This window comes from Thermobia domestica, chromosome 6 (genome assembly GCF_964235325.1).
Source record: "Thermobia domestica chromosome 6, izTheDome1.hap1.1, whole genome shotgun sequence".
Lineage (NCBI taxonomy): Eukaryota > Metazoa > Arthropoda > Insecta > Zygentoma > Lepismatidae > Thermobia > Thermobia domestica.
Window position 1 is genome coordinate 196,409,151 of NC_137459.1, and position 105,786 is coordinate 196,514,936.

The 105,786-nt window shown below is 35.2% G+C and overlaps 1 protein-coding gene across 1 annotated transcript; it reads right to left on the reverse strand.

Moving 5' to 3' along the window:
• Nucleotides 1-301: 301 nt before the first annotated feature.
• LOC145688385 (methyl farnesoate epoxidase-like) lies at nucleotides 302-77,142 on the reverse strand. Its single transcript, XM_081762556.1, has 8 exons — nucleotides 74,139-77,142; nucleotides 57,280-57,528; nucleotides 54,631-55,049; nucleotides 23,527-23,635; nucleotides 22,268-22,448; nucleotides 20,103-20,217; nucleotides 17,275-17,413; nucleotides 302-7,110 (listed from the first exon to the last, which is right to left on the reverse strand). Exons 1-8 carry the CDS (start codon nucleotides 74,221-74,223, stop codon nucleotides 6,929-6,931), a joined length of 1,479 nt encoding a protein of 492 aa, XP_081618682.1. The 5' UTR covers nucleotides 74,224-77,142; the 3' UTR covers nucleotides 302-6,928.
• Between the last annotated feature and the right edge of the window lie 28,644 nt (nucleotides 77,143-105,786).

Sequence of the window (105,786 nt, forward strand, 5' to 3'; positions counted from 1 at the left end):
GTCTCCCTTTTGTCATTTCGTCAGCCAGTGTTTCTCCTCACTCCTGCACAAAAACACACTTTACGATTTGTTCTTGTAACAGGTGGGGCAACTTCATGATGCTATTCTAGCTACTCTACCAGGCGCAATTAATCTTGTAGCGGGCGTTAGTTGGTTTGCCTAACTCACGGACTTTCTACTTCAAGAATTTCTGTGGCCCGCTGTACACATTGATATTTACAAAGTATAAATAAACTCTCATGTATGTTAAAGAAATTATATTTATTTTGAATAAATCAAGGTTATTTTTGTAATACTTAATTACAAACATCAAATTCCAAATAAGATTTTTAGAATTAATAAGAGTAATTTCCGACAACTAGGATATTTGGCGGGATTATTTTCAGAGTCTCTTAAATCTTCACTTCTCCATACGTTTAAATACAAAATCTTTGTATATTTTACCATAGATTGTTGGCAACAAAGCCGTCAGAAAGTAGGTAAATGAGTATTAGAATATAGCTAAAAGTGGATCAGTTCTTGTAAAATTATGGCTAAATTTAAAGTTAACATAATTTTAAAATATGGAATGGAGAACATTTCGTATTTTTACTGAACATACCCAAATTACACCGTGATAGACTTTTCACATTCTAAAGCCAACCAATTTTAGCCTTAGTTTTAAAGAACTTACAATTAATATATTTACAAAACGCTTTGCATGGATCCTTGGCCAGATATTCTAAACATATTGAATTATTTCATCAGTTCGCAATTCTTTCGGTAATGTTGATTATATCAGATGTATCAAAAATCCGGCTCTTAAGTCAATATAGAAATAATAAAGATAGGAAATGGAACCAGGGGGAAGTTGTTACAGATAAGAGGGTTTCAATCTACTAGCACTAGCCCCGCACTAGTACGATGTCCTATGTTAAATGTAAAAGCAAAGTTTCCAGTTGAGCAGACTATCCGAATGGAACATAAGAACAAACAAAATGAACCTTGTTGTGCGACTGAACCTAGAACAGTTCGAATCCGTTTTCAAAAATGATTTGTTGCTGGTATGGTTAGGGACCAAAGGAACAGTCTACTGAAATGGCAACATTGCTTTCTCATTTAACATAGGACACCTTACAAGTATGGAGTCCAAAAGGGTAGTGCAATTGAAAAAAAAAAATATTTTCTTTTATTTAAAGAAAACAAACAGCTATTTCCAACAACTTTCACTTCTTCCATTTTCTCGTACCTGTACTCATAACGGATTTCCCCTTTGGCTTTGGACTTCTCATTCATCAGTATAATGATACGAATAATGATCGAGAAAAAGGTTACAAAGCATACAACTTTTATGTTACTCACTGTAACTTAACGAAAACTGATTTGTAAATTAATAACATGTTTGTCTTGGTGCACGTTTAAAGACTCCGGATTCTGATCATGAATACCCGAAAAGCTAACATAAAAATGATGAATCGTCGGGAAAATTGGTCAAGAGTAGAAGTTAGGTCAGTCGTGATATTCCTATGGTCCAAAACCATTACACCTGCTGGCATTCATAAGCAGATTGTAGAGATGTACGGGGAGGACTACATTTCAAAGCAAAATGTAAGGAAGTAGTGTCGTGCCTTTAAAGAAAGACAGACCAATATTGTTAATGACAAACCCGGATATAGAGATACGTATTTCAACTACTGACGTTACGTTTGGAACGAGTAAAGCACCCCTTCTACAGCCCTGACCTAGTTCCATTGACTTTCTCCTTTTCCTTGTTCTAAACCAATAAATGGCTGACCACCATTATCTGGCATGTGATTATGTCAAAACTGCTACCTCATGATCGCTAATAGAACTTGATGTGGACACCTATACAATGGTATAGGAAGCTTTATCTGCCGTTGTGGAAAACGATTGAACAAAAACTGTGACTACATATCGAGGATTATTATTAAGTGTCCTATTAACAGGTGTGTTGATCTTCCAACTATGTCTTACACATAAGCCATAATATGATTCGTAAGCTTTTTTCGACCACCCCACGTACATTGGTGAACTAGTGCAATCCTCACCTTAACAAAAAATATTGTGGAAATACTAATATACAATTCTATCATCATATTGTATAAACTATGCATTGAAGTTACATATTGGATGAGAAATATTAGAAATCACGATTTTCCATTACATCATGTCACGTATGCGAAATGATACATGTAAGATACATAATATACATTATAGATTACTACGACACACTACGAAATTAACAGTTATAATGGTAAACATTTAAGCTAATAGCTAAACTACATTTTACTGACTAAAGACCACGTAAAAATGGCCACATTTAACCATAAAATGGCTAAATTGGCAATATGTCATGTGAATGATGACGTGAACCTTAAATACACAATAAAGTTAGAAAAAGATTTCGGGTTGGAGACTAGGTCAACAGAGGAACATATCAAAGGTCGAGTGTGAAAAATATTGGTCATTATGAATTTTAAGTTTTGAACATTGTAATTTAACCAGATAAGTTAAAATTAAAAGATTACAGAAATTAAAGTTCTTAAGCATTGCATATTGTGACTAAAACTAGTTTGAGAAGAATATAAGAGAAAGTTAAATGCATAGGATTCTTTCTAGTACAATTTACATATGAACAGATTTTAGGAACCTAATTTGGTTACATATCGTTACATGATTCCAAATTTAAATAATTAGGTGAGAAAATTAATAAATTAGCAACTGTTATAATTTCACTATATTCAATTCAGTTTCTGAATTTTGGGAAATGATTTATGAGATACCTAACTAAAAGGAAATTATAATAAATGGTTATAATTATACCTATATAAGAACATGGTTATAATAAATATTTACTAATGAACTTGCACGAATGTTTTCCTTATATATCTAGGTATTATAAGTTTAAATACTGTGTTCTAAATCATTACGTTTGTAAGTTACATGCGATTTTCTTTAAAATGGCTTAAATTTTGTGCTAAGTAACCCCGTCTTATGGTACTGTTCAAGAAGATATCAATATTATGTAAGTTTTTTTATTTTAATTTCCATGCATAATATATTTTTCTGGAATTTAGTTTCGGATTTTATTTTCAAACTATTATTATAAAAGGTTCCCTAGAAGAATGAACACGTTCTTGGAATTACCTTCTGAAAGTTTGTCACACTGCATAAGGGCCTATCCGGTTTGCCATAAGAAACGGAATGTCACGTGATCAGAGGGTCGCAGTGGCTCAATGGTAGAGCGTTCACCTCTGGTGCTTGGGGTCCCTGGTTCGATCCCAGCCCCCGCCAAGTGAACTTTGTGGTGGACAAACACCGTGTGCGTGGGTTTTCTCGGGGTTCTCCCGTATACTCCCACTTTCTTCATTCCACCATTTCATTCATTACTCATCATCACCGTCTCCTTTAGCCTAACCGGCATAAACGTGGGACGTAAAACTCAAAGATTTCATTTCATTTGTCATGTGATCAGGTCACCTTGGTAATTCAAAGAAGATGCATATACTTTATCATTATTATTGATTTTACTCAAACAACTTGACTTTTGACAATGTTCTATCCATATTTATCCTACGCGCTATACATTGTTTTTAAGCTCTTCACTATGTCTTTGCAATAAGCTTTCAATAGTCATATCCTCATTATAGTTTTTGAGATATGTGGATGACTTCATTTTCTCCTCGATTTTCCATTGATTTTAATGTTAATGTTTCGTGATTGTTTATTGTGTTCCATCTATTGTTGGACAGTTTCTTTTCTGAATGTAGAATCTGCATAATTTGTTCTATATTTAAACTGAATTTCAGCCAACTCCCTCTTTCGGTTTTTGAGATAAATGCAGGAATTATTTGTTTTTCATTAGTTTTCCATCGACATTAATGTTAATGTTTCTTGCTTTTTGACGATGTTCCATCTACCTTAGGGCAATTTGCTTTTGTAATATAGAATCTTCATAATCTCTTCGTCATTTGAGCTGAATTTCAGCCATCTCCCCCAAAGTCTGTTCACATCATTGCAACCTCATATTCCCTTAACCAGAAAAGTTATTATGATTTTATTTTAATTAAAGTACTCTTTAGCTTTCGTCAGAGAACTTTATTCTTACCACTGCTAAAATGGCAGTACAAAATACTACCAAATTTTATTCATTTTATTATTACTACTATTATGAAGAGGGAGCTTTCCTTTTTGTGTCTACAATTACATGGGACATATCTTTTTAAAAGTTTTTCATTTTCCTTTTATAAATTACATAAATTGTATTCATTCTTAAATAGAAAGACTTATATTCCATTATTACAGAAAAAAGATCTCATAAGCAACATGAAGTATCTTGTCTTTGGAAAGATACAACCCCAGCTAAAACACGTGCAGTTCAACCTACATGTTAATCAGTCGGTTAGAACTTCTTTTATATAGAGAGATAATTGAATACAGAGATGATTTAATAGAGAGATAAACCAATAAAACAAATAAGATTCTTATAAAACTTAGTACATTCCATACTTTGGTAAAGAAGTAAACACTCAAATATCATTCACATTTCTAACACTGGCCGGCAAGGGTTTTGTGACATGGATAAAAATAACTTATTCCAATTGTAGTTTTTGAGCTGAGTACAGATATGTAACTGAAAATTTTTTACCATGTACTAGATATCTGTTATTTTACTTTACAAGGTTCAAAATAAGTGATATTTTGACATAGACTCTATGAAAAATATTTTGCTTGCATGATGGCAACACTGAAAACGTCTCATAGTGCTTTAACCAGTAGTTTCACCGGGTAAAAGACTGGTGCTGTTTTTCTGCTTAACAATGAAGAAATCTTTGCTCCTTGCTAATTCACCTGGTATGTTCTGCTACGTGTGTGGACAGTTTGTTGCAGCGCCGTTCAATGTCAGGACCATTCGAAACTGCATGTTATTATTTTGGCTCTCAAGTTGGTGATCAGGACAGGAAATAGGCACTGCACTTAATCTGTATAACATGCTATATTAACTTAACTGAGTGGTTAAAAGGAAAGAACAAACATCTGTCTTTCGGCGTTAAACTCATTTGGAGAGAACTTACAAGTCATCTCATGGACTACTATTTTTATCTAACCAAAATTGACGGTGTTTCTAAGAAGAAACAAAGTAAAATAGAATATTCTGATGTTCCGTCAGCTCTGCGGCCGGTTCCGCATAGCGGATATCTAAAAATTCCTAAAACACCATGTGAATGGTCAACATTTACAACCCAAGAGGAGAATTCTGACCTCAGTAAAATTGCTGAGTTGGTTATGTGTGATCCTACTTATGACCCTGGGATGAACAATGTGTTACATCACATTGAGCAACAGAACTAAATGATCTTGTTCGAGCCTCTGCCAGTCCAAAGAAAACGCTGAACTTTTAGTGCCACGTTTGCAAGAACGGAATCTACTGGCTGTAAGCACTAAAGTGTCACTTTTTAGAAAGCGCAATGAAACGTTGTCGTCGCACTTTACCATGAAAAGTTCTCTTTGCTATTGTAATTATATTAATGTCCTTATGAAAGACTTGGGACTCACATATGATCCACATCACTGGTGTCTATTTATCGATTCCTCGAAGGACAGTTTGAAGGCTTTTCTATAACACAATGGGAACAAAAATGTCGTCAATTCCTTTAGCACGTTTTGTAGACCTACGAGAATCTTACGAAAATATGGAAAGAATTCTCATACGCATATAGTACAGAAAACATAGGTAGCATATATTAGCAGATTTTAGGTTGTATGAACATTGTTATTTAATCTTCAAGGAGGATTCGAGAAATATTGCTGGTATCTCTGCTTGTGGAACAGAAGAGCAACAGAGAGGCATTATGAAATAAAAAATTGGCCTAAGAGGAGAATTCGCTCCAGGTGGAGCTAATACCAAGTCGTAGCCATTGTTTGGCCCTCAAAAATTTTGTTGTCTCTACTTGACATTAAACTAGGACTAATGCAAAATCTCGCCATAGTAATGGATAAGGAAATAGAAAAATTCAAAAACCTGAGGAAATTTTCCCAAAACTTAGTGATGCTAAGTTAAAAGAAAGAATTTTCTTTAAGTCTGAAATCCGAAAACTGTTTTATATTTTGGAACCAGACTTTCGGCTAAGGAACTCGCAGCGTGGAAATCCTTCGTATCTGTGGTGAAAGGTTCCCTGGAAATCATAGGGAGAACACTTGACAGTTATTAGTTCAAAACCTTCTGGTAAATTAGAAAAATTTAGGATATCGAATGTCACTAAAAATTAATTTTCTCCATCCACATCTGAACTTCTTTTTCAGAAAACTTGGATGACATCGGTAATTAGCAATTGGAGAGATTTCAACAGAACACTCGAGTGATGGAACAACGCTACCAAGGAAGATGAGATCAAAGGATGATGGGAGATCATTGTTGGTTTTCCAGGAAGAAGACTATACAACACAAAGGAAGAAAAACCTTTAAAAGATGTTTGGACTGCTGCTGTCATTTCGGGAACTTTTCACTGTGTTCCAGCTATATTATAAGTAAACTTTTTATATTTATATGTAAACGTATTATTTTATATTATATTCAAACTCACAAAATTATAATTATGCTTAATATTTTGTGTTAACGTGGAACTGTGTATGCGTATTTTTACATGCTCTAGGCGTAGGGATCAAAGAAAACGTAAAATCATTACTCAATGGTCTTTCTAATAAGTCAAATCTATACATAAATTATATGACAGTGAGAAAAATAGGGATTATCATAACAGAAAAACCTTACATTTTGCATTTTTTCCTAGTTCATATCTAAAATCAGCATCCCAAAATTAGTATAAAACATTACTTGCTTTCCATGTTATCGGAAATTGTTTCAAAGTTGATGGCCAGTGTTATTATTATTTTCCAACGTAATAAGTATTGATATCACCTTACACTTCTAGTTTCTTTCTTCTATAATGACGCGGTACGGTGTTGGCATGTTGATTACTCTTTCCACTGGTTGTTTTGTTGGTTTCTTACCAATGGGAGAAGCGCTAAACGTAAACTTCTGCAGAAGAATTGTAAAAAATAAAAATAAAATCATCTTTGCAGCACCTTCTCCAGGACAACGTTTTTTACCTGAAAACAATCAAATAAACAATTTTGTCACTTTAGTTTCTTCATTTAAAAATATGAATTTATATTAAGGTGACCAGAAATCACGCTTTTAACAATATTTTTCTATTATTTAGATTCGTTTGGTGTCCCGAAAATATTTCAAATGGGATGGAAATTTATTTAAAATACAGCATCCTGTTTTTGGCTCGTAATTACGTAGTATCTATTTTAGTATCTCAAGACCCTCTTAACTTAGGAATATGAAACTGAGTATATTAATTCCTCATTAAAAGTAGACGATGACATGCTGCAGCGGTTCAGAAAATTTTGTTTCAAGAGGACATTTTATATCTATATGTATATGTATTACACATACATGGATATGTGTATTCTCCAGTATAAGTCTGGAACACCTTATGCAATTTCCCAAACTTGGTACACATATGACTTAAGAGTTTGAAACAAATACCGTGGGCGTAAAACACCTTAGCATCTCTAGGGTGTAGGAGATTGGGGACACTTAAAAATAAAAGAAAACGATCAATAGTAGCGTCGGACCCATAGCTTTCTGGCTCGCTAAGATTAATTGTGTCACTCCTGATAATGTACTGTTCGGTGAAGACAACTTTATCACCTCTAGGGAAGTAATTGGAGGTAACATGTAAAAATAATGACCGACATTCTAATTCATAGTTTTAGGGTTTGCTGAGATGAATAATGACCATCTCGGTGTCACTTAACTCCAAGTTCAGCCCCATCTGCCTGATGAGTGAAAAATAAAATGTCTAAAATGACCAAGAATAATGTTAATCTATAGTTAATGGAAACGTAAAAACTGATTGGTGGCATTTCCTATGGTATTTATGACCAAGTTTAAGCAAGAACGGGCATATTAGCTGATCTGAAAATCGACAAAAGCAACGACGAAAACTTGTCTTGTACGTTTACACTCATACACAAACACTAGGTAATACCTATAAGTGTCTCTATGTACTGTATATTAGGGTGGAGCGAAAAAATCAAATTTTCGAGTATCGAATTCTAATAGGGCTCAAAAGTTGCGTATTCGCATGCTAATCAATGGAAACATACCGAAAAATTCACACTTTGGATCTTGAGTTTGCACAAACGGCCTAAAGTTTGAAAAAAATTACATAAAACACCAAAATTTACCTTTATGCAAAAAAACTCAGACTTTCTATTATCGAATTCTAACAGGGCTCTAAAACTGTGTATTTGAGTGCTAATCAACAGGAGAATAACGAAAATAACCACACTTTGGATCTTTAGTTCGCGCAAACGACCTAAAGTTTAGAAAATGACATAAAACACCAAAATTTACCTTTACGCAAGAATTAATGGATTAACTTTTTTGTTTCATTTCAATAGCGTCCAACTACTTTATTTTAGTTGTGGGAGGTCATGTTTGTTAATAATTTGTTAATGTGAGTGATTTTATACATTTTATCTTCATAATGATTGAGCAGCTCTTTGCCCATTTCTCAACGCTTTTTTCCCTGGAAATAGCGAAGAAGTCATCACGAGGAGGTGGCTGTAATTCGAGTTCCACCCACACTCTACACAACTCTCCAATCAATTAAAGTGTGCTAAATTGTGTTGATTTAGTCAAGGATCTTTGTCTTAAATTCAGATTTTAAAATTAAATTTTGGCATTGTGAGTCTTGAGAGCAAAGTTGCTCTATAGCCATCTCTGTTTTCTTGTCCGCACACTTTTCCTGCAGACTCGGTGACAAGTTCGACACAACTTTCTACTTTCTGAGTATGGCATGGATAATTTAAGAAGTCAAACTCAGGAGCGGATTTGTCATGCACAAGTGATAAGATAGTTTATGTTGTCAAACTTTCGAGCACTGATGGGGGCGACAGCTTACATTTTTTTCTCCAATCTATCAGCTCACTCTAGTCCGTCGCATCAAAAGTTATTGAAGTTGCCATAAATGTTCTAACAGATTTCCTCTTCGGATCTTGATTTCTTGCCTCTAGTACTCTTCTGTAACCCAACTCTCTTACGTGTTGTCTCTTATCCACTGTCATAGCCAACAATATGTTATCTTGATAACAGAAGAACGCGTTTCTCTCAATCATAGGATCGATGATTCTCTTAATGTTGTTCAGCAAATGTCTAATTGCTTGAACTACCTTCAAAATATGTTTAGGTCCATATTTCACTGACTGATATCTCTTTATGTTGAACCAAATAGGAACATATGTCTTTATAATGTAGTTTACAAGCACTTTGAGTTCGTTTGTAGGATTTGTTTGAGAAACGTACAACCCTAAGACCCGGTTTGCACATGTCAGTCATTGGAAATAACTGAGAGGTCCAGGATCTCTTATAGCTACATCTGGAGCACACTGCCCTGTCTGAATTGCTCTCTTAGAACCTTTATGGCACTTTCAGTAAATTTTGATGCCACTGACTACAATGAGCCGGTAGATTGAAGAAAATGTAAGCTGTCGCCACCTCCAGTGCTAGGAAGTTTGACAACATAAACTATCTTATCAATTATGCATGACAAATCTGCTCGTAAATTTGACTTTTTAAATTTTCCGTGCCATACTCAGGAAGTTGAAAGATGTGTCAAACTTGTTACAGAGTCTGCAGGAAAAGTGTGCAGACAAGAAAACAGAGATGGCTATAGAGCAACTTTGCTCTCAAGACTCACAATGCCAAAATTTAATTTAAAAAGTCTGAATTGAAGACAACGTCCTTGACTAAATCAACATAATTTAGCAGACCCTAATGGATTAGACAGTTGTGTAGAGTGTGGGTGGAACTCGAATTGCAGCCATGAGTTCTGGGCCATTTCAAGAGAAAAAAAACGTTAAGAAACGGGCGAAGAGCTGCACAATAATTATGAAAATAAAATATATAAAATTACTCACATTAACAAATTATTAACAAACATGGCCTCGCACAACTAAAGAAAAGTACTTGGGCGCTATAGAAATGAAAAAATGTAATATGTATATTTCTTGCGTAAAGGAAAGTATTATGTTTGTGTCATTTTCCCATTGGTTAGCATGCGAATACGCAACTTTTGAGCCCTATTAAAATTCGATACACGAAAATTTGGTTTTCTCGCTCGACCCTAATGTATATACTTTCCAACCTAACTCTGGGACGCCTGCTATAATTTCAACCAAACTTTTTACATATATGAGTTACAATCTAAACAAAAATACTGTGGGATAAGTGATTTATATCACCTCTAAGGATGGGGTGCGAAGGAGTAATACTTAAAAAGAATCGAAAACTATTAATATTAGTATCGAATCCTTAGTTTCCAGGGTCACTGAAATAAGTAATGACAGTGAGTTTCTATTGGCATGGAGGCTGAGAAGGAATGAAGAATGAAATGTTCAAACTGACTGAGATTAGTGTCGAATCCATAGTTCTTTTACTTTCAATAGGAAAAACCGCTGATCCGTTTGGATTGTCTTTCGTAACATAGCCGATACCCATCTCAAGCTAAGTTTGTACCATGTCAATTTCATTAGAAGTCATATTGTAGGGGGCGGAGTAGGGTGTTTGAAAATGTATGTTGAAAGTGGAGTATCTTATGATTTCTATCATTACGTTGTCATTAAAATGTTTATCTGAAGAGGGGTGGGAATTAATATTTCCCATAAAACCATTCCCCTCATGTGAAGGGCATTCAGCTAGTGTCTTAATAAAATACAAATGTTTGCGTAAGTTTTAAAAACAAGAAAAGAACGAAAAAGAAAACAATGATATATGAAAAGTTTATTTTTACATTGTTATGATTTTTTAAATGTAATATCTAGCTAATTATAAGGTAAAATTTGGATATTTTTATCACAATTTATGATTTACAAAAGTAATACTTATTTCGTGACCAGTTGGACACAATTTCATATAATGTTTATTTGCGTGAGTTCAGCCTCTTTTAACATGTAGCTACCAAATATTCAGAGTACTTTTTCCACAGTTTTAAATTTCAGTGATCACAACTAACAGGAAAAACTACATACATACATCCACATACACACATATTATATATATATATATATATATATATATATATATATATATATATATATATATATATATATATATATATGCACTTCTACAAAACTGGTACCTTAAAATTTAATTAACAGCAATACTTCATCTGTATAGTTGTCGGAAACAGGAAGGTTTGCAACAAAAATTAAGAGTATAGCAGATAATTTGGTGTAATATACTGCGGCACGTATGAATGTGGTTCTTGGGTGGCGTGTGGTCAGGGACACCTGCGGGGGCAAAAGGTTGACAGCCTAGTCAAGATTACACACATAGTATTAAGAACGGTTATTTACGCACATATCTCTATTAACTGGAATAAATAAACTATATAGTACTACAAGTACTATAGTGTGTGAGGAAGCAATTAGTATGTCTTGTCTTCTTCTAATAACTGATCAGCCCTTCGGAACTAGAGCAGACAGCTCTACTTGCACCCACTGCGGGCAACAATGCTTGTAGTGTACTCAAGCACATGTTTTGCTTACTAAATATTGTTTATAGTAAATATAAATTGCATAAGTGAGACGTAGATGTGGTAATATATTTAGCAGTATGCCGAAGTTTTCTTTTCTCTGCAAACTTATTATTTAGAAAACATTAACCTAAGTTTCCTGAAACGATAAGTAATGGCACACAATTAAAATAATTACCTTTTTCCAAATTTCAATTCTCCAAACCTCGAGCGAAATAGAAAGCTTCTTTTCCTTTAAAATAAATCCCTAATTAATATTCGCTATCAAAAAATACAAAGTAAATTGTAACTTAAGTGTTATAAATATTATTATAGCAATGCATGCTATTTCTTTTCTCAAATCTTTCTTAGCGATAATGTACTTTAGACCAAACTAATAATAATGTTCCGTAGGTAGTGCTCTGACAAGGGAACATTCTGATTTGGTGAATTTAATTGTTGAAAATGATTGCTAGTACTGGATTCAGCACGAAAAGAAACAGAGAAAAAGAGGATGTTTAGTAACAGACAGTATACAGGGTGGGATATAAGTGAGGGCAAATTGCGAAGGTAGAAAGTAGAAAATGTCTAGAAATGACGTTAATTTTGAAACGAGTAGAGAGATTAAGGTCAAATGTTGGACATGAGAGATGCATGTAGAGCTCCACTGAATAGATGTTATGTGAATCATGGGGAACATCTGAAAATCCACCATATTGGAGTTTACGTAAGAAGAATATAGGGAAAAGGGCCATCTGACATATGGCTCTTGACGCACACCGTCTATTGAAATCAATAGTGACCAATATAGTTTGAGACCTCTGTTTAATTTCAATTGTTATGGATCTTAAGAGTGGTTGTGTGGTTGATACAAAATAGAGACAACAGTAGGCACATTTGAAAATGATAAAGATGGACAATCGGGTTTGTCACAGCTGTTACCGGTATTGAAATTGAAGCAGTAGTCGACAAGTGTTGTGAATACGTCAGGTACTGTTTGAAAATATCCAGTTTTGTAGAAAGCATATCTAATCATAGCTTGGACCTTTGGTGCTGTAAACTGGAAGTGGGTGAGTGATTGGAAGTTAATGAAGTCGTCCCGTTGTCATATTTTATTTATTTTATTTATTTATTGAACAAATTCCCAGATACAGCATAACTTTGCCATTTTACACAGGGACATGCTAACAAAAGAAAGAAAAAAACAAGACAACAATAACAATAACATAGGAAAAAGAGTGAAAAAGTAAAACTATTCCGTTAAAACTCGTTTAATTACTCTTTCAAACACTGGGTAGCTGGAAAAAATGTCCACATCAGTTGTTACTTGATTATAACAGTTTGGTATTCTTTTAAAAAAGAGACCTCTGTATAATAGCCAACCTAGGACGGGCAAGATGGAATAGATGGGTATTCCGGGTGATGCGGGAAGGGACACGTAAGGATAGTACCTGAAGTAATATTTCCGATCTTAAGTTTCCATTAACTATTTTATGTAGATACTTCAGGTCAGAAATAATTCTGCGTACTTCAGGAGTCTGAATATTAAGATGTCGCAAGAGTTCCTTCTTGGATAATGATCGAAGTACAGGAACACGAAAACGGACTATAGCGAGGAAGAAATTGAGAACAGAATCAAGTCTGGAGAGATGTGTAGGTGCTGTCATGGCCCATATGGGAGAGCAGTATTCGATCTTGGGCGCTATTAAAGTTTTATAAAAAGTTGCTAATGAAGAAACAGTGCGTAGTTCGGTGAATCGATAAAGTGGTCCCAACATGCGCATTGAATTCTTTAGTATTGAGGAGATGTGGTCAGAGAATGTGAGTTTTGAATCAAATATGACCCCAAGATCATTGTGACTAGCAGAATGTGTGATAGGGGAATCGTTGATATGGTATGTGCAGGGAACTGGAGACTTTTTCAAGGTAATAGTAATACTGTCACATTTCTTACTGATGAGTTTCAAGTGCCACATTTCACACCAGCTTATAAGGTAATTTATGTCGTCCTGTAGAGCAATTGTGTCATGGAGACACGATATTTCTCTGCATAACTTACAATCGTCAGCAAAAAGCAGAAGGCCACTAGGTTGAGCTGATAAGTGCGCGTAGAGATCATCCATATACAGGACAAACAGTAGAGGCCCAAGTACACACCCTGAGGCACCCCTGAGATCACGGGTTGGGGGTTAGAATTCGCCCCTGAAAGAACAGCTCTCTGTTTACGGGCTTTCAAGTAGCTTGTGATTAGAGAGAGAAATTTACTATGTACATTAAATCTATTGGAGAGCTTATGAAGAAGATAAATGTGACTGACAGAATCAAAGGCCCTCGAGAGATCAAAGTAGATAACATATAATTGAGTATTGTTATTCATACATTTGACTGCACAGGAGAGAAGAGTACTTAAATTTGAGAGACTTGAGCTTTTCGGTAGAAAGCCGTGCTGAGAACTGTGGATGTAAGGTGAGGTGAATTTAAGTAGCCTGTCTTTGATTATTTTTTCGCAGATAATTGATATTACAGAAAGAAGAGATATTGGCCTATAGGAGGATATATGATCTTTAAGTCCTGATTTATATATTGGGGTCACGTGAGCTAGTTTCCAACTGGTGGGATAATACCCTTCCTTGAAACATCTATTGAATAAGATAGATAGAGGAACCGCTATAACTGAAGCAGTTTTGTTGAGAAAGAGAGTACTAATTTTATCAGGTCCAAGTGATGTATGTGGAGATAACGATAGCAAGAGAGTCAGAACTTCGCCTGGGGTGGTAGAGAGATTGGATAAGGTTTCCGAACAGATGGGGCAAAGAGGGGGAAGATGGGTTGTAGAGGGAAGGGAAGTAAATGTTTTGCAGAAGTAGTTATTGAAGAGGTCGGGTCTTTGATCATCACTCGCTTCAGTATTTTCATATTGAACTGTTGCCGGTATCCCCGGAGATTTTGTTCTAGACTTAATTACAGATCAAAAGACTTTAGGGTTACTAACAGTAAAATCACCAATTGAGTCCATGTATTCAAAATACTTATGCCGCTGTACCTTGTTGGCAATACTTCTAATTTTAGCAAAGCTTTTGTATGTGTAGTCACTCGGATGTGATTTCCATAGAGTACAGGCAAGCTTTTTGTTTTTAAGAAGTTCACGAAGTTCATTGTCGTACCAGACCAGAAACCTATTCGATTTTGATGCTTTCACCGGCACAAAGTCCTTTATGGCTGAGTGGGCAACAGATGTAAATAAGTCCACAGCGTCGTAAACAGTTCCTACCCCTAACAAACACTAAGGAAACAATTCAATAGCACGGCAGATGTCACCCCAGGGGGCTTTCTTCCAAAGAAGTTGTGACCTACTTTTGAGGGGTTGGTTTGTAGTAGTGGAGGAGAGGAAATCGAAAGAAACATCCAAGGAATCGTGATCCGAGAGAAAAAGATTTCTGCATGGGACAACACAATGAGGCTCTAAGTTAGAGAGAATATAGTCAAGATTGCTATTATTGCGGGTATTATGCATATTATGTTGACCTAGACCATGTCCATGAATAAAATTGTCCATGAAATAACTGTCGTTTCCATCTTTAGCGACGCCATGTTTGCTGTCCTGTCACGTGATGGAAAGGTTGAAATCACCCAATAGGATGACGTCACCGTGTGACAACACATGTAACAGTGAGTCACGGCAAGCTTCTAAGATGTGATTGGGGGTGTTCTTGTGCGACCTATAGAAGCACCCAATAAACATAGAACGACGCTTTGGAATAAATACTTCCACCCAAATGAGTTCACAATCCCGTTCACAATCCCGTCCCATTTTGAAGTTTGATGACAAGAAAACGGTGTCTGTTATAAATTTACGAAATTCTTATACGGGCGGTAGAAGAACACATCCAACGATTGTATGACTGACGTGAAACCATCAGGGATAAGGAGTTGAGTAAGTCCTACATTGTCCTGTTTCTGACCATCTTCATTGGTTCACCATGAATCAGCGAGGAGAATCAATTTTATCTGCTCTATAGAAGTCCAAAAAGTCAGTCATGAACTCTTTTAGGTTGTCCTTGGTCACATTTACACTTTTACCAGCATATGAACGAATATTGGGTGGATCGGGTGGTTTGTTGGTGGAAAGTAGCCTCATTCACGTTTGTGGTTGTTCCTCATTCAAGTCATCTTTACGACAATATTGCTACATTGACATAGCGTGGAAGCCCCCTGTTGCAGACGTTTCAAACTATATTGGCCACTATTGATTTGAGTAGTCGGTATGAGTCAAGAGCCATGTGCCATGTGGTCCCTTTCCCGTATATTTTTATTGCGCTAATTCCAATATGGCGGATTTTCAGATGTCCCTCATGATTCACATTACGTCTATTCAGTGGAGCTCTACAGACATCCCTCATATCCGACATTTCACCTCAATCCTTCTACTCGTTTCAAAATTAACATCTCATTTCTAGATATTTTCTACGTTCTATCTTCGCACTTTGCCCTCACGTATCTCCCACCCTGTATACGGTCTGCTACTTAACACTCTCTTTTTCTCTCCGTGTGCGTGGGTTTTCTCGGGGTTATCCCGTTTCCTCCCACTTTCTTCATTCCACCATTTCATTCATTTCTCATAACCACCGTCTCCTTTAGCCTAACCGGCATAACCGTGGGACGTAAAACTCAAAGATTTCATTTCATTTTTCTCTTTTTCTCTGTTTCTTTTCTTGCTGAATCCAGTGCTAGCAATCATTTTCAGCAATTAAATTCACTAAATCAGAATGTTCCATTGTTAGTATTGCCTTGAGGAAACAACGTAACTTAGACCCGAGTTGAAGCTTTCCATCTGTAGCGCTGCCAGCTTACCTCATGCTTCTTACAATATTGTACTTTGGCTAAGTTATATTCTTCTGTTAGCTGCGTTGTTTTTCTCGTGCTATTCGGTAAATTTGTGCTTCAAAGCTATGTTAATTGTAGTAGTTTAGAGTCAGTACCGAAGCTACATGAGACGTGCATCAGCAGTTTAAAGTGGATTCCGAAGCATCTAATGAGTTTAAATGCTGTCCCATCTGGAATTGAGAGCTGAATTACAATGATTTGGTGGTAGTTTAGTTCCTAGTTTCATTAACACTTTTTACAACATATTAATTTAAATTCGAGTTCTAGTGCTTTATCTACTGTGCTGCTGATTTTGCTCTGCTCATCTGAAACGCTAGACTAATAGGGCCTTATACAGAGTCGTTTTTACGTATGATTAGCTTCATACTAAAGGCCTGACTACAGCAGGAAACACGTTAGTCGGACTCTTTAGTATGGCACTAATCATACATCGAACGACTCTGCATAAGCCTTATAGACTTCAGTTATAGTATTATCTGAGTTGACTTGGGATTTTCGTGCATTCTTCACGGCAACAAAATTGTTCAGAAAGAGGTTATAGTTTTCTTTCACCTGTTTTGCTATTTTTTATGTTTCTTGCAATCGTCGTACTTTAGAGAACTGTTATGGTGTTGTGCCTTGCGGTAGTAGATTTGCACGTACTTATTAACATCATGTATGTTTAGCTACATCTAATTTTAGAGGAGAAAGGAGTGCCTAATTATAGTTTGCAAATTGTTTCAAATTGTTCGCAAACATTATTTTAAAGAAGTTTGAACGTAGTTGCATTGTCAATAATTCAGATTAGGAGATACCCTACCTTTTCCAAAGAAAAATGTGTTTTCTTGGTTTACAACTTTTCCTTCATGAAGAAATCTTTCAGGCCTGAATATCTCAGGGTCTCCCCAGATTTCCTTGTCCATGTGCACACTGTATAAATTAACCCACACTGTTGTACCCTATATAAAAAAATAATAAGAAATTGTATTAGATGTAAGTCATAAATGAAAATTTATTATCTACTGTCTTTTTAATATGAAGAGTATATGAGACTTGAAGGTATAATTTAACATAGAAGATTGGTCACATATGTATTTGTCGTCAAATCAAATTGGTTTCACTCATTTAAATGCTTTTACAAGCAATATCAAAGTAAGTTAATATTATAATTAAAAATGTATGAAAAACTATCATCTGAAGTTTTTTTTCAAAGAGATTGGTTTACCAAAACTCCTTTATATATTTACCTTATCTATCCATCCGGGAGACAGAAATCCCAAAAACTGTTTAATCAATCATCACCAAATTTGGAAAGAATGTAAAGGATCAAAAGTTAGAAACGGAATTCGTTGTCGGAGCCGATGTTCAAACCAGAAATGACAAAACATAAATTTCCTCTTTTAACGTTGATTGTTATTGAACTGTGCTGTTTCCTGCAATCGATTAATCATCTGAGGTCTGAATATTTTAACCTTTGTGTGCGCTGATCGTTTTGAAAGCAGTTTGTCACTTTTCATTGTTGAAAATTGTGATCTTTGCCACCCAGATAATTCTTCTGTTCGGCGTTCTGACCATTTTTGATAGTTATCTTACCTAATTTGTGAGCAATCTATTTATTGGGAGTTTTGATCGTTTTCGAAATTGGGGGTTCTGATTGATTAGGCAATTGAGCGTCTTAATCATTCTTGTGAGCCATTTGTTCGATTTGTAAGTTGAGCTTTCTTCGATGCTAGGTGCTGGAAATGAACACTGACAACTGTCTTATGTGTTGATCGGATCTGTGCCTGAATTTGAACCAGCTCTCATAAAAGAGTAACCGTCTGACAATCTGATAACTGAATCTGATTGTCGATGCGAGGAATAGTGGACAAATAATATTCCTATATCTATGCCTGGTTCTCTGTGCTAAGATCATTAGATGAATAACGTGCTATTACAAAAACTTTGTGATATTCTCGATGTCAGAACAATCTGAACTATAGCTCCATACTTTCAGGCTATCTTACACAGGTTCCTTATGCAAAAACAAAGGTGCGTTATTTATCATTCGACACCTTCTTGTTATTGAATTCCTAATGACAATCAAGTTTATTTTCTAAAGGGATTATCACAAAAATAACTAATAATATTTGGCAGAAAACAGACATGATAATAGAAGTTTATCACTTTACATGATTTTATTGTGGATGTTAATTCTCATCATGTTCATAATCTACTCACTCTACGTGAGTTCGTGTTACTTGCTATTACTTGCGTACAGCGAAGGATACCTGTCTAGCGGTAGAAGAGTAAACGTACAATAAATTCAAATATTTTTGTATGGGACAAATGTTATTCTCAGAGCTCTAAATCTAAATTTCTCTTATCTTTTTGTTACTGCTTTTAGTTTGATTAAGTCAAAATAAGATAAATCTAATGTGCTTAGGAAACCATAACCTTACGACGATAAGAAAACATGTTTTCGTTAATCATTATATATTCATAGAGGCTGATAGGCTACTATATAGACATCTTCGAAGTGTTCACTTTCAATTAAGAAGACGTTTTGTAGTTGTATAAAGAGTATTTTTATTACATTCTTATTGAGTCACTTTCCAGAGATTGTGTGCACACCTTACGAGAAGAACGACGAAATTTCAGAAGTCGATCGACACAGTAGACGATTGGATTAGCATCGGAACTCTTCTCTGGCACTGGATTTTTGGTGAACGGAGCAGCAGAAATTCCTGCTCTGAGTCCCATCCATCTATAGAGTTTCAGCTAAGATTTGACTGTGTGATTGCACACCTTATCCGATACGGTTCTTCACCTCTGTACGTAATTTCTTTAACTTTTGCAAAATCTGTCAAATAGATTTACGTTTCGTCTACAATGGCTGCAAACTTTAACCGATCTCCCGTCCGGTGTCATTCATATACCTGTAGCTTTCTGCAAATTGTTTTCTTGTTGTACTACAAAAATCGCTATTAATAACTGATAAACAACGATAGTTGCAGACTCAGTTGAAAGATAGTAGCATCCATATTCTTACCTCTCCATATTTTAGTTTCATATTACTCATTTTATGTTATTTGCTAACTGTAAACTGAACGAAATTTTTCGCTTTCAGCACATTTACGTTTGCCATGCAATTCGCCTTGAACGTGGACATAACTTTTCTTGAACGTCATCGTCAACGCTGGGTTGAAATACACGAAACCAGGTGGGTATAACCTGGTCGATGGGTTCTTTGATACCGTCAATGTCTTGCTTCCATGCAAAGTCGATAGTTCCAGCTTCATTAGGATCCGTTTCGATGTGGCCTTGTCGTGCTGCATATAGTCGAATTGTGATTTTCAAAGTGGAGCATGTAACCTTGTTCATAGCACTGTTTAGCTATATAAAAGCAACTGAAGTGTGCATTAGAAAGTACTACAATACCGCCTTCCCAAAATCTTGCAACTAGACTACATTTTAATTAACATGACTGCTTTGTCAGGAGGATTGCCAGAAACTACTTCACAGTTTCTTCTCTGTGAATGCTCTCTATTTTGCATTTTGCATTTCAACTGCATAGATGTCTATAAGTCTCTGTATATGAGAAAACAAATGTTTTCAGAGTACTAGCATTATTTACTGTCAATCAGTAGAAAAAAATTATCATATTACCTTCGGAATTACATAACCCATAATTTCTACATCATCTAATGCAGTACGGTTTATAACATAAAATACATTGGCAATCCGTTGAATCTCCAAAAGTGTAGCTGTTGTGTATGGTAATCTGTAAGATAAAATAAGTGCAAGCAAATTACAATAAATGAAAATGGATATACGCAGAACTCGAAAAATTTCCTTGTGACCAAGGTGCCAATTCTCAAGATAAGGCATCACATACTTTTTGACACATAGCCTTTCATATTTTGCCCACAAATTACATTTACTGGTATAAAACTCTCGAAGATACTAGAGATTAAGTTTTACAAAGTGATACTGTGTATGTTAGGTCCATATGCACATTTGGTAGCCTACTTTGAGCACTTAAACACCAATCGTTCATTGCTCTGAATGGATCACAATTCCCTAATGAAGAATCATTTACGTTAATGTCCATGTACTGTTCGACCCAATTGATGATCTCAAATCGTTGTTTAAAGAGTTCATACAAAACATTCATATATTGAACAACATAAAGCAATACTCGAAATTCAAAGGAATTAAATATAAATGAGATTGAATGTAAATGGAAAACTTTAAATTTGATTTCGAATTTGCTATATAACTTATTTTATCCCATTCGAAGAATAATAATTACATTGTTACCAGTTAAAAATTGAGAATAATAACGCCAGAAAACATTAGGCTCCAGACTTGTATATTCAGTCATCATGACAACCTTGAGCCCGAGGTTTTTCGAGCCTTTGTTAAAAGTAATTACTTTATAGACAATAATTAAAATACGATATCTCGATCGGAGGAAATGACATATACTACAATATTTAAGTAAAGACTACTATGCTTCTTTCACGATTACCCCTTGGAACCTTATGAAGAACTAAGGCCCAGCAAAGTATTTCAAGGCTTAAATCACTCGATGATAAGAACTCGCAAAGGGCCTCGATCAATATAAATTAAATTAATAGTATCATTACGGTTTATTTTTTGTTAATGATTTTTTTGATAATGTTCATTCAATGGAGATTGCTCTAGAACAGTGGTTCTCAACCTAATTCCAATCACGACCCCATTTTATCACATCCAATTACAAGCGATCCCCTTATAATTTATGGTTTTTAATAATCTTGTGTGGAATTGTTAATATACCTATTGCGGAGATCTCATGGTATCCATCTGTTTCTATAATAGTAGAATCAATTTTTTGTGTATAGTAGATACAGTAACTTCCATAAAAGCAAATGTATTAAAACCAAATTTCATCAGTTCATTCATATTACAAATATCAAATCCGATCTGTCATACGTTTCAAAATGGAGGCCGTCTGAAAATTTTAAAATTCCAAATCTCCCTTACTTTTGGGTCATAGACCCTATGATTAAAAAATAAAGTGATTTCTAATTTTGGTTTAAAAAAAAACTTGGACAGTTGCTCAAAAGATTATAGAGTATTTTAAATGACTTGAAAATGTGCATCACGAAGATTGAAGCTTACATTGCCACGCAAGTGAAATCACACCATGCTCAGGTATTTCATTACTTTCAATATTAATTGTATTTCAATATGCAGGTTTTGTTGTATTTCCATTTTTCTGGTATTTTAATATCCAATTCTCATTAGTTTCATATCGTACTTCTTTTTTAAAATTGATTTTTAAATGACTTTGCACCTGTTGAAAATCTTTAGTAGAGCTATGTTTTGTTGCTTTTAACAGTATGTATGAAAATAAAAATATGCCTGTCAGAACAAAATTCAAAATAATATTTAAAAATATTTTCCGGCATTTGATTCTAATTATATTTATTGCTTCAGCTTATCTTCGCGACTCCAGGTTGAGAAACCCTGCTCTAGAACATTAAAATTTAGTTTAAATCCTTACAACTGGCATTTACAGAAGTACACATGAATGTCAAGATAATAGAAACAATTGTTAAAAAAAACTTAACAGATTATAATGGTGTTAGACCACATTTAGCACTCAGAACAGCTCTATGTTATTTCTGATATACAAGGAAATTAGATAATTTCACAAGAAAATTAAACTGATAGACCACAGCAAAAAATAAATTTTAATCTTACATATTTTCTTAGCTTGTTTCTAACTGTTCTTTAATATTTCGTTATACTGTGTAGTTTGATTTTGATTTATGTATTCATACCTGCTTCTGTCTGAAAATGATGGAGTAATATCCCTCCCAAGTACATTGTCCATTTCCTGCTGGACTTTTCTTTGAACTTCGGGGAACATAACCATATACAGAAAAGCAAAACTTAAGTTATTGCTTGCAGTGAAGAGACTTCCATCATATAAATCATAGCACATATCACTTATGTCCTCATCTGAAAAAATCGATGAAAATTATTTTCTGTGGTGAATGTTGATTAGTGTGTAACATACCTTTTCAGCATCCAGGCTACAAAAGGAAGAATCTATTCTTCAAAGTGGAATACTTACTCGGACTTGTATAAGAAGAAATAACCCAAACTGAGACTTAAGATAGGAATACACTCATAAAAATCATTGGATTAGCAACTTAGACGTGGAGGAGTTTCAATGTGAAGAAGCTACAATGGAAATAGGCTGGAGATCATTAAACAAGTTCTAGATTTGAACCTTTAATAATGTGCTTTTATCTCTATATCCTTTGGTTACAATACTGTAATGTTTACCAGTTATTAGAGTAAGTTTTCTAAAAGTTAAATTGAGAGGGTGAGTGCATCAGTGGTCTAACCCACATTTTTAAAAATGGAGAAAAATCAAGTTAAACTTAAACACATGTGTTTTTTTGTACAATGTATGACACATTCAGCCACTTGTGTTTGCTTTTGTTATATTGTACAAAAAACCACATGTGTTTAACTTGATTTTTCTCCATTTTTAAAAATGTGGGTTAGACCACTGTTGCGCTAACCCCTCAATTGATATAATAATGCCCATTATCCTCAAAATATTAATTTCTAAAAGCATCAATTTCTTCAACAAACGAAAGCCAGAAAATGTCCAGGAGAGATGAGATATCTAAACAAAATCAAGAAACCTTATTGGAGAATACTGAACATGGCTTAAAGTATGGTTTTGACATGCTGTATACCTGAAACTTCCCTGAAGGATTTAACCACCAGTATTCTCCCTTAGTACGGCATTATCTTAAACTTTCGGTAGTTTCTATCTCAGTAACCGGTTAGATAAATATTACTAAAATAAATCGATCATTGTAAAGATTTGTCGTATTCCGAAGAGTAGCTTCTGGAAAATAAATCCAGCTACTTTATGGAATTGGTCACCAGTGTGTAATACAAAAATTTACCTTATATTATGAACTATGGTCACAATACTTCTAGTCATTAATCCAGGCTCAGTTTTCGAATGTTAATCCTACTTTACATATTTATTTCTCAAATTATTACGTGAAGTTACCTGTTAATTTGAAATTTGGGTTTTCATTTCGTTCTCGTAGAACGCCTTCAACAAAGTTTTGTATTTCTTTGTTCTTTTGCACTGTAGTGTAGCATCTTTGAATGAGGACCTGCAACAAAAAGAAATTTACATTCTATTGTGAAATGAAATTTTTAATTTATTGCCCGTATTCACGCTTTTTGGTAAAGAGAAAAGGTGAATGATGATTGTGGAACTAAAGAAATGAACACAATGAAATTAGTAATCCTATTGCTACGATGGTATTAACTACAAACTCAAATATTAGAGTGCTAGCCGCAGATCGTCATCTCTCATACGTGACGGGGCAGGTAATGCCCAGAAATATGTATAAATAAATAATAACGAACTCAAATACCGTGCATTCTAAACAGGAACCATTTAACCCAGAGACTAATCAATGTAACAATTTGATTAGTTGTAAAAATGCATTGTATATACATATATATTTTCTTTTGGTGTTTTACTAATCGGCAGCATAACAACTAAAATAGATTAATTGGGAGAGAAAATAGTGTGAACAGCCAATGAAACTTACAAGTTATTCTCCTAGCTCGCAAATGTTATATATAAGCCTTCTTCCTGACACGACGTACACATATCGTCCCTCTGGAGACAAAGGGGGGTATCTCATTTTCTTAACTTTTCCAGGAGACAAGTTTAAACCTTTTCTCATTATTTATTCTATCGTCTTCTCTTAAAATTTAGTTTGATCTCGTAAGTTATATACCTGAACGAAGGAAATCAAACAATTTTGAAAGAAGACGAAAGAATGATTCATGGGAAAGATCTAAACTTGTCTCTTGCAAAATTTAAGAAAATCAGATACGCCATTTTGTCTTGAGAGGGACGATATGTTCTATAGACCAGTTCTTGCTACAGACGCTCCAACGTACAGACGTTTATAGTTACCATTGCATCCGTGGGTGCAAAGTAGTCAGTCTACACACCTGGAAATCTAGTTAATATCACATTCGAAATTAGGGATGGTACCGAGACCGAGACTAGTCTCGGTCTCGTCTCGGTCTCGTCTCGATATCAAGACGAGACCGAGACCGAGACGGACTTTTATATATCGAGACGAGACCGAGACCGAGACGGACTTTTACATACCGAGACGAGACCGAGACCGAGACGGACCTTTATAAATCGAAACGAGACCGAGACGAGACCATGGTCAGTCTCGAAAGTCTCGGTCTCGTCTCGAATGTTGATAGTTATTTTGCCTTTACTCAAAATTTGTTTCGTTCCTGTATGAGATAATATGGGAACGGTTGACTGATGTACAGTGTCGTATTTAGGGGGTGGGTATCCACTGCTGTTGTATATAATCTCTCTCTCTCTCTCTCTCTCTCTCCTATATCTGATACATTGAACGATTGTTAGATAGGTAGACAGATAGACGTAATATATATAATATATATAGGGTGGCCCATTTTAATCTTTCCACGGAAATATCTCGAAAACGGTTGAACATAAATGAACTGAACAAAAAATAAATTAAGAAATACCATTGGGCAGATCGAATGGCGATATCATGGTGCCCCCCCAGGGCCGCTCTTCAAGGGGGCCCGGGTCCCAACTTTAAAATCTTAAATGAAAACATGGGACGAGTGACAACTCGTTCGATAGGTCTTTAAAAACTAAAAGGTGATGTGACAAAAGATTTTTCATATCGGTCACCGTATTCAAAATAGCCAGCAAGATATGTTACCTGCATCAGATGAACGTCCAGTAGCACTAATATAAAACGGTTGAAGATAACGGGTGAACAGAATAAAACTCCTATAGGAAATCACAGACGGTATTTATCATTCCAGGACTCGAAAATGTTGCAACAGAGGAGAAGATGCTTAGAGTAAAAGTGCCATAATGTAAAGGAGGAAATCTATTTCCTAGAAAATCATCGTTCCAACGTCGTCCGTAAGTGGGTGAAGCGGGACGGGAAGAAACGGTGAAGTTGTAAATGAGAACCTTAGTTTTTGCAAATTGTATCTACACAACAAAATTATCTAAAATGTGATTTTATAACAGATAGGTGTCTGTAATAGAAAAAAGTAGGTAAAATTCTTGTTAAATATTACTTTCCATTTTGATTGCAGGCAATGATTTGTGCAAAAATGAATTAACTGAAATGCTAAACCAATTTGTCGAACAATGCAATTTTAGAACAACGAGTACAAATGTTGGTTTTGCTCAAAAGTCGTCTGCACAATATTGGTTCATTAGTGCATTACAGTACCAGTCACTTGTACACCCAAGTGTTTCACACAAACCATACCTACCGCAAGTAAAACTGGGGTTCTCATTTGAGATTTTACCATTCATTTCCGCTTCATCCACTTACGAAGGGAGATCGGAAAAATATATTTTTTAAAGAATTATATTTCCTCTTTAGCATTATCTCACTTATACTTTAATAATCTTTTTCTCCGTTGGATTATTCTCGAGGCGTGGAATAATAAACACCTTCTGCGATTTCCTATACGAGTTTTATCCTGTTCATTTATCTCCAACCGTTTTCATATTAGTGGTACTGGACGTTTTATCTAATACAGGCACCATGTCTTGGCGCCCATTTTGAATACGGTAACCGATATGAAAAATCTTTTACCACAACACTTTTTAGTTTTTAAAGATCTATCGAACGAGATATCACTTGACCTATGTTTTTTCCATTGACAATTTTGAAGTTGGGCCCTGGGCCCCCATGAAATGCGGCCCTAGGGGACACCGCGATAACACCATTCGATTTGCCCCATAGTATTTCCTACTTGAGTTTTTGTTAAGTTCTATTATGTTCAACCGTTTTTGAGATATTTCCCTGGAGATTATTCCCTGATGATGGGCCACCCTATATATATATATATAGATAGATAGATAGATATAGATATAGATATAGATATAGATATAGATATATCAGGCCTATATTATATATACAGGCGCGGATCCAGGATATGATCAAGGGAGGGGCTAAACCATACTTTGCCTCTTTATCCAGTGTAAAGCAGGATTGAAGCTCATTTTATTCAGTGTATACTTGAGCGTTAAGGGGGGATATAGCCCTTATAGCACGTCCCTTGGATCCGCGCCTATATATAAGCAAGCAGTGTTACCAACGGAAAATAAAGTTGTATTTTCTCAAATTCCACTATGTAAGGTATTACCTATTTCTAATTTAGATATTAAATAAAACCATAATACCACATACATTATTCAGTGTAATAAAGGACAATACAGTATCACTAACATCAACATTTTGGAGATCTCTAATAACTCAAATAGCTTAGACGGTGCAATGCGCATCATTTGTATCTTAGCATCAAATACTATGATCATGGTATAATGTATTTTGAATGAAGGAAGGAACAAAGTTACAAGAAATGAAAAATTTAACTTTTTCTAAAGACTTTACTTCGAAAACGTACTGATATATCACGTCTCATCATGTAGATGCTTCCAAAAGACTTAAGTGATCATAATTTCATTTACAAAAATTGTTATTTCAAACCGTTTCAGAGATACCAAACACATGGATAGTGATTGATTTATTGCTTAAAATAACGCATTTGTGTTAATTTTTATAATGATTGTTGTTTTAGTTTACTTCTATAACATTAAACAATAGTTTTTGGTTGTTTTAATTACAAGTTGCAGTTCCATTATTTTAAGCAGGTTGCCAACTGAAATAAATTGCTAAATATTATTCTAAATATAGTGAAAACAACGTAACTAAGCTGCAAAATATTTTAATATCTCGTAATTTGCTTTATGGTGCAAGAATAATTTCAAAAGACGACGCTTTTCATAGTCTTTGGGCTATTTATAATGTTAATATCAAAGTTTTCGTTCCAGCAATACATGTAAATGCAAATTGTAGCTGAAATGAAATGTAACTTATAACTTTTCAGTAACACTAGTTGTTCCCCTAAGCTTTAGGTCTGATGTACACAAAACCATGCTTAATTAAAAGTTCTAAATACACCCTAGTTACATTTCACTTGTTGTAGTTTGACCACCGACCACCTCAAACTCGATTCATACCATATAGCTACATGCAAATATTCAAGGACTTACAGTTAGTAATACACATTGTATTGATTTTTGGTTTAGTTTGTTTTAGTTTAACGTCCCATGATTATGCTAGGGCGTCTAAAGGAGACGTGGAGCTAATGATTATAATGGAATCCGGTCGTTCAACTGTACCCCCACCGGAAATCGGAACCTCGCGAACCGAAGTTAAGCGTGCTAGCCGCTAGACCAAATGGAGGTTCTCACATTGTATTGATTTAAATCATTGAGTCAGTGTTGCCAGATTCGAAGATCAAAAAGTAGCGTGTCTGTGCTCCAAAAGTAGCGGATTTGAACTATTTGTAGGCCAAATATATACAGTAGAATTGAATTATTTGACAACTAATGACTGGTACTAATTGAATAATTTTTAACATGGGCTGGAAAATGTGCTGGACATATTGCAAGAAATTATGATCGATGAACAAAAACAATTCTAGACAGGATACCACAAGATAAAACAGCCTAGGAAACGTTCTTATACAAGAAGATTTGACGAAATCAAGAACAACTGGGGAATAACCTGAAAAAGAATTGCTCAAGATAGATAGTTGTGGAGAAGACTTGGAAAGACCTTCATCCAGCAGTGGATTGACAATGGTTGATTATGATTATGGCTATGATTTTATTATATCTGGACCTCAGAGGTAAACTAAACCAAGTCATAATTTCGTAATTTTACAAGAGAAGCGAAAAACCAGTTCCTTAAGTAAGACATACAGTACTGTTTTCAAACTATACTAAGTAGTTACAAAGTAATAGGATGCTTTTAGACTTACATTGTTACACCACTAGAAAGAACATAGTCTATTAAAAAAGTATTGTTAACTCAATTTCGACCAAAAAATGACTTAGCATAGTCTACCTCTAAAGTTCATGTATATATATAACTTTTACTAGGCAAGGTAGGGTAAAAACAGATTCAAAATATAACGAAATTCATACAGCGAAAAACAAATTTGATCCTTCATATTGCAGCAAAACTACAAAAATTAATACAAAAGAAAACTAGAAAGTTAAGAATCACTTGTTTTGCCGGGACAGAGAAAATAGATACATATAGCTCGAATTACCTACGTATATACTTACATAATATGTATGTTCATGTTTCGCAAGTAATTTTCAAGCAATATAAAATTTCAGCGTAATGAACGCATGATTATTCTCGAATAAAGATCACATGCACTGGTGAGAAAAATGAAATGAAATCTTTGAGTTTTACGTCCCACTATTATGCCGGTTAGGCTAAAGGAGACGGTGATGATGAGTAATGAATGAAATGGTGGAATGAAGAAAGTGGGAGGAAACGGGAGAACCCCGAGGAAACCTACGCACACTGTGCATGTCTACTTCAAAGTTTACTTGTCGGGGATTGGGATCGAACCAGGGACCCCAAGCACCAGTGGTGAACGCTCTACCACTGAGCCACCGCGGCCCCATGCACCGCTGAGAACTCAGGAATAAGCTTAATCTATGTTACGGCACTGGATATATGCTTATATAATACATTACGATCTCATAAACTTGTATAAGAAACAGAATGTACTTAAAGTGAGACGCGAACTATACGAAACATAAGACTTTGAATCTAACTTGTTTGGTGATCCAACCCGAGACCACAGATGGCAAAGATGAGTGCAGTAGCTCCCACCATAAGGTTAAGGAAGTGCCTGTTTTAAAGTGTCAATTAAACACTGAGATGTGAAACGGTAATAAAGCAATTTATCAATTTGAAACAAAATATATGGTAGTAATAATTTACTCTATTTGCTAAGATAATGAACGTTATATTGTGTTTTTAAAATGACAATCAAAGCAGAGTGTTTTGGATAATAACTGAGAAATTGTAAAATTTCAATTTCGGTACGATTAAATACATTCGTATTGCTATGTGTTGCGTTATCCGTTACGTCCTCCAGCTTGGGGGTTTGGGTAGGGCTAACAACCTCATCCTGTAAAAAAAAGCACTTGTTCAGAAATATTCACAAAAGCCTCGGACAAGGACTGATAACTTGGCACGACCTCAGCAAAAGAAAATGGACATGAGATTTGGAACATGGAATATTAGGAGTCTTTATAGGGCAGGCGCGTTAAAATCCGTAACGAGGGAGTTAGAGAAATACAGGATGGACGTAGTAGGAGTTCAGGAAGTTAGGTGGGAAGGAAATGGATTTGAGAATTCCGGAAATTTCACGTTCTTTTACGGGGAAGGAAATAAAAATCGCCAGTTAGGAACGGGGTTTTTTCGTTCATAAACGTATATTACCAGCAATTAAACGGGTTGAATTTGTTACTGACAGACTTACTTTTATTACTCTTAAGGGACGGTGGTGTGATATTATTGTTTTAAATGTACATGCCCCAACGGAAGATAAGGATGACGATATAAAAGACAGTTTTTACGAAGAAGTGGAACGGATATTTGACCAACTCCCGCGATACCATATGAAAATTCTATTAGGGGATTTCAATGCGAAGGTAGGACGAGAGGATATTTTCAAACCGATTATAGGGAACGAAAGTCTGCATAAGGAAAGTAATGACAACGGTGTTAGGACTCGGTTAGGAGAGAAACATTATACAACGTTCTTGCAGAACTTGGAATACCGAGAAAGCTAACTAGATTAATTAAGATATGTTTAAATGAATCCCAAAGTAAAGTCCGGGTAGGAAAATTTTTGTCCACGAGCTTTCACGTCGAAAATGGCCTGAAACAAGGAGATGCGTTGTCGCCATTATTATTTAACTTCGTTTTGGAATACGCTATAAGGAAAATCAAAGATAGCAACCAGGGCTTACAGTTGAACGGTATTCACCAGGTTATGTCATATGCTGATGATGTACATTTAATAGGAGATGATAGGAGAACAATAGAAAGAAACGCAGAGATCTTATTAAACGCTTGCAGGGACATGGGTTTAGAAGTAAATGCAGAGAAAACTAAATACATGGAAGTGCGTAGGGACCGGAATACAGCAAATTATGGATGCGTTAAAATACTAAATAATACTTTTGATAAAGTGGATACTTTCAAATATCTAGGATCAATATTAACAGAGGAAAATCATATTCACGGAGAAATTAAATGTCGACTAAAAGCAGGGAATTCGTGTTACTATTCGGTTCAAAATCTCTTGTCGTCGCGAATTCTGTCGAGGAATTTGAAACTTAAAATATACAAAACGATAATCATGCCTGTAGTTCTGTATGGCTGCGAAACATGGTCACTTACTCTGAGGGAAGAACACAGACTGAAAGTATTTGAGAACAAGATCCTGAGACGAATATTCGGACCCAAGAGGAACGGGAATGGGAAATGGCGGAAACTTCATAACGAGGAACTACATAATTTATATGGTTTACCCAACATTGTTAGGGTCGTGAAGTCTAGGAGGCTTAGATGGGCGGGTCATGTAGCTAGAATGAAAGAAAGTAGAGACGCTTTCAAAGTCTTGACTGGAAGACCAATCGGAAAACGACCATTAGGAAGACCTAGGCGCAGATGGGAGGACAATATTAAGATGGATCTCGCAAAGATTGGAATACAGAGTAGAAACTGGATGCAGTTAGCTAAGGATAGAAGTCAGTGGAGAGCTTTTGTGAACGCGGCATTGAACCTCCGGGTTCCATAGGCCATAGAGTTAGTTAGATATTAAACAATTCTGATTCAAAGGAAGTAAATAAACTACTGTATAGTACTGGAGTTAATTTAATAGAGTTTAATTGTATAGGCAGTACTGAGGCTATTTGAGACAAAGTCTATTGTTGAAAGTGAAATATGGGATACTATTTGGGTTTTATCCCAAGTATGTTATACCCACTGATGATTGAACCCGGAACGCACGCATGGAAAGCATTAGCGTTAGAAATTTAGCTACGAAGAAGTACATCATACCATAATTCTGTCAAGAATGAAGGCAAAAAGTAAGAACCGGAAACGACAGACAGTACGATAATAATACATTCACAAATTTAATTTCATACTATTTATTTCGAGACTTTCGAGACGAGACCCGAGACGAGACCGAGACTTGGCCCTCGAGACCGAGACCGAGATCGAGACAAGCATCTGTTGACCGAAACGAACGGCGATTTTTGACTCGAGATGAGATCGAGACAGCTATTTATCAACCGAGACGAGACCGAGACTGTACAAAGTCTCGTCTCGTCTCGATACCATTCCTATTCGAAATGAATATATTTAAAAAATATATGTATACTAATTAATAACAAGGCAATCTCATGATCAAGACGTAATGTAAGTACATATGCTCTGTTTATTTTAGAAAGAATTTCCGAAGACAAGATTTTCTCCCCTTAATATTCCATAAAAGTCCTATTTTTAGGTACTAAAAAACCTTTTTGGAAAAATAAAAGCAATAGTGACGTCACTAAACTTTTTCATGAAAGTGAAGTAACTTATTACTTTTGGTATGGTTTACTTGGTAAAACGCCTTTCTGACTTATTTGTGTGACTTTTGGAACAGTCGTAGATGTATGTAGCATTTAACAAGAACACAGTTTGAGAAATGAATAAGGTTGCTGGACTTTTATGCATCCGTTTACTCTTGGGATGTAGCAAAATGACGTTCAATGACTCAACCTCCTTTTAAAGTAACAATTCTATGAATGTTAGTGAATTACGGGGCGGGTAAAGGGTGAGGGAAAAAAAATGAAAATCTAGTAGAAACAATTTTGCCAAACCTTGTTTTCCTTGTTTTCAAGTAACATATTGTGATTTGTTTATAAGCGGCATTATAACAAGCACATGTGTTTTGCTAAGAAAATCGGACATTGTAGAGGACTTTATCCAGAAAGATTTCGCTGGAATAGTTCCCAGTTTGAAATTAGTGCAAATTAGTGTTTCTAATGTGTCTTAAAATATCAAATTAGATTTCTGTGCAAGCTTTGAAAACTGCGAAGGAATATACGCTAAGTGTAGAAAAGGTATGATTATTATTCTCAGTTGTCTGTAAACGATTTGATTTGATTTTGAGGTTAACGTTCATTTCAGCAGCAAGGCTATATGAGACGGGACTACTGATTAACGTGGAATCCGAATCACACGAGCTCCTGCCGGGAATCGAACCCGGGTCTCCCACGCCAAAGACGCGTACTCTAACCGTGTCTGTAAACGAATTATTACAACTCTTTACTTAATTTACAACGCAGTTATGTGGAGTTTAGTGAATATGAGAGCTTAGTGAATATGAGAATATGTGTTCTCTTCACAGACAATGGGTGCGTAGGAATACACTTTGTAACAAAAAATATTTCCTGTAAAACACTTAGTTTTTAGGAAAATACTCCTGTTTTAGGAACTAATACTGGGTTTTTACGTTATCGACGGCATAATAAGTATAACTCCACAAGCACTAAATTGAACAATAATAATCTATTAAGAGAATGCAAATCACGGAATACAGTTCGTCACTTCACACTTTAGCTTGTGCAGAGGTGGGAGAAATGCCACACAGCACTGAATTCCATGCCAAATCTGGCTATACGAAAATGTTTGTAGGCGTTACACAAACAGAGGGAACTCTTCAGGAGCAAAATTTCGCAGTTCCCTTCTGAGGCCAAGCGCTTATTCCAGGAAATTGTGCTATATATATGAGGGTCGTACAGAGAGTGTATAATGATAATGTTATAAGCTTTCATTTCATTAGCAAAGCTAAGTGGCGAATATATTGCTAATAGAATTCTAAAAGCTTCGGAAGAACGTAGATAATTACAGTTTGTATTCTTAGAGCAGGGTGCCAGAGGTTGGTAGTTATGGCTGGATGTAGTAAGGGTACAAAGAGCCTTATTTGAGGACAATTCCCAGAAGAAGTTTTGTCACCATTGTGAATCACACAAGCTAAATATTGTCGTTATTATTGCGACATTTCCATTAATCTGCGATCAAACCATCAATCTGTTTCTTACATACGAAATACTGTGAATACTGACAAAAAAGTCACCATTAACTTTCTAGAGATTCCTTTAAGAAGAAAACATGTTCAAGAAAATTACTTGTTTCTGAAACTTGCTGGACTTCCAAATACAGCAGGTTAAAAGCTTTCTAGAGATTCCACAGAAATTGTGGGTGAATTAGAAGAACTGTAAATTAATTCTACAGTTTCTGAAACTAGGAGCTATACTTAATATATTAGTTTTAGGCAGGAACAAAAGGAGTATTTATTGTTTCATTGTCAAATCTTATTCAATATGTTTTGGTTTGAGCCGGTGGTACATTTTTATAAGGAATTACTTTACATGAATTTAATGGTGGTAAAATCACACATTATTGAGTTGATAGTATTTTCAATGAACGGTTATATAAAGCTGAAACTACTTTTCATGTGATGTCGGAAATGTATGTTTGTGTTGTTAACGAATTTAATATTCAGCTGTTGGTTTCTAGATGTGTATTAATCACATAATAATAATCAACTAATAAAAATTTAAATTACGTAATATAGTCCGTCACTTCACACTTTAGCTTGTGCAGAGGTGGGAGAAATGCCACACAGCATTGAATTCCATGTCAAATCTGGCTAGACGAAAAGGTTTGTAAGTGTTAGACACAAAGAGTTACTCTTCAGGAGCAAAATTTTTCAGTTCTTTTCTTCTGAGAGTTACGTCTGGTCAAGCGCTAATTCCAGAAAATTGGGTTGTATATATGAGGGTTGTATAGAGAATGTTGAATGATAATGTTATACATGGCGCTAGACCGGAATATTCACTGAAGAAGTTCACACAGTGAGTTAGAATCCTGGTACAATCACTTTTGGAGCTCACTGTTTGGTTAAGTTTTTCCAGTGGTTCACAAAGGGTTAAAGTTTACGTGCACTGAAGTATTGTAGTCCGTGGATTCACTCACGAACACGAGATCACGAAATACGACATGATAATGGACGAGAAGGGCCATGTTTAACAACACGAGGGCTATTAATGTCTTTTATCCATTAAAGTAATTTCTATTTTAAATTTCAAATATTTTTAAAATATTATAAAATTAATTATCAAATACTTCAATACAAATTTAAATTGTGCTACAATTAATGAATGTAAATATACTTCTTTTGATTCAACACAGGAAAAATCTTTAGTTATACTTGATACAAATAAAATATTCAGGACAAACATACTATTCATAAAAAGATTTTAAATAACATATTAAATATGATATACTGTATAAAAAATTTTAAACGTTATATACTCAATGAACATTTTATGTATGATATACTCAAAAGAAAATTTTAAGTGTAGCACACTCAGTACTGTTTACTAAAACAACACATAATGTAAACATACTTATTCTAACATAAATGCACAAAATTACATGTTACAACACTAGAGTTTTGTTTCATTCATAAATATCAAACAATATACAACATTTATATATATATATATATATATATATATATATATATATATATATATATATATATATATATATATATATTATATGAAATAATATTTCATTTTTCTAAAATGGAATATAACTGGGCTAACGCGAGTTTTTCAAACTCATAGCACATTGTGCTGCCTGCGTAAAATATGGAATACTCTATCCCAAATATTTGTTATCTTTTCCCGTCCGGGAAGCAAAGTAGAAAAGAGCAGACTTAACTGTTAAACTCTAAAAATAATATAGTCGGGACTAATACGAAAATGGCGTTTCAAAGACGTTATAAAATATGAATTATCGCAAAAAGGAGGACACTTTGTTTCTATAATTAAGATTCAACTTATTTTTCGTACTCAACGAAAAGATTAGTATAAAGTACATTTGTATTAGCAATAGCTATATTGCTATAACCTTACAATAAACAAACTTCCATTTTAAGCCATTTCAATTTTTACTTGTCGTTTCTCATTGTTCCAATTTTCTTCTTTCAATCCTTGCTCGCAACCCAGTGGTTCGCCATATAGGCGCGTCTGGATGTAAGAAAAGGTTGCGGTAGCCCACCACACCAGTAGGGGTCCTTCACTCTATGTTGATCATTGTTATCTTATTAGAGTGTTAATTGAACAAAACGAGTAGATTAATTAAGTTGACTAATGAAAATTCTAAGTTATCAACGTTACACCACGTAGATTCTATAAGGTATTTTAGATACTAATCTAGTTCCAAAAATTCATCCGGGATCTTACCAGTTCTATTACAGTTAATCACACTTGTTTGAGAGATCTACAGTTACTGCATTGATGGCATCATACATGATTTCCTCACTACGACTATTCAACTGTGTATTTTTATTTTTCTCCCTTAAGATATCATGAATTTTATTTCCATAATGTTAAACAGCCAAATTAGGCCAAATATTTCTTGTTTCTGTAGTTGGTTTCCAAACATTTAACCTGTCTACAGAATCCAATCCTTAACATTTATCTGTGAATGGTTCCATTAGTTCAAACACCTTTCCAGAAAACTTTTTAGAACATAGCAGGGGGAGTTTAAACAAACGAAGAAATTTTGAGATTCTTTTATCTACTGCAGAACTCAAATTTGTTTGTTTTAAAACACAAGGTCCATACGTTTAACCTTTTACTTTTAACTTATACTTAGTTTCTTGTTTCTGATTATGCTTAACATTTCTTTTACGAATGATCTCATTTCTTTTCAAATCTGTCATGACTAATTTATTTTCCCAAAACTCTTGTTCATGTTTACTATTTTGATTTACAACAATTCCAAAATGTTTAAATACTGATGCAGAGGGTTTTATGTTTAGATGCAAACTGGTAGGACTTACTCCCAAACTACTAGAAATTGAATAATTGAGTAAAATTACAATTTGCGGAATAATTTTTCCCAACCTGTGTGATCTTCACTACAGAACAATTTAAACAAACGATTAGTTTTACGATGGATCCTTTCAACCGGGTTGGAAGAAGCATGGTAAGGTGTCATATAAGGTGTCTTCATTGCATACTCTGACAATTTTTCTTTAAACTTTTGAGAAATGAAACAGCTACCATTATCAACCAAAATAGCGTTGGGAACACCTAAATGCAGAAAATACAATGACTCTAATTACCGTAAAACACATTTCATTGTGGGGTTTGGATTTGATACAATGTATAGTACCTTGTAAAAACATCCGTGATTGACAATGCATGTTTATAACCTGATGAAGAAGATACGCATGGTCCTGAAATGTCAATTGAAATAAGTGAATGTGGTTTTGCGAGAGAAGTTACTACCTTCGTTTCCTTGCGCACTATACAATCTTTTCTTATCGTTTTCCAATAACAAATTTCACTTACAAACTCAAACGTTTTTTCAATCCCAACTTGCCCCGTTTACGATGCATGAGTTCTACAACAATTGGAACTAATGAAGGTGGAATACAAATTCTCCAAGAAACGGGAAAATGAAAATTCTTGTTTAAAAATACACCACTATCTAGTTTATAAACTTTCTCAAGGTTTCTGTTTCTCACCTTACTGTAGGAATCTTTGGGGCTTTGAAGAAATTTAACAATCGAATTATATTCTGGATTTTCACGTTGTTTTTCAATTAATTTCTGTATAGGCATATTTCCAAAGAAAGATGGTAACACTTGTAGGTTATTCACCGTATGAATTTCACTTTTTGAAGAATAAACAATTCGTGACAAGGCGTCACTAGCTTTATTGTAGATTCCTCGGATATGTATAATTTCTAGGTCAAAATTTTGCAGTTTCAGACTCCAACGAGCCAAACGGGAGCTCCAATTTCTGATTTTATGCAAATACACCAAAGAGTTATGATCCGTGTACACTTTAACATGTTTACCATAAAATAAGTGTTCTCATTTACGAATTGCGGTTACTATAGCTAACTCTTCCTGCTCCGTCGTAGTATAGAGCATTGGGCTTTATTTAGAATTTTACTGTAAAATCAAGTGATATTGCGTTTGCTATCAATTTCCTTAAAATTATGCAAGCCAACATGGAACTATCTCTGATTAACTAAAAATTGTGATGAATCTTTGAATAACTGAGAATAACATCTTGTACTAAACTGTCTTTAAGAGACTGAAAACTACTTTCACATTCAGGAGTCCAATACATTTTTTACCTTTCTTGGTGAGTTCAAATAAAGGAGAGGCCACTTTGGCAAACTTATTCACAAATTTCGAACACCAATTGGAAAGACCTAACACTTTTTGCGATTGTTTCATATTCGTAGGAATAGGTAACTAACGAATAATTTCTACAAAAGAAGGATCTTCGCGAATACCTTCAAATGTTACAATAAAGCCTAAGAAATTAAATGTGGTTTTACAAAATGAAGATTTAGACAAGTTTGCAGTCATATTCACTTTATGTACTGTAATTTAGTAAACAACTGACATAATTTCTAATTGTTTTTCGTAAGAAAATGTTGGGATACTGAGATCATCAATGTACGGTATTAGTTTCTCTCACAAAGCGTAACCTAACACCTTTTGCAATGCATCTATTAAAACAACAACCATTTATGTATCCAAAAGGGATTACAGTAAATCTGTACATATGCCCGTTTCAAGAAAATGCAATAAAATCACGAGATTCTTCGGAAACAACAATTTGGCTATACGACGACACAAGGTCAATTGAACTAACGCTTAGTAAATTGAAACTTTAGTAATAGATCATCAAGTTTAATCACCTTCAATTGTTTCAACTTAACATGGCTGTTCAACTCGGTCAGATTGACTAATATTCTTAGTTTATTTGTGTTTTTTCTTAGGTACACAGAAAATGGGATGGCTATGAACTGAAACAGCGTCTTCAATAACACCTAATTTTAACCATTCTTTAATCTGTTTGTGAATACTTTCTTTAAACCGGTAAGGCAGACTATATTGTCGTTTTACAACGGGATTAGTAATATCAACATCAATGGTATATTTATATTGATTAACTCCAGCTGGGTAATTAGTAAAGATATTTTGGTGCTTTACTAATAAAGTAAAAACTGGTGTTTTTCTTCTTCATTTAAATAATTGCATTCATGTACCTTTTCTCTAATTTCATTTGTAGTTGCTACAGCATGTACATTTTGAAAACACTAACTTTTTCAAACACATTATCTACACTAATTTCCTGTTTTTCCTACCTAATGCAATGTGCACTCTTAATTTCCTCATCAATAGCAGATATTTTTAAACCGTAGTACTGCAACAAAAAATATTCTATAGCCTGATTAATAATTAAATCTTTCACCCTAAATTCTTTCGACCCTTCTCTAGTTGGGAATAAACATTGTTTGGTTCATCTAAAGCGCGAATCCACTCTTTCTCTAACTTATTTCTTTCTAGAACTAAATTGTTAATTACAGGGCATTGTAAATGAGAGCGATTACAATCAGATTCAACTCAGAACTTCCATGAGAAGAGTTACAATTTCTACAGAATGATTTAAAATATTGACAGGTTTATTTACTCGATCAGCGTATGTCAAAATTATTTTAGGTTGACTCTGCATACTATCTCCTTTACAAAAATTTTCCGTGAGCATGGTAACAACTACATCCTTCTCACTAGAAAAACTGATTATATTTTAAGAAAAATCTATCATTGCTTGGGCCAGTGTAAGAAAATTACCTCCTAAAAGACATTTAGTGTTCAGTTTGGATACGAACAACCTTGAGACGTCAAATGATAAATGCTGAATTTCCACACAAACGTTTATTTCGCCCTTCTTCTGATTTTACATTTACCTGAATAATCTACCAGGAAAATATGAGGTGCAGGTTTTAATTGTAGGCGGAAAATTATTGAAGAAATACGTTTCCACAGCTCAAATCTAATTAGAGACACAGAAGCACCATTATCGCACAACGTTTTCACCTGTGTATTTACTATATTACAATAAATTTCTGCAGTTCGAGTATCATTGTTATCATTCATACAATCTGATATTTCTACTTCATCTTCTGAAGTTTCTGTATCCCAGTTGACTACGTTATTAATGTTTTTACATAACACTAAATATGCTACAGGAAAAGTAGGGACGAGTGCATTTTCATTACAAAGATTTTGAATGTTACCACCTAATTCACTAGCTCTACCAGAAGCACTCTCACAGCAGAGCGTTTTCTGTTTAACGGTGACCAAAAATTATGATTACCTGGTGGTGAAGGAGGGGAAAACACGAGGTTGAACAAAATTTCGAGTAAATGTTTGTTGATTACCGAACTGAGACATTGAAAAATGTCGAGGCACACATCCACTTTTTCCTGCATGTATTTCAGTGTTATAAATAACGTCCCTCTGAACTCCATATGAATTATGGGAGTTATGAGCACCTTCACTATAAGAATGCTGTTGGGAATAGATATTCTTAGGTTTACCCTTATACATAGAATTTTGAATTTTGTTTATTGCTTGAAATTGCTTTTTGTTTTTCTTTTTATCGTGATCGACCTGTGGTTGGTTTTTATGCTTTTCGTTAGACTGGTTCTTAAAAGTGTTAACCTGATTCAGCGCGCACTATTTCTTATAAAATGCAGTATTTGTTTTAGAATTTTCATTTTTTTTTTTTTTTGACAAAGTTTCAAGATTGAACAACATTTAACATGGTTTGCAGATCGAGTGATGGTAACAAAACTAACTGTTTATACAAGTAATTTGGCAACAACAGTTTAATAGTATTGAGAATGAATGCGTAGCTGACATTTTTTCAATTATCTAATTCTATGGTCATCATCATCATGATCATAGGTATTCTGACTTTATTCGCAGGTCACTTGCCGCAGCTGAGAAGCTTCCATGCTCCATGGTCCTCCGCTAACCTCTTCGTCTTCACGTATGATCTTTCTGTTTTTATATCATCCATTAATTGTAGTCTCCTTCTCCCTCTCTTTCCCGCCACCATACCCTCTAGGACGTCCCTCATGATACAATCTCTTCTTAGGCAATGTCCCAACCAGTTTCTCTTCCTCTTCCTAATAATATCTAAAAGTGTTCTTTTCTCACCCACCATTTCTAACACTCTCTCATTCGTTTTCCGCTCGACCCAACTAATTCTTTCCATTCTTCTCCACACCCAGATTTCGAAGGCTGAGAGTCGATTTTCATCACCTTTACGTAATGTCCACGTTTCCGCCCCATACAGTACAACACTCCACACGAAGCATTTTATGAGTCTTTTTCTCAACTCTTTATTCAAGGTCCCACAAAACAGACTTTTCTTCCTCCTAAAGGCTTCTTTCGCCATTCCTATCCTTGCTTTTATTTCACGTTCACACTTAATGTTATTACTAAGAATACTACCCAGATATCTAAAACTATTCACTTGTTCTATTTTCTCCCCTCCTACTTTTATATTTGACACAGACACCTTCGTTCCAATCACCATGGCTTTTGTCTTTCTAACATTTATTTTCATCCCATATTCTTCAAAGCCCTTTCTCATTTTGTCTAACATTTTATTGATTTTCTTTTCAGATTCTGCAACAAGCGCCATATCGTCTGCAAATCTTATGCATCTAATCATTCTACCTCCTACCGAAATGCCATCATCATCATGTAAACTCTTTTTCACTATCTCTTGTAGATAGACATTAAATAGTGTTGGCGAGAGGCAGCATCCTTGTCGAACTCCCCTTCCAATTGCACTCTCTTCCGTCAGTTCTTCCCCTATCCTAACACTTACTTGTTGGTTCATGTATAAGTTCCTTATGAGTCTTCTATCTTTCCATTCCAACCCTATCTTCGTTAGAACTCCCAACAACAATTCCCAATTTACGCGGTCATAAACCTTTTCTAGATCAATAAATATAACATACACCTCTTTCCCCTTTTTCTATAAATCTTTCACCGATCGCCCTTAATAATCCAATTGCATCTCTTGTACCCTTGCCTCTTCTGAACCCGAACTGCTCCTTCTCAACTTCTTTATTTGTTCTTTCATATAACCTTCTGTTCAGTATTCGGAGCAGAATTTTAGCTGCATGAGATATGAGACTAATAGTTCTATGGTAACGATCGACAAACTGTACCGTCAACTTTAGAGTCATATATTTTTATTTGCAACATAGACATTTTACCTGCTACTACTTGGTGGTTCAGACTGTTGTTTGAAAGCAAGTACAAAGTCATTGAACGATTTAAAACCAGGCCTACGAGTAACAAACCAAGATTTACAAGACCCTTGCATTAGAAGATCTAAAATATCTAAGTATTGTGTTTCTGGGATTTGCATCAGTTTAACATTCTTTTCAAACAATTCTAAGAAATTAGATGCAGTGATTTCGCTTTCATGACCTAAGAATTTTTCGAAAAAAAAAAATAATATCACTACGCTTATTAGGCCTAGCATTCTCAATCTGCTGCCAATCCCTGCGGCGAGTGCGGTTACGGTCTTTACTTTTATTTTTTTGTTTGATTTTAGTTTCCTAAATATGGTTAGTGTTCTCACTACTGCTACTGCTAGTGGAGCTACGAGTTCTACGAGTACTTACTATACTATCATATTCATGCAAAGAGTTACTAATACTAAGGGCACTACTAACACTATTAGCTCTGGGCTCAGCATGCAAATTTACAATTTGTTCTTGCATTAACGCAAGCTGAGTTTGCATCATCTTTTCTGAGGTTACCAATTTCATTTTTAACCTTCAAAACAGTACTCTGTATTTGTACATACTGTTTTAATTCTTTTTTTCTGTGTCTGGTTATTTCTTCTATGCTACTACTATACCGATCTACAATGTTCTTAAATAAAACTAATGACAGATTAATATGATCGATTTCGGTACCAGTGTTATTTAACCTACTTTTACTCAACGTTATCTTTTCCATGCACTCAACTACCTGTGATTAATTGGCTTGGATTCTACGTTCAATGTCCGCCAGCATGGTTTGGTTATAGCATGTCTTATTTTCAATATCTACAATTTCACTTCCATACATTTCAGATATTCGTTTGAATTCATGCTTTAGTTGTGTTAAGGAACTACTGCTTTGAGTTTTAACTTGTTCAATGGTATGTAACAATTCGTTCCGCGAATCTGTCAACTGACTGTGAGTTTCTGCCCTATTTTCACTGAACCGATTATCTACTTCCGTTTTAAATTCCCTAAGTTCTAGTTTCACATTCCCAATTTCTACTTTTGTTTCTAATTTAAATGTATTCAAATCTGTTTGCAAATTCTGAATGACATTCCTAGTTTCTTGCTGAGAAGTTTTTGATTGGTTACCGACTTCTGTGAGTTCGGTTTCTGACGCGTCTCTTCTATTTAATAACTCAACATGATTTTCGTGCAAAATTTCGTTAGTCTTTCGTAATTCCACAGTTAAATTCTTAACTGCTTCAAGCCATGCTTCATACTCTTGTGAGTTTGACATTATAAACAAACGAAAAATATCACACTTTAAAAAACACAATGAATAACCCTGTTCCTGCATCAGATATGAGGGTAACGGGTTCGATTCTTGTAGGTCCCTGTTCGGGAAGGCAGATACAGCAGTATCAGAGTTCGGTACGTATACAATAAAATCAATCTGAGCCTCTCCTTTAGGCAAATTCGTCTCATGCGGGCACGAGCTCCCGAATATCCAGTTTCTCATATAGCCTCAGGAAGGAGAAATGAGAGGCTCACATCAAATTTAACTATACGATAAATTCAGGATATAAGTTGCCAAAGATCCTCTGCACTGCACTGGAAACAAGACATGTTCTTAGACTAAAAATAAGTATATGTAAGTATATATTACATTACATTTATAGATATATTATTAACACTAACAGAACATATTATTCACTATGTTATTGTAAATGAAAATTAGTATGATATCCACTTATGATAATTTTATTGGATATATAATCTTCTTTAAATTTTCACACATATACACTAGTGCACTTTAGTAGAAAAATATTAGAAATATTATTCGTTTTCGGCCCCTTGAAACGAGACGTTAGTGCTACCAAAAATTACGCACGAAGTACGAACGTAACGCGATAGGAAAAATACAAGTTCCTCTTATTCACTGGTAGTAGGAAGCTTGCGCACTGTTTCCTCAAATCGTTTCACTCCTCGCACGTTTTTGTTCCACCATCTATTGTGATTGATGAAGATTAATGCATTTTGATATCACACTTATTTCGTAAATAACTATAGCATCTATGGGATTTTAGTAGTAAAAATCCTCTTGTAGGGTATTACTTTACATTTGTGAAAGCACTTTGCAATTTGATTCTTGAGTGGGTAGAAGCAGAGTAGCCAGCTGATGCCTCACAGAATAGAAAAACCACACAGCTCGCGCCAAGTGAGCGTTGTTCTATTCACAGACAATGGGTGCGTAGGAATACACTTTGTAACAAAAAATATTTCCTGTGAAACATTTAGTTTTTTAGGAAACTACTCCTGTTTTAGGAACTAATACATGGGTTTTTAAGTTATCGACGGCATACTAAGTATAATTGCACAAGCACTAAATTGAACAGTAATAATCAACGAAGAAAAATGTAAATTACGGAATACAGTTCGTCACTTCACACTTTAGCTTGTGCGGAGGTAGGAGAAATGCCACACAACACTGAATTCCATGCCAAATCTGGCTATACGAAAAGGGCGTTACACACACAGAGGGTACTCTTCAGAAGCAAAATTTCGCAGTTCCCTTCTGAGGCCAAGCGCTTATTCCAGGAAATTGTGCTATATATATGAGGGTCGTACAGAGAGTGTATAATGATAATGTTATAAGCTTTCATTTCATTAGCAAAGCTAAGTGGCGAATATATTGCTAATAGAATTCTAAAAGCTTCGGAAGAACGTAGATAATTACAGTTTGTATTCTTAGAGCAGGGTGCCAGAGGTTGGTAATTATGGCTGGATGTAGTAAGGGTACAAAGAGCCTTATTTGAGGACAATTCCCAGAAGAAGTTTTGTCACCATTGTGAATCACACAAGCTAAATATTGTCGTTATTATTGCGACATTTCCATTAATCTGCGATCAAACCATCAATCTGTTTCTTACATACGAAATACTGTGAATACTGACAAAAAAGTCACCATTAACTTTCTAGAGATTCCTTTAAGAAGAAAACATGTTCAAGAAAATTACTTGTTTCTGAAACTTGCTGGACTTCCAAATACAGCAGGTTAAAAGCTTTCTAGAGATTCCACAGAAATTGTGGGTGAATTAGAAGAACTGTAAATTAATTCTACAGTTTCTGAAACTAGGAGCTATACTTAATATATTATTTTTAGGCAGGAACAAAAGGAGTATTTATTGTTTCTTTGTCAAATCTTATTCAATATGTTTTGGCTTGAGCCAGTGGTACATTTTTTTAATAAGGAAGTTCTTCAGCTGATTTTAATGGTGGTAAAATCAAACATTATTGAGTTGGTAGTATTTTCAAAGAACAGATAAATGAAGCTGAAACTACTTTCCATGCGATCTCCGAAAAATGTACTTGTGTCGCTCAAAATTTAATATTCAGCTGTTGGTTTCCAGATATGTATTTCGACAAATTCACCGTACTAATCTTCATTACAGAAATGCAGACGAGTATTATCTACGAGCCATATTTATAGCGTATATAGATTTTTTGCTGCAGTTATTAAATATTAGGTTTTTGAAATGATAGGTTCAAGACAATCCTTGATTCCTACTCTTCATAATACATTCCCATGTAATGCAAACTTTTCCCACATCAAAATTCAGGAAGACGATGACGATATAAATCAAATTTAGGAATTTACAATTTCCTTTCCCAAGCTTAATGCTAGTATGAAATATGGAGACACAGAACTTCAAATGTAGACAATTTAGAGAAAAATCTCTCTGTTTGATTTGATTGATCATTGCACAGTTTGTCCGGTAATAGAGTAAGGCAGTGGTTCTCAACCAAATTCCTATCACAATTCCCATTTTATCACACCATCTTTCGAGCGACCTCTCATGATTTCTGGTTTGTAATAAGATTGTGTGAGTTTTTTAATATTCCTATTGCGGAGATCTTACAATATCCATTTATTTCTATAATAGAATAATCCATTTCTTGTACATAGTGAATACAATAACTTCCCTAAAAGCGAATGGATTAAAACTGATAAGTCCTTGCAACTGATTTTCTGAAACTAAGACTTAGACAAGTTCTGGCTGAAAATGAGAAAAGAATATCTTGGTCTGGCAACCACTGCTTTCAAAGTAATAATTCCATTTGCTACCTCGTACCTGTGCCAAAGTGTTTTTTTCTTTCCATGGTAAGAATTAAGACAAAGACAAGAAATCGCCTATCAGTTGAAAGTGACTGTGTGTCACGAAGATTGAACCGGACATTACTGCACTAGTGAAATCACACCGTACTCAGGTATCTCATTAGCTTTCAATTTTAATTGTATTTCAATATAAGGTTTTGTTGCATTTTTATTTTTCTGCTATTTCAATATGCGGTTCTCATTAGTTTCATATCGTACCTCTTTCGTTTAAACTGATTTTTAAAAAATTATGCGCCTGTTGAAAATGTTTAGTAGACCTATTTTTTGTTCTTAACAGTATGCATAAAAATAAAAATTTGCTTAATAGAACAAAATTCAAAATAGTATTTTACGATATTGCATTCTCTCTTCCGCTCTCTTCCGCTTATTTTCGCGACGCCCAGGTTAAGAAACCCTGCAGTAAGTTATACACTAGATAGTTACTTCCTTTCTTACAACTTATAAAGTTAAGGGAAATTAATCACACTAAACATGTTTTAATATGGATAAAGAAGTGGAATTTCTCGAAGATTAACAGATGCAGTGCGTAATTGAAGCGTGATAAATTACCATTAGCCAAACGTTTTAGCAATCAGGAACACAAAGATATTGTTATAGCGTATGGGTAGTGTAATATTAGTCTATCAGTTTACTTTCGGAACGCCCTGTATATAATACAAATTTATTTTGAAAAATAAACTGATATTTAAATATACTTGAAGGAAATCAGTAAAATTAGGTGATTAAAATTGTAGCTCATTTCAAAAAAAAAGCAAAAAAAAAAAAGCAAAAAAAAAAAAAAAAGAAAAAGAAAAAAGTAGATCAAGGGACAAAAATAATAGTCTTAGTACTCGATATCTTAGTAACAATCCTGAAACTCACATTCCAGTATAATAGAAAGGAAACTTCTTTGTGTTCTGTATTAACAATAAGTATTGCAACACTAGTAACATTATAGTACTGTATGTGTGTAAAAGACATGATTCTTACTAAAAGAAGAAAAATCCATTTTCTCTGTCATCTCAAAATCTAAAAATTACATCACATGTAAAACAAGGAGTACATTTCATTCTATTAAACGAGTGAAACTCACAATGTCCAATGGTAGAACATTTAGAAAAAGAAGACTTTTTCATAATGTAGCCCTTTAAAAAGAAAAATATTCTTAATTTTGTCCCTTAAAAGTATTCTTTTTAGAGTTTTGCTTTATTTCCTTAGTAATCTAATATTATTTCATGAAGCGTCGAGGTATCATAATTAGAGATGCAAGGGCTCGGAAAAAAAAAAACGGCTTTTTTGGAAAAAATTCGGTTTTTTCTGCTTCGCTTTTCTGCTTGGGAAATTTTGGGCTTTTTTCAAAATTCTGCTTTAAATTGATAAACGAGATTTTGTTTCGCTTCTCTGTAATACAAAAAGTCATTTAATTAGTGGTTGATGTCGATAATAATATAAAACCTCGAAAATAAACCATGAATTTCGAAAATATATTTCAAACAGTTTTACTTCTCAACATATTTACATCATGAATTCCAAAGGATTAACCAATGTACATAATAAAATTTTTTAACCTCCTACATACAAAAGTAAGCAGGGTTGGCAAGAACTGTGGTTGTTTTTGAAAATGGCCAAACCCCGTTTTTTGGGGGGAGTTTAAACTAGTTTTTTTTGTTTAAATGCTTTTTGGTTTAAACCAGGCTTTTTTGGGTTTAGATATTTTGCTTTATGTATTTATATTACATATTGACAGAAATAAGTTTGTTTCGCCTTGGTGTTATTATGCAACAATGGGGTTGTGCTGGAAGAGGTCACATAAGCTTAAATAAGTCCGGTCAGTAAATTTCTTAAATTGGGAAACTCCCGCCCTAGCCATCGGGAAAATCCCATCATTACTCTAAATGTACAACAATAACGGAAAAATCCTGTTATTGCTTTGCATGTAAAATTGAAAGGTCAACATATCATAATCAGTACGCTAAAACTGAGGTATTAAATTACAAATTTAGTACGTACATATCATTGAAAGTCCAATCTAAGCTAGTGTTTGAACCTACGTAGGCAATCGATAAATTTTGCCAATTTCTATCAATATATTTAAGTAACCTTGGGTTCTTTATAAAACAACAGGCACTCAGGCATGCAGAAATATACAATTTGGTTTCGTTTCGTATGTTCACGCTTAACATCCTTACGTAATGCCGAGGTTATCAAGAAAAGACTTTCGCTTAAAGTGACATCCGAACCGCTATTTTGTTTACGCATGAAAGAAGGGTTGTGGTTTTACCGAGAATTGAACATGGGACACCTTGATTAAAAGGTGAAAAGGAAATAAAACTAATGCAGATGGTTTGATATGGGGAAACGTCACCATGAAGTTCACACGATTCCCATTTTTCGTTCTTTCTATTTTTTTTGGTTTAAGCCAGTTGTTTATTAAAAAAAAAGAAATAAACCAGCTGGTGTAAACCAGCCAACCCTAAAAGTAAATACATATTTTAAAAAAATACACAAATAACAAGCAAAATTCTATGTAGTATTTTTCAAAATATTCCATACCCTCTTTTTGGAACAAAATAAAATTAAAATAAAACACAAGAAAAATACTTAGATTTATATGATACACTTAAAGGCTGCACATCTAGAGCTTTTGGTTTTGTATATTCTTGAAATTCTACAGTTTTATATAACCACCATCACGGTTTACTCAGTCCTCAAGTTTTCTGAATTTTTAACAAGAGGGATTCAACATATGAAGGGTGTGAGGCAAGAACATGGTAACCCACAATTTTACTATTTTAAGAAATTAGAGATTTTCTGCTGCATAATCCATTTTGAAAGTCGGAAAGCTGATTTTTCACATAAGACTATACATGAAGGACTAAACGAAGCAGTATGCGTTGCTGTCAATCTGCTGCATAACTCAACAATTGAAAATTTGTTGGTTACCATGTTTTTGGCTCACACCCTTCATATCATTACGGAACTCTCCCTCATCAGCACCACCAAAAAAAAAAAAAAAAATAAAGAAATAAATAAAAAATAAAAAAAACTACGGAATATATTTAAGTTAAGATAAATACAACTGCACAACAAACATGACTGAGTGGAGCTTTTGCGCTTGTATCGGGAAGTCCGGAATTCAACTCAGCATTTGACCATTCTGACAAAGCTTTTCTTCATTCCATCTGTGAAGTAGAAATAGTGCGTGTACTGTGAGTTGGCCGACTTCCTTTCTTATTGTTTTTAAATCGTCATTATTACTAATTACCAGCAGTGACGGTTTTGCGAAGGTTAGGGGGGCGGTCTTTCAGATTGAAGCCTGTTTCCCAAAATTACTTAATGTCTAAAACAAACGAAATATCTATTAGTCATGCCTTTACTCATAAACTTTAAGCTGCCGTCAAATAAAAATTACGAATGTTTAGAAAAACTAAACATTAGTAAGAAAAAAAACTCCCAAAATACTTTTCTAAATCCGCCACTGATTCTCAGTATAAAATGATCTTCAGTGAGGTTGTATCCGGAAGATTATCGCTAAATATATAAACGAAACGAAATATTAGTTATGCCTGTACTCATAAACTTCAAGCTCCTCCCAAATAAAATTAGGACATTTTAGAAAACGAAACAATCAGAGAAATTCCCCCAAAGTACTTTTCTAAATCCGCTACTGATTATTTGTATAAATTAGTATTCAAGGTTGTATCCGGAACATTATTGCTAAATCGTTGCACAGCTACAGTATAACAGAAATGTGGAAGTACGGTTTGACGGTTATATTAAAAAACGTACGCTTTGACGGATATATAGAAAAACGTAAGTTTAACTTTTGCGCTAGAAGCTAGAGTACTAAGCTCTTAGAAATGAAACACGGATGACAAACTGACATGATCCCGAGAAGAAAAAAATGTCGGTAACTCAAAAGTTAAAATAAAGTTAAATAGCCTCTAAAATTGCCCTCAAATACTACATTCTTCACGTTAGCTTTAATTCGTAAAACATGTGCTCCACCCATCTTGCTGGTGAATTTTAGAGCGAAATATGGCATTTAGGTAATGGAGTTCTTATCTAACTATAGAATATACTATAAGAAAGCTATTTAGATAGAAAAATCATGAAAATGAAAAAAAGCCGAAATTTCCAAAATTCTCGTTTTTTCCCAAAAAGCCGGCTTTTTATGTGAAAAAAAAAACATCGATTCAAAAAAGCCGGCTTTTTTGCATCTCTAATCATAATTAAGTGGTATAGCTCCCATTATCCACTGGAAAAATTCTGCTGCAATTTGATTACACAGACTATTGACCATTACGTTAATTTTGATAGTAATGACCCGTTCAATACCTTGAATTTATGTTGTATGTATTTTTACTTAATTTGAACATGAATAATACGTCTTCATACAGAGAAACTAAGCAGAAATTAATGAAATATTGACATATCATCACTAATCACGCATCAAAATTTAAGGAAAAATTGTTGAAAAAAATTTGAAAAATTATTTATATATTCCTCTCTTGACAAACGTTCAATTCAAAACGTTCTTATTTTCTAATCCATTGATTAATACAGGAAATTATTTTTCTACTTTCTTCAAAATAAAGTTCAATCATATCATTTTACGTATTTCTTCTTCAAGTCTGATTAAATGTACGTGCATTTTTCAAAATAAATTCGGAATTACGTATATACTATGTGATCAAAAGTATCCGGACACCTGGCTGAAAGTGACTAACAAGTTCGTGGCTCCCTCCATCGGTACTGCTGGAATTCAATATGTTTTTTTCCCCACACTCAGAATTGATGACAGCTTCCACTCTCGCACGGATACTTTCAATTAGGTGCTGGAAGGTTTCTTGGGGAATGGCAGCCCATTCTTCACGGAGTGCTGAACTGAGGAGAGGTATCGATGTAGGTCGTTGAGGCCTGGTACGAAGTCGGCGCTCCAAAACACCCCAAAGGAGTTTTATAGGATTCAAGTCAGGACTCTGTGCAGGTCAGTCCATTACAGGGATATTGTGGCCGTATAACCACTCCGCAACAGGCCGTGCAGTATGAACAGGTGCTGGATCGTGTTAAAAGATTCAATCACCATCCCCGAATTGCTCTTCAACAGTGGGATGCAAGAAGGTGCTTAAAACATCAATGTAGGCCTGCGCTGTGAGAATGCCACGCAAAACAACAAGAGGTGCATGCGCACTCCAAGAAAAACACGACCACACCACAACAACACCACCTATGGATTTTACTGTGCGCTGAAAGATGACGTTCACTGGGCATTCGCCATACCAACACCCTGCCATCGGATCGCCACATTGTGTGCTGTGATTCGTCACTCCACACAACGTTTTTCCACTGTTCAATTGTCAAATGTTTACGCTCCTTACACCAAACAAGGCGTCGTTTGGCATTTACCTGCGTGACGCGTGACTTATGAGCAGCCGATCGACCATGAAATCCAAGTTTTCTCACCTCACGCCTCACTTTCATAGTATTTGGAGAGGATCCTGATGCAGTTTGGAATTCCTGTGTGATGGTCGGGATCGGATAGATGTCTGTTTATTACACTTTACGAACCTCTTCAACTGTCGGCAGTCTCTGTCAGTCAACAGACAAGGTCATCCTGTACGCTTTTGTGCTGTACGTGTCCCTTCACGTTTCCACTTCACTATCACATCAGATACAGTGGGCCTACGGATGTTTAGGAATGTGGAAATCTCGCGTACAGACTTATGACACAAGTGACACCCAATTACCTGACCACGTTCGAAGTCCGTGAGTTCCGCACAGCGCCCCATTCTGCTTTCTCACGATGTCTAATGACTACTGAGGTCGCTGATAATGAGTACCTGTCAGTAGGTGGCAGCACAATGCACCTAGTATGAAAAACGTATATTTTTGGGGGTGTCCGGATACATATATATATATATATATATATATATATATATATATATATATATATGTAAATGTAACACATGCTTATGTATACAAACAATATCGTGTGCTTTTGTTTGTAAACATCACCGCATGAATTTACTACACACCACGTGGGGTTACTAGAAGCAGCAGACGACGCGCGATGTTACACTGGGACCTCCTACAAACCACATGATGATGGGTCAGCTGCAGCGCCACCGCCACTCTGGAGGCCTATAAATTCTACAGCAACCAGCGGACCAGTACCGCTTTACACCTTATACACCACAGACTTGCCCATTGTGTCACACTGTTTTCCTGCAACATACGCCGATGACACTGCTTTCTTCACGAACAGCAGCAATCTTCGTCTTTCCTACCACTACATGCAACTCAATGTCTTTCAACTTTGGGCTACCATCTGGCGCCTAAAAATCAACGCGAATAAGAGCGTTTCAGTCTGTTATAGCAAAAGACGCAGCAGAGCCATCCATCGTTTATACTATGACAACATTGAACTCCCACACCGTCTGCATGCAAAATACTTGGGAGTTATCTTAGATCGAGGCCTTACTTTTGGTCTTCATATCAGGGACATTGAACACGACCCCTTCGAAAATTGTCTGCGCTCTATATTCTGCGTTGCAGTGCCTTGAGTCACGAAACAAGACTTCACGTCTTCAAAATGTTAATTTTGTCCACAATCATCTACGCATGCCCAGCATGACAACATGCGGCACTCAGTCACTTGCGCACGGTCGAGAGTGTGCAAACCAGGGCACCTCGTATCATAACAGGCCATGATCGATATACGCGTAATCGTCAACTTTTAGAGGACTTAAACACATATCCTATCCGGGACGTGTTACATCAACACCATACTCGTTTTTGGGCCAACCTCCCCAGCCACGTCAACCCCGCTATTGCAGCCATTGGCACAGCGCATACACACCGACGAACTTACAGGACGCCAAGGTTGTAGCATAACTCTTTACCCACACTCTACCCCCTCACTGCGGCAGTTGCAGCTGAAGGCCACATGACGTCGTCGTATCTCATATTCTAACTCACCCTCCCGCAAAGGTCTAATCATTTTCTTTTCTATAGCTGTCATCGAGTCAGGGACTTCTGTCCGATACTCGACACAAAACCTCACTTTCAAGCTGAGCTGAGCTGAGCTGGAGCAGTACCAGTTCTCTGGTGCCCCTTCTACTGTTTGCTTCGGAGCATTAGGAGAACCTAAACCCAAAACATCTAGTCTGCTTCTGGACTTTTGACTATTCCTTTCTTCCTGGTTTAGCCTGCTTTCGAGGCTCTGCAGGGAATCCTATCTCAGTTGCTTAGCCTGTTTCGGGGCTCTGTGACTTCTAACCCCCTCACTGCTTCTTCCCCATCATAGGAGTTTCCTTTGCCACTCTGCTTAGCCTGCTTCGGTGCTCTGTGGAGTCTCTGTCGTTGGTTACATGGTCAAGGAATACCTCATTTCAATCTGATAAATTAGAGGAAAGCACTTTTGTAGTATTTTCTGTAAATACTGTTATAGGCCTGTAGTAATTTTTTATAAAACAAACCGGTAGTTGGAGTCAATTTCGGACCTTGTTTTATTCCTAGCTTTACCTACCAAGAAGTTTAAATATATATATATATATATATATATATATATATATATATATATTCACTTTGAAATTTGACCATGAGACATTTCTCAACAAGTTGTGTTAATAAAAGAAAGCCGAAGAACTTTGGAAATTTCCGATCAGCTGATTAGCTATACAAACTTGAGGATGGAAACATTGCCTTACTAGGCCGATGTCAGAGTTCTGATTTAAGCGATTGAAACGCCACCTATCTTGTGTAATTTACATATAACTACTACAATTCCATTAGAATGAAACGTGAGGTAAGCAGGTGTAGGTGCAAATAAAATTTCTGTATTAATAGAAATTAAGTACAGTGCATCATTCGGAAAAATTTTGGTTTATAGTGCTCCTATACGTAAGGTGGACGGAAATAAAATATGAATATATATATATGTAAAGTGAACAAGGAGATATAGCTCAACGTGAATTGTAAGTATGAAATTTATTATATTGTTTTTCCTCGTTTTGGCCAAGCACTTCAATTTTCGGTGAGTGTATGTCTTTGATCACTAAATTAAAATCAAACACCGTGTGTCTGGGTTTTCTCGGAGTTCTCCCGTTTCCTCTCACTTTCTTCATTCTTCCGTTTCATTCATTTCTCATCATCACCGTCTCCTTTAGCCTAGCCTGCATAAGCGTGTTTCCATTTCAATTAAATTAAAATCTTTATTATTAACTATTTGAAGTTTACATTCTATCTAGTAGTATATCTTGATAAATGAGAAATTTTCTAAAGTTTAAATATGTAAAATTGCATCTAACTAATTAAAAGTGGAATGAGAATGTTGGAAACTTCCCTACTACCAGTGAAAAATGGGAAAGGTTAAATATGTTTGTATGATAATATTTGTGTACGCACCTCTATTTCGTCATAGTTATATTTATTTTCATGTTGATAAATTTATACAATAAATCGTTGTTTAGAAAAATCATAATATTTCTCTTGAAAACATTACTTGATCAATTGTTCCGCATTAAGGGAAAGCAATCCAACCTTTGCGTAAGTAGTGGTGTACTTGCAGTCATGATTGTCGCTACAGCCAATAGAAATAAATATTATATACATCGAAATATTTATGACATAATGAACTTTTAAGTACCTTTGAAGCTATGCTATCAAAATCTCATGTTGATTTGAATGTAAACAAACAAATATTTATCCATGTTAGTTAATGGACTAAAAAAAAATGAAGATAATCTATACATTTATCAACGTTAAATAATGTGGGGTGAAATAAAGAAGCAAAAGAAAATAGAAGCAAATCATTAGTTAAATTTTCATTTGGGTCATGTACCTTCATTTCCTCTAAGAATTGCTTTCCTATAGTTCTTGCTGCCTTGTATCCAGAAACGTTTGGAGCAATATATTCGAGAAACGGAATGATGTCCAATACCAGTAGTGAATTCATTTTAGCTTTCATATTTTTCTTCTGAAGATCAAGTTGTTTCAACAATTCTGGGTCATCATATTTGTAACCATACCCTCCAATGATGCGCCACGCGGTGCTTATAACAGGAGCATGGAATATGGTCTTCATTGGTATTCCAGAGGAACCCATCTCTTTGGACATTTCCTTAAAATATGACACCGTACGGAACACTTCATCAATGATCGCCTGGTGCATGGCTTTGTTACCAAAACCAACTTGTGTCAAGATCTTAGCGCACAAGGCTTTCCTTGCATGCCAAGTTTCTCCAGTGTTAAACATTATACCTACAAGAGAAAGGTAATGCAATATTATTTTGCAGGAATCATGTAAAATTGGAGACCTGAATTGCAGAACATCCCAAGTCCACCTGGGTACTTTTGTGATTTTAGAAGAAAGACAAGATGATTATACTTGACATGATATTCTGTTTAGCTGAAATTATTTTGTATTTTTTTAACAAATAGGTTTTGATTTGGATTTACGTAATATGCAAGTGAATAACCCTTAAGACATAGATGCTAACATAAAAAAAAAAAAAACGAAGATACGAAGGAAAAGAGTGGACTTGGGATGTTATGCAATTCAGGTCTTCAATTAGTCTTCCTGTTTGTGGAAGCATCACGGGTAAACTAGAGAAGCGTTTGAAAGGAATTTTTAAAAAATGTTACTTACTACTTACTATCTACATCGAATCCAATTTTTATCAATTTACTTTCATTAAAATGTGTACTCGCAGTTGAGTGAAGTATTTCCTGGATTTTCGTATCTCACCTCAGGCAAATGCTGGGATAGTACCTAACATACAGAACTAAGGATGCTTCCTTCCTTCCACCTCCCGACCACCTTCGGGGCTAAGCGGTTAGCGTACACGTCTTTGGCTAGGAGACGTGGGTTCGATTCCCGGCGGGAGCTCATGAGGTTCGAATTCCACGTTAATCAGTAGGTCCCGTCCCATATAGCCTAGCTGCTGAAAGGGACGTTAATTTCAACCCATCTCAACTCACTCCTTCTCCCCCTCTCTCGGTCTCCGAGAGATCTCATCCTTAAAACCTGTCAGGCTTAAGGCCATATATATCCCTGTAATGAGCAGAATTATGAATAAATAAATATGTACTTTTTGTGATAAGTTTTAGTTCACAAATCAATGGTAAGTTGTTTTCTAGAAAACCAGTATCAGAATAGACCGAACAAACCAATCAGAGAAAATTTAACAAAGTGATACAGATTCGATTAAGCTCAAGCTTCCGAAACCAGTTTTTCAATGGTACAGTATAACGCAAAATCTTGAACGATGATTACATTCCCGTGATTAAGCTGACAAGGGAACATTCCGATTTGTTGGATTCAATTGCTGAAAATGATTCAGCATTGATTCAGCACCAAAAGAAACAGAGAAAAAGAGGTGTTTAGTAGCAGACCGTATACAGGATGGGAGATAAGTGAGGGCAAAGTGTGAAGATAGAACGTAGAAAAGATAGAACGTAGAACGAAGATAGAACGTACTCGACAGGTGTCACGAATGCGCCAGGTGTTGTGAACTGGAAGTGTGTGAGTGATTGCAAGTTAATGAAGATGTCCCGTTGTCATATTTTGAACTCAGATGACAGAAAAACGGTATCTGTTATATATTTTACGAAATTCTTATACGCGCGGAAGAACAACACATCCAACGGTTGTATGAGTGACGTGAAACCATCAGGAATAAGTAGTCGGGTAAGTTCAACATTATCCATTTTCTGCACCAACTCTTCATCTTTATTGGTTCTCCATGAATCAACGAGGAGCAGTAGTTTCATCTGTTCTATAGAAGGCCAGAAAATGTCAGTCATGGAGGTTGTCCTTGGTCATATTTGCACTTTTACCAGCATGCGTAGGAATATTGGGTGGATTGGGACGTTTGTTGACTGGAAACTGGCCTCATTCATGTTTGTGGTTGTTCCTCATTCACGTCATCTTTACAGCAGTATTGCAACATTGCCATAACATGGAACACCTCCTGTTACAGAGGTCTCAAACTGTATTAGCCACTATTGATTTCAATAGATGGTGTGCCTGAAGAGCCACATGTCATATGACTCTTTTCCCGTATATTCTTCTTGTGTTAAATCCAACATAGTGGTTTTTCATATGTCCCCCATAATTTACATTACGCCTACTCAGTGGAGCTCTACAGACATTCCTCATATCCAACATTTGATCTCATGCCTTCTATTCGTTTCAAAATTTACATGACATTTCTAGACATTTTCTACGATCTATCATCGCACTTTGCCCTCACTTATCTCCCGCCCTGTAAACGGTTTGCCACTAAACACCCTCTTTTTCTCTGTTTCTTTTGGTGCTGAATCCAGTGCTAGCCATCATTATCACCGAATCGGAATGTTCCCTTGTGAGATTTGCTCAATGGAATCCTTTTTTGAATGTCGTCTGTGCAACTAGTCCTTAATGATACATTTTATGTTATACGGAGTTCCTTGCTTCTTAGTAATGAGTACTATTTTTCAATATACTTACTTCCGTTCGCATTGTGAATAAATTTGTGAGCAGGATCAACACTACGTCCTTGCATGTTCTTATTATTTAGCACATTCTCAACAGCTGACTTTCCATTAATTATAACGTGTAAGATTCTTGATTGTCGAAATGCAAAGATTGGTCCGTAATCTCTCGATATCATATCAATGAGACGTACGAGGGACCGAGCTTGTAAGTAATAGGCAACAATCACATGAAGATGTCCTATCACGGGTAAAATGCTTGGTGCTGTAATGAAAAAGACAATTAAAGCATGGTTAGTTAAAACGTGTCTAGCTAACATCTTTTATTATTTTAACCCTTTAATTGGCAAGCATTGATAGCATTACCATTAAAATATTTAGTTTGCTTTTATGTTTGAATTATGTCTTCCTGATCATAATTTCGCAATTTTTAAAGTATTTTTGTACTTTGGTTACAAAATACAGGGCGTTTATTTCAAAGCAACATTGCATAAAATAGGTCTTATGTGTAGCTATGGAGCAACAATGCCCTATTATGGTAAAATATCGTAAGAATACTCTCAGTAATTAGCAACAGTTTTGCTGAAATATTTTCCTACAGAACAACAAACCACAAATAAAAAAAATAAAAAAAACTTTCGCAGAAAATATGAGATAAAGCTTCTACAATACTAAATTTGACTGTCCCCTGCTGACGAAGATTAGAAGTATCTAAAGAAGCGACCCGCAAGTCATCTGTATGAAAATTGTATGAAAGCAATAATGCCAATTAAATAATCACTGAAGCTATAATTCGTGCGGATAACGCAATAGAATGTAATGTTGCTTGAGAGCAACAATGCCAAATAAAGGGTTAAATAAATTAAAATTAAAAGTTCTGATAGCATAGTTTATTTCAAGATAGAGAGTCAGTTCCATTAATTTCAAGAAACAAAATATAAAATTAGTGCGTATTCAAAATGGTTGCCATATTTTGAGATTTCTATATTAAAAAATGAGAAGATAAAGAGTTCACATGTCTTTCACTTAGCACATTGATTCAATAAAGAGTAGTGCACATAGGAACGTAGGCTTCCTTTATAGGGCGACTTCTATAATAGTTAACATTCAATGAGTTATATTTCAAACATGCAATGTCAAAGGTAGAACATTGTTGCACTGTTTGAACACTAATTAGGGATGGTATCGAGATCGAGGCGGACTTTTATATACCGAGACGAGACCGAGACCGAGTTAGACCTCTATAAATCGAGACGAGACTTAAACCACTCGCTCTTAAAGCGAGCCCAATACTTTGTTCCTAAGGATTTTGTTTTGAGATTATTTTGTGCATTAATCTAAAAAAAATGTGCATTAAACTCTGCATGTTTGTACACTCTGACCTATTATTCAAGATAGCCAAGTACTATGACCCGTAAAATTTTGATTCCCTAGTATATAGCTTATGCAACTCAAAAATTAATTCTGAACTGAACTGAATAACTAAACTGAATTACCATAATGTACATGTACTTAGGTGGTCGATAATCCTCATGCGATAAGTCCCAGAAGACATCAACAACAGTTTGCTTTCAATGTTTGGTGCGGAATTATCGGTGACACTTTACTAGGCCCACACATACTCCCACAGAGGATGACGGGAAACACCTATCAAAATTTCCTGGAAGCACACGTTCCGAATGCATTGAATAACTTGCCCCTTGCTCTGCGTCCATTCGCGCATTTCATGTATGACGGTGCACCCCCTCACATCTGTGTTACGGCGTGGGAGTATCCAAATGCTGTATTTCCTGATAGATGTATAGGGTGTGCGTGGCCTTCACGCTCTCCTGATTTACATCACTTGATTACTACCTGCGGCAGCATTTAAAGTATTTGGTGTACGAGTCTGCTGTGGAAATATTCCGTATTCGTATCGACGGAGGTTGCCAGAGAATGAGGAACAATCCTGTAACTTAAAAGCGCGTTCGTTCCTCCATGCTGCGACTCGTTGAAGCTTGCATTCTGGCAGAAGGTGGACATTTTCAACATTTACTGTAAGGCATTACGTCTGCGTTTAATTCTATGAAATTGCACATAAAAATGTGAATCGATTTCTTAGCTCTGACGACGCAGAACATTTTGGGCCTTATGCAGAGTCGTTCTGACGCATCACTAGTTTAATATTAAAGAATTCGACTAACATATGTAGCCTGCAGTAGTCAGGCCTTTAGTATGACGCTAATCATACGTAAAAACGACTCTTGATAAGGCCTTTTGTGTTCGTGGTTGTAGTTCTAGCATGGTTTGTTTTTCTTCCGATTTTTGGTTCTGTCAAGCAAGTGTGGATGTGCTTCTGACACTTTCCCGTTTGCAGTATTGTTGCACTTTAATATTCAGAAAGTTAACCTTTAAACGCTCGCTAGAGATTTGAACGAAATCGTAGACTTTCACGTTAGGGACCCTGTTGACCTCAGAGTCATGATTATTACACCATTGGAAAGCACATATTCCAAAGAGGTTGTATTTGTGCAAATCCTGCCATTTTCGTAGAAAAAGTCTTATATGAAACCGCCCTGAAAATAAATGTAATTTACGTCAAAAACTGACTCAAAAAATTGAAAATCCTTACAAAAAAAAAACATGTAGTTACCCTTCCCATTCGCCGTTGTAACCCCACATATATAAAATACATATCAGCGGAAAACTCCAGGAACACATTCATATCAAAATTATCTTCCTAGCTTAATTATGGGCTGAGTTATTGAGGTTTAAAATGTGTTACACTGAAAGGGGACAAGAATATGACTATTTCACACAGTCCGACAGGTCAATGGCCGTAACTCTGTAATGATGCATTTCCAGACATACGATTATTTGAACATTTCTGCTTGTTTATCCTTAAGAAATCCACTTTTAAAATTTTGATTTACCTTTCTGTTACACCCTATATCTAACTATCGATCTATATCTATGTATCTCTCTCTCTCTCTCTCTTCCTATATATATATACTAGCAGCGTTCACCCCGCTTCGCTGGGGTCACCCCGGAACGCAATAAACTTTGTTACTTAGATAATTTTTACTTTTTCGCTTTCAAGTGATATGATAAAAACCATAGTAGATTGCAGTAAATGTTAACATTATATCGCCTGTCATTTATGTTAACCCGCCGAGTGACACGGTCATGCGGGTTGCATATAAATACGTTTATTTTTACCTATGATGAACTAACAAAGGATTTGTACGTTATGGACACTTGAATGGTCAATTATCTCAAGACACTGGTAATTAAAAATTAAAGTGATATGATAAAAACCATCTAGGGTCCAAATCCTAATAACCCCCCAAAAATGAAAGAAATTGGTTCAGCCGTATTAGCGTGATGAGGGAACAAAGGATTTGTGCGTTCTCTTTTATATATAAGATATATATATATATATATATATATATATGTAGGGTGTATCAGACCACCCGTCCCAGGCATTTTTCTCAGCTCGTAATGCACGTAGACATTTCAAACAAAAAATGAATTACCAAATTGTATGTGAAGAATCAAATGGCGATGCTTCCATATCCAGTGGCGTAGCCGGAATGTTACTACGGCGGTCAACTTCAAAATTTCAGATGGAAAGTGGTATCAATTTTAATTTCTTTGGAAGCACTGTTGAAAATGAAACAACTTTTAGAGGAAACACTTTGTGGTAAATTCTACGGTTTGGCTTCTATGTTTGTTATTTGTTCTAGAATTGCTACTTTCAGACCACCGGCCCCATTCATTTTTCACAGCTAGTAGCGCACATAGACATTTCAAACAAACTGATTTGGTGCAAGACAGACTGTTTCAGTGAAAGCAAGGAATGAAATTACATTTTGCACTAGTTAGGAGTTTCGAAAATACTTTTCCCGATATGTATGAGAAAGAGCTGAAATACCATGTGAAATAGTTAGCTGATCGCTTAATGCCATTTTCACGATAACAACACCTGAAGCTAGTTTGACTTAGCCGAAGAACTGAAAATGAATCACAGGTTCAACAAAGATAAACAGAGTTCTGTGAAAAATGTTTACTACGAGTTTATGGAGTGACTTCCCGATTTGTTTCTTAGAACTCCTGTATCTACAAGTATATTGAGAACAACAACCTTCAATAAGGAAGAAGTTGCAAAGTTCTTTTCGAATTAGTGGACATTGATGGAGAAATATTCTTTTCCACCTTCACAAATATTGAACGTGGATGAGACTGGTGTATCGTATCATCCCAAAGTGATACGTGAAAAAGGGAAAGAGTTGTGGGCAAGATGACTTCGGGCGAAAGAGGTCGAAATAACGTCTACATGAGTGCTACTGGTCAGTTTGTACACTCCGCATAAAAAAACGACTGCTAACGTCGTGCAGTTAGGCCACTCAATATACACCTTCTTATCCCATAATAGTGTCAGATAAAGAGACCCCTCTCTCTCCTCCTTTCTTCTCTCCTATACTAAAATTAGCGAACAACATGTGCGCAATTCTTATTTCAAACTACACATGTATTAGTTTCGATAAAATGAAATAACAAAACCGAGAAGATACGAGATTCAAAAGTTGATGTAGGGAGAAACTGAAACACACACAATGAAAAATTGAAACCAATGGATGTCTATTACACAGATATTCAGAAATGAGGCAGAGAGAGAGAAGAAGAGACAAGAAGAAAAAGAAAAGGGGAACAGATAAAACTGTGGAATTCAAAGTAGTAAGAACTGAACCTAACACTACAAAGTACCGTTTCCAGAAATCCAACAGTAATATAGGAATAACGTTTGTTTTTACATACAGAACTATTCAAATATATAGAGGATGCTTTAAACATTCGTTATGTCCCTTTCATAATGGATAGCATACTCAATTTCAAGTAGAACTATAGATCTCCGAGACACATCTAAGATAATGTCAAAAGCTTAACATACATGCTTGGTTTTCGCGTGGTTCGATTGCAAATTCGGTAGTGTTCATTGAATGTACTGTTCCAAAATACATTCTAATAAACCCAGTAGATAGTGTGTAGGGGTAACGTAATGGCCTTATGAATAATACAGCTATCGAACGTAGTTTCAAATCCTGTTCACGCCAAAGTTTATTTTTTTACAAAGTGATTGTGAAGAATCGAATCATCATACTGGACAAGCACTACATAAGAATGTAGAAACAAACACTTGTATCATGATAGAGACGATTTACGAATGCTGGTTGGGAAAGGGCAAGGGAATTACCAGGACATTCCAAAGACATCAATGATCTGCAGTATACACTTTTCGTGTTATCGTTCTCAGAAGGAAACACTACACCATTTGTTAAACAAAGTTTGACTAAAGCAATCGGTGGCGTAGTGATAACGTGCCAAACTTTCATATTGTAAATCTTGGTTCGATTCCCCATCAGGTAGGATGATTGTTTCGCATAAAATAATGGCTGCAGAGATCAATCTTCTGATGGAGAACTTACAAGGCATCACTGGCGATAATTCAAATAAACAGTGTGTGCGTTCTACACCATACACTGCAATGATAAGTATGTTTCAAATTTATATTCGTCCCTCTTTCTCTCTTTCTTGACGTTTCCCTATCCTGTCTTTGCATCTTTCACTTCTCCCCCTCTTTTCCTCTCTCACACACACGCACTTCATGTTCCAAAGTTAAAAAACGGAGCAAGAGCCCGATATACCTGGTCTGGAGAATCTAATTAACTGTCAACTTCGGCGTCGTGTTTTTCGTGCTCTGGGGATAACATCTCCAGTCCTAGTCATTCCTGACAGAAACACTGTTTGAACGCAAGGAATAAGTAAAATCTCTTTTTTATCCTCTGGGTTACCGAGTTTCAGTTGAATTACGGGATCACTACGGATTTGAATTCTCGACTCAGTGGTGGTCTTTAACCTAGCCAACATCATCCGACGGACACGATGACCCGTTTGAGCTCTTAGCGTGTTCATTTTATCTGTGCAGATTACGTTATATCCGGAAGAGATTAAATCAATGCTGGATGTTCGGAATATATAAATCTTCGGAAAAGACTAGAAAATGGTAACCTTTTTGGTTATTTGAAAACAAAATTTTATTTATGCTAGTTCGACACAAAATTTGTTCCCATCCTATAATTCAATCTTTTTTTTTCACGTTGAAATTTGAAACATGCTACATATATGAGGAACATAAACTTTTCCTTTCCAACATATGTAACTTTTCATTACGATATACTTTAGACTTTTAATATAGGGTATTTCCGATAGAAATTTAGCAGTAAAATAGAACTCTTCTATTTTCTCTTTCTTTCTTTCTTTCTCTTTTCTTTTCTTTTCTTTTTTCTATTTTGTTCAGTTTTCATTAGTAGTGTGAAATGGAGGATATGACCAACGCTATCTACTGGGTTTATTAGAATGTATTTTGGAACAGTACGTGCAATAAAAATCTACCGAATTTGCAATCGAACCACGGGGAAGCCAAAGATGTATGTTAAACTTTTGACATTATCCTAGATGTGTCTCGGAGATCTACAGTTCTACTTGCAATTGAATATGCTATCCATTATGAAGGGACATAATGAATGTTTAAATCATCCTCTATATATTCGAATAGTTCTAAAAAAATATGTAAAAACGTACGTTATTTCTATATTACTGTTGAATTTCTGGAAACGCGACTTTATAGTGTTAGGTTCTTCTCTTACTACTTTGAATTCCACAGTTTTATCTGTTCTCCCTTTTCGTTTCCTTCTTGTCTCTTCTTCTCTCTCTCTCTCTTTGTGCCTCATTTCTGAATCTCTGTGTAATAGAATCCATTTTTTTTTCAATTTTTCATTATGTGTGTATCAGTTTCAGAGGAAAAGAGGGCTACTTCCCGTTTGTCGTCTGCAGCTGATCCACTTTTTCCACTTATGTCCGAGGAATCAGTATCTTCTCCTCCATCAACTAATAAGGAGCTCTCCATTAATGAACAGTTATTATCACTACCGGAAAATCGTAAGAGACGTATATCGTCATGAACCAGAAGAACTGGAGGGAGTGCGATACTAATATCTTCACCATATAAGACACAAATTGAAAGAAAAGTGACTTCAGCACATGAACTACCAAAGGAAGGTCGCAAGAAACTATTGAACCACCACACCGACAAAGAGAAAATACGACCAGACGAACAGGAAAGCACCACTGAATTCATAATTTGTGGTGAAATGTCCAATGAAGGCTGGGTGTAGTGTGAATCCTGCGATGGCTAGGCTCATTAAACTTCACCCCTATCGAATCAACAAATATCCATTACACATGTGATCACTGTCAGCTTCGTGGGTAGGTGTTATTATTGTTCCCTTTAAGTGTAGAATATAAGGTTTTTCAAATAAGGTAGGTTCAGGTAAATGCGTCATTTTATGGGTGTTGGTTTTTTAAGGCCTTAATTTGCAAGAAACACAAAGAAAAAGAAATGTGCGTTGCAGTGTAGCCTTTTCTGCATGTAGAAGAAAATGTGGCAATGATGCGACTCAGATTTGTTTTATACCCAAGGTAAAATAAAAAAATGTTACAAAGTGGCGTATTTACTAACACGTGCATTTAATTACGCAAAGCCTAGAATACTACTAGAAACCTGTAATAAATCTTACAACTGCTTACATAATCTATATTACAAAAAATCAAATATAACTACACAAGTTGGCTGAAGCAAAAAATAGAATAACCAAAGTTAGGGTTGCCACATTTCAAAAATGCAAATCTGGGACGCTATTAAATTACTAGAATCTTTGAAATGCTTAAAATGAAAAGAATTGTTATATACTAATTTAATTTCTTCCATTAGATAGAGTTGTTCAAGTATTACGTAATCACATTTTTAGTTTCTTCACTAGACCTTCTCCCTAGTTAAGCAAACGTAAGCAGATGAATTACTCCCTTCCTCTGGCATGCAATTTTTTCCCTCAGAACCTGTTATGTTCCCTGGTTTTCAGAGTATGTTTCAGATCATTCAAGGTATGATGTATCCTTCCACATAGATCATTCAAGGTATGATGTATCCTTCCACATGTTGTATAGTTTTTTTTTTTTTTTGAACATATAGAACGGTTAATTCATTGGAAATATATTCTGATATGTTCTGACGGAGTTTGTTATATTATATTCTCTTGTAAGCAAACTATAATATTCCCTTCTTTTCTTCTTCGCTGAAATCCGGGACATTTAATCGTCCCGAGAAATATTTTCAGGACGCCAGTAACCAGATCTCGATTCCGGGACGAACGGCAATCCTAACCAAAGTGCAAGATGAAGATAAAAAGATATAACGTAAAAACTATAATCTTTAAAGTTGAAATGGATTTCCAAAAGATAAACAAACAGTGTCACTGTACTATGACTTAAACGAAACTGCACCGATATTACATGGAACATGTGAGACAAATAAAAACATCTTTGTCTTTTGCAGGGACATGGGTTTAGAAGTAAATGCAGAGAAAACTAAATACATGGAAGTGCGTCGGGACCGGAATACAGCAAACTATGGATGCGTTAAAATATTAAATAATACTTTTGATAAAGTGGATAGTTTCAAATACCTAGGATCAATATTAACAGAGAAAAATCATATTCACGGAGAAATTAAATGTCGACTAAAAGCAGGGAATTCGTGTTACTATTCGGTTCAAAATCTCTTGTCGTCGCGAATTCTGTCGAGGAATTTGAAGCTTAAAATATACAAAACGGTAATCATGCCTGTTGTTCTGTATGGCTGCGAAACATGGTCACTTACTCTGAGGGAAGAACATAGACTGAAAGTATTTGAGAACAAGATCCTGAGACGAATATTCGGACCCAAGAGGAACGGGAATGGGGAATGGCGGAAACTTCATAACGAGGAACTACATAATTTATATGGTTTACCCAACATTGTTAGGGTCGTGAAGTCTAGGAGGCTTAGGTGGGTGGGTCATGTAGCTAGAATGGAAGAAAGTAGAGACGCTTTCAAAGTCTTGACAGGAAGACCAATCGGAAAACGACCATTAGGAAGACCTAGGCGCAGATGGGAAGACAATATTAAGATGGATCTCGCAGAGATTGGAATACAAAGTAGAAACTGGATGCAGTTAGCTAAGGATAGAAGTCAGTGGAGAGCTTTTGTGAACGCGGCATTGAACCTCCGGGTTCCATAGGCCATAGAGTTAGTTAGTTAGTTAGTTTGTCTTTTGCAGTCAGTCCTGCATAAGCCCTGGCGTATTTCGCTACACCATGCTTGGTATTGATTTAGTAGCCATGGAATCACAAATACTGAAATTACACTTACAAAGAAAGTGTTCCTAGACGGACACGAAATAAAGCGTACATTGCTGTAAACAATCGGCAATGTTCTGAGTTAGCACGGTACTAATAACGGATCCATATTTCTAGTGAAGTAATAACGTCATTTCACGGAACCTTCCCGAAGCAAACAACACTGCATGTCGCGACGTGGTGGGCTGTATCCCGGAGTATTCGTCAAACCGGACTTGTACATACTGGAGGCGCATTTTAGCGGATTTCGTCGGAAAGGCCCCAGCACTGAACAGTTGGCGTATTTAGCTGCACTAGCGTGCATACCTGCAATTACCATATCTTACGTGTCCGGTTGTAACAGCCAATATTCGAAATATGTGAAATGTAGCGATTTGTATTGCCACTTGTTTATTCATTATTTTTGCATTTATGTCGGTATCTTCGGTTTGTTAATAAAGTTCACATTCCAAATAAATATTTCAGGCTTATTTTACAACAATTTTACACCTTACTAGCAAGAGGAAGCTCAATGTGTTAGAATGTCGGGGGCTACTCCTTTCCCCCTTAAAATGTGATCCAATATTCGCATGTTTAACTAGCTAGATTTACTTTCGGAAAATACTTTGGACTCTTCAGTTAAGTACTAATTTGTGAAAAATGAAAACCTGGGCGCCATTAAATTACCCACCTGAAATTAGGAGAGGCAATGTCCCCGTACATCCCCGTTCTCTCTTGTTACGCCACTACGAGTTTTATGATTCCTGATGCAGGCCTGACCATGTTTTCAAAACTTTTGTGTTCGTCCACCACAGGCTGCCAGTATGGAACAGATAACACTAGTGAACAAGATTTTGGCACAGAAATGAAAATACCTGATTCTAATAGAACTTTTTCACGTAGAATTCGAATCTGCAATTAGTTTTTCTCCATCACCCTCAGTTTCCTCCCACTTTCTTCATTCCACCATTTCACTCATCCCTCATCATCACCGTCTCCTTTAGCCTAACCGGCATAAACGTGGGACGTAAAAAACTTAAAGATTTCTTCATGTGAATCGCATTATTCCGTCTAGAGATATAAACTATTGTGTCTATTTATAGGTAATAAAGAATATATTATGCAAGACTTTTACCAAACACAAAAACCTAACGTCGACGTATTATTGTCGGCACATACATGGATACTCAAATACAAGCACAAATACACGCATGATTTCTGTGGAAAATAAGAAACTTTTTAATATTTTGATCTGGCAACAATGCATAACAAATTGATGACTCACGTAGACTGATGACTGTTCGTAGCGTTGAGTGACGGTCCAAGCTGGACGTGTTTTAGATGTGGCCGCGCGTAAGTTGAAGTGTTTGTGCATTGTGGAGTTCGAATAGATTGTGTTGTATGGTGATGCACTGAGTTAGTTTACGTTTGTGCTGCTTCATGATTGATGGAGTGTAGATTCTTGTGTGTATACGTGCGGATACAAGATGCCGAGGAAGTGTGTAAATCACCCGGACAATTTCTGTTATGTATGTGGGGAGCTGACATTTAAATCCTTCCTTCAGTGCCTTTGGCTTATGCAACTAATCTGAAGGAAACCTGTGAAAACATCAAAATAGTGTTAGAAAGAATTCAGTATGAGAAATACAAGTGGACCGTTTGCTGTGATTTAAAAGTTATTTCTTTGTTAATGGGTTTGCAGCCTGGTTATACGAAATATTGTTGTTTCCTCTGCGAATGGGACAGCAGGAACAAAGCGGGACATTACATCAAGAAGGAATGGCCAAAGCGTGTATTAACTCCTGGACAGTAGAATTTTGTTTATTCCTCTCTGGTGAGTCCTGATAAGATAATTCTACCTCCTCTTCACATAAAGTTGGGGCTCTTCAAAAACTTTGTTAAGGCAATGAACAAAAGTAATGCAAGATTTTGTTAGCTCAAGAAAAAAATTCCTCGGGTTAGTGACGCTAAAATCAAGGAAGGAATTTTTGTAGGCCCCCAAATAAGATGTTTGATTCGTGACCTAAAATTTGAAGATCTCTTAACTCCGGTTGAGAAAGCAGCTTGGTGTTCATTTAAATGTTTAACAGATATTTTTTTAAAAACCAGAAAGTCCCAAATTACCGTGAAATTGTGAGTGATTAACTGCAATCATTCAAAGAAATGGGTTGCAACATGTCCCTTAAAGTCCACTTTCTAGACCCACACCTGGATTTCTTTCCTGAAAACTTTGGTGCTGTTAGTGATGAGCATGGGAAACGTTTTCATCAGGACATTTTCTCCATGGAGAAGAGATACCAGGGACAGTGGAGTTCACAAATGCTAGCTGATTACTGTTGGACACTCAAAAAGAGATGTTCCAGAAGCCAAACATAGAAGAAAGTCGACAACTAGAACATTTTAATTAAGATAAGTAAGTGTTCATTTATTAAGAAGATACCATTCACTTCTTTTGTATTATTTATTAAGTAGACATAAAATTATGTTTTAGTGCAGTTTCTGTTTCTCTATCACTATATACAAATAGCAAGCTAAGACAAAAAAATCTTATAAACTACTTTTTGACGGGAATTTCCCACAAAATCCCTCTAAAATTCCATCATACAAAAATGGTGACACGGCGTATACATAATTGAAAATAGGTATTATTTCAAATCCAATGAGGTATAAACAGAAGAAAATACCTGATTCTTATAGAACTCTTTACGTAAAATTCGAATCTGTAATCAGTTTTTCTCCATCACCCCTCAGTTTTCCCGTACACAGAGGGATTTTCGGGAAATTTCCCCTCAAATTTCCCTTTTGAATAATTATTTTCATACCTGTAGCTCGGGCACCCTTAGGTATAAAACAACACAAGTTATATTATATGTTAGCTTGATTTATACTTACAAGGAAGGGTCACGCAGTGGCTCCGCTGAGATCCGAACGAGACAATTGTGTTTGCATTTGATATGTTATAACTAGACGAATCCCAAAGTTATACGTGCCACCGGGCGGAATGTCGTGAGTTACAACATATTTTGTAATATAAAAGCTACAAAGCTGGAAGAATAGTTTGAACCGAGTCATTCGTTCAGAAACGGTTGGGTAAATGGAAAACTCGGACAATACGTATCCCATCATTTTCAAGGACACATTTTTTCTGATTAAAAAAAGTTTGCCCCAGGGTCCTCGCAGGGTCCCAGATGGGGTCCAACTCAAAATTTTCAAATGGCAAGGTGGGTTAAGTAGCACATCGTTTGAAAGCTGTTGTAAAATGAAAGAAAATGCAGCAAGTCTCGACTCTCTACGACAACCCTGTGCAAAATGGTGGAGGGTCAAAAAATAAACAAAATCTTAATTGAAAAGTCCATGGTCACCCCTACAAATTCCAAACGGTGAGACAAATGTGAAAATAAAAAATGGAGTGTGGCATTATTTTCAAAGTACAACAATTTAAGTTAAAATGTCTTGTCCCAGGGTCCCCACAGGGTCCCAGGTGGTGTCGTCCAACTAAAAGGTTTCAAATGGCAAGAGGGGTTAAGTAGCTCATCGTTTTCAAGATCTTGTTAAATGAAAGGAGACGGAGCAAGTCTTGACTTTCTACGACAACCCTGTCCAAAATTAAGGCGGGTCAAAATGTAAACAAAAACTTATATGAAAAACTATGCCCAACTTAAAACCTATGTCATTCATAACAGTACAAATCTGAATCTCTGTTTTTCTCTATTATGTATTTAGAAACAATATGAAGACTAAAGAAGAATTGAATTTCTATTCACTTCAACTATTATTTCATTCGGTAACAACACCATATATGTTTTGTTCTTAATGCACGTTCGTCACGGTTCTCTCGGCATCATTTACTTGAATATAACGAATATGCGATGAACACACAACTCTGACTTCCTACTCATACTGCTAAACAAAAGTTGAATACCTTCGGATATTTTTCTAATTTTGTCATAAGTAGTTCACGCATAAAGGACTTGCTGCACCAGTAGGTTGGGGGCTCTATTTTAACGTATTCGTGATGGTTACATTTGCATGTCATTCGTTGGTTTGATCGCAATACTTCAAGCAATATCAAATATACAAAAAAAAAATCATTTGCAAGATTGGCGAGTAGTACCAAACCATGTGTAAGTCATTTCAGTACATCGAGCTGTGTCACAGTATTCCAAGACATAACATATTTATATACAAACTCATTTTTCACGTCATATTGGATTGCAGATTATACTTTTTGATATTTTGTGGATATCTACTATTAACCATAAACGTAAATATCACATTTCGCTTCTCCAACACAAGTGGTGTGAGCTGGACATACGTTCGATACATAGTGCGGCATTTTGAACTCAATATGTCGCGTTTTTGAACATTTCGTATATTTTAGTCACCTACTAATCAACATTTATGCCAAATTTGGTTTTCGTAGCTTCAGCAGTTTGGTATGCTTATCCTTTCGATATAGGTTTTAAGCAACCATCTTGGATTCAAGGTGGCCACAGATTTTCAATTAAGCTTTTGTTTACGTTTTGACCTTCCGCATTTTGGACAGGGTTATCGTAGAAAGTCAAGACGTGCTCCATCTTCTTTCACTTAACTAGAGCTTTCAAACTATGTGCTACCTCTCTTGCCATTTGAAACTTTTTAGTTGGACCCCACCTGGAACCATGTGGGGACCATGGGACAAGACGTTTTAACTTAAATCGTTGTACTTTGAAAATAATGCCATACTTCCTTTCCTATTTTCATATTTGTCTTACCGTTTCCGATTTATAGGGGTGACCATGGACTTTTTAATTAAGTTTTTGTTTACACTTTGACCCGTCGCCATTTTACACAGGGTTGTTGTAGAGAGTCGAGACTTGCTGCATTTTCTTTCATTTTACAGCAGCTTTCAAATGATGTGCCTCTTAACTCCCCTTGCCATTTGAAAATTTTGAGTTGGACCCCATCTGGGACCCTGCTGGGGACCCTGGGATAAAGTTTTTCACCTCAAAAAGTTTGTCGTTAAAAATAATGGGATACGTGTTGGCCGAGGTTTCCACTTACCCAACCGTTTTCGAACAAATGTCTCGGTTCAAACTATGCTGCCAGGTAATTTTTTGTAGTTCTTACATTACAAAATATGTTGTAACTCACGATATTCCGCCTGGTGGCACGTATAACTTTGGGATTCATCTAGTTATAACATATCAAATGCAAACACAATTGTCTCGTTTGGATCTCAGCGGAGCCACTGCGTGACCCTTCCTTGTTAGTAAGCCCTCTAAGTTTCATAAGAATCGCATTATTGTTTCTAGAGAAATAAACATATTTATATAAAAAAATATGCTATGTGTACTGTTCATTTTACCATATTCATTAGTGCAGATAAAATCACATATAACTACCACGAAAATTACAATATAAGCACATAGATGCCGAAAGCCCAGATATCTAAATCCTAAATCCGAGAAAATCGAAAAGTAATTTTTTTTTTTTTTTTTTGCTGAGTTCACGTGAACATAGCCGGACTATTGAATAATTTCTTCAAATTTGAAGAGTATGTGTATTCCAATAATAATTACACAAAAATTCGAGAGACACGGAACACAAACCAAACTTTATTTACATTTTAAAATACACAAATACACATTGACATCAACTATTTAAGGGAGTCTTACTTAAAGTGCAAATAATATCCGTAAAATAAAGTGAAAGACTTATACAGAACAAACAAAAGAAATAAATTTATATCTAAAAGTTCTCAGTTACGTCAACAGTTTGGTTGACTATTTACTATTTAGCAAAATTTAAAGCGGAGCTTAGCAAAATTTAAAAATAATCATACGTTGAGAGAGTAGTTTAAAACCCAAAACATAAAACATAATACATACAAACATACTGTATAATCTTTTTTACAATAGAAACATTAGTTACTCGTTACACACGAATTTTAATGTAAGCATTTATATTATGTTTGTCGTTTATCAAGAGGTCTAAGCATCTCTAAAATAAAAATCCTACCCTCCATCCTTACCTCTCCTACTTCTAAATGAAAAGAAAAACTATTTAGTTTGTGATTCAAAATGTTTCTTGAATTCCGATCATTACATTAAACTCAAATGTTAGTTGTCAACTTAAATAGAGAAAGTGGAGAATTGCAATAATTTTCAGGGGGCGCGGTGGCTCAGTGGTAGAGCGTTCACCTCCGGTGCTTGGGGTCCCTGGTTCGATCCCAGCTCGCGCCGTGTGGACTTTGTGGTGGACAAACACCGTGCTCGTGGTTTTTTTTTCGGGGTTCTCCCGTTTCCTCCCACTTTCTTCATTCCACCATTTCACTCATCTCTCATTATCACCGTCTCCTTTAGCCTAACAGGCATAACCGTGGGACGTAAAACTTAAAGATTTAATTTCATTTCATTTCATTTTGCAATAATTTTCACAGTCCATTGTTTTGTAAAAGTTAAATGTTTATATAAATTAAACATTAAATGGAAGAGAATTCCGTGGGATATTTTGTTTTAAATGCAAATATTATGTATTTAAACCTGCAGCTGAAATCTGCAAATTGATACTATTAATTGTGTTGAAACACTGAATTAATATTACTCTACACACAGAATCTGTTAACAATTATCATTTAATAAATTATGTGCAAGTTGTTAGGAAATAGAGGTGGAAGGTATTTTACTCGTTTTTCTTCATTTCTTTTATTAAGGTTGACAACTAACATTTGACTTTAAATAATGGTCAGAATTGAAACCCATTTTCAATCCCAAACTAAGTTTTTTCTTTTCATTTAAAAGTAGAAGAGGTAAGGATGAAGGGCAGGATTTTTATTTTAGATATGATTAGACTTTTTTATAAGCGACAAAAATGACATAAATACTTACATTAAAATCCGTGTGTAACGAGTAACTACCGAAAATGGTACAAACGAAAATTTTTGCGGTACTTTCTTTCACAAACGTAGCACAAACGATTGGCATAGGTTTTGTTTCGAAATTCCAAGGTGCGGGGGGGAAGGGGTGTCCAAATCTACCTGTTGCAAAGGGTACAACACGCATTGGAGTAGAAGTAGCCATCATTGGTGAATCACAAGAGTGTGCAGGTCTTTCACGACAATTCCAAGACACATATGTATGGCAAAGAGAACCCGGAAGACCCTTCAGCAACTTGACAGGGAAACGCTGTGCCATGCACCATATTTACCGGACCTTGTACCAACATATTACAGCCTGTTTCATTCCCTCGACAATTAACTCCGTAGGAGATCCTTCTCAAACGAAGGAGATCTGCGGAAGAAACTCACGGACTTCTTCACATCCACGACTGATCGCCACGTTTTATCACCAGGGTATTGTGCAGCTGCAGAAACGTTGGCAAAAGATGTTGGATGCTGACAGAGAAACCTAAAGGTATGCACCGTCCACTGTATTGCTCTTTGTTTATTAGCACTCTAGAACGGCAAGAACTTTTTTGGTTACCTTGTATTACCTCGAAGAAGATAACTTTTCGTCAATACACTACAAAGGTAGAAAGCAACTAAAGCATACCTTTAGTGAATAATAAAGTTTAGGTTTAGTTTGCATTCATCTTATATTGAATTGTTAATTATGAATAAGCAATCATATCATATATACTTACAAGGAGGACATCGAGCTGGCATTCGGGTATCTCGGTAAATATAGAAGCTGACAACGGCCAATACCAAAATCCATAAAATCCACATAGTTCCAGTTTGGGAAAAGCTCAACAGACTAAATACGAGAAAAAATTATCATATACATTATGTAAAGAAAACACATCACAACTTATAAAAAATTACAAATAAAGAAATATTACTATTCTTATTCCTAATTTCAACTTTCGATTTTGCTACTCATTGCTTCAACTTCTTTTAGGAGTAAATGTAACAAACTGTGTCGTCATACAACGCAACAAGTCTAGATTCTTGAGAGTATTCCCATATGAGATTATGTGAAGTTTCTAAAAGATTTTTTGCATGCTTGTTTGTTTTGTTATATGTCCTTATGATGTAAACCAGGGCTATGAAGGACAAGACCTGCTAATATTAACGTGGTTCCGAATTATCATAGGCTCTTGGATTTTCTGTAGTTCACCGATACGCTTATCATAATGCAAGATTAACCCGCATCCCAGTATACACCCTTCCTCATCACAATTCTTTCCAAGGTACACTCATGTCCAAAATTATTGTCGCATGTCTATAAATATGTTGTTGTAGGAACATAATTTGATAACGAGTTCTCCCGGTATTTCTTATAAGGTTAGTATGCGTATAATCGGCAAAGACATGTATGTGGAAAATTTCATGTCAAAAGAGAAGTAAATAAGAACAATACAGCGAAAATAAACTTTCTTATCCATTTAGCAACATTTTGTTTTACTCATTCTAATTTTCGTATTTATAAGTCTTTTCCTACGAAATTTACCACAAATATACATTTCCCGATTATACATATAGTATCAGTATTAAAAGTACCCTGGAAAATCATTATCAAATTATATTCTTACAAGAAGACAGTTATAGATATGCGACAATAATTTTGGACATGAGCGTACTTCGATTACATTACAATTCTAGTCCTAGCAGAAATTATGTAGATACAGATGAATTATGTAAATGGATAAGAACTATAGGACCATTTCTAATTTTATAATTCCAAATTGTGATATGTGTAAGTACGAGGTGTGTTCTAAAATTGTCGAACCTTGATTTTCCCCACGTAAATCAATAAAGTGCGGGATACTTTCTTTAGTGTAGATGCAGAGGAAACACTCATGAACAGTCATGAATTTTTTCCCTCTCGCAGAAAGCATCAGTCGCTGGCAGTTGGCCAACGAATGAAACCGTGTAGTGAGCGGTCATGGGATTTCAGTTTTTCTTTTGTAAAATAACAGAAAAACTTGAGCAGCGGTGTTGCGTCAAATTTTGCCAAAAGCTTGGCCATACCCAAGCGGAAACTATTCAATCGGATCGGTACATTCAATTTTGAAGGAGAATTTGAGTACGAGAGAGTGTAAACGAAATTTTATTCAGGCTTGCATTGTCAAACACAACATTCCTCTCTGTCATCAGGCTCCCTACTCATCCGACATGGCTCCGTGTGACTTTTGGTTATTTCCAAAGCCGAAAATGCCACTAAAAGAGACCTGGTTTGAGTCAAGAGAAGATATCATGCGGAATGCCACAGCATGGATGCTCAGCATTCCAAAAACTTCGTTCCAGAAGTTTACAACAATGGCGAGAGCGCTGGAAGCTCAATACTAAGGAGACTACTTTGAAAGGGGTTAGTGTTTCGGATTTCCAAATCTATAAATGTATTTTTGCCAACCAAAGGTACGATGCTTTTTGAACACACCTCGCATCTATAGAATGGCCATGCCCGTCTGTTCTATAACGACTTCCGATTATCGACAGGTATGAAAGAAAAATGGAAAGTGACAAAGAGGCACGGCTTCACGGAATCTATACAGAATTCTAAGAATAGTTTCCATTTTCTTCTGTTAAATCTCTATTTGAACACGACGTTCTAGAAATCAATCATCTCCTGCTTTAACGGTAACTGCATTATGACAAAAATGGTAATAGATAGCAATAAACTGTTTTTGAATAGATTTAGCGTCTCAGGACTATCACTTTACTGGAAAAGAAAATAGGATACATTTGCTACTACTATTCTGTTAATTGTTGTAACTAATTTACTTCTAGTATGTGAGGAAAAGTTCATTCATAATTACTGTTGTTGTATTAAAGATTAAGCACCAAATTTAATTTTGATTCAAACTTCCTTGGTACTTGCATTAATAATTTAAAAGTAAATCCCTTTCTTTCTTTTCTTTCTTAATCAGTTTCTCAGCTAATTGCTTGTGCTTCCAAGCCCCGAGACACTTCTAATTCAAGCCAGGTGTTACCAGATTGGGCTACAATTAGAGGATTGGGCGACTTTGTAACTGTCCACGCTACCAAGATATCAAATTGGGCGATACGTTACTTTTGGGGCTACTTTTAGTTACCTGCGGGCTATAACTCTTAACAGTTGGCTATTTTTTTTATTTTTATGTATGGAATTACAAAAAAATATGACTTATGTAATACAATAAAAGTTTTATTTGCTGAATAATCTTTTCGCAATGAACAATAGTTTTATTAACATATTCGATACTAGTTGAAATCTCGTTTTAGGCGTTTTAGTCTCCAGATCTGGCAATACTAGATTTTTGAATGATTTGCACTGCTGCAGTATCGCTGACCGTGTTTCTGTCTCAGTTAATGCCTAGGCTTAATAGTTAAATGGAGTTGTGTGAATGTGAACATTATAAACTGAATTGCGTTATTGTATTACTCATATTAACATAATGAATAAGTTGAGTAAATATAATAAAACTTTCCAAAATCCATTGCTCGTAGATAAAGAATTTAGGAAATAAATTGAATAAATGAGGAATAAAAGTGAAAATGCATGCTATAAACTTTGAAAAGGGTATCTCAGAGCCTACAGAACTAACTTAAGCAAATATGTAATTCCTTGAAAATGAGAAGGGCCACTCCTTTTACACTATCGCGGTCTGCTCAGTTCACTACAGACTACCGTTCAGATAGGATTAGTATAATGCTCAAAGAGAACATCTACTGGAAATGTTACATTTTGAAAGGTAAAATTTTATTACAAATACATATTTTCTTACTTTTGTTATAGTTTAACTTATTTATTTTCCAGAAGGCAGCGTATAATGTTTGTTGCGTATTTTTATTTCAAAATGACTTTTAAATATTTTTTGTTGTTGTTGTTGTTGTGAAAGCAACACAACGCATTTATGAAATGGTGCAAAAATTCTTCAAAGAAATATCATATTACCACTCTTAACAGGAAAGGTGTATACAGCCATGCACATTCTATTTATCAAGACTGTTAAATATGCAACTTAAAACATATAATAGGAAGTTATCTCTGATAACTAGTTCCATAACAATAGAGGAAACACTATACTTGCTGAAAATGTATTTTGCATTTGTATTGACGCAAAATAAAACCTTGAGCAGTGAATCAGCCTTGGTAGAGAAATAAAATTACAAAAGTGTGGAAACTTTACCCTTGACCCTACTATGGTTAAGGTGATTCGAATAAGCTAATCACCAGGAAGTAGTAGTGAATAATTTACTTAGGGAAATTTGACCTTGACCTTATGCGATTGTTACTAGGCGGTTGTTACTAAGGCGTATCTAGGCATAGACATGTACTGGGTAGTGTTTCTAAGTGTTAGGATCCGTGGGAAAATTTTTGCCCTGGGAACGTTCCCTGGACGCTGAGTGAGTGTTGCGAAGCTGGTATACGTACAGTATGTTCATGCTCTTCAACAGCTACCAGTTATAGAAACAAGATGAAACATGTTGTTTTCCTCTTCTTCTTCTTCTCGACGTGTATTGGATAATTATTTTGGATCCCCCACCCCTCCTGCGAAAAGCGTATGTGTCCATGGGAGCAAAATGTATGAAATTTGTTCTTTGATCGAATCGCTCTTAGTTGCTAAGGTGAATATCGTATTTCATGATTTCTTTGAAAACGTAGGATGAGAAATTGTATATGCAGGTGCCCTCATAGACTAGACGCTGACTGGTTAGTTGCTAGGTGGAAATAACGTATTATGACTGTGACCTTAGGTCCCAAGTGAAAATGCTGCAACATTAGCATTAGCGTTGAAATTTAGCATTGGTCCTATTCCCCCGGAAATGCCTGTATAAAGAAGAGGAAACATGACTTTCCCAGGTTTTGAGTGAATAGTTCGTTATTTGAATTCCATTGAGCACAAGGTGACTGGACGTCCCGTTTTAGCCGGGACAGTCCCTTATTTTCAACCGTTATCCCGTATTTTTCTGATTCTCAAACGGGACGCCAAAATGTCCCGTTTTTAAGCAAACATGACCCAGGTGTCCCGTAATTATTATTCAAAATATAAATTGTCAATGCTAATTCTACACTCTTCCGTACCAATACTCATTGGGAAGATTCAGCCGTGCCTAGAACTTCTGAATATTCAAATGAGAATTGAGTGTTCTGTGGTTCAAGTGGGAATTCTGAGTGTTGAAATAGTTTAAAGTATTTTTGGGTAGTACTTAAGTTAGAAACGCTGTGTTATCATTCTTACTTGTGTATTTTGTAGATTGAAAACACTACTGAGTCCCAAAATGCAATGTGGAAGTCACCCCCCCCCCGTCGCCGATTTGTATGCGTCCCGTTTTTGAAAGTAAAAGTTCTGGTCACCTTGATTGAGCATGATCTAAGAACGGAAGCTTCTCATAGTATTTCATAATGTTTTGACAACGTAGGATGAAAATTTGTATACTCAAGTCCAACCGGGGGCTTGTGTTACACGTGAAAAGTGTTATATGAAGAATCACATAAACGAAAACTAAAATATATGATGATGATGCCTGTGTTGAAGGCGTGATGATATTTTTTCAAAACACATTCCCATAGAAAACGATGCTATGACTAGTATTCAAATTCACTTTTGCAGATAGGCCAAGTATCAAATTATTTTAACGAAATATAAGTTAGTATATCCTTGAGGTGAAACGAGAAATGGATTGTGATTAATGTGCCCCTGAATAGTTGAAAACTTGTTGGGAAATTGAATAATGCATTGACTAATGTTTCATTGCTACCTTGTTTAGCCGGAATGACATGCGAAAAATACTCTATGTGTGAATCTCATAATAAAGACCCCAGGTTCTTGTTAGGACATGTTTTGTCGAAGGTACTCATGAGTGTGTGGTTTATGATTAAAGCTTGATAGAATAGTTGTAATTCATAAGTGATACAGTGTACATGTGTGTGCAGTGCCTCGTCTTCCGATGAAATAAATATCCGAATTCAGTTGCTGCTTTTATTAAAATAGGTAAGTAAAAAACCTTGAAATATTAATAGTAAATAAATAATGTATTACTAAAATGTTACGTCCCATGAATATGCCTGAAGCATTAAACTGCATGTTATATCTTCCTTTAACTACAAAGAGCTCGAAAGACGCGTTCTTGGTATTGACAATGAATTCTAACGTTAAAAAAAGACGCATAGTAGGTTACTAAGGTTAGTTCCTTCTCTTCGTTGTATATACATTGAATTCAGTGGCATATATACAGTATGTTGTGTACTTTTGAAGAACAAAAGATAAGATTACAGAGCATGTGTATCGATGTTACGTATTTCAATTTCGTCCCAGCCGTCGTGCTATAAAACGTATAATAATGAAGATCTGTGTGTTTCAGACATTGATAATACCATAAGATAGCTTTAAAATAAAAGTGTCTATTTGTCTATGTTTGTCTGTCTCTTGTATGTGGTCGGGGACCAGCCGAATGAATTGAAAATGAATCAAAATTTGATCATGGTCTTAGATCAAAACGAAGCGTTTTAGTGGTAAATTCGAATTCACGTTACCTCCAAAGTTATCTCCCACCCCATGAGGTAAGAAACACCCCTAAAATGGGTCGGTTATCGAGACATATAAAAATAATTGAAAATGATCAATATTATTGTCAAATCCATACTTTTCGGGGGACATTTCGATCTCATTAGCACATCAACAAAGGGGGTTGGAGTGGGAGTCCTCAGGGGTGATATCGAGATAGGCCTATATAAAGATAATTCAAAATGCTCGTAATTAGGGTCCAATCCACAGTTTTCGGGGCCGCTGTGTGCAGTGATGAAACTTCGAAATCGTTAACACATCATCTAAGGGGGTTGGAGTGAGGTCCCCAGGGGTCATATCGAAACATGCAAAAATATTCAAAATGATAGATATTAGTGTCAAATCCATAGTTTTCGGGGGCACTGTGTTCAGTGATGAAACTTCGAACTCATTAACTCTTCATCTAAGCGTGGTTGGAGTGGGGGTCCCCAGGGGTGATATCGAGACATGAAAAAATAATTCAAAATGCTCTATATTAGTGTCAAATGCATAGTTTTCAGGGTCCGATGTTTTCAATGATGAAACTTCGTAATCATTTACACATCATCTAAGGGGATTGGAGTGGGGGTCCTCAGAGGTGATATCCACACATGTAAAAAATATTCAAAATGATCGATATTAGTGTAAAATCCATAGTTTTCTGTGCACTGTGTTCAGTGATGAAACTTCAAACTCATTAACTCATCATCTAAGGGTGGATGGAGTCGGGGTCCCCAGGGGTCATATCGAAACATGCAAAAATATTCAAAATGATAGATATTAGTGTCAAATCCATAGTTTTCGGGGGCACTAATTCATCGATATCGAGAAATCCAAAATAATTCAAAATGCTCGATGTTAGTGCCAAATCTACAGTTTTCGGGGACGCGGTGTTCAGTTATGAAACTTCGAAATCATTAACAATTCATCTAAAGGGGGTTGGAGTGTGGGTCCCAGGGGTGATATCGAGACATGTAAAAATAGTAAAAATGCTCGATATAGTGTCAAATGCATAGTTTTTGGGGCCGCTGTGTACACAGATGAAACTTCGAACTTATTAACACATCATGTAGGTGGTTTGAAGTGTCTGTCTCAAGGGGTGATATCGACACATGTAAAAATAGTTGAAAATGCTGGATATTAGTGTCAAATCCATAATTTTTTGGGGGCGCAGTGTTCAGTGATGAAACTTCGAACTCATTAACACATCATCAAAGGGGAGTTGGAGTGAGAATCCCAGGGGTGATATCGAGACATGCAAAAATAATTTAAAATGCTCGATATTAGTGTCAAATACATAGTTTTCGCGGCAGCTGTGTACACAGATGTAATTTCGAACTCATTAACACATCAACGAAAGGACGTTGAAGTGTCGGTCCCTAGGGGTGATATCGAGACATATAAAAATAATTGAAAATGCTCGATATTAGTGACAAATCCATAGGTTTGAGAGGCGTTGTGTTTAGTGATGAAACTTCGAACTCATTAACACATCATATAATGCGGTTGGAGTGAGGATCCCGAGGGGTGATTTCAAGACATACAAAAATATTCAATATGCTCTATATTAGTTTCAAACGCATAGTTTTCGGGGACACTGTGTTCAGTTATGAAACTTCAAACTCATTAATACATCATCTAAGGAGGTTAGAGTGGGGGTCACCAGGAGTGATATCGAGACATGAAAAATAATTCAAAATGCTCGATATTAGTGTCAAACCCAAAGTTTTCGGGGCCGCTGTGTTAAGTGATGAAACTACGAAATCATTAAGACAGAATCAAATTGGTTGAAGTGGGATTCCCCAGGGGTGGCATGGAGACATGGAAAATAATTCAAAATGCTCAACAATACTGTCAAATCCATAGTTTTCTGGGAGCTGTGTTTAGTGATGAAGCTTTGAACTCATTAACGCATCATCTAAGGGTGGTTGGAGTGGGATCCAGAGGGGTGATATCGAGACATGAAAAAATAACTCAAATGCTCGATATTGTTATCAAATCCAGAGTTTTCTGTGGCCCTGTGTTCAATGATGAAACTTCGAACTCATTAACACATTATCTAAGGGGAGTTGGAGTTGGGCTCCCCAGGGATGATATCATGACACGTGAAAAATAATTCAAAATGCTCGATATTAGTGACGAATTTATAGTTTTCGGGTCGCTGTGATCAATGATGAAACTCCGAACTATTAGCTCTTCATGTATGGAGGTTTCAGTGGTGGGTCCTATGGGGTTTGTGAAGTATCAAGGCATGTAAAAATAATTGAAAATAATCGGTATTAGTGTCAAATTCATAGTCTTCGGAAAGACCCACTAAATAAGACATTCCTTGTTTTAAATACTTCTTTCGACATTCCTACTCTGAGCTAAATGATAGTTTGGATCTGGCTACACTATATCTAGTTCTCCCGATATAAGGCCTACAAGAAAATTTTTGAGTGAAATATAATTATTGGATCTTGGATCAGGGGTCACAAAAATGTTTTGCACGGCCCCTAAATCGAGCTTTCGTATTTATCACTTAACACAGAGCCCCCGAAAACTATTAATTGAAATATAAGTATTGGATCTTGGATCAAAACTTTTGAATGGCTCCTAAATTGAGTTTTCGTATTTTCTACAGAGTAAGAACATCATACTGAGTTAAGTGATACTTTGGGTTTGGCTACACTATAAGTAGTTCTTCAGATATAAGGCGTACCGGAAATTTTTTGATTGAACTGTAATTATTGGATCTTGGATCAGGAGTCACAAAAGTTTTGGACGACACTAAATCGAGTTTTCGTATTTTTAGGGAAGAACATCATACTGTGTTAAGTGATAGTTTGAATCTGGCTACACTATATGTAGCTCTACAGATATAAGACCTACAAGAAAATTTTTGATTGAAATATATTGGATCTTGGATGAGGGGTCACAAAATTTTTGAACGGACCCTAAATCGAGTTTTCGTATTTTCTACGGAATAAGAACATCATACTGAGTTAAGTGATAGTTTGAGTTTGGCTACATTATAAGTAGTTCTTCAGATATAAGACATATAAGAAAATTTTTAATTGAAATATATTGGATCTTGGATGAGGGGTCACAAAATTTTTGAACGGACCCTAAATCGAGTTTTCGTATTTTCTACGGAATAAGAACATCATTCTGAGTTAAGTGATAGTTTGAGTTTAGCTACACTGTAAGTAGTTCTTCAGATATGAGGCATGCAAGAAAATTTTTATTGAAAAGTAATTATTGGATCTTGGATCAAGGGTCACAAAATTTTTAAGCGGACCCTAAATCGAGTTTTCGTATTTTCTACGGAATAAGAACATCATACTGAGTTAAGTGATAGTTTTCGCAATCATTGAGACACCCCTAGACACGATAGGTTATCGTTCTATTATGAGCCACTGCTGCCCTAGAATAGTTATTAATATAGCTATATTAATCAACCTAGGAATCATGTAACATCACCACAGGGAATCAGATCGAAACGAAAATTGCAAGCGGAGGAATAACTATAAGAAACCACACACAGAGGGTTTATCCATCAGAAAACACACTTGATGCAAACTGTGAACCTACACTTGTTTCTCTCATATGTTTATTTTACCGCAGAAGTAAAAAATCATTTTAGTACACGTGTGATCCGGAAAGGTATGCTTTTTGTTTCTTTGACATCATAATGTTCTGTCTTACCTTTTCTTATAACGATTTGAAATCTATATGTATATATACTGTTGGGAATGTGTTTATTAGTAACGAGATGAATTTCTTTTTTATTTTAGGTTGAATAAAAACACAAGTGTATACTCCTTTCCTTATCCTTATCGATATTGTTATTCCTTATATATATATATATATATATATATATATATATATATATATATATATATATATATATATATATATATAGATAGATAGATAGATAGATAGATAGATAGATAGATAGATAGATATCCTGTTTTACATAGATACTTATATATCCTGCTTAAATAGTTCTATATAGGAAAATATTCTTTTTAATTACTTATATACATATAGGGGGGAATAAAATGGAAAACAAGAAGAGTACGCAAGAACTATTAAAAGAGATTACGGACTTTATTAACGATATAAAAGAAGAAGAGCACGTACGAAATAGAGACACAAGATCTTCTAAGGGAAATACATGATGTAATCGGGATAGGAAAAGATGATCACCATGAGAGGAAGTAAGGAGCAGAAAAAGAAGATGATGAAAGGAAGAAAAGGAAAGGAACGCATAAGGAAGAAGTAAGATTAACATCAGATGTAATTGCTGAAAAAAGAGATATAGTTAATGAAATTTAAATAGCAGAAGAAGAGATGATAATTATTGCTGAAGAACAAAAAATAGATGCAGTTAATGAAATTCAAATAGCAGAAGAAGAAGAAGAAGAAGAAGAAGAAGAAGAAGAAGAAGAAGAGATGATGAACGAAGATGTATAAGACGAAGAAGAAAAAGAACTATTAGAAATATTAGAAAATGGAGGTTCTAGAATGATAACACAAGAAGAAGAAGAAGAAGAAGAAGAAGCGTCCGCTTGTATCGAAAAAATAAACAAAATGTTACAAGAATGAGCAGAAGAAGAAGACGTCGAAGAGAAGACAAATGAAAAAGAGTTGCTAAATCTTACGTGAACCGCAATATAGTTGATTTCTTTACCAACGTTCTCATCATAGAAACCTTAGTGTACTATTTATTACACAAAACATGTATTTCATCAGAGAAAAGGAAGCAGAGATATGAGCTTGAATTGTTCTTATCTCGTATTATTTAAAAATCCAAAAGATAAATCACAAATTAAACTAATGAATTATCAGCTAACTCCTGAGAATCCAAAATTTCTTCAAGAAGGTTTCAACGACGCAACAAAGTTACCATATTGATATTTATTTATCGATTTAAAACAGGATACGCCAGACGAACTTCGTTTTCAAATAAATATATTTCCTGATGATATTTATCATTACGTTTGTGTTCCAACGAAATAGAAGAAGAAGAAGATGTGTTTATAATGCTAATGTTATACTGGGTTTGTTCATTCTGCCAACATGTCTCCAAGAGTAAAACACGGAGATCTTCTTCATACGCTGAAAAAAGAAAATCCTAAATTACGTAAAGCTTTAGTGGCAAATGCAGACTCTTCAGTGATTCGTAGTATTTTTGAATGTTGTAATAATGTATTAAAAGGGAATATACCTCTTTGAAAGACACAGAAAGCAAGATTAAAGTGATACAAGAGGATGCTTTGATATCTTGTGAACAAAGGAAACTCCATCGAAAAGAAGAAAAAGTATTTAAGAGTGCAACAGGATGGATTTAAATCAGCATTATTAGCTCCTATTTGAAGTCGTGCATTATCAAGTTTACTTCCCGTTAGTGCAACGGAACACGCAAAGAAAATGATTTTAGTTCCACCTGAACTTCTTAATCGTATACTAACACCACCACCATCATCATCAGCCCTGGAGAAACGTGAATCTAGCTTGGATCAAGAAATGCAAGAGATTATACATTTATCATCGCTTAGTGATGAAGAAAAATCAAATCAATATAATAATGTTCTTCAAAAGTATTTACATTTAATACGAAAACAAGAAGAACCTGTGACACTTTGAATTACGTCAACTAAATCAAAGAAGCCTAAAGTAGAAAAAATATTGTTATCTATAACGAAAATGTTTCGTAAAAGAGCTTAATTAATACTGCATAGAATGAGACATTATGATAATATCACGTGGGATAATAAAGGGACTGTTTATATCAAAGGTGATAAACTAGAAGGATCTCACATTGGAGATTTAATTTGTAATGTGTCGCGACCATGAAAACACACAAATCCACCTGCATGGGAACAATTTTGTAATTATTTATCTTCTAATGACACACCTCAAGAACTTATTGGAAATCCAAAACGTTTGTCATATATTTTACTACGAACTAAACCATCACCAGTAGCATCATCGTCAAGGGAAAAATTACTTCTGAAATTGTTTGCAGAAAGCGAAGAAGAAGAAAAGGAGAAAGTTGTATTTCCTATAAGGAAAAAAAACGTGTGTGTAAACATCCAGTATGGTCAAGATGGAAAGCATAAAAAATACAGTAAAGCAAAATTTACTACAACCCTTCACATGCTGCTTCGTTTTCAACTGCTAAAAAATTGTGGTTAGCTATAAAGATAAAAATTCCTATACACTGTATAAGAAAATGGTTACTGACGCAAACAACATATACGTTACAGAAACCAGTACGTCGTTGTTTTAAAAGAGATTTCTATGTAGTGAATAACATTGATGATGAGTGGGAATGTGATATTTATGATCTTCAATCTCTTCACAAATTTAATGACGGATATCGTTATATTCTTACAGTGATAGATGTGTTCAGTCGATATGCCTGGGCTCTGGTATTAAAATCTAAAAGTACAAATGATGTCTTACAACCATTAAAAATTGTTTTCAAAGACAGAAAACCAATTACATTCCGAACATATAAAGGAAGTGAGTTTAGTAACAAACCAATACAGCATTACTTGAGGGAAAACAAAATAAAACATATTACAACTAAAAATGCTGATATAAATGCTAGTATTGTAGAGCGTTGTAGCAGAACTCTATAAGAAAAAAATGGAAGTATTTCACAAAGTATGTATAATTATGTAGATGTATTACCTCTTCTTGTGAAATCATACAATTCGGGTTATCATTCAAGCATTAAGATGTCACCTGCAAATGCTTCTCAAAATAACCTATTACAAGTATGGCATAATCAATATGATAATAAAATGAAGAAGAAGAAGAAGGAGAATCCTGATTTCTCAAAACATTTTAAGATTGGTGATACAGTAAAAATTAATAAAACTAAACGTGCATTTGGTAAAGGATACATGCAAAACTGGACTTTTGAAATATTTAAAGTGAAGATAATACCTAGAGATCCACCTGTTTATGAAATAGAAGATTTAAAGGAGGAACCACTAGATGGATTATTTTATAGAGAGGAATTACAACCTGTGACGTTATCGAAAACGTTTTACATAGATAAAATCATACGCACAAGAAGAGAAGCTAGCAGAAAAGAATATCTTTTTCATTGGAAAGGATATCTTTCTTTCGATTCTTGGATACCTGCATAATCCGTAAAGATCAAGTACAATGGAATCTGATGGAGATTTTTACGTTACGCTTTCCAGTAATAGCTCTATACAATATTTTCCTAACAACACCTTAACATCATACACTACTAAACTTCATCAAAGAATGGAATTCTGTGAAAAGTGGGAAGTGTCTATTGTGGAGATTCATAATACTCATTCAATTTTAAATATTAATGAAAAAATAATAATTTTTTTTACAAACCTGCAAAAATTGATGAATGGAAATTTGTAACTATTCCTTACGTTATACTGACACTTCGAAGTTAATAAAGATAACTAATACACACAACAGATTCACAAATTTACATATTTCTTACATTCGTGACAGTAATAGTTTTATACGACGTCTTCATAAAGACGTAGATGTGGACGTTGCATGATCTCCAAGTGTTAGTACGATATTGGCATTTGATACAAACGTTTTTTAAAGGATATGCAACAAGGCTAAAGAGTTCCAAATTTACGTTTAGGACTTCCATCTACAATGTATGTATATTGTGATATAATTTAATCCATATTTGTTGGATATACGGTAGCACCATTATTACGTATCATAAACATGAATCCTGTAAATCATACTATTGTAAGTAGTGCTATAGAAATTTTTATTCCTCCAGATTATGTGCCTATAGAAAAGATGCATTTTGAACACATCAAAATAGATATAAGAGAGTGTACAGGCTTTCCACTGGCATTTACTTTCGGAACTGTATGACTACATTTTCGACCAGTGCGCCAACATCAACAAATATGAATAATCCATATTTACAATATTTTCAAAAACAAGCTCTTTCTGGAACTGGAAACGTTTATGTTGTATCACCTTATCAAGGTGGACGTGGTATTGGAAGTTTCCTTGGAGGATTATTTCGCTCTGTCATGTCATTAGTAAAACAAGGAGCTAAAACAATAGGAAATGAATTATTAAATTCTGGAGCAAACTATTTTAATGATGTCATCATCGATAAACAACCTATTTACTAATCCTTTCATCAAAGAATGGGTGAAGCGAGGTCCATCTTGCAAGAAAAAGCTAAAAATAAACTGAAATCTATGCTAGGATCTGGATATCAGCGAAGGAAAAGAAGAATTACACATCAATCCATCTTTAACCCTTCATCATTACACATCATGAAACGGAAGGAGAAGAAGGGCAAAATTAAACGTACATAGTAAACAAAGAAAAACCAGTCAAGAAGACGAAATTTTCACACGATATCTTTGATTAAACTTTCATCATCATCATCATGGCTTTCTCAAATCATGAATTCTGCAAATGGGTCAAAAGTGAACTAGATATTTTTTCTACAAAAGCAACGCAAAACAGTATATTAGGTAATCATATTATTACATATAAACCAATCAGTTCACTAGCTGATAATGCACCTATAGAATTTGTCATCCCAGGAGCAAGTGATGAATACATAGATCTACCACATACTCTCCTTTACATTGAAACTCAAATCGTTAAGCCTGATGGGTCAGCATTTGGTGAAAGTGATAAAGCTGTGGCTCCTAATAATAAGTTTTTAAATTCTATGTTCAGTGAAGTGTATTTAAATAACAAACTGATTTCATTTCCATCTCATAATCATCCATATCGATCACACGTCTAAAAATTGTTTAATTATGATGATTCTGCTAAAAATATTCATCCAATGTGCATTCTGGTTTCAAGATACTGCTGGACATATGGATGCAACATCTAATGGTAATAGAGGGTTTCAACAACGTTATGAATTAACAAAAAACAGTGCAAAATTCGACAAGCATGGACATCTTCATTGTGATATTTTTAATCAGTATAAATTTTTAATCCAAGGAGCAGAATTACGCATCAAGTTAATTCCTGCAAAGACAAACTTTTGTCTCATCGCTAGTGATTCATCTGTTGAAACTAAAGTGAATATTTTAGACGCTGCTTTACATATTAAAAAGATTGATGTTAGTGCTACAATAAAACTAGCACATAACAAACTTCTACAACCAACAGCCGCTAAATATCCTCTCACAAGAGTGCAAATGAAGTCGTTCGTCATTCCAAAGGATCTTCAATAAAAAAGAATCGATAAATTATTTATGAGAGTATTACCAACTCGAATTATTGTGGCGTTAACTCAAAATGATGCCTATACAGGAATGATAACTTCAAATCCATTACATTTCAAGCATTTTGGCATCAATTTCTTCACATTGTACATTGATGGAAAACCTGTAGCTTCAAAACCTTTACAACCAAATTTCGAAAACAACCTCTATGTTTCTTCATATCACACCTTATTCTGTGGATCAGGTATTCCCTTTTCCAATCATGGTAACAACATTCCTCGCCTTGATTTTCCTCAAGGGTACACTATCTTTCTTTCCGACATTACGCAAGATGGAGAAACGTGCGCTGTGCAGCATTGGAACCTCATACGGCATGGTTGTGTTCGTCTGGAAGTTCATTTTAAGAACCATCTACCAGCACCTGTCTCATGCATCAAATATGGTGAGTTCCAGTCACTCTTAGAAGTTGATCTCCAGAGGAACATCATTATGAATTCTTAAACGTACGTTATTATTATTTAAATACCGCAACACATGTGTACATGTGTGCATTTTTATACATGATGTCTTCTACAGTAGATTTAATACAAGCACTTAAATTCTTTATTTCAAAATCATTACGTTGGCGTATTCGCAGCGAACGAATTACCAACGCATGTTTCACTACTTGCAGCTATCATCATAAATACAGATCCAGCTAGTAAAATCGGTACCCATTGGGTATCCCTATATATTAATACTAATGGTAATGGATTAATACTAATCAAAGCTAAAGGAAATTCCTTAAAAGGTTTTCATTATACCTTCTCATCCACTCCCGAAGAAATTATATTTGATTATTCTATCTATTACTATAGGTAATCATTTCTCTTTTTTCTTTTGTATACATATTATTATGTCTTCATTATTATGACTTATTTCTTCTTCTTTGTTTGTTTTGGATACTTTTTGTTATAGATAAAATAAACCTTACATTCTATTACTGCAGGTAGTTATTTCTCCTTCTTTGTTATAATGTGTTTTGTATACATATTACCATTTCTTCGTTTGTTTTATTTGTTCATATTATAGATAAAAATAAATTTTTAGTTATGATTTTCATTTTTTTTTCATTTCAGAGAATAAAAGATCTTCAGCGTGTTTATGGGCAACATCATTGTACAGTATGACTTCTACCTACGTTTCATCATCATCTTCAGCATCATCATATGGAACATAGTGTATGCAGTCATTATCAACATTTAAAGACTATTATTATTATTGTGTGTGTGTAAAAAAGTGCATTTTTAAATAATTCACACAGTTAACATGAAGAAGAAGGAACTGTTTAAACACGTTATTTTTTTAAAAAATATGTACTGTTCTTACGACCGTTTTATGTGTTGTAAATATATGTTGTACCTAAGGGTATATCAAATTTTTTAACCAAAAATAACGACGTGTCCCCCCAAAATTTTTTCTACAATTTTTTGAAGTTTTTACCACGCAAAAAATAAAGAAACTACGCATTGATGTTTTTTTTTAAAAAAAATACATTTACATCTAGATAATATCTACAATCTGTGAAACTCAAATTTTTCGACCATCCCCACCAAAATTAAAAAATGTTCAATTTTGAGCATGTATGATACGATAATTTGGTAAGGGGAGGGGGTCAATTTTTTTAAAGGTAATTTTAGATCAAGGGTAACCTTTTGGGTCAATAGCGACCCAATTTGGATCAAGAGCCGATTTCACTATTTTACTAGGAAAGACCCTTTCTAACACTTTCATTTAGTAGAGAGTTACAACTTGATATGGCGTTTTCCTTCTGATACTGAATCTATTTCAAAGAACCTAGTCACTATCAGTTATTGTCTTGATTCTATGGCAATAAACGTTAAAAGCGGAAGTTAGAGTAATTATTAACACTTCCAAATTTAGTGAATAATTACGGGTAGAGATGGTATACTTTTTTGAGACACTTAGTCAATTGAGTCGCTTTTTGCTATCTATTACCGTTTTCGTTCTGCAGCGATCGATGTTGAAACCGCGAATGGTTGATTTCTACCACTTTTGGGTTCAATGGAAGGAAAATGAGAGACGAAACCTATTCCTGAAACGCTGCACGGGTTCCAAACCAGCCCTTCTCGCTATCTTTTATCTTTCTCGCTTGCTACAAATCAACATTCAAACTGTAAGTAGTAGTATATTTCTACCACTTCTGGTTTTAATAGAATGTTACAGTTAGAGATACTATAGTTTCAAGAGACGCTGAGAAGATTTCTAAAAACAGTTTATCGCTATATATTAGCATTTATGGTTCACGGTGATGAACATTGAAAACAGACAAGTTGATTATTTCTAGTACTTACGGTTTGAATAGAGGGTAAGGAATGAGAGTGAGCCTATTATGGGAAAGTGAATCGATTCCTGAACACAGCTTCTCGATAATCTCTTAGTGATTTTGTTGTAATATATGTCAAGCGGTCAACGCCTGGACGTAGCCCTTTTACAGGATTTCTTCAGAATTAGAATCTGGAATTTAGATTTCTGGTCTTTCGGTAAATATGGCCATGTTACCCCGTCACGTATGAAGAATGACGTCCCCTGTACTATCCGTGGAAAAGGAAAGAAGAAAGGACTGGTGAAGGAAAGAAGAGACCTGGAACATAGGTACCATCCCAGAATTTGTCTGGTGTGAATGAGGAAAACCCAGGAAACCTGATTCAAGATGGCTGGCTTGAAAAAGCTATAACAGTTTCTCGATAGTGTTCCCACTGGGAATCGAACCCGGGACCACTAGTACCAAAGATGATACTGTTAGGGACTACGCTACACGAGGCCGCTTATAGGACTCCTGATGTTTATGCATAGCATAGTATGGAAGTCTATAAACTGTAACGTTTATGGCTTTCCGTTATATATACAACAATCCATTGTATATACATTAAATCGTATTTACTAACGATAACGCAGAGCAAACATCAATTCTTCAATGTTGTGGAAGACATAAAATGTTCGTATGTTCTTCAGTTCAATTTCTGATACACTATTCGTGAATATAAAACTATAGCAACTTAGTTAATTACTAAGAATACTCCTTGTTCTACACTTCTCGAATTTGTAGATGTTCTCAAGTTTACTCTGTTCATGTAATATTCTTATGAAGGAAAACAGTATTTCAATATACTTAAAACTAAATATTATATTATAAATTACGTAATATTGGTTGCAATATCTGATAATTTAACGACAAATACATTTTATAGTTCAGTGACCCTGTTTATCATGCTGACCTATTGGCTTGTAGCATTGTGCCTGCTCATTGCTCTGTATAGCTCTGGTGTGTATATCTTCAAATTTACTGTATTGGAAACGAGAGGAAAAAAGGCAAAACACCAGGACAGATGGAGCATACTGTAAATGCAGTGATGACAGTAGCAATTGTTTCCTAGTAGATGTATTTAAATGCTATGTTTTACTTCTCCCTGTGTACTACAATTTTCTCTGCCCTTCTCTTTAAATGGATGTATTCCCAGAGCTGTGTGTAGAATTATTCTAACATTTTTGTTTGAAATGAAAATAAGAGTACAATTCATTTTAGGAGAAGTTCGTGGCTACAATTTTCTGAACAAGACTGCATCTTTAAATTTACATGTTCAATGAATGTTGTTTAAAAATTTTAATACCGCATGTAATTGTAGAACGTCTGGACGATATTGAATTATTTTAGCTTATATTATAAATCATTCGTTTTTTTTTTGTAAGATATATAAAAACTATTCAATTCTGTCATAAGATTCTAAATTGTAGACATAATGCCTCTCACAGTGGATTAGAAAAAAAGCAATGGACTCATACTAGGCAATCAATCTTCACCTAAGAGGAAATAATTAGGTTCTAAACTTTAAAAAAAAAAATCAGTTGATGAATATACAAGTTGTTTCAAAACAACACCAACGACGTTTGAGAGGTGATTCCTGACACCAAGATTAGACAAAAAGTATATGCCAACCTGGGTGCACAAATGCTTCCTTTCGGAGTTATAGGCTGCCGAAAACATGAAAGGGGCCGCGGTGGCTCAGTGGTAGAGCGTTCACCTCTGGTGCATGGGGTCCCGGGTTCAAACCCTGCTCCCGCCAAGTGAACTTTGTGGTGGACAAACACCGTGTGCGTGGGTTTTCTCGGGGTTCTCCCGTTTCCTCCCACTTTCTTCATTCCACCATTTCATTCATTTCTCATAATCACCGTCTCCTTTAGCCTAACCGGCATAACCGTGGGACGTAAAACTCACAGATTTCATTTCGAAAACATGAAAAAATGAGCTTTAAAGGTATATAGTTACAAACCTATGTGACCTACCGTGGTCGGATCAAGACTTCACTTAGAAATTTGTATGGGCCCTATCCAAAAATTCACGTTTCAGAATTCTAAGATAATCACGCAACAATTTTTATAGAGGAAGTTTGATTAGGAGAGGAAGTACTCACAAACTCCCTCTATAAAAATTGTTGCAGAAGTACCTCAGGATTCTGAAATATGGATATTTGGATAGGGCACATACTAGTTCCTAAGTGAAGTTTTGGCCGGACTACGATAGGTTCCATAGTTTTGAAGCCATAGACATTTAAAGTTCATTTCATGTTTTCGGTAGCCTATAGTTCTGAAAGAAAGCATTTGTGCACCCAGGTTGGTCTATCCTTTTTGTCTTATCTTGGTGTCAGGAATCGCCTCCCAAACGTTGTCGGTGTTGTTTTGAAATACCCGCCAAGAATAAACACTTCATTTGATTTTGAATTCAACGTCTTTCAGCAGCGAGGCTATATGAGACGGGACCTACTGATTAACGTGCAATCCGAACCACATGAGCTCCCACTGGGAATGGAACCTAGATCTCAGACGCCGAAGGCGCGTACGCTAACCTCCTAACCATGAAGGAGTTCTGTTTGCTTGTGTGTATGTTCGAAAGAGGCCCAGGGATGAAAGAAGGTTTAGTAGGGAAAACCTTTTAAAGCAAATTAAACATTATTTTCTTTTCTTCTAATAAAATTTTCCGTTTTTTCCTGGCCTTGGTAAAGAAAAAAACTCTTCCCAAAGCTTTTCCAACACTACTCTTCACTGTTTGGGCATTCTAAACTGCTTCCTTAGCGTGTAGAAATGCAATGAAATTTTCAGTTTTCCGTCTTACGATTATGCCGTCTAGACGAAAGAAGGCTGTGATGATGAGAATGAATTAAATGATTAAATGAAGAAAGTGGCAGGAAACAAAAGAGCCCCGATAAAACTAAATTATGATTTGTAGCAGAAGTCGTTAACTTATATTTTTAACGTAGTTACGAAAGTTTAACATAATTATGAAGTGGGATATAATTTACACAAATGCTGTTAGTACTTCGATTAATTGTATGCAAGAACTAGTGAACCCTTCCCTCAGACGTAGATCCGACTCTCGTAGTACTGATAGTACTGAAAGTTTAGACTTAGATTCAGTTGATGCCAGCAAATTTGAAGAAATTGTATTTTGTGTTCTATTTTTGATTATGTCCTGCTTTTGAATGGTTTTATAGAGGAGCCAGCAAAAGAAAGTCTCTGACAGCTCGCAGCGAAGTTGCCACTATTTACGTGTCAAGGCTGTTTTGGTGCATCTATAACGCGAGCTGCACTTTCCCTCCGCACTGGAAACAAACTTCAAGGACTATCTCATGATTACTCCTCTATAGCTTTTTTGAAAACAGAATAATATAGTTTTATATTTGCATAAAAAAAAACTGTTTTTCTTCGTAATGTAAATTACTCATATATTACTTATCATTTATGTAAGAAAACGTAAGAGTAAATTAAATTGATTTGTGACCCGAACGGATATGCAATCTGGATTCAAATATCCATGTTTAACAAGTAACACTTCCAAGGTGTAACACTCCGATTTTGATAACATTTGGTAGGTAGATAAAATAAAATAAACGAATACGTGTTTTTAATTTTCTGCGAAAGAAACGGTTTTAGGGGCCAAAAGATCCCAACCAAAATTTTGAAAGTTGACGCCCGAAAAGCAAAAATAAGTTAACGAAATTGTACAAAGATATTGTAGACGTAAAATGAGGGAATACGTGTTACTTTTTTTTTAATTTGGTAAGGCAGGGGCCCTCCAAACCTTTGATCATGAAATATCAGAAGTGCTAATAACACTATGTCAGAAGTGCTTAAACGACATGAAGAATTGCGACGAGAGTAGTTGGAGAGTACTTTATATCATAGGCCCGTAGTCAAACTCCCTCTATAAAAATTGTTGTGGAAGCACCTCAGGATTCTGAAACAAGCATTTTTGGATAGGGTAGAACGACAGCATTCGACAGCATGTATTATTCGGCATGCATGAATTATTCTTTACCTGCACCATTTAGATATTTTAATCAAAGGTGTTATATAGGTTAGAAGAATTTAGAAGAACTATTTAATTATTTTATATAGGTTAGAAGAAGAAGTTATATATACTAAAAAAATATAATTATATAAATGTTTTGTATTTTTAGAATGTTGATTGTGTATCGATAGCAACTAGATATACAGTGTGGTAAGATGGCTGTAAGCAGCCTAGATGTAACTATACAATAAATACATTCGAATAATCAACATGTGCAGTTTTTGTGCTAATTTAATACGTGTGCAACTTACTTATTTGTACTAGAGACCAACGTTTTCGTTATATAATGGTTGACCGGAACCCGGGAATAGCTAAAAACTGGTAAGAAGTTTAGTAAACCAAGTTTAGCAGAGAACACAAGTGAGTGCTACGAAGTTGTTTTATTCATTGTGTACTGTTTGAAAGTATAGTTAAATACATACATCATTGAGTCGATTAATAATTATACCATCTTGAGGAGTGGAAAGTTAATATATAGAAACACTAAGATGGATTTATCAGATAGTGAAGTTAACGAAATTAGGATTAATCAAAGTGAAACTGGTGGATCTGAGAATTTGGCAGATGTACTCAAACAAATATCCCGTCAAATGAACGACTTTGCAACGAAAAATTGATGTGTCTCAACAGCAGTTGGACGACAAAATGAATGCTTTGCAGCATAAAATTGAAGACCAATTTGAGGACAAAATGAACAATTTGCAACATAGAATGGACGTATCACAACAGCAATTACAACATAAAATTGATACATCTCAACAGCAATTTAATGACAAGCTGAATGATTTGCAACATAAAATGGAAGAACAATTTGATGACAAAATGAACCGATTCCAACGCAAACTAGAAGATAATATATATCAGCGGCTGGAACAATTACAACAGAGAAACGACCATAAATGGGAACAGTTACATCAGCAGCAAAATCAAATGAATGTACAAATTAATGCCAGATCCGAGAAATGCGAACAGAAAATGGAACAGGTAGCTGAAACCTATACCGGAGTACAAAATGCCGTCGAAGTTATAGAATCGGTTGTAAACGAACATTCTAATAGGATTAAAGGACTTCAAGAGGAGTTTCATACTTTCAAGGAAAAGTATATTTCTGCTAAGGAGATGGAGCGCGATGATGGACCTAGGAATATCAATCGACCTCCTGATAATGGGACAGAACCAACACCTCATTCCCAAGCAATTTTTGAAGATAGCGGATCATCGGATGATAGTGAAGTGAGCACCGAATCAGGAAGAAGAGCGAGGCATTCTACACGGAAGAGTAAGAACTCTCACGGTAACTGTAAGTGTTCTAAATCTTATAGTACTGATACGCCTTTGCAATTCAGTGAAATAAAATCCCTAAAATTCAGTGGTGTGCCTGAGGATATCCCAGCTAGGATATTTATAGAAAAATTCGAGGACGAGTGTGAATTAATAGGAATTAAAGAGTCAAAATTCATGAAACTTCTTCCTCATGTTTTATTGCCCCCATGTTTGACTTGGTTCAAAGCAATCCGAGATAACATTAATGGGTACTCTGATTTTAAAGAGGCGTTATTGGCAAACTATGAGAACGATTTCATGTTAGCAAATAGGGACGCATTACTAAGAACGAAATCACTTGACCCTAAGATACATAAAAATGTTACCGAATTTGTAGTGGCCACATATAATGAATTAAGAGCACTTAAGCCAAACCAACCAGAATCACATATAATAGCTTCTGTCCGTATTTTATTACCATTTAGATTACAACAAATGTTGATGACCGCTAAATGTGTCAATTTTAACCATCTAATCATGCTAGTTCAGAGTTACGAAAGCCAATTTCTAGCACAAAGAAATAGCAGAAATCAAAAAAAGTCAGGTTACTTCTAGTCGTAATAATATTAATTATGCGCATATTCGAAACTTAAGTATTCAAAATAAAGATAATGTTAATTCTCCAGGAAATAGTGTCCGTTATTTTGGTTCTACAACAAATAATCAAAATAGTAACGGCAATTTAACTCAACCAAATATAGATACGATAGCGGTAACAGAAGTTACAGGAACTATAACAGGAATCCTAGTAGAAATCGCAATACGAATCAGCGTACTTTGTTACAAAATAGATTCCTAGATGGACAAGTTTGCAGTAACAGGAACTCAAATTCAGGATCTTTATGTAATCGGTCGGAACATACTCAAGAGTGCGGAATACAATGTACGTTATTGGAGTCTACTAATCCTTTTAATTTAAACTAAAATGGTGCTGATGTGGCTTGGGTTGATGCAAGGTATCGATTTGATATTCTATATTGTACTTAGGATTTTGTTAATGTTTATGTTATTATTTTATGCTAATTTAATATTTGCGTGTTAACTGATATTTCATTTCAATCCGTTGTGATTCAATATCAAACCACGTTATCTTATAATTTAATTAACATCAATTTTGTTGATTTTTCCTATCACAATTTCATCTTATTTTTCTTCTTCTGAATTCTATTTTATCTATGTTGTATTTTACCTATGTAATGAATATATATGACACCTAATTATCAAGTGCAGGAAATATATTTTGTAACATCCCTATTTATAATGAGTTTAAATATTCAAAGAGTCTCGACCATGTTATTAAAAAAAACTATGCTTGGGCCAAAAACAAACTTTTAATTGTTCATAATTTTTGGAATAGACCCTCCTCTAAACTAACTCTATGGCCTATGGAACCCGGAGGTTCAGTGCCGCGTTCACAAAAGCTCTCCACTGACTTCTATCCTTAGCTAATTGGATCCAGTTTCTACTTTGTATTCCTATCTCTGCGAGATCCATCTTAATATTGTCCTCCCATCTGCGCCTAGGTCTTCCTAATGGTCGTTTTCCTATGGATCTACCAGTCAAGACTTTGAAAGCGTTTCTACTTTCTTCCATTCTAGCTACATGACCTGCCCACCTAAGCCTCCTAGACTTGACGACCCTAACAATGTTGGGTAAACCGTATAAACTATGTAGTTCCTCGTTATGAAGCTTCCGCCATTCCCCATTCTCGTTCCTCTTGGGTCCGAATATTATTCTCAGGATCCTGTTCTCAAATACTTTCAGTCTATGTTCTTCCCTCAGAGTAAGCGACCATGTTTCACAACCATACAGAACAACAGGCATGATTATAGACCCTCCTCTACGGTGTTGTAAAGAATTTGAAGTATAATTAATTATAAAAGAATATTATTGATATAAAGAATAAATAAAAAGGAATATAAAGATATGTATTTATATGTATTGTGAATTTTGTATATACGAAGGCTATCCAATAATTAATATATACTTATCTTTGTAAAGTTGTCATACGGTCCAGAATTCTTTCTAGAAGTGCTAAATCACTTCAAAAAGTCCTGTCGGGAGCCATTAAAGATAGAACGACAGCATTCGACAGCATGTATTATTCGGCATGTATGAATTATTCTTTACCTGCACTATTTAGATATTTTAATCAAAGGTGTTATAAACTAGTCAACTATTTAATTATTTTATATAGGTTAGAAGAAGAAGTTATATATACTTAAAAAAATATAATTATATAAATGTTTTGTATTTTTAGAATGTTGATTGTGTATCGATAGCAACTAGATAATACAGTGTGGTAAGATGGCTGTAAGCAGCCTAGATATAACTATACAATAAATACATTCAAATAATCAACATGTGCAGTTTTTGTGCTAATTTAATACGTGTGCAACTCACTTATTTGTTCTAGGGACCAACGTTTACGTTATAAGGGCACATACTAGTTCCTAAGTGAAGTGTTGATCCGACGACGGTAGATCCCATAGTTTTGGAGCAATGAACCTTTAAAATTCATTTTTTAATGATTTCGGCAGCCTATAACACGTAAACGATGGTGTTTTCGCCCTATGTTTATTGGAACTTTTTTGTTTGTTTTACTCCCAGGAATCACTTCTCTGCTTTTGTACAACGAATTTAGCGCCATACTGTATATGTTCCTGATAACCTGATATTTTAGTTTCATATTGTGAAAGTTACAATTGCATCGCAGCAATAACAAAAGACAAAGCAATTTTAAACGAACAAGTCATGTCTCTTGGTACGGACAGGGGGGAAGCATGTACAAAGGGATTTAAATTATTGTAACTAGGGACAACCATAAATGTGATGATAATCGGTTATTGCCAAGTAATTTGTTTGTTAAATAAACAGTTATAAGTACGATACAGAAACCATAGCTTGCTTCCTCATTTTCAATACCTATGTAGAATGGGAATTTTTACATTGTCATGTAACTTTGTAAATACGAGGAATATAACATTATATAAAACAAATAATATTACAGTTTTATCACATTATTTGCTGAAATAGCATGAAATGAGTATGGAACTAGGCATATTGGTTTTAAAAAAATACAAATTCGTAAGCTTATTAGGGCTACATCAAATAGCTATCATCATATGCAAAGAATTGTCCCTTGGTACATGAAAATTCGTGTTCCTTGGTACTTGGAACGCCGTATTGATAAATAAAAGTAAATTTAACGAAAAGGGTGCAAATAAATTAAAGTCATCAAAATGTAGAAGCAATACATAGGTATCTTAAATATGCTGGAGCATTTACTTGTTATTTCCACTTATACGCAGCCAAAAAAACTCTCTGAATGTCAGAAAAAATTATATAAACATATATTGTCTTCCAGTTCACTTGTTTCTCACTATATGCAATTACTTTATGTTGCCCAAATGAAGTGTAGAAAACTGAATTCAGTGATAGGAAGACAAAATTTGTACGAAATTCAGGAGAGCTGTAGGGGGCATGTCCCCTGGTACATTATGTTCCTGCACGACTACCCCACTTTGCCTATATTCACAAGGAAAAAATAAAGAACTAGATTGTTTTTATAAGAAAGGAAAGAATACTGATATAGTGTAAGATCAAATTTTTAAGCCACATTAATAATTTATCTGTTAAAGCAAGTATTGTTCTATTAAGAAAGTACACAAATGTCTGTCAAATTACTAAGATTGCATGCTGCCCAGATTGGATGGACTTTCCATGAGTGCGCCATGGTACAGACAAAACACAACCATTAAAAAAATAAGATTTTTTTGATTGTCCGCATCCGGTGGACTGCTCTGTAGGTGCCCCCTTGCTGTAACCATATTTCCCGACGGTTGATACTAACGATGTAACTATAACAGTACGCTAAGAAGCTCATATGTAATTAAAGAATATTACAAGAGTTGACTTATATATGCTGCAAAACGTTGAATATATTGCTTATAAAATCTGATTTAATGATTTAAAATAAACGTCCGTTTATACCATTTAATTATCTTTCTTTCTCTCTCTGATAAAATATTGCGAACAACATTATTATCAATCAATTCTGCTGGTTAAATCTTTGTTTCATTAAATGTTCGTTGTTTCAAATTTTATAATCACTTCTGCTTGTTCATCAAGGCGAGTTATCACAGGTTCTCCCGAACATTTTAAATTGTAACTGTGCAATTTAATATTTGATTGAAAAGATAATGGAAAACAAACATCTTTTATAGGAAAAGGAGTCCCTCAAGTCTGGCTACAAATCTTCTCCTTCTGTATTGTTGACCTGCTTCTCGTCTAATTGTATTTTTTAATGTTTAAGTTGTAGGGGAAGTTAGCCAACAATATTTTTCTGATTCGGTAGTTTTACCTACCATTAATTGTTTATTTAGTTAAAAATGTTTTGTGTATAGAAAATGATTGTATTTCTTTGTTCACAAAGGTTTGTGTAATTAAGCTGCAACACCAGTAAACGACAACGATTTATTGTAAAACTTGAAAAGATTGTACAACTTAAATACAGAAATGATTAAATATTAGCCCGTGACTAATTTTTAATAAGTTATAATTTTAAATTATGTTATTGCTTGTATATTTACTCGTGTTCCTATTCGATGTAAGAGTAAACTGAGAACATGATAGTTAGCGTTTATGAACAATGTACTTTCGCTCAGAATTGCACGAGTCAAACAGTAATAGAAAATTATGAGTTTTCATAATTAGAGTAGATATTAGGTAGTTATTTAGTAGCAACAGAATATAGGAAATATACAGTTTTAAGCAAATTTATGATGTAGTAGATATTCACTGAACTGTTACATGACAGTATAGTGATAGGAGAGCCAAGTAACTTGAAGAGATTATAATAACTGCGGAGTAAGGGAGACTCAGAAGGAAATATAAGGAAATATAAGAAACATTATAACAAAGTCTTCTAAAATATTCTTCCAATTTCAGAACTAAGGGGACATGGCCCCCTCCAGGAAAATATCCTAGTTACGCCAATGCTGGACATACGTAGGACATCATTATTCCACGATTTACCAGTGCACATTCCATTGAGGTTCCGTTGAATATCCCATTTTCAGGGATATTAGCGGACATCTGGATATCCCGCGGAGGTTCTATGGATGTCTCAGGAGCAAATTCGGATGATCCCGGGATGTCCTGTTGTCCATTGCGGATCAGCTATGTGTGTTTGGTCCATACAAATATTATAATATACATTTGACCCATGCTAATATTATATATATACATTTGATCCATGCAAATATTATACATATGCCTATGCGTTTGATTCATGAAAATATCACAACCTAAAAGCTTGCTTTACACAAGAAAACATCAGTATGTTATTTTGACGCATTTCAATTGATACAAATGGATGAAACTTAAACGTTAACATCTCACGATTGATCTTTTTGACTAAAGGAAATAGATGATACTGTATATGATAGTCAATAGTTATGAAGTATTAGTGATATGAACAGAATAGGAAACTACCTCTCACACAGGATATTGTATACTTCTATCTCCTATCATTTAAAATGCAACCAGAGTCCTCGGACCAGAGATGAACAATGTAACAATAAGACAAAAATATATTTGTGTAAATTATGTTCATTATAATGTTAACAGAAACCCTTCTGACACTAAACTAAAGAGAGTACTATACAACGTTTTCGCTTTAACTTTACTATAGACGGCAGAATTCTCTTTTGATTATTGTTTGAATCTGCTATAAAATGGATATTTTCATTTAATATTTGCAATATTCATTTTGCTACTTACTAATATGAATAGAATGAATATATATATATATATATATATATATATATATATATATATATATATATATATATATATATATATATATATATATATATATATATATATATATAAAAAACGAAATGCACTAACCTAGATGTCAACACTCCTGCAGTTGCTGCTTAAATAAAAAGTTCAGAAATAAATAACATATTCCTCATTAATTCTGAATAATGACGTCAATGTTCTGAATAATGAATTCTTTCAAGGTGTATTTCGGTCTCACGCTTCTTGTACATAGTAAGATAATCATACTGCAATATAATAGTTGAGTAATTTTTTCTACATTATGAGTTGAGAAATTCACTGAAAATACGTCAGTTGCATTTTTAATTGCTCGAATAACACTATTTGAGCAGGCTCCTGCTACTTTAAAAGGAAATAAAAAATAAATTACTTGCATGTGGTAGAATCAGAAAGTTGTCGTCATCACGATATAAAGGTAAAGATCAAAAGATTTGCAGTTTGGTCAACGGATGCGTCTCTCTCTCTCTCTTTCTCTCTCTCTCTCTCTCTCTCTCTCTCTCTCTCTCTCCATATTCACCTCGTATTGCTTTACATTTCTCACATCTATAGATCAGTTTGTTAATACTATCTCCAGCGCCACTTAATCTCCATAGGCAGTACCGGATGTAGAAATTTCGGGTCCCCTCGCAAGAAAATTTGAAAGGTCCCCCTTTATATTCAATATTTTTTTAATAGTACATTTTAATGAAATATTCCTAGTGTTCTATTTGCTATGGAATAGAGCAGCGTTTCCCAACCGGTGTGCCGCGGCACACTGGTGTGCCGCGAATGGGCCGCTGGTGTGCCACGAGAAAATCGAAACAAATTATTAATTCTATACGAACCAAATTGCAAGACAGGGGAAAATGTATATTTATATTTCACATTACTATGAACCTCTACTATAAATCTACAATTTTAAATTTCATACTGTGTTACTTTTCTGTACATTTTTAATGTTGAAAAACGTATTTATCATTGTCATGACCATTATTACTTCTTTATTGTTGCAGACTATTTCGTAACTTGAAATTTTAACATATCATTCAATAAATTCAACAAAGCAAGCATGCTTACAAATTACCTACATTTGTGTTTTAAAAGTATAGGAGATTTGTTTATTTGTTCGTTATTTAGTGATCTTCCCTTTTAGTTAGAGGTTAGATACAGTTTTCGAAAGAGAAAGTGGATTTTTAAAAACCCGAATCCTATATTTCATTGCTATTGTTTTCTATTTTAAAATTAGAATGAAAAATAAGTATAATGATTTAGCACAGGGGAAAATCAGTGATCGAGCTTTCTTCTCTGTAAGAAGGAAATTAGTAATCACATTAAAATACCACGGTAATTATATATATATATATATATATATATATATATATATATATATATATATATATATATATATATACATATATATATATATATATATATGGGTGTGCCGCGAGAATTCAAGTTACACCTGTAGTGTGCCACAAGTTGAAAAAGGTTGGGAAACGCTGGAATAGAGATTCAAATACTTACGTTTTACAAGAAATCCTTCCTCCTTGACTTCATCTTCACAAACTCCCGTATAAAATCTCTCTTTTCAATGGTCGAAGACCTCTCATGGTAGATTGCGAACATTCCCAAGTCGCTCATTCTCTCCTCTGTCATTGGACACCTTAAATAGCTCTTGATTCTCTTTAAGACTCAGAATGACCTTTCAGCGGAGGCTACAGTCACGGGTAAAGTAGAGACTAAAGCAAGAGTAGTCAAAACTTTAGAATATTAAATTCAACGTATAGTAATACCGCTAATTCAAGAACAGTGTTCATCTTTGAAATATGTTTTTTAAGTCTAGTGCAAAGGGAAATTAATTCCAATGGCCAATGTCTTGCTGGTACTTCTTTTGTAGTTTTTCAGCCCTAACTAAAATTTCTTCGTCTGAAAGGTTCACAAGTACTTTCGGGAATGTGATCGAAAATTCATCAAGAAAATTCATTAATGTCTGTAACGATGTAAAACGGTTTTCTACTTCATTGTACGCGATATCTAGAAGTGTATATTGTAAACATTAACCCTGAAGCAAGCCTCCGTGTCCGACCACCGATTATCAACTACCAGTTCATCGAAGTGTTTTTTTTTTTTTGACTTTGGGTTGATTTTTTTTTCTTGGGACCGCCCTGCTCCCCCCCCCCGGCTACGGCTGTGGTTGTGTAACCTGTCTCAAGAGATGCTTTCTACTTACCTCTAACCGTTCCTTAAGGTCTGCAATGTTTGTAATTTTACTCGTAACACCATCAAAAGAAATCCAGTGGCATTGTGTCGAAAATTCAAGGAACCTCAGTATGGGTCCATCTTAACCAATCTACCTACCTTTGAAATGTAGATTCAAGCAATCACAAATATTATAGATCCAGTGGCAAGCTGTAAAATGATGTTCAACTGTAAATGCTTCACTGGTGGAAGAAAGAACATTTCTATCAGGTTACGAGAAAGGTTTGAATTAACAGCACTCTCTTGGAAAAAGAAAATAATGCAGTAACAATATCAGTTATCGTGCCAAACCACAATTTCACCTTTGGGATTTTATTTTCCACTTCATAAATCATATAGATTCCCATATCCTGACAATATGTATACTAACCTCTCCAAAGAAGTGGAAAGTTGACTTGCCCAAGAAAACAATGTTATCTAAATATTAGTAGTACCGCTCAATCCTACTATACATTTTACATCTTCAGTTTCTCATCAAACTTTAGATATTTCAACAAATTAAGCTTTCTATACAACACTGAATAAACTATACTTGACTTCACTAAAATGATCCACGAACTCGTTCAATGTCGTTTTCACTTCTCGCTGGTGTTCCACTTCTCTTTCTTTCCATTTAAAATTAAATCTCTCAGTTTAAGGCCCACAATTATGCCCTTTAGGCTGAGACGGGTTCTTTTTGATCTGAGTTTAGCGCCTTTTTCTGCAGCGAGGCTATACGAGAAGTGTGGACCTATAGCTAAACGTGGAATCTGAACAACACGAACTTCGACCGGGAATCGAAACCGGG

Excerpts from the sequence above, each read along its gene's own strand:
- LOC145688385 (XM_081762556.1), bottom strand. The coding sequence starts at position 74,223 with ATGTGGATTTTATGGATTTTGGTATTGGCCGTTGTCAGCTTCTATATT. Across the intron at positions 57,529-74,138 it reads GCCAGCTCGATGTCCTCCTT|CACCAAGCATTTTACCCGTG; the intron begins GTAAGTATATAT and ends TTTTCATTACAG. Across the intron at positions 22,449-23,526 it reads CCCAAATTTCAAATTAACAG|ATGAGGACATAAGTGATATG; the intron begins GTAACTTCACGT and ends CGATTTTTTCAG.